Source organism: Cornus florida, unplaced genomic scaffold (assembly GCF_030987335.1).
Source record: "Cornus florida cultivar Cherokee Brave unplaced genomic scaffold, ASM3098733v1 CherokeeBrave_3.0.0_Hap2_Chr11, whole genome shotgun sequence".
NCBI classification, from domain to species: Eukaryota; Viridiplantae; Streptophyta; class Magnoliopsida; order Cornales; family Cornaceae; genus Cornus; species Cornus florida.
The window spans coordinates 104929424-105044762 of record NW_026775581.1 but is presented as its reverse complement, the minus strand read 5'-3'; the positions used below and the strand labels follow the sequence as shown (position 1 = coordinate 105044762).

General features: G+C 33.5%; 11 protein-coding genes and 2 pseudogenes across 16 annotated transcripts in view; 3 read left to right on the top strand and 10 right to left on the bottom strand.

Annotated features, from left to right (window-relative positions):
• Positions 1-9293: 9293 nt before the first annotated feature.
• LOC132287236 (U2 spliceosomal RNA) lies at positions 9294-9397 on the bottom strand (annotated as a pseudogene).
• Positions 9398-14121: 4724 nt separating this feature from the next.
• LOC132286782 (transcription termination factor MTERF4, chloroplastic) lies at positions 14122-19078 on the top strand. Its single transcript, XM_059789171.1, has 3 exons — positions 14122-14585; positions 16433-18133; positions 18767-19078. The coding sequence occupies exon 2, from the start codon at positions 16462-16464 to the stop codon at positions 18034-18036; it is 1575 nt and encodes a 524-aa protein (XP_059645154.1). The 5' UTR covers positions 14122-14585; positions 16433-16461; the 3' UTR covers positions 18037-18133; positions 18767-19078.
• Positions 19079-20984: 1906 nt separating this feature from the next.
• Positions 20985-23832, bottom strand: LOC132286783 (ubiquinol oxidase 2, mitochondrial-like). 2 transcript variants are annotated; one of them, XM_059789173.1, is made up of 5 exons: positions 23312-23832; positions 22969-23097; positions 21802-22290; positions 21617-21719; positions 20985-21388 (listed from the first exon to the last, which is right to left on the bottom strand). In XM_059789173.1, exons 1-4 carry the CDS (start codon positions 23687-23689, stop codon positions 21660-21662), a joined length of 1056 nt encoding a protein of 351 aa, XP_059645156.1. In that variant the 5' UTR covers positions 23690-23832; the 3' UTR covers positions 20985-21388; positions 21617-21659. The 2 variants fall into 2 exon arrangements, with proteins under 2 accessions (XP_059645156.1, XP_059645155.1); XM_059789172.1 differs by lacking the exon at positions 20985-21388 and having other exon boundaries at positions 21443-21719.
• Positions 23833-26942: 3110 nt separating this feature from the next.
• On the bottom strand, positions 26943-30148 carry LOC132286991 (acyl-CoA-binding protein). 2 transcript variants are annotated; one of them, XM_059789449.1, is made up of 4 exons: positions 29994-30148; positions 27634-27751; positions 27470-27532; positions 26943-27332 (listed from the first exon to the last, which is right to left on the bottom strand). In XM_059789449.1, the coding sequence occupies exons 1-4, from the start codon at positions 30003-30005 to the stop codon at positions 27253-27255; spliced, it is 273 nt and encodes a 90-aa protein (XP_059645432.1). In that variant the 5' UTR covers positions 30006-30148; the 3' UTR covers positions 26943-27252. The 2 variants fall into 2 exon arrangements, with proteins under 2 accessions (XP_059645432.1, XP_059645433.1); XM_059789450.1 differs by having other exon boundaries at positions 29985-30116.
• Positions 30149-31709: 1561 nt separating this feature from the next.
• LOC132286990 (tRNA-specific adenosine deaminase TAD3) lies at positions 31710-45823 on the bottom strand. Of its 2 annotated transcripts, XM_059789447.1 has the most exons (10): positions 45669-45823; positions 45433-45484; positions 45209-45282; positions 41613-41734; positions 36318-36400; positions 35140-35239; positions 34042-34497; positions 33374-33480; positions 33134-33229; positions 32144-32283 (listed from the first exon to the last, which is right to left on the bottom strand). In XM_059789447.1, exons 1-9 carry the CDS (start codon positions 45748-45750, stop codon positions 33166-33168), a joined length of 1140 nt encoding a protein of 379 aa, XP_059645430.1. In that variant the 5' UTR covers positions 45751-45823; the 3' UTR covers positions 32144-32283; positions 33134-33165. The 2 variants fall into 2 exon arrangements, with proteins under 2 accessions (XP_059645429.1, XP_059645430.1); XM_059789446.1 differs by lacking the exon at positions 33134-33229 and having other exon boundaries at positions 31710-32283.
• Positions 45824-46443: 620 nt separating this feature from the next.
• Positions 46444-59164, bottom strand: LOC132286091 (uncharacterized). Its single transcript, XM_059788356.1, has 13 exons — positions 58996-59164; positions 55546-55665; positions 55407-55468; positions 54955-55005; positions 54819-54845; positions 53924-54028; positions 52025-52132; positions 51737-51808; positions 51588-51638; positions 48813-48875; positions 48602-48726; positions 47684-47879; positions 46444-47381 (listed from the first exon to the last, which is right to left on the bottom strand). The coding sequence occupies exons 2-13, from the start codon at positions 55646-55648 to the stop codon at positions 46665-46667; spliced, it is 1680 nt and encodes a 559-aa protein (XP_059644339.1). The 5' UTR covers positions 55649-55665; positions 58996-59164; the 3' UTR covers positions 46444-46664.
• A 1534-nt stretch (positions 59165-60698) lies between these two features.
• LOC132286090 (conserved oligomeric Golgi complex subunit 8) lies at positions 60699-70654 on the bottom strand. Its single transcript, XM_059788355.1, has 12 exons — positions 70379-70654; positions 70129-70281; positions 65677-65825; positions 65120-65197; positions 64884-64977; positions 64672-64746; positions 64261-64557; positions 63644-63711; positions 63503-63557; positions 63159-63297; positions 61401-61585; positions 60699-61308 (listed from the first exon to the last, which is right to left on the bottom strand). Exons 1-12 carry the CDS (start codon positions 70502-70504, stop codon positions 61006-61008), a joined length of 1722 nt encoding a protein of 573 aa, XP_059644338.1. The 5' UTR covers positions 70505-70654; the 3' UTR covers positions 60699-61005.
• Positions 70655-78760: 8106 nt separating this feature from the next.
• On the bottom strand, positions 78761-79351 carry LOC132281752 (leucine-rich repeat extensin-like protein 3). The gene has a single exon (XM_059783425.1). The coding sequence runs from the start codon at positions 79349-79351 to the stop codon at positions 78761-78763; it is 591 nt and encodes a 196-aa protein (XP_059639408.1).
• A 2365-nt stretch (positions 79352-81716) lies between these two features.
• LOC132284411 (RNA-binding protein 2-like) lies at positions 81717-89070 on the bottom strand. The gene is made up of 6 exons (XM_059786529.1): positions 88952-89070; positions 85763-85887; positions 85368-85674; positions 84996-85057; positions 82469-82550; positions 81717-82041 (listed from the first exon to the last, which is right to left on the bottom strand). The coding sequence occupies exons 1-6, from the start codon at positions 88992-88994 to the stop codon at positions 81926-81928; spliced, it is 735 nt and encodes a 244-aa protein (XP_059642512.1). The 5' UTR covers positions 88995-89070; the 3' UTR covers positions 81717-81925.
• Positions 89071-90275: 1205 nt separating this feature from the next.
• On the top strand, positions 90276-93082 carry LOC132281751 (aspartic proteinase CDR1-like; annotated as a pseudogene).
• A 3370-nt stretch (positions 93083-96452) lies between these two features.
• On the bottom strand, positions 96453-98076 carry LOC132283466 (aspartic proteinase CDR1-like). Its single transcript, XM_059785411.1, has one exon. It carries the CDS (start codon positions 98014-98016, stop codon positions 96616-96618), a length of 1401 nt encoding a protein of 466 aa, XP_059641394.1. The 5' UTR covers positions 98017-98076; the 3' UTR covers positions 96453-96615.
• An 8351-nt stretch (positions 98077-106427) lies between these two features.
• On the top strand, positions 106428-109946 carry LOC132282368 (probable protein phosphatase 2C 6). Of its 2 annotated transcripts, none has more exons than XM_059784021.1 (5): positions 106428-106676; positions 107445-108407; positions 108521-108838; positions 108935-109040; positions 109333-109946. In XM_059784021.1, exons 2-5 carry the CDS (start codon positions 107505-107507, stop codon positions 109665-109667), a joined length of 1662 nt encoding a protein of 553 aa, XP_059640004.1. In that variant the 5' UTR covers positions 106428-106676; positions 107445-107504; the 3' UTR covers positions 109668-109946. The 2 variants fall into 2 exon arrangements, with proteins under 2 accessions (XP_059640004.1, XP_059640005.1); XM_059784022.1 differs by having other exon boundaries at positions 106429-106676; positions 108142-108407.
• A 2096-nt stretch (positions 109947-112042) lies between these two features.
• Positions 112043-115339, bottom strand: part of LOC132285386 (aminopeptidase M1-like) — a 9924-nt gene continuing 6627 nt past the window's right edge. For both annotated transcript variants that reach the window (XM_059787562.1, XM_059787563.1), the window contains 6 exons: positions 114212-114389; positions 114025-114139; positions 113871-113938; positions 113694-113768; positions 112850-112927; positions 112043-112710 (listed from right to left, as the gene is read on the bottom strand). In XM_059787562.1, coding sequence (XP_059643545.1) covers positions 112525-112710; positions 112850-112927; positions 113694-113768; positions 113871-113938; positions 114025-114139; positions 114212-114389 — 700 coding nt within the window. In that variant the 3' untranslated portion in view covers positions 112043-112524. The remainder of the gene's footprint in view (positions 112711-112849; positions 112928-113693; positions 113769-113870; positions 113939-114024; positions 114140-114211; positions 114390-115339) is intronic.

Below are 115339 nucleotides of genomic sequence, written 5' to 3'. Positions count from 1 at the left end.
AAGAAAAAAAAAAAGGGTAAAGTGCAAAAAACCCCCTTCAACTATTAACTATGTGCAATTAACTCCCCTGAACTACAATTTGCCTCCTTGAACTATTGAATTTGGTGCAATTAACCCCAATGTGACATCTTCGGCCAATTGGTGTAAACGGAAATAATAAAAGATAATTTTACCCCTTATATAAAACTACGTTAGATTTTCCGGTCACTTTTCTCTCTCTAAAACATATGTTCTCTTTTGTTCACAACCAATTAAGCTTTGATCTTTAATGAGTTTACTCTGAAATAGAGATTCAGGGGAGAAAGAAAGAAGAGATTTTTTTTTTTTTTTTTCCTTATATATCATCTCCAGGACCACCGCAAATAAGTAAACCCAAGAGCGGTAAGAAAAGACATCACATGTGAACAACACTTCTTAAAGCAAGTAATATGTGTAAACATGCAATGAAACCCATCACAGTCGCAGCTGCTTTAGGTGAAGGAGGCGGCAAGGGAGGGAACTCAAAAGGAAGATTTGGACATTAGGGAGCATTGTGAAAAAGATTCTACAAAATAAGGGCTTTCAATCCATCAAGGCATGTGCTCTTTAGGCATATACTGACTCTGCCATTGGCTAGGAGGATGAACTTTTATCTTTCAAGTAGATGACTAAGTATTGTTCCTTCTTAATTAGTGCACTAGTTTAATCAAATCAATGTCAAAGGAATAGTTTGAAAAAATTATTAAAAATAGTACAATCTATTTTAAAAATAAAACATGTATTTTATGTCATTTCAAAATAAAAATTTTGAGAGGGAGTGAATACATCTTTTAATGAACTTACATGACTACTTAAGACCCTGTTTAGGAAGTGTTCCCAAGTGTTGTGTATTGCTCCCGGGCCGCTACAGTAGCCCATTTTGAGTCCACATGTTGTTTGGCCTGCCTTATTGTGTTCTCAACAGTAGTGGAACAATTCAACATTTTCAGCCCAATGTTGAAACAACATTTTTGTGTTCCAGTTTGTTCCAACAATAGTTGGGCTAGAATTTCACTGTAGTGGTGAAAACAATTAAACTTTAGCGGACAAAACAATGGCCCAAATGTAGTACAGGTTTATATACGAATTGCAACACTTTCTAGGGTTTGTTACGCAATCTATTGAGGCGATTCGGCTGTTGTTGCGTTCTTGGTGAAAGGGACTACAAATCTGTTGCTTTTTTCTTCAAATCGCCCAACAAAGTTTGGTTTTTTCTTGCGTTCTTGGTGAATCTAAGGTTTGTTCCGCGATCTCTTGAGGCGATTTGGAGGCGATTCGGCTGTTCTTGCGTTCTTGGCAAAAGGGACTACAAATCTGTTGCTTTTTTCTTCAAATCGCCCAACAAAGTTTGTTATTTCATGACTTCCAAACTTTTCTAGGGTGTTTCTTCCGCGATCTCTTCAGGCGATTTGGAGGTGATTCGATTGTTCTTGCGTTCTTGGTGAAAGGGACTACAAATCTATAGATTTTTTCTTCAAATCACCCAACAAAGTTTGTTATTTCGGTGTTTTCGTCGCATAACAGCGCAGGTTAGAACCATTTTCGCTTCTTTTGTTCGATTTAGTTGGAGTTCGCATTTCGTGTTCAATTTTTTTTTAGTTTTTTGCTTACAAAGAATTATAGTAGGGGTGACGGGCCACCTTATGCATATGGAAGGGGTCGAATAAATCTTTATACGGCTGGAATTTCAAAGAATTATGGACGTTCATTCTATAGATGTCTAGCTTGGGAGGTATACAATTTTATTTGCATTAATAATTTTTTTTTAGTACATCTTAGTGTCACATGTGCATTTTAATAATATACAAATCTTTGATGTTTTAGTCACATGCTCGTGCATTTATATGATTGGATGACATGCACCAACGTCTGCAAGTGGGTGGTCATGTGGAGGAAGAGTTGAAGGATGTAGTTGCTGTTATGCAAGCTCAACAAAATTGGCAAAACTACATTATCTATTGTTGATGTTGTTGTCTTGCTATAACTATATTATTTATGTTGTTGCTCATGTTGTTATTGTTGATTATTGTAACTGTTGATAAATGATGTAATATATTAGTTTAATTTTATTTCATGAACTTTTATTGTATCTGTTGACAAATGATATAATATTTATGAAACTCGTGTCTGTAATATATTAAATTTCATGTATGTGTAATATGTTGAAAGCTTATTTCAGTTCGATATTGAAATAATGTGTTCTACAACTGTCAAAACAATATGCAGCATTAATAGGTTTTATAATTTAGAATATGTTTTATTGATTTTTATAATAAACTAAGATAAATTTTTAACAATATATATATATATATATCAAAAGTTATATCAATTGTATATTAAAATTATACAATAATTAATTTTTACTTTATATTTAATAAAGTTATAAATAATGTATTGATGAAAACATTATTTAAAAACATTTTTTACCAAACATATTTCGTGTTTTTTTTTTTTTTTTTTTTTTTTACTGATTTTGGTTACACTTTCACCCTGCCAAACATATTTTATTCACATATTTCTTGAAACGAAATACCTTGCCAAACATGTTCTACCATGTTTTTGTTCCAAAAATCTCACCACAAATTTTCGTCGCCAAATATATTTTGTTCTCATTTCAGAACACTACATTACAAAATACTTATTCTGTATTAAATTAGAGCATTACCCTACAAAACATAACACTTTCCAAACAGGCCTTAAGTTTCCGTCACACGAGTTACCTGCTTTAGGATTGGTAAGAAAGCTTGTGGGGTCGAATTTTTCTTTTTGTCCTTTTTAAAGATTTTTTCTTTCTTAGGTAAAATACACACACGCAATAGAAGTACGGAAACAACTACAAAATGGTGCCAAATTTTAGTCAAAATGTGAAGTTGGAATCCCTCACCTCTCTTTTGAAGAAAGAGGTGTTATCCTAGCTAACGTAATGATTCAGTGATTAATTTACTGTTCTTGTTATTTGCTTAGTTTTTTTTTTTTTTTTTGGCACCATAATGGATTAGTTTTATTTATTTATTTATTACTTTCTCTGTTTAAAAATAAGTGTCATACTTTTTTTTTTGTCTGTTCTAAAATAAATGTTCATTTTTCTTTTTCAAAAAATATATTTCACATCTTTTCATATATATTTTTTAAGTTTAAAATTTCAAATTTGAATATTCAAAACATAAAAAGGTGTTAATAACTTTTTAAAAAGACAATGCATGTCTTACGTGTCTTATAAAAATTAAGCTGATACTTAAATTGAGACGAATAGAGTATTGTTTAAAGAAGATAAGACTGTAAAATTATATGAAATGGTTGAAGTTTAAGAATGACAATAGTCACGTCACTCTATATCAATTTTGTGTAAATTATTTTTTTTTTGTATGAAATGATCACAATTTAATTATTATGTTATAATCAATTTTTCTTTTTCCAAAACAAAAGTAATCCCTTCTAGGACACTTAAAACTTGTAATGAGCGGATAAAGACCGCTCAAGTGAGCTCCACCCAAAATATGTGCATTATTACACCACCATTTCAGAGATGGAAACGATGTGAGATAAAGTAGGTCCCACTTGCTCATATGGAATACACCGTATGTATGGTGTTTTGTGTGGTGTGCACCTGGCTTGACCCCACCCCCCAGAATACCGAAGAGTAAATTAGCATGCCATGCGTCCATTACTATCTTAGCCAGTGTGGCCGTGTGGGGTTACCGTATGTAGGACCGCTATTGGAATTGTCCCCCTACTCACCCGATTTTTTTTTCTGTGAGTGATTGAATATTTCGACTGTCCCAATAAATGTTTTTTTTATTTATTTAAATAATGACATCTTATTGGATTGTTTGGAGAGAGATATACGAGTAGTTCTACAAACGTGTAATTTGTGTAACTCCTATAAAAAGTTTTCAAACAATAACTTTTGTCAATGCTGAATAGTAAAAGTGTCTCCTAATGTTAAAATGCTTATCTCATAGATTATTACAACTATTCATAATTCTTTTTTCTTTTTTAAATTCTGTCTTTTCTATATATATACTCTTTTCATTTCAAAGATATCTCAAGATACATATTTCATTTTAAAACTAAATGAATATATTATTTTTTAAAGTATTTTCAAACCTATTTTATGACCAAACAAGTTAACTAATTGCGTATTTTGTCATTTAACAAGATATTTATTCATATAATAGAATAAAAAGATATTAAAATTAGCTATCATAAAAAGTTGAATTTTGTATTAAAAAAAAAAAATTTCAAATTTTTTGGAAAGAGTGAGAATAGAGAGGGGGGGGGGGGGGGGGGGGGATACTTGTCAAAAAAATAAATTAGGTAATACTATTGCTGTTACTTGAATTTATTTATTTATTTTTTAAAAATAGATAATTAATGTGAGGTGGAGACTAGAGAGGATATTTTGGAGTTAGGTGGATTTTTTTTGCATTTAAAAATCAGTGGGGCCATATACTCCACTCAACATCACCGCATTCAGTTGCAAGAACTTTTTTGCTCAACACATGAGTTACCGACATTCCTTCGATCAAGAACCCATGTAAGGGAAGAACCCACACAATCCTTAAAAATAGAAAAGATATCATTGAAAATCACCGTTAAACCTTCAACAGAAGCTTACAATCCCATCACAAGCAGGCAATCCCCTTTCACTACCCTTTCACTGCCACATTGTGATAGCCCCAACTTTTGAGAAGAATGAGCTATTCACAAAGAACAAGACCTTCGGCCAATTCAGGGCTAAGAAAGTGGACTACTTTATCAACTTTCAATATAATGTAGAGGGGCTTGTGACTATCTTCTTTTTAACTCTCAAAGTAGATACTGAATGGTGATGATTTAGTCTTTAAAAAAAGTAAAGTGGGGTGCGTGAGTGACCTGAGTGAATTTCTTATCCAAAATAAAAAATAATTTTTTTTTAAAAAGAGGGAGAATAGAAAGAAGGAAAAGAATAGATGAAAAAGCTTACAACGCACGCACTTTTCATTGTCTAGTGTTTGAGAAAAGCTACAATTGAAAAGAAGCCCAGCCATTGATGCTTGGTGTCGCACGGGAGTGACTACAGTGGACCCAAAAATAGATATTTCTTTCATACTCTCTCTTTCTCTCTAAATTCAATATATGTTGAAAAAGTGCTCGCGTACTTCATCATCTTTTCCTTCTTAGCTGAAGCAAAGAGAATGAAATTAATTAAGGGAAAGGAAATCAAGGTTAATTTCCAGATTTAATGCTCTTTTAGGTCATGATTATTAAATAGGGGAAGCACTAGCTAGCATACAGATTTTTATTTGCATAGTTTTATACTAGCTAGCATACAGATTTTCATTTTTATTTGCATGCATACGTGAAGGAGGAGTTTTTATGAATGAATAATTTAAAATAGATATTACCTTTCATATATATATATAAATAAAAGTAAAAGGCACGTGCGATATACTTGATGAACGTTTTGTAACTTAAAAAATTTATATTTTTATATATTTTTTAATTGTTTATAGTTTTATAAAAGAAATAGGCAAAACAATTTCAAGCCTAGAATGACTTAAAGAGTAATAATTGTCACCTCAGAAGAAACAAAATAAGGTTTTCTATTGATGGATGAATGAAAACTATAAACAATTAAAAAATATATAAAAATAAAAATTCTATAATTTACAAAACATTTATAAATAAATATTATATAAAAATTTTATATATTATAAAATCCGAAAGGGTACCAACAATTTTTAGATTGTAATAATTGTCACCTTAAAAAAAAAACAAAATATATTAGAAAATTCAAAAAGTACTTAAAATGTACGACAAACTATTCGAAACTATAATTTTATGAATTCCTAAACTATAACTCTTTGAAAATAAAATATTCCTAAATTATTTATTTCTAAATCTTTATCTATTTTGTATATCTCATTTCTTCATTAAATGAATCATTATCAAGTGTCAATTCTTTTACTTCTTCTACCGCAAACTAAGTTTTCACAACTTGTTGTTGAGTATTGACTATCTTCACCAGAAAAAAGGAAAGATTTTCCTTTGCAGCTTGTCACTTTATTGTTGAATTCATCCATGTCCTGCAAAAAGAACAAATATAATTTAGAACTATTGAGAAATTTAAGTAAGTATTTGTTTTTTTAATTTAATTAAAATTTTATGAATAAGGGTAAAAAATTACCTCAATTTGTAACTGTAGTAAATCATCTAGTGAACAATTTATTAATGTTTGGCAATCATTGAACACCTTTAGGATTGCAAATGTTACAATATGTTTCATACTTCGCATTTTAATTATCATCACGAATCTGCACATGAGTAAAGACAAATAATTATGTATTTGTAATATTATTAAACCATTGAAATAAATACAATAATAAGATTTTAAGATATAATAATACTTTTGAAAGCATTTTGGGTCTATTGTGTTGCATCGAGGACATTATACTCTATCTTTTTAAACTTTAATTTTCTTATTACATTTCTCACACGCGTCGTACCACGGTTCGCGATCATTAACGACCTTTTCAATTGTTGCTTCAAAAGAGTAATTTATTTTCTGCAGGTTACGCAACAAAATATAACTTCTCAATATATAAATTAAGGAAGATTAAGAAATATACTGAAATTTAATACCTCAAATGACATTGTAGATTTTTCTATTATGTCTTGAAGTTTGACTTTTTTAGCACCATTGAATTTTTGATCTTTTGTTCTGGAAGTCAAACTTTTTATATCTTTGTTATTTATGTTTTCTTTGGACTTGTCCACATATAAATTATCTTGTAAAATAATTAAATAAATAAAACAAAAAAACCATGTTCTCTTTCTACAAATAGTGTATATTTTGCACCAAGAAATTTACAATATGAAAACAAAAAAACAAATATCATCTGACATATATGTTTAGTTATATATGAACATGCTCAAAGAAAAAGATTACATATAGCTTTATGAATATATATAAAAGAAGTTGGAATAAATAATAAACCAATATCTTAGGGCTTTGACACTTTCAATATCAATATTAATTTGCAATGTAGATCCTTTTTGTGTTTGAAGAGACAGACCTAGAATATAACATTATTATTTGTAAAAGTTTGTTATTATAGATTTACTTAATAATATATAATGTAAATAATATCAATGTGTATGATAATTTATCTTTATAGGTGTTGATTGCCACATGTGTAACTGTGATAATAGGTATTTCCTGTATTAGTTCCATGATAAAGTTTCCTTCATTCTCAGCAAGATCCTCCCATAAAGTCAAAATAGTTGTCCTTGAACGGTAATAAAGATTAATTACTCTAGTCATTATATTATATTAGCATAATTATGATCGTATATGTAATATAGTAATGATGTACCTCATATCCATTCTAATGACTTCTGGCTTTTTGGTTGTGCCTTTGTTTTTTTTATTACATATGTTCAATGAAGGAGATACCTCAATAACAATTCCCAAAGCATCTAGCTAAATTAAAAATAAAATAAAAAATTTTACTTTAATTTAAATTTAATTTTTTTTGTTTTTATATGTACAGGAGATAACATATATATGGAGAGTTGAGAATTAAACGAAAACTAACCCATATTTTCTTTTGCATCAATGTACTTGTTCAGCTCCTTGAAGTCCAAAAAATTAAATTTTATTGTTTCTAAGCTTACTACTTCAAGCTCCTCATTGAGGTGTTATTAAAAAACTTCAATTCGTACTCCTTGTGCACACTCTTATATATAGGATTGATGTCTTTTACAGTTACATTAGAAATTCTATATGTTTTGTGAAGCAATAGTGAATCGCTGAATTTGATGGCAAGCTCGTTAAATAAGACACCTTGAATTTGTGTTCCCTGAAAGAGTAAAAAAGATGTGTAAATGGATTAATAAGATCATTAAATAACAATGTTGCCATACAAATATAGATGCATTTAATAAAACTAACAGAAATAGCCGATGGTATACTTACATCATCATCCATTAGAACTAATTTCAACATTGTTCCTGATGTGTATTCCTCGATTGCTCCTCAAAGTACAACTACTTTTATTCTCGATTTTGTTTTTAAACTAACAAGTGAATTTATTAAGTCAAAGCTTTGTTGAACTTTCTTTCATTTTCATGATTGTTTCTGCATGATTAAAAGAAAAAATAATTGAGGTTAAAGAAAATAAAAATTAAATTAAAGATAAAATTGTGAAATAAGAATGATTGAGTGTCAAAATAGAAATTAAAAAATAAAATAAAATACATCAACAGTAAGTTAACTCGAAGTTAATATTTTTTATGTTTTTAAAAGAATAAATTTGTGAGTGAAAAGATTTCAATATTGTAATAACTCGTAGCGAATGTGGGGTATCTTTACCTTTCAAACAATGCAAAATAATCTTGGAATGAAAAGGCATGGATATTAATGTGGGTGTAAAGATTTCAATATTGTAATAACTCGTAGCGAATGTGGGGTATCTTTACCTTTCAAACAATGCAAAATAATCTTGGAATGAAAAGGCATGGATATTAATGTGGGTGTATACTTACCTTTCAGATTGGAGAACCTCTTTATAGACAACATTTTTAGCCTATGTACCACATCTAATGGTTGTTTAATCCTTCTTAACAAGTACTTTAGTAGTTGACATTGAAGTTCCTCTATATAGTGCGACATATAATTATCCATTGGAGAACACGTGCTCAGGTTGATAAACTCCAACATAAGGAATTGTTTCGCCCTGTGCCTTATTTATTGTCATTGCAAAACTCAACCAGATTGAAAACTGTTTTCGTGTAAAATGGAAAGGCATGGCTTCATTCTCTGTCGGGCAACAAGAAAATGTTCAATTAAATTTTTCTATATTTTATTTTGTTTTGAATTTTATTAGGTAATTTGTAATTTGAATTAAACTCTTTAAATAATTTTTAGTTAATTTTTTTTATATAAAAACTCTTTTATTATATTAATAAATAAATACTGAAATAGATATTACACTTGATCTTAGCCAAAAGGCTGAGAAAAGTGTGATTAATATTTCTTTAGATCTATAGTTTTTATAAGAGACTTGCATATAATCCTTTATAACTCAAAACCGATGTGGGACAAAAAAAAATGTTCAATTAATTTTTTTTATAAATATATTTTTTATATTTTAGTTTGTTTTGAATTTTATTAGGTAATTTGTAATTTGAATTAAACTCTTTAAATAACTTTTTGTGAATTTTATTAGGTAATTTGTAATTTGAATTAAAATCTATAAATAATTTTTAGGTAATTTTTTTTATTTATTTATAAAAGCTCTTTTTTTATATTAATAAATAAATACTGAAATACTGATATTAAACAGATAAGAAGAGATACTACACTTGATTTTAGCCTAAAGGCTGATAAAGGTGTGATTAATATTTCTTTAAGTCTATAGTTTTATAAGAGGCTTCCATGTAATCCTTTATAACTCAAAACCGATGTAGGATAAGAAAAATGTTTTGATCTTACCCAAAAGGCCGAAAAAGGTATGATTAATATTTCTTTAGGTTTATAGTTTTATAAGAGGCTTTCATGTAATTCTTTATAACTCAAAACCGATGTGGGATAAGAAAAATGTTCAATTAATTTTTTTTATAAATATTTTTTTATATTTTATTTTGTTTTTAATTTTATTTGGTAATTTGTAATTTAAATTAAACTCTTTAAATAAATTTTTATGAATTTTATTAAGTAATTTGTAATTTGTAATTTGAAATAAACTCTTTAAATAATTTTTAGGTAAGAAATGTATGATTAATATTTCTTTAGGTCTATAGTTTTATAAAAGGCTTCCATGTAATCTTTTATAACTCAAAACCGATGTGGGATAAGAAAAATGTTTTGATCTTTTATAACTCAAAACTGATTTAGGATAAGAAAAATGTTTTGATCTTAGCCAAAAGGCTGAGAAAGGTATGATTAATATTTCTTTGAGAAGTAATAGATCTTCCGAATATAACGTGGTTGGGAATGAGTTGAAGAGAAAGATTTTTAGTTAAATTTTTTAAGAGTTCCAATGGGATCCAACCACGTTGTATTCGGAGGAAGAGTCGATAATTAACGTCGGAAGACCTATCATTTTTCTATTTCTTTATATTTATAGTTTTATAAGAGGTTTTCATGTAATCCTTTATAACTCAAAACGATGTGGGACAAGAAAAATGTTCAATTGATTTTTTTTTTTTTTATAAATATTTTTTTATATTTTATTTTGTTTTGAATTTTATTAGGTAATATGTATTTTGAATTAAACTATTTAAATAAATTTTATTAGGTAATTTGTAATTTGAATTAAACTCTTTAAATAATTTTTAGGTAATTTTTTTTATTAAAACTCTTTTTTTTTTTATATTAATAAATAAATACTGAAATACTAAAAGAATGAAACTCTTTGCATATTTATTAATAATATAGATAGAACATAACATAGATATAGGGCAAAATGAAAAGAAAAAAAAAAATTCCCTTCAACCTTTTCACATTTCGAAAATAACTCTTGTATTATGTGTAGCGCTACCAGGTTCTTCCCCCAAAGAGAGATAAGGAGGTCGAATGTTAGTGGAGGCATGTTTGTGTGAGTACCAACTAAAAAAAAAAAAAAAAACATTGCAAATTGCCCCCACGTGACAAGTACCGTTATTTTTCCATTAAAAATATATAAATATGTGTTATAATTTCACCAATATGCCCCTTCCATAACCAAATCACTCTTCCCCATACCGTAATTTTTCTGCATTTTAGGTTTCGTTTGATTCGACATAAAGTATTTTTTTGAAAAATATATATATTTTTAAAGTAAAATATATTTTTATTTTTATTTTTCTGTATTTGGTAAATGTCCAAGTCTAGGTTGAGGAAATTGATGGACAAATTATTTTTCGATGAATTTTAATATTTTTTTTCCTCGTAAATATTTTACGAATCAAACACCAAAAAATAAAAATATTTTTACTTACAAACAAAGGAAGCCATTAATCATAAACATACTTTGATATGTAATTGTTGTGACTCACCATCAAAGTCTTGCCTTGAATAATGTCTTCCATAGATGGGGATATTTCACTGAAACGACAATGAAAATGCTTGAGATGGAAGATAAATTTTCTTGTACTTGCTTTCAAATCATCAATGAAATGAACAGGACATTTGATGCGTTGATTACCACGACCTAACCAAAGAATCAGGGGAACAAACTGATTTATCACTACCCAATTTATATGGTTCATACATTAACATATACTAGTATAAAATAAAAAAAATAAAAAAATACTACTTGTATGGTTGATTAATGGTGACCGTGACATTAATAACATGCATGGCAAAGGGACCACACCAGGAATATTATGCTTGCACTCAATATTTTCCTCCAACCCTTAGCATGGTTAAAAGAAACAGAGACAAGAAATGAAAACATTGTGGATGACCTTTATTACTCCAGCAACACCCAGGGACGTGCCTAAGGCCCTAGTCAATAAGAAGGTCTTATAATTATTTATTTATTTATATATAATAATTTTTTTAAAATAATTATGTTAAATATTAAACATCAACAAATAGAGGGATTTGACAGTGACTTAAAAGATTTATATTGTTTATCTTTTTTTTTTTTTTTTGAGGGCCTCCAAAAATTTTTCCTTATACATTATAAGCAACCTAAAAATTTTATTTTCTTTTATTATTAAACCTCAATCAGTAGAGAAATTTAATACTAGGTCCAAAATATTTCTATAATTATATTGCTTTTTTTTTTTTTTTTCTTTCTCTCATCCTTTATTACATGAGCTTATACACACACATATACATATATTATATTACTTCTCCTTATCATTACACCAACCATAAATATTATCCATTGTGGGGGGCTTGTGAAACTTTCTTTGTTTTTTTAAGACACATATTAACTATTATTTTCTTATTCCTCGCATATTTTTTCTCCGCCAGCTCTTACAATTTACAACTTCACTCGACAAGACTTTGAATGAACTTTTATTCTATTAAAGAATTTTTTGGAGTAACTTTTATTCTATTAAAGAAAATTTTGAATTATTAAACCAAATTCTTCGAAATCAGTTTCTATTGTTCTATAACTTCAATTTGTTTATAGTTTTATTAAATTTTGTTATCATAAAATTATTTATTTTGTTTTTGAGTTGTCATCATTTTAATTTATATTGTTGAATATTTCTTCTAGAAAGTACATAGTCAATTAGTTAACGATAGAATTAGAGATTGAAAAAAAATTAGTACTAAACTTAAAAATCACAAAACAAATAATAAGTATATTAAACGCATGAACATATGGGTAGACTCTATTAAAATGCCATTTTATATTTTTTCGCCTAAGGCCTCAAATTATGTTGAGCCGCCCCTGGCAACACCATCACACTTCTTGTTAATCTGATTTAATTTTGTAATATTTTAATTAAGAATAGCGTTCACTCATGCCATATTTAAAATCATTTTGCTTAGAAATCTCAAATTATAATGCTTAATTTGAGGTTGTATTTGCAATTAGGTACTAAGAGCATCTCCGACAATATGTTAAAATATTTGTTTTGTTTGAAATATACACTATCACGTCATTAATGTGCAACCTTTTTACACATATTTCCTTTCTCTTCCCTCCTCTCATTCCATTAAGTAGGTTTGTAAAAATTACGCGGGATCAGACATGACATTGATTGATTGTTATTGATAGATATATATTTACTATTTACACAAAATTATAAAACAACAGCTGAAAATAAAACTAAATAATTCAATTTTTTTTTTTTTTTTTTGTGTAAATACATATCAGAGTTATACAAAATCAATATACACGGTTGGATATGCTCTAACAACCTTATCGTTGTTAAACAAAATTCTAGACAAATCATGTAAATATGTTTGAGATAGTTAAGAATATATATTTGAGAAAACAAATATCCGGATGTAAGATTAGTGTAAGTCTCAATTAGGGAAACAAAAATTACGTCAAATTCCTATATAAGACTAGTATAAAGTTTTGTCTGGTTATGAAAATGCATGGAAAAAAATTAGTGGAGAGGAACACTACTATTTGAAGCGGAATTTATTAGCATCACAACATGATGCAATCAAGTTTCGATTTTTGCTGCTAAGCTAATACATTCTATTCAAAAATAATTTTCCTTTTTAGTAGTTTTAAACTCTTTAAATAAATGTAAACCTAATCGGAACTTCCCACTTTTAGGAAATGAATAAGTCTGTCCCTTTTTAAATTTATTGACAAAATTGACAAATTTACCATTAACCAAACACTTTTGAGACTTTCTACTCGTTTTAAAACGAGATTTTTTATTTATTTATTTATTTGTTGTAAACTTAAATGGGCCTTCTCGATTGGATCTTTAAAGATAATATGAGCCACTTTTGTTTGGGCTTCTCATTTTGATAAAAGAAAGGGAAAAAAAGAAGAAGAGAGGTTATATTATTATACTTTAGTTGACCTTTTCTTCGTTCCCCAACCCCATGACTCATGCGGATACTGTAATTTTTCATTAATTTTTATTTATATTTTTTATATATGAATCTAAACTTTAATTTTCTAGATGAATTTAATCTGAGTAATTTAAAGTTATTTTAGGTTTTATTTCAAAAGAAATAACATTTTAGTGTAATTTGAAGACAATTTATAAAACGAAATCTTTTATTGACTCTAAAAATATTCATTATGTCATTCAACTTGTAATAAATTATATTGTTACATTCTTTGTGCAAAATATAAAAGAAAGAAAATTAATCTTTATTCCTCCATATAAGGCTATAAACTATCTCAACAATTAAATAAATTTGATGGTGGATATTGGGCTTGCTTAACATGGTCGGAATATTTTAAACTATGCATTATATTATCAAATACAAAGAGAATTTAATTTCGAGTCTCCTCCCACTTTATTTAAATTTTATTATTTTCACTTTTAAGCTTGTCAAAAAAAAAAAAACTTTTAAGCTTAATTTTGATTGATCCAGCTACTGTCGTGTATGAACAGTGAGCAATCTTATTTACGAGTCTTTTATTAATTGAGCTTAAAAATTAAATATGAGCTCCACTTTTTTATTTCTTAATAAATGAGTCCAGAAGTTTAAGGAGCTCTGTCACCTGAGCATGCTTGTGCTTGAACTTTTGAAAAATAAATATATAAATAAAATAAAAGATAAAAATAAAAAATAAAAAATCAAAGCCCAGTCTCAACTCTTAACGAAAAATCATTTGGAGCCCTATCTCGTTCTTTTTTCCCTCCTAGTTATCCAAATAAATATTTGCATTTCAATCTATTGCTCTGCTTTGAGTCTCGATTCATCTCTTCGCCACCACCATCACTATCACCGTCTTTGAGCTACGATTACCAGTCTACGACCGCATCCCTTTATTGCCTAGACACCACTCTCTATCTGTTTTCAATTTCTCTCTCCTCACTCACACTTTCTAACTCGACCCTAGTAGTCATTGAACTACCGAAACCCTAACAGGCGAAGCCACCATTGAAGGTTCAGACGACCTTGAAGCTCGACTCCGTTTCATTTTAACCCATCTAAGGTATATTCCTCTTTTCTCTTCCGATTTTCATTTTATTTTTTGTATTTTTGCCCAAATTGTGGTCAACTTTAATGAAAAATGGCTGTCAATATTTCATGCTGGGGTGGAACTTCAAATCTTTGGGGGTTTCGGGAATACGCAGTTTTGAGAAAATTGGGGATTTTTGTTGAATATTGGCTGATAAATTCTATTAATTATGATGCAATCTTCGTACTTTTTATATTGTCTCACATGGATTTAATGTAGTTTTATATGCACCAAATGGAACAATAAGAACAATGATTCCTAAAAACAGATTAACGGAGATATGAACAAGCAAAAAGCTGAATCACACTATGTGTGTTGCATTTCACCAATTGATTAACCATCCGACCTTGAATCCCTACGGTTTGAAGGAAGACACAACAATACATTCTCAAGAAGTATTTTTTTTGCTACATACGAGTTCAATTGTTCACTCAATTAAGTTCGTACTCACTCCATTTGGTTTAGTCATGCATAAGATTTTATTCCTTTTGCTATTATATTTTTATATAATTTATATTATATCTTATACGCTAGATTTTATTCACTCATTAAACGCAATATAATACATAATATGTTGTAATATAATAAATAAATATATATATTTTTGATAAGTAAGACATTAAATAAATATTACTAATAATTTATGTAACATATAATAGATAAAATGTATTATAGATAGCGTTACATAAAATATATTATAACTAATTTTATATCATATATTTAATTTTCTTTGTATTGACGGGGTAATTTGGATAAATTAATTTAAAACTCATTCCATTTAGTCTTTTAAACTAGTTTGACGAAACATCAAAATAGAAATGACCATTCCGTTCCTACGCCATTCCATGGTTGCATTCATTCCATTTCCGCACCATTCTCGTTCCATTCCCTTCCTACTTCATCCCGTTCCTGTGTACTAAATGTATCCTTAATGTAATTCGGTCTTACTTCTTATCTTTAGTTTCATTGATGTATCATATATTTTGTTGATGATTATGTTATTTAGTTCTCAAAGGCTGCTGTGATCTACAAAATGACAATTCTGTGAGAAGTTTCCTTGCACTTGCCTGATGACTTGGGGAATTACATATAGATAAATATTATCACAAGCAGGGTGAAGTAGTAATTGACTTTCGGCAAGCTGTGAAGAATCAGAAAATGATTTTATGCCAACCTTAAGACAATGGGAAATCTTACCCTTAATATGGGTTATTCATTTAATTAGCTTTATTTCAATTAAAAAGGTTGGTGTCTTTTTGTAGATTAATTCCAATGAGAATAACTGAAAAGGGTTTGTATTCTCTAAGAATGTGATTTCCCATGCCATTCTATTATGCATTACTTGTTTTATTGGGCTGTATTTTGTTAGTGCACTCGAGTGTCTTCTTGTTAATGAATTGAAATGAGAATGATTACGTAAGTTGTTTTATTTTTATGGATGTTATTTCCTATGCCAAAAAAAATAAAATAATGATGAGAGGAGTTTCTTTTATTGTTATTTCTAAGTTTGGCAGTCTTAGATCTTTAATTATTGGACTTTATTCGGGATGGTTTTATGGATGATGAGGTATGGATTTCAAGTCATTCTTATATAATTGATCCAATTAGTGGATTTGAAATCCAAGGATTCCAAATCTAGGTATTTTAATTCCAATGATTTGAAATTCGTACTAAAATCCAAATCCAGATTCTCAAATGCAATCTTAGCAACTTCTTGTCACCATTATTTAGTTGCTATTTTTAGCTATATTTCTTTTTGTCTATGAAACAGCATCCTTTGAAACTTTATGATGGCTGATTATGCATTTTGCTTGATGCAGATTCTTTGATTGTACGGATTCTTTCAGACATGAAGATTGTAAGCTGTACTAGTGTTACAAAACCCAGTTTTTTTCTTGCAAATTGTGAGTTACCTGCCTGTACATTCCGTAGATCCCAGTTTACTCTTGCATCTACTCTACGGATTTCAAGTAACCATGAGAAGAGAATTGGACTGGTGACAAAATTTCAGCGATTTGTTGTCAATAGAACATTTGCAGTCAGTCCTTTAGGTTCATCTTTATGCAAAACAGACAAAGTTCCTTCACGTCGGGTACGAGGAAGTTCCTCTTCCTTATATAGCCGTCCTAGTTTATTAGAGATGAAGAATGAGAGGATGGAAAACCGTGCCCGTGTTTATGAGTTCTTGAGGGGAATTGGTATTGTGCCTGATGAGCTTGATGGGTTGGAACTTCCTGTGACAGTTGAAGTTATGAGAGAACGTGTGGACTTCCTTCATAAATTAGGGCTTACGATTGAAGACATTAACAACTACCCTCTTGTTCTTGGATGCAGTGTAAAGAAAAACATGATTCCTGTGCTTGATTATCTTGGCAAATTGGGTGTTAGGAAATCTACTTTTACTGAATTTTTGCGAAGATATCCGCAAGTCCTTCATTCTAGTGTTGTAGTGGACCTTGCACCGGTGGTTAAGTATCTTCAAGGGATGGACATCAAGCCGAATGATATTCCTCGGGTTCTAGAAAGGTATCCAGAAGTATTGGGATTTAAACTTGAGGGGACCATGAGCACATCAGTGGCTTATTTGGTTGGAATTGGGGTCGCAAGAAGGGAAATTGGCGGTGTTTTAACTAGATACCCAGAGATATTGGGGATGCGGGTAGGTCGGGTGATCAAACCTTTTGTAGAATATCTTGAAATCTTGGGAATACCAAACTTAGCTGTGGCTAGATTGATAGAGAAGCGGCCTCACATTCTTGGATTTGGGCTAGAAGAAAGGGTTAAACCAAATGTCAGTTCCCTTTTAGAGTTCCATGTTAGACAAAAGTCACTTGCTTCTGTGATTGCACAGTATCCAGAAATTATAGGAATTGACCTGAAGCCAAAGCTTCTCAGTCATCAGAGCTTTCTCAATTCAATTATTGATTTGGGTCCTGAAGATTTCGGGGGAACTGTTGAGAAGATGCCGCAGCTTGTCAGCCTCAGTAATACATCTATTGTGAAGCATGTAGATTTCCTCAAGGGTTGTGGTTTCTCCTTGCAACAAGTGAGGCAGATGGTTATGGGGTGTCCCCAATTGCTTGCTTTGAATCTTGACATCATGAAACTCAGTTTTGATTACTTCAAAACTAAGATGGGAAGGGCATTGGATGACTTGGTTGCTTTCCCAGCTTTCTTTACTTATGGTCTGGAATCAACTATAAAACCAAGACATCAGATGGTTGCAAAGAAGGGGTTGAAATGTTCTCTTGCATGGCTTCTTAACTGTTCTGATGAGAAATTTGAGGAACGGATGAACTATGACTACATTGACATGGAAGAGATGGAAACAGATTCAGCATTTGATATGAACACTCTAATGGAACCCAGAAGCAATGAGTCAGATTCTGACTACGAGGATGACAGTGATGATGATTATGTATAGAATACTTAGTCAGCTTAGAGCAAAGTTTGCTTTGGGGAATCTTCTTTTTCAGAAATGGATCCTTTATGCAAGGAATTATGGCTGCAAGATTGAAAAGGTAAAATTTTTACTTTCGCTACACTTGTTTTTGTTTTTGTTTTTGTTTTGTGGCCAAATGAAAAATATTAATTTTTTTTTTCTTAGATATAATCACGTAGAATGGGTCCATATTAGTTCTTAAATATTTAAATATCCTCATCTATGACAATTTCTTAGAGTATCATGGCAATGTTTCTGAAAACTTGAACAAATGAAGAGTGCTTGGGGTTGCTTATTTGATATTGGTTCCCACCACTCTTCTTGACTTTTTTGCAAGCACTTTGAATCCTATATGTGTAGATATGAGGCAAAGCGCAGAACTCTTATATTTGAAAATCCTATAATATCCTACACATTTTTCTGTCTACCTTGGTTAGAATTATTTCATTTGCAAGTTTTCAGGGACATTGCACAGAACTCTTATATTTGAAAACCCTATAATATCCTACACATTTACCTGTCTACCTTGGTTAGAGTTATTTCGTTTGTAAGTTTTCAGGGACATTGTGTGATAGTTTGTTCATTAATCTGAAATCATGATATAATTTAGCATGGAATTTTTATTTTCTCTGCATTTTTCTAGGAGAGTTCAATAGTTTTTTGTATGATTTACAAGCACATATGACATATCCACTACCTTTCCCGTGAACAGATGCTGAATGACCTAATAGAGAGAGAACGGTCAAGCTGCTGGAGGTAAATCCATCAGCAGCGATCCAGCTGTTGGAGAAAAGCTGCCTTTGTTATGATGCTCCCATGGCTGTGCCTGAGATGATGCCCTCTATTTTTAGGTTTGTGCATTTTTCTGTCATTTCCATGGTTCTCTACCAAAGAATTCTATGGGCAAAGAATCATTTTTTGATGTCTTGACCACCCGTGTACAAAATATAATTTTTTTTTTTTTGGGGTGATATATGTAGGAGTTTTGATGTGGAATAAAATTAGCCTAATTTCTTGTTTTCAATCCTGATGAATTCCCGCCTTTGTTCAATCAGTCTCCTATTTTCTTATAAACCACCAAATTTATGCATGGTAAGCCTTATCTTGATGATAGTTATGTTTCATCACCTCCCTCCTCCCGTGTGTTCACAACTTCACCACCAGCCTTCTTTTTATCAAAAAGATTTGATATTTAATGTGGATGAAACTTCAATTCTAGATACTTCTCATCCTCAAATTATATGGACACACAATAAACACCTGTTAAAGTGGCACATCTTCATAGTTGTCTAGCCAATGTGATGACCATTGCCTCTGCAGTGTAAAAAAATATATAATACTTCAAGCTTCCTCCTAAAGGATGTTATGCAGCTATTGGTCTGATTCAGTATGAAGTATGAACTAGGAACTAGGAACTACTTTTTGAGACGGGCATGCTTCCCTCAACGGGGTTGGCTCATGAATCCATTAAGACTGAAGGGAGAGGGCAACTCTAGTTAGGAGATTATTTGCCATATTGCAGTGACAAAGTTGTCACAGTGCTCCCTTAACGAAATTTGGAAATAACCGTATAAATAAAACTAATACTGTTACCGAATTTTAGAATAGTTCCTGCGACTCAGGTGGCAGTGTCTGTAATTTTCATATTTTGTATGAATCTGGATCATAGTAGCAGTAATTTGTTCCACGGAATGTTCAGCAAGGAATGCCCTAGAAGGGGTTGCTAGTTGGTACTAGTGTCATACAGTTGGGATGGATGGAGATGCCTCTTTGAATGTAGTTGGGTCATAATACTTGCTAGGAATGAAGAGAAAGGGCAACTTGTTGGCAGCATATACCACAGTTGGACAAAAAGATGTTTTCTACATCACATGCTTTCAATATACTCTCTTATTGATGTCCACGAGGTTAAAGGGTAGCCACCTGGTCTATCTCCAGTCTTTTCCTTCCAACATGGGACGAAGCAAGCAGACATACAGGCCTAATTAGCTGGTACAATACCGAATTCCAGGAGATTAGGCAGATTGGCATCTACTGTTATGCAAACTAAATCTATAGGCAGTGTTTCATCCCAGCGTTTGCTGTAGCAGGGAATCAAAAAAGCCCCTGCAATCCAACTACTTATCAGTATGCAACTCCTTTGTGGCTTTTATATAAAAAATTACCACCTCAGCAAACATCTTCCCTAACTACTATCAGATTCCCCACTGTCCAAAAATCATATTATAAATATCACTCAAGTGTGATCATCCTATGTGAAACTTGGAAAATTCTAGAATATCCTAGGGTATCGTGCCCCAGGATTTTTCAGCAGTTGGATGTCATGGTGGGACTCACCTGATGGATGATCCAAAGCTGGAAGACCCCGGAGTATTGTACCAATTCGGTCGGGGCAAAGCCTTACTATCTTCGGGCACTTTCAAGGAATAGTTCTTGCGTCCATGTTTGATAGATCAACTTTACCTTCAAAAACAGATTTATAATCTAGCAGGGAACTAGGGGTTTGGCAAAGTGGTATCTCCTCTTTCTTTCAAATGAAAAGTTGAAGGTTGAGTTTCCAATGGGACAAATGGGTGTTTCTGTGTGATATACCTACAGAAGAAGATGGTACCTTGCCATGTTTAGTCCTTTTCTATTCCTCTCGACAATCTTGCTCATGAGAGGAGAGGGACGATGTATTGGCTGCATTAAAACCAGTAAAATTATTACTGCACCCTCCCCTTCCATTCCATGATTTCATTTTTCTTGCAAAACAAACAAACTCTGAACCTACAATTGAGCCTAAAACCATTTTGATTCTCCTTGAGGAGAGCCTTCTCTTCCTGTTTGTTATCACTCATTCTTCTGCTTCATTGAATATTCCTCTTCCTCCGTCCCTCCATTCAAAAGATATTTTTCTATAAGAAATTCTGATATGTACAAGGACCATCTTTTATCCAAAAGATTGATCATTCCTCAATCTTGTTTGAATCCAATATCTTTTTAGCTACATTTTACCACTCCATGTAAATACATAGTCAAAACAAAAAAAATTCATAACCGATCTGCATTGAGGCTCCATTTGACATTTAGGAAAACTAAATCCAGGAAATATAATCCGTCTTCAGAGAACAGGAAATTTGAATCATTTTTCTTCTATTTTCCCTCATTAGAGCAGCTTCTATAATCTTATTTCAAGCGAGTATTTTGTAGCACAAATTAGTTGATCGCATAGCTACTACGATCATAACCACAACGCCTCATCCCCATTACTGGATTTTGTTTTCCCTCCAAACAAACGGAGCCTCCATAACTCAGCTCTCATAAATCAAAGCGGGGCAGGGGGGACACCTACCTGCCATTTTAACAATTGTACAACACACACACAAATTAATTCAAAGAAAAATAATTAGGACCAAAAAGAGGAAATAAGTGAAATTACTATACATGTTTAGTCGTCAAACCAATACAGTTTACTAGAGTTGCCAAAACACTTATAAAACTCCAAAAGAAAAAACACAGAAAACAATCACCATCTAGATGATTATTTATTCATAGTTAGATATACTTGAGTATATCACACCTCAATTATCATCCATTACTCATTAACCAAATTTCTGCTACTTTCAGTGATACCCAACAGGGGCCGGAGCTTCCTTCAGCTCATGTCCTTGATAGTGTATGTCCTGCAATTCATTTCCGACAAACCAGTAAATATCTAAAGAAAATCAAAATTAGCCAGGGAAGTTAAAAGAGATTGATCAATACCGAAGCAAAGTGGTTAACATCGCGATGATGTGCCTCGTCAGCTCTGACAACCAGGACAACATCTCTCAGGGTGGCATCAGGGGCGAGGCGCCAATAGTCAATGGCAATGGCCGGAGCAGGAACATTCTCAATGTTGCCCTTGTCCAACTCCTTGAGGAACTCGGTGTAAGAGTGGATGGCCTCCTCTTCCAAGTAGCCCACAGCGCGATGAGCCAGTTTTGGGGAGACCAAGTAGGCGAGGAAGTAGGCGTTGAAGAAAACGCCTTGGACAGTAAAGACAAGAGCGCGCTCATACCATTTTGGCTGTGCTACCTCCATGAATGTCATGAGGTGCATCCTCTCATTTTCAGCTTCTTCAAGCAAAGCTTTGATCCAACCACCGCTGTGCTCAAACCGCCTTAGTGACCTCATGTGCAGCAGCAGCCCTCCGACCATGCCAGGGACTGCAGCTACCGTTTCTAGCATCATTGCACGACACCCATACCGTCTCTACATATGCCATAAATGGAAACTGTGTCAGTTAGCAAAATTTGCTTATAAGATTGATTGGTTTATGATGATAATAGAATAATTACTTAATTGGATATTTATTTATTTTTGATGAGAGTTATCTTGAAAAATAAAAACTTTTCTTAATATTTAGAAGAACAAAAAAAGTGTGATTTTTAGGTATGGAAAATAGATTATTTAGATCCGACCTGGTTTGGTTATAGCTGAAATTTGTTATAAGATTAGGTAGAATTTGTTGTAAGAATTTTGGAACCAAAACTTGAAAATTTGTTTTCTAATGTTGTTAAAAGGAATTGTTACACACAAACACACACTATATATAAATATATATATATATATGTACTGTTCACTTAGCTATAGTACACCACCCAAAACATTACCGATCCTCTACTATCTCATATTAATACATCTAAATCAGAGAGGTTATACAACAATAATAACTTTTTTTATATATTGTTAGGTTGCAGTATGTTGCACTAACCATCAACATGTGGCAAAAAAATCCCAAATACGTTATAAATATAAAAAATTGTATATATATTTACCAACACACATGGTATTGTTGCTAACAAGGCGTTTGGGGAATTCATTTAAAAATAAAAAAAATTAAACCAATAATAAAACTGCAAATGAAATTGACAAAATTAAATTAAGAACCTGAAAAAATATGTCCGTAGGGATTCTAAGTAACTTGACGGTCCAATACGCCAACTTGTCCAGAAACGTCACCGGCGCATGATGCTTCTTCAGATCTATGGAAAGGTCCGACTGGTACGTCTCCGATGGCTTCATTTATTCATTATAAACCAAAATCAATATTCACAAAACACAATCATCTATATAAACACAAATATTAAATATACACATACATATATAAATATATATATGTATATTAAATATACACATACATATATAAATATATATATGTATATTAAATATACACACACATATATATATATATATATATATATATATATTGCAGGTGTCATCATATACTTACCCTAAAACAGTTCCAAGGCCACTCCGAACCGTCCTCCTTTTTAACCTTTGGAGGCTGAATGCCCCAATAACTCATAATGGCTTTATCATCCGGACTGCCGGCGGCGCCACCTGCCGAACCGGTCTGTGGTTTCTTCTGATCCTCACCCAGTGCCACAGTACTCTCTCTGCGAACACCGATAGTCGGAGCTCTGATCCAAGTCAGAACATTACTGTCCGGAACTTTAAAACGATCCACGGGAATTCTACCATTAGTACGGGTAACAAGTCCGGCGAGTGAGTCGTTGGCTGCTGTACGGATAGTTGCAGTGAAGAAGAAGCGTGGGCCCACTTGACCCATTACCGATCTGGCCACCTTCGTCGCACCGCGACTCATCATCTTGCCTGATTCAATCACCAAGATCAAGAAACGCCCAAAAACTTGGAACGAAGCGTGTTGAAGAAAATTGGTTTAATTGCTGCAGGTTTGTTAAGTTGTTCACGACGTCTGTGTGAGTTGTACCGACTTATATATATACGGTGTAAATGTATATATATATATTATATATATAGATGTGTATGTATGTGTATAGGTGATGTGTATGGCTGGGAAGGCGGTGGGAATGGAATCACTTGAAACAAATTTCCAAATTTGACCGTAGAAATATGGTATGAATTGACCGTTTTTAATGTATATCTTATTCTAGAGAATTCGGAAGTGACAAAAATATCCTTGGGAACATGGCAAGGATAGCAACTAAGAATGTAGTGCTGGGGTATTTTAGTATTTGAATACTGGGTTTCTAGAAAGAAAGAAATTGTTGCCTTTTATTGAACGAAAGTAGGGGTCTTTTGAATTTTAATATTTTTCTTGGGGGCCAAGTTTTACAAAAGATGATTTGGTCCGTCGTCATTGAAGCAAGCTTTGCCAACTAGGCAATTTTCTATATGTTGACATAGTCAACTAGGCAATTTTCTATATTTGAGGAACGTGTCCGAATCGAAACTACATTGTTTCATTGTTCTCTAGAAAATTCCATACTCCACCGCCTGTAATTTCGGGGCACTGAAACGAACTCAATAATAAAGGATTTTGCATCCTCTCAAGCTAAGTCACGCGACCCTCAACAGGTATTTCTATCACATTTTAAGTGCATTCTTGTATATTTGTGGTGCTTTTATTCTTATTGTCACTATTTGTGACTTAATTTTATTATTTTCTCGTTCTCGAATTCGCTTTTGTTTCCGTCTTTACTTGACGTGACTTGATATTTTTGTACTCAAGAGGTCTAATATGCTATCAATACTGGTGATTGTCATTATTAAGTAGAATATATATTTTTTAATGGGCATTAGCTAAATTTTAAAATATTTATTTATTTATTTATTTACATTATTAAAGTGAATATTGTGTTACTCCCCTTACAGCTGTAACTAAAATGTAGAGTTCAAAATGGTTGTGTGATTTTATTATCAAAATAAAAATAACATCATTTTTTTTCAATTACACTACATTTACCTTTTTTCTTTTTAAGAAAATGACAAGAAGGTCCTTGAATTCATTAATGCATTATCTCTTAATTTATAATGTCATATTTACCCTTTATAAAACTTTAATATTTTTTTACCTTCTTTAATTTATTTATTTCTTTTTTTCTTTCTATTTGTTTTTTCTAGAGGTTCTCTCAAAGAAAATAATTTATTTCATACTAATAATTTAATTTTTGATGGTCAAAATAAATAATTTATTTCATAATGACTTTTTTTTTTTTTTTTTTTTTTCTTTTGTACAATTGAAAAGGATATTATTCGTTAACTTTTTTTTTTTTTTTTTTTATGGATCTTGTCAAGAGAAATAATTTATTAGATAAAAATAAATTTTTTTTTTTTTTTTTTTTTTTTATGGATCTTGTCAAGAGAAATAATTTATTAGATAAAAATAAATTTTTTTTTTTGGCTTATCAAAAGAGATAATTTATTCAATATATATATATATATATATATATAATCCTCTTCTTTTCATACTTTTTTTCTTTTCTTTTGGGGATGTTGAAAAAAAATATAATTTCTTCAATAAATATTTTTTTTTGGTTTTTCATGTCAAAAAGATAATTTTTTTAATGGTTGTTTTTTATTTTTTTGGTCCAGTAAAAAGAGTCAATTTATTCAACATAAATTTTTATTTCTTGGTCCGTAAAAAAAAATAAAAAATAAAAAATAAAAAAATAAAAATTATTCAATTATTCAATTAATTTTTTGTCTTGTCAAAAGAGACCTAAAATAATAAAGATTAGACATAAGGAGAAGGAGAAGAAATCTAAAAGGACAATTTTGTCATTTTAAAAGTAATAATTATTTACTTGTAAAATTAGGGTTAAAATTATCATTTCATTTAAGATTGTTGTATAAATTAGACCAAAAGTTGTAACACAATCTGGTGGTACTTTTTTACATTTTCAAATAAAATTGAGATATTTAAGGGATAGAATCATAGAAGTGAACGTGTGAGTTTTTTCTTTTCTTTTTTTGTTAATGTCAGATCTATTTTAGATGAGAGTAGAATAAAAGTTTTTCTAATTTAAGTAATTAGATTACATAGATTATTGCAAAAAGAAAAATAAACAAAAATAAGAACTTTGAATTGTCAATTTTTAAAAATACCCAAAGAGAATACTCTAATTATTAAAAAAAAATTATCAGGACTGTGTAGCTCTAGTGGTTACCTATTCACCTTACAATGTAAAAAATTGAGGGTTCAAGTCTCCATAATAGTACAGGTAGATGTGTGATTGTATTTCTTGACATAAAAATATATATATATAAATAATTTCTAAAATAGTCTAGGCCATTTGTTGTGATGGGAAATTAATAGTATATCCATTTGTCAAACAACATTGTTAGTCACAAGTGACTATATTTTAGTTAGTTTTCTAACTCCAAACTAACAGAAGGGATTAAATATTGTAAAAATTCAAGGAGTATTTTTTTTTTTTCAAAATTTAAATTTCAAAGGATATGTTTAGGGAAAAAAAAAAAAAAAAAAGTTTTGAGGTGATTTTTTGCATTTTCCCCCTTAAATTAATATTAAATTTACATGTTTTACCCTTTGGTGGCATTATATTACTGATAGACTCGTTAATAGATTTGGATCAAATCAACTTTATTCGATAAGAAATATTTGATATTTGTCTTCCAATCCAATTTGATTTTCTAATAATATTGGATATTACTGTATATATATATATATATTTTGTTAAATAAAATAAATTTTGAAAAAGACAGGGATTAAAAAAAAAAAAACAAGAAAGAAAAGCAAAAACGGATTTATAATTATTTTTTTGAAAAACCACCAAAGCCGCGGTCCTGTGGAGGCTTCAAGTCCCAGAAGGGACAAACTACGGGACAAGTAGGTTTGTGTTTGTATTTCTTGACAATATATTTTTTTTTAAATAAAAAAATAAGAGAGATGAAGAACGGAAAGAAATTGGGAAAAATTTAGATACTTAAGAGTTACAAACACACAGACTTTACTGTTTTGGTATTTTTTTTTTTTTTTGTGAAGTTAGCATGTTTTATTTACTTCATTAGCTTGTTTAACCTACATATTATTGAAGACTAATAATATTAATAAGAAATTCTCTTATGACAAAAAATTAGAGAAAAGAAAATTCGATAATAATAACAATAATAAATATATAATTAAATAAAGTGCAGGTTCAAGGGATCAAGTTACCAATCCCCAGCTCAACAGCCTAAGGGTTTAAGTTTTCAACTCCAGATCTCCAAATACCATTTGCTAAGATCATGTCCAACACAAGAACCTAAAATACATCATTCAAGCATACAGAATTCATAACAGACACAATACCACTACAGAAGCTGATAATGTTCAATATTACTATTATTTTTTCCACAATTTCTTCAAATAGAAGTTATTAGGAAGCAGCTCGCAGTTTCATGACATCAACTAGAAGCAGCAGCTTCTTCCAGTAATTGTTTCACCTTCGTAATATAATCACTCATTGCTTCCTCTTTCGATTTTCCTGCCATTAGGGTAATAAAATCATAATGAGCAGCCTCTTAAACTCGACCAAATAAAAGATCAATTTTTTATGTCCGCGTCTCCATAGATCAGCATATCAGATAGACAATTATTCAAATAATTAATATGTCCGAGTACCTTCAACAGCCTTCCACGCATCCCATTTAGCCCTGTCCCTCATGTTGAACATACCAGGACGACCTGCAAATCATAAGCAATAACGAAAGGTAAGATTCAACTGAAAAGCAATAACAAACTGTTCTTCCTTGTAGAAGTGTATTTAATGGGAGCAAAGTACGAACTGGTGTCCACAGGTCCAACAGTGGCTTGCTTGTACAGTCCATACAAAATAAGCTTGTTTTCGTTGCTAGTATTCTCAGGCAGGGTCATAGCTTTCTGAGCATGTTCCTCAAATTCCTCCTACACAGGTCATAAAATGATATTGATATCTTAGTGGCATATCTGAAACTGTAGGAACTAAAAATACATACAATGTTTATATACAAAGCATCAAGGATCAATATGAGATAACTGAACCTCAAAAAAGTGTGTCCCCAACCAAGAAAATTGATATTCAGTACATACTCTAGCTGCTAAAAGCTAGTCTCTTCTAGTCCATGGGCAGACAATCCTATTCCAGAATCAGTATTCTCGAGCAAGGACCTAAAACCTAACTGCAGAATTATGTCTCTCTCATTGCAGCCACTCACACCCAACTTTAAGCCAAAAAAGCTATTTTGAATAGCACAAGTTAATTCAGCCAAAATGAAAACCAAATTATTGGTAACCTAACATGTTTCCGTGGATCCAAGAAACCGAACATCATGTAATAGGAATTCCAAAATATTACTGAATTGCCTCAAACAAGATATGCCCAAATTTGTAAACTGTGAACTTGGAAATGATGAAAGGATCGTTTTATTAATGAGTTTATTAAAAGCACATATTATTACAGACTTCCAGTTTCAACTATGAAAGTAGAAAAAAAGAAAGAAAGAAAGAAAGGGCAAAAAATAAAAAATAAAAATAAAAATAAATAAATAGAACACGGATTATCAAGGTGTTTAGATTCTATGGCTTCTAGAATGATAAACGAGTTTGTTAAGCTGGATACCATGGAAAATATCCTATCAAAGGAGCCTCAACAATTTAGCAGTGAAAAAACAATAAGAAAATTTTGCGGAAGGATAAGCAGATCAAAGAACCAAAAGATTAATTTATGATTGCCACAAAATGTTTATAATCTTGCGTTATGCATATAGGTACACAAGTTCCAAGACAAGGGAAGTTTTTGTTCTAGAATACCATGTTTTTCCTATTTTAAAAAAAAAAGGAAATGACCATAACAAATCAACAACTCATCAGAAATAGGATGATGCACTTAGTCAAATGCTATTATGCTTTTACATTCTTTGCTCTGACAATAGTAAATTTTCATAATTATAATTTATATGTTCAGTATTTGTTTTCATTATTCATCTATTGGTTAAAAGAAAAACACTTACACTAGGAATGATTCAAATTCCAACTATATTATCTATATAAGCATGCATATGCCTTCTACCACATTTATGGTATGTGGCAATTCACTTCTTCGTTCCCATTCCATGTACCATAATGGTCGGCCAGGTAGAATATTGAAAGATAAGGTCCAATGAATGCCAAAGGAGATAGATTGAAATTTATGATGAGCTAAGACAAGAATTTGTAGTAGAAAAAATGTCAAAACAACGAAATTGAGGGGAAAAGTCTCTAGAATGCAATTTTCATAATTATTAAGGTTAGAAATGCCAGCAAAAAGGACGCAGGATGATGATCACAGATCATATGTCACAATGAGACGGATCCACAATCATCATCATCATCCTTGCCTTTCTCCCATACAAAGGGGGTCGGCCACATGGATCCTCTTTTTCTGCTATTTTCTATTATAAGCCATATCTCCTACTAGATTTACTTTTTAAAAATCATTTCACAATCAAAAGGACTAATCACGTGTGTTCCCTGCACCCACTATCACCTAGTACAGACCCAGTGTGGATGGCAATGGGGCATCCGTGATATACAAATGCATACTTATACACATATATATGCAAACATAAGTATAAACATCGGCCAAGCCACAAGGAAAGAGATAGATGAGCAAACTAACTACATGATATTATAAAAAAAAAAAAACAACCAGAACAAGACAGATCCGTTAAAAGAACAAAATGAACAATAGAGATTTAAAAAAACAAAAAAATCAGAACAAGACATATCAGTTAAAAATAAAAAAACAAACTATGACATTTTCTCCACAGATTCAATTGTGGATCATAATCAGCCCAAAAAAAAACCTTAGAGATTGGACAGGAAAAGACTCATTTTCCCACAAATCAATGTTATACAATGAGATCAATCACCCAGATCTGAAATACAACTACTATTGTTATTTTAACAGAGACAATCAAATCTAAAACAAAGAAAAAAGAATAACACCATTTTGATTTCAATTTTAAACACAAAAAAAAACATGTTAATAAGGAAACAAGAGATTACAAAAAAAAAAAATATATATACTTGCGTCAAATCGATTTGTAACGAGTGATATGGAACACTAAACAAGCAAATCCAAACGTTAATATTGAATGATTTAATTTGAATTGCATACTAATCAAACCTTCAAACCCATCTTCTCTTCTCTGAATCCTCCGATCTGCTTCGCTCTCTATACCACGGCAAAGTGTACTGCGGAATAGACGTGAATGTGATAGTTAAATATACAGTCCAATAGCCTGTGGGGAACGGAATTTTTAAAGAAATACAATTAGTGAACCATAAATACAAATTTTTTTTTATTTATTTCAAAAATACATTTACATATACGTGTCAATAAATATGCACATATTATATACTTGTATATTATTTGTTTAAGTTTAATATATTAGTTATTATTTTTATACTTCTTTTTTTTTTTTCATTCATTTTCCAAATATTAAATCAAATTAAAGAATGGTGAAATGAATTCCTGGTTGTAAAAAGTGCAATTAGACATTTATAGAGCTGTATATCTATTTGTTTAGATATATATATATTTTAATCTCACCTATTAATATATAATTTTAGCGAGGTATATAGTGCATTAATATGATACTAGTATTATTGAGCCATTTTTAAATTTAAAACTAGACAGCTTTCATACATTTGCAATTGATTTTAGCCATTTTGGAACTTTTCTAATTTTATGTGATTTTCTATACAGTCGGATTGAATTAATGCCTTGTTAAAAAAAAGAAGCTCCCCCCCTACTTGGACACACACAAACATACACACAGTTCACAAATTAAAGTGTTCAAGAACACCCAACCAATAAAGAAGATGCACACACACTACATAGATCAACTGATCCAAGTACTATATAATAGTATTCTCTCAGAATTTTTGATTTGACACAGCGAATATGTATGAATAAAAGGGGTGTGTGACGAATTGACACATCATAATGTTACACGTACTGAGTTAATGGTAATAAATATTGCTCGCTTCTGTAACCGAAAAAACCAGTAGCCGTTCAATAATTCAACTCAGTCGTTGGAACACATTAAAGAAAGAAATTTTTGGTAGCACTCTCTTTTTTATTTTGTCCTGTAATAAAATAAATAAATAAATAAAAGAGTGTTGCTATTCCAATACTAGTGATAGATTAGGAAAAAGGCCCCTTTTTTTTTTTTTTCAAAAAAAGGGTCCATTTCCAAAAACTTCCCAAACTCAGCACAGGACAATGTAATGGCCTCTACACCTACCATCTTAATATGTATGTACAGAATTAACAAGAATTAAACACAGACCAAACCACTACAGCCCTGGGTCTGGACCATATGGTGAGGGGGTTTGTAACCACCATATCATTTCATAGAATTTTGAAAATTTTCTATGATGTTCTCAACCAATCCAAAACTCAACAGAGCTTACCATTTGAGATCTACTACACAGAATCATGTTTTGCTTCGACCATTACTTCGTTTAAATTACAAGCTACAATATGGAATCATGTTTTACATCATCTCTCATTATCTCAATACATTTCAATTTTTATTTCTTCAATGTAGATCATATTATCCTCCTTACTGTATCATATTCTTAAAATTAAAGAAAAAATAAATACACAAACCGAAATTCAGAAGAAAAAAAAAAAAGATGATACGATATACCTTTTGGGTACTTAGCCATATTATCCTCTTTACTCTATCAAATTCTTACAATTAGGTAAAATAAAGAAATACATAAGCCGAAAAAATAAAAAAACTAATACACGAGAACAATATACCTTTAGGTTTCAGCACCTCTTCTGTAACATATTGGAGAAAATGAATGTGAACAAGGCACTCAGGAGAGCTATAACAAAAAGGATATACCTTTTGAACACGGATGTTACCAACAATGTTTTCAGTATTCCTTCAGCAACATATTAATCATATTACAATGCAGCGGCAAAAAATTGCAGATCCAATTTGAAGGGAAAAGATGTCAAGTACAGAGGAAATCTTCTATTCAATGCTGAAAGGCATACCTTTTTTATTTTTTATTATTATTATTATTTTTTTCGAATGGCAAAGCGAACAAGCACCCCCATATTTTGCCCCCACCAAGGTCGACACTCAACCTCCCCTTAGGGGAGGGAGAGCTTATACCATTTAGGATAGAGCCTATTGGTTGAAAGGCATACTTAGCCATCTATGGACTTTTACTTTCAAAAAATAGCTGTATTCTGACCATTGGCATATGTTGAAACAGAAGCTTCATCCCTTTTAAGGACTTCTTCAGGCAACCTGACCCTAAAGACGGCATAGTGATGATTTAAGCTTTTCTCCCCTTGTAATCTGTAAACACTTCCCAATGCACCAGCATTTGGGTTTGGGAAAGCATAAAAGATACGCCTGATTCTTTGATGGACAAGTGCCATAGCACACCTTCACTCAGAAATATAAGAGAGACGTTAGAAAATTGGAGATCACTTGCAAATTTAGAATAATGAAACAAAGAGAAAGAATCACTTAAATTTTAGAATAATCAAACACACACACACACATAGAATGTTCATTGACACTTAAGTAATTGCATCTACATCTTCTTCATTGGAATGTTCATTGACCTGTATGTTTTTATTAAAAATTGAAGTTTCATGTGGAAGTTGTTCCCATTAACTTGTCCAGATGAAGGGAACAGGTATCATTTTAGTTTTTCAAAAATTATACCCCGATGCAGCAAATAAGGTGATTCATAACAATAAAGCAAGTGAAAAGAATAATTAGTTTCACTTTGCAGTGCCCATTACGCTATACAGAGAATATCTGAATAAGGTGATTCAAACCAATAAAGCAAGTAAAAAGATGGATTGAATAATTTAATAGACCCCTAATGTCAATCAGGGTTCAACAAGGATGATGCATTGGTTGCCGGATCTTCCTTGGATGGCTAACACACTTATGGAGGAGAGTCAGGAGACTAGGGATAAAAATGAAAACTAAGACATGCCAGCAACAAACAGATACAAACCTGAACATTCTAACCCTACATTACTGCACGCACATGTTCCCAGTCACGCACGCTTGCAAAAGAGACCGGGGAGAAAAACAGAGATCAATGGCAATTCAAATAATTACTATCCTTTAAATTCTTTTCACACATGAATCCTGATGATTATCAAGACATTTATGTGCTTTACTGTATGCATGCATGCACCCAACAAAACTACATAAAAGTAAACTCATCACATTGAAGTCCCTGATACCAAAACATATGTATGTATTAAATTCTTACTTCAAAAATCATCCAACCCATGAGCTAAATTTTCAACCAACCAACCACTTGCTACTAATGGCCTCTAAATGCATTATTATTTCCCAAGCTTGGAATCTACCAGTTAAAATAAGGAGAAAAAAAAAAAAAAAAAATGAAAATTAGAAGAAGGTTATTAAAAATGTTTAAAAAGATTCCTCATAAACAATAAAATAATATAACAAAATGGATGAAGATGGTAATTCAGGTTTGAGGGCTTACATTGGACATGGTTCCCAAACAAGGTAGATGTCATAACCAGTACACAGATAAGGTCTGGCTATCTTGGACGAAAAACCTTCTGTATCCACATTTTCTTCATCCTCAACCTGAAACAGGACAATTGAATACTGTCATTTCAATTTTTAAGCTCCACTATTTTGCCAAGAGAAACTTTTTTTTTTTTTTTTCCTAGTTGGTACTCACACACACTTGTCTCTTCTGAGACTTGAACCCCTGACCTCCCTTTGGAAAGTAAGAGGCTGATACCGCTAGGCCACTGGCCCGTTGGTTCCAAGAGAAACTTTAAGAAATCTGTTTGAATGGTTTAACAGAATAGTCCACAAAAACACAACTAAATATCAACGTTTGATCAAATGGATGAATGAAGCACCAGAAGATCAGATTAGGAGATTAAAATCTGGGTTGAATTTGAGTCAAATTTCTCTGTAAATATAGCAATAAGTTTGAGAAAAAGCCTAAAGTTGCTTTCTTTCTTTCTCTCCTTCCTTTTTTGCAACACAGAACATTATTCTAATGGGCCTGAGTTGGCTCCAACTTAGTAGGCTATCCAAAAATGTTTCTCTACCAGTCAGACCCCTTCAGTGTTTTCCTTAGATAAGATCAGCATAACAAAATCATCCGGTAGGAGAAGAGAGGATGTAGCTCACATTTGCATGATTGGGCTTCTGTCTTTTTGCCGGAGAGCCTGCCGGAGAAGACAAGTGATCCACTTGAAATGACTTATCTCCAATATGTTCCAAACCCGGGAAAAGGCGTCTATCCCTCGCAGCAGAATATTCAATAGCTATAATAGCAGCATGTCGTAAAGGGTGCCTGTAACAAGAATCTAAATGTAATTGTTGCTCAGCCCACTGCCAAGGATATAAACAAGATACACTGGTGTACAACTGTTCACGTCCCTCTGATAAACAATTTGAGAGCAGAGTATTATGGCTTGCTACTCCATTGGAAACCGGACAAGAAGTAAAGACTTCTGGCTTTTCAAGGCAGCTTGTTTCCACAATGGTCTTGTTCATAGGAGTATTCCAAGAATGGATTTGATCGCGTGCACTTGCAATTACCCCCTTAACTGAAGGATCAACTATAACTGCAGCATTGCCGACCTGCAAAGAAAGAACAAGGGAGGTTAAGAATCACCTGTGTAAGTCTCCACTGCATTTGAATGAATGATAAGAAGTTGTAAATTCCCTAAATTAGCTTATATGAGTATCAAGTCTAAGGATAAAGATAAGTTATCCAGAAGAACAAGGAGAAAAATAATCTTTGGAGTTCCCAGCTCTACAAAAATCTGGTGGTGAGACCCACATATAGCCCACTTAGAGTATTCTCAAAAGGCAAACCAATAACAAAATCATATGAAGGTATGTTTTGTTCCAACTGTATGCTTCAATAAAGCATAAAAAGGCAATCTAGCCTTAAAAAACATAAGGTGGCAAAGCCCTACTTACAATCCAATCTAACAAAAAGCTGCCTAATAGGAGTTGGTTTGGCCAAATTACTCACAAAATAGAGCATTAGGAAAATCACATACTCGTAAAAGTAATTCAAGCATGAGTTTTAGTTCACCTAACAGAAACTAATAACAAAATAATGTTGGCAACGATACAAAATCAATAACTTTGATATTGTGGACATGCTCAAATTGGCCCAAACCTCTACCTGAACAACGAAGCAAATCTTTTAGTGGACCAAAAAAATTGTTTATTGCAGAAACACACTATAAAAATATCACCTAAAAATATCACCTGACAATCACCAGATTTTGCCAAGTCAATAGAAAACATCATGAAGCTTAAAATTGATTGGGAGTCCTCTTCATTGAATCCGGTAATCCCGTCAATGTTGCTGCAATTGAACGCAGATGAAAGAAGTCAAAAATAAGGATTTCTATAAATCACAAAATTATTTTGTTCAATAATTTCAAGGACAACTCTATCTACGCCATGTTTAGTGCCTTATGTTTACACAGCCGGTCCAAAGCCTGAAAAAAGGATTGTTGTGTTAAGACAAAAAATTAGGAGACTTAAATATACCCTTCTAATTACTTGTAATTGAGTTATCAGCAAGGAGCCTTATTGTGATTGATCAAGATTGACTGAATTTTCTCAAAAGTCATTCATTATTGATTCTACTTCAAAGGAGCATTGGATCACTAAAAAGATGGTAGATTGTTTAAGGAGCAATCGTGTTTGATTTCAGCTGCTCATTTGCAAGATTGTGGGAGTGAATCTGAGGTCAGCAATAACTTGGCTCGTGTGTGTTCAGTAGATAACCAAGACTAAGTCTGAGATGGTCAGCAACCATGTATTGGCAAAGGTGATCTGAGCACAAGTCTTGAGTCAAAGTTGGTGTACTTTCTTCGAAATGGTGAATTGCTTTGCTCTGGATAAGGTCCCGTGGTTTTTCCTCGCTGAGGTTTTCCACGTAAAAAATCTGGTGTATTTGCTTTATTTGCTCTATTTAATTGTCCGGTTGAATTATGTATGGTTGATTTAGGTAATAAGTGTAAATTAAATAAGAAAAATTAATCAGTCACAAAATTAAGCAAGGAGACCTAATAACCCCCTCTAGGTCTATAAGTATTCACTAGATCACATTATCTCAACTAACCACATTTGCAGAGTGCAACTCTCACTTGTTATCAGAGCCTAGCATCTGGTATTATTGTTTCCTTCAAGTTCTTTACCATATTAACCAGGACAAAGAAGTATGTGATCAGATATTTTGCTGCAAAATATCTGTATTTACCTCATCATTCTAATTTCTGTAAGAACAAAAAGTACCAAAAGTATCATACTTGGCACTTTTCATTTATCATTGAAGACTATTCAAATGTAACTCAGTTTTGAATTTTGCCAAGCAAACATGGAGGTAACATAAAACAAACTACTAGCAAAAGCTAGTATGATGTGATATATCTTACTAGGTAGGCGGATGATATGATATTGGCCACAGCTTGCATTTTTCTTTCCACTCTTCGTTTGATGATGCAGCATATTTGCATACCTAATATTAAGTAAGTTGAATGTAAAATGTTGTCCGCATTAGAACAAAAGACTGTCCAAAAAGACACAAAATTGTAGCATCATAAAAGAATATTAATGATACTAACTATATAAAATTCCTATAATTTTCATATTACAAGAGAAAGAAAAATTATAAAATTATTTTCAATAACAAGCCCTTTCAAAATTTCAACCATCATGAGAGTTCTCTTTACAAAATATCAAGTATTTCATCAGAAACTCAAAGATAAAAAAATTGATTTCAATCAAGAGTCAAGATCAAATTGATGCCATTACCAAATAAGCGTCGAGCAGCTGAGCCATGATCTTAACTTAAAATAGAAGAACCAGGATACCAATCGTAGTCTGATGTTACTTGAAAAGGAAATGCTAATAATGTTAACAAGAATGCCAGCATGTCCAAAAGTCAATCACAGTATGGTTTGTGCAATTCCATTACAGCAAACTAGAAGAACTTTTTTTCTCCTAATAATTAAATGAGAGCATATGACAAGATCTAGGAGCAAGGCCAATCATATATAAAACATAGACTTTGTACCATGCATGGCATGAAGTACGTAAGTTAGCAATACAAAGCTTCAAAGTATATTAAGCATCAAATCTCTCCTAAATGATAGATGGATACATAACGATATAGTTTAATATATCTCCTTAAGTTTTTCAACAGGTAGCCAATTGTCCTCAAAAGGCATCCTCTTTTGCTCCGCACAAATGCATAAATTAAAAATAGAAATCATTCTTTTAAGAAAGAAAAGAGAATTCTATTAAAGATGCTTATGCTATTATTCACCCCAACCAACAATCCTCTGAGAGCTCAAACACATGTCGGAAGATTGGGCTCAGGCAATGAACCTAAAGAGGCCTTCTATAACTCTTGAGCAATTGCATAAGAAATGGAGATTATCTACTAAACTTGTAGCTAATTGGCTTTATCTATGCAGGAAAACCTAGGGTTCTTGATGACTTGAACTCTAGGAATGAACTACGAGGGAAAAGTGAAAGGGAAGCAATTTAATAAATTAATAGATTTCAAGTCTCACATTCAAATCTTAGTAAAATAAAATTACTAGTAAGACTTGGTCTTATTTGGTCAGCCACATGAATTTTCCTTTTCCATTCCTTTCTATTATAATTCATGTCTCCATGTTTCAATCACATTTTCATGCATGCCTAAACCTCTATTACATGCACATATCCTAATTTGATTAAAATTGCTGTTAAGTTCACTTACCTCAACAAGGCTTCTTCACGTGACTTGAACTTCCTGACCTTGAAGCACTCAAGTCCAAACTCACTTTGAAATTTATAGTCCAACATGCAATGACTTTGTAATTTATTTTGACTCAACTGCCCAACACCACATCCATTTTTCAGTATAGTTAGCTACTTGACCCAACTATTGGGTCTAAATCAAACAGCAACTAATCAAGGACAGTCACAATGCTAACCGTCTTTCTAAAATCTAAAATTTTCACAGCCAAACATGCCTTTTGTGATTTGGTAAGGTTCTGTTCTCCCTCACTGCTACTGCAATCGGCCTATCTTCACACCTATTTTGTCTATCCAGTGGTCCTCATTTACAAGTCCAACTATGATGTCTCACACGTCACCAGGGGGGTTGTTGGTACTTGTATGTGTGGGCATCTCCTAACTGTGTAGATGCGTTTTGAAAACCGTGAACACAAAGAGTGTGCAGAGCGGACAATATCTACACAGCGAGGTGGGTTGTAACAGCCCATCCACCACATGGTATAATATTGTCCGCTTTGGGTCCGAGCCTGTACGATTTTGTTCTTGGACTTTATCCTAAAAAGTCTCATACCATTTGGAGATTACCAATCTAATATCGTTCATCCGTAGCCTGCCAGTGCCTCGCATCTGCCCACAAAGTCGCCACAATCCACCCCCTAAGAGGCCCGACTTCCCCATGGCACACTTTCGATTAGGTCAAGCTCTGATACCATTTATTTTTTTTGATAAGTAAGAATTTTATAAAAAAGCGCTCACAGGGGAGCGAAACCCAAGAAAACAAGAAGAAAAAACCACAAAGAGCCTCAAGCCTTCAAAGAGGCCAAAAACATAACAATCTCCTCAACAAAACGATAATCTCTCCCTGAGACCCAACAAAAGAGAGTAGAAATAATAGAAAACTTAAGCATAGAAATGGGTTTCTCCTTGCCATCGAAGTATCTTCGATTCCTCTCGAACCAAATGCACCACCAAACACAAAGAGGGGTAGCCCTCCAAGCATCCCAGATGAGCGCCCCAACAGAGACACCTCTCCAAGCCTCAATCAACCCTCTAGAGGAGCAGGGCATAACCCAGGGAACCCCAAACAACCCAATCATCAAATCCCAACAATCTCTGGTCAAACTGCAGTGCAACAGAAGGTGATCCACTATCTCCTCATCGCAACGACACAAGTAACAGCGATTGATAACCACCTGCATTCTTCTCCTCAAATTATCTTGGGTTAAAATCCTACCCAAGACAGATGTCCAAGCAAAAAAAGCCACCTTAAGGGGAGCCTTGGAACGCCAAACAGCCTTCCAAGGGAAAGTGCCACCCTCCCCATCAGAAAGGCACCTGAAAAAGGATCTCACCTCGAAACGACCCTGAGAGTGTGGACTCCAAAGCCAACAATCAGCCTCCTCATGAGAGATCACCTGACGATACAGTAACTCCAAAAAACGAGTGACCTCCTCAATTTCCCAGTCCTGAAAATACCTCCTAAACTGAACGTCCCAAGTTAGTTTTCCGTTATCAAGGTGATAACAGTCAACCACCAAGGCCTGCCTGTCAGAAGCAATCCTGTAAAGCCGAAGGAAAGAAAGAGCAAAGGGAAGATCCCCACACCAAAGGTCCTCCCAAAATCTGATCCTCCTACTATCCCTGATCCTAAAGCGAACATGATTACGAAAAACGTCCCATCCCTTTCGAATGCAAGTCCAAACCCCCACACCCCTAGGATCACGCCCCTCGAGAGAACACCACCCACCACTGATTTCCCCAAACTTGCTGGCAATAACTTTCCTCCAAAGCCAAAGTCTCTCAACCCCAAATCTCTAAAGCCATTTCCCAAGAAGAGCCTTATTGAAAGGCAACAACCTTCGAATCCCTAATCCTCCACTCCGAAGGGGACGACACACTTGCTCCCATCGAACCAGATGATATTTGAACTCCTCTCCTCTCCCTCCCCAAAGAAAATTCCGCTGCAAACTCTCAATTCTCTCCGCCATCGAAGAAGGAATCTGAAAAAGGGAGATAAAATAGGTGGGAAGGCAAGAGAGAGTGCTCTTGATCAGAGTGACCCGCCCCCCTTTGGAAAGGTACTGCTTCTTCCAACCTGCCAGCCTCTTCTCAAATCTATCCACCACCGGATCCCAACTTATATGATATTGTCCGCTTTGAGCCCAAGCTCGCACGGTTTTGTTCTTAGGTTTTACCCCAAAATGTCTCATACCATTTGGAGATGGAACTAGTACATATAAGCACTTAATCTTCACCTTACCCAGGCGATATCGGATTGTGCACCTGTAGCGTGCCAGTGCTCAGTAGCCTTTACCTTACCCAGACAATGTGGGATTATGCACCCGTAACCTGCCAACACAGTAGTCTGCCAGTGCCTCACACCCGCCCACCTATTTTGAAAAACTTTAGGCAAAAAATATGCAAAGCGGATAATATCTAAACAATGAGGCAGGTCTTGACAATAACACACCTTATCTTCCTCTTCACCTGGCTCTATGTACCTCCTGCCCCTACTACTTCAGATTTAGATGTTAAAATTTTCCCAACTAGGAATCTCGATCAATCGCATCCCTGCACCAATCAATTTCATCAACAAAATTGAACCTCCCACTCCCTCACTTAGATTTGAACTAATCAGAAATTTTCTCTAGTTTGACATTCTATCATCTGCTCAATACGCCAACTATCACCCCGCACCCCACCCCACCCCCCCAAAAAAAAAAGTTCCAACATGCAAATGTGGTGATGATCTCAGTCCTACATCCAAATTTTCATTATGCTTGGTCTCTTGTTTGAAATGACACTTCTCTGGCCAAAAATCACCAATCTAGAAACATCAGCAATAAGTATCACTAGGTTATTTTCCACCAAACCCTTCTCAGCCTCCTCTTGCAACTAAGATTCAAACAAAACAATGCTCCATTAAGCTCCATCGCCTTCCTACTGGTACTTTCCATCTCCAGTTCACATAATATTGCACTTTTGTCCTCTTAGGCCATCAGACGTCCACATCCACAGAAGTCTTCTTACCAACCACCTGCATGTGAAGATGATTCTGTCCTTACAAGACTTGTAAGCAACCATGAAGTCATACCATTCCAAGCAAGCAAACTTCTCAACGTTAAGGGAAAGCTACAGCAAAGTTACAATTTCTGGTACGTATAAGAAATTCCTCCCATCCCACTTTCTCCCTATCTTATGAAGGCCTCCAAGTGTCCAGAATGACCCAATAATGACTGACTAACCCCACCCTGCATCACTGCAGGGATTGACATGAAGCCACACCTCTCCTCCTTTATTTAATACATAAACCATCCACCCACCAACTTGTATTTAACTGCAAGCTATGGCCAAATGAACCACATTGTTAACCATTCAAATGAAACCTTGACTGGCTAGGAACGTGGAAGCTCTCTCCATAACATAAACACAAGAAGACAAAAAAGTAGCATGCAGAGCAAGTATTAATTAGAACACATAAATAGCATAAATCTACCGAACCAAAGAAAGAACTCTCTTTACCACCATCCAATTTTCATCCTGAAAGGGCCCATTACACCTATGAGGCCTGAAAATGTCTGTACTAATACTTGCACCTTTCAATGCCAATTATAATTACACACATCTCAATATTGGTAATAGCTTTTTTTCGATAAGTAATACTGGTAATAGCTTTAACAAACTTATTAGTAAAACTAAATAATAAAAATTCCTACTCATCAATCCAGCGAGATAATTTAACTAGAGATGTCCTTAAAATAAAAATCAAAGGGCAAATTTGTTTGTTATCCTGGCCATTGGACTGAAAAATAGAAAAGAAAAAACAAAAAAAGAAAAGGATGTACAATTTATTTATGGGGAATGATTCATTGTCATATAATACAATAGTTTTTTGATAAGTCATACAATAAAATAATATACAAGACAAAAGGATGACCCACTTGCGTGATGAAAACATTCAACTGGTAGGAATTGATCAGCTTGACTACGTCATCTGGCATGCTGTCCCGTTGATTGTCACTTTCAGAAGTGAGACATAAGATTACTGATAACTGCGTTTTTCCTGTCAAATAATCCAACTATCACCACTATATTTGGGAGTCAATGGAATTATAAAATCTCAGCAAACAAAGGGCAGAAACATACAGAATTGTTTTTAAAAGAGTGTTTTACTTTTTCCCCATAGCAAATCAGTGGAAAGCCAAACTGCAGAGTTCCTAAAAAAATTAGAAATGATCTACCAACATGAAATAAATCTAGAACAAGTAATAAATTACTCTTCCCAAGACTTGAAAGAGAGAAAGGAATGATGCGCTTTTACTGGTTAATAATATATTTATCACTTTCACTTATATATATATATATATATATATATATATATATATATTTATCACTTTCAACAAATCTCTTGACAGCAAACTAAAATTGAAATAAATCATAGCAAGCATTCCTTGTTTTAACAAAGGGCATCATATTATTTTTGCTAGATTCAGAAAATAACAGATATCTGCCAATTTGGCACAAGAACATAAAAGAAGTATAGTATTGAGAATATCTTTAACTACCAACTTACATCCGAGCGATGATAGTAATATCTCCAAATTTTGAAAGCACACTATTTATGCATTTGTATCCTTCATTGCTACAAAGCCCAGGAAACTCTTTGCCCTCAAGTCTTTATTTATTTATTTATTTTATTGTGTATTCTTCATAGATTGCATTGGGAAATTCATAACCTTAATGAAGAAACTAAATAAAAAAAATTTCAAATTTTACTTAATACCTTTACAACTGAAAATATAGCTGCATTGAACTATTGAAGCAATAAATACTTGAGGTAATTCAAAGGAACTATAAGAATAAGACTACTTCAGGACAAAAATGTAAAAGTAATTATGAAAAAAAAAAAAAAAAGTAAGTAAAAAAATATGAAACCACTTCCAGTTTGCATGGATAGCACCACCACTATAAAAGGCCCACTCAAAAGAAAAGATTAATGACATATCTAGATGGCCATGGTTATTTTGCCTTGGCTCCCTCTTTTATTGGGTTCTTATGTTCACATGTATTTTTATTTAAGTATTCATGGAAAAGTCTATGCTGTTCTTGTAAGTACATCTGTGAGCTTTGGGTCATCAAGATCTGGTAACTGAGAGGGACACAAACAGACTAGTTGAAGAATTTGCTATAAAATGTGACTAACACACTGGTTGTCATCTTGATGATTCCATCAAACTACTGCCCCAATATAATTCTATTTAATGTCCAATAACTGATCAATAATGTTATATATATATATATATATATATTTGGTTGGCAGGGAATGGCATTTTAGAGAGGACTAAAAGAAATAATACCGGTAGAATAACAAGGCATCCTTAACCAGCAAAACAAAATAACAAGAAAGAACAGCAGCCTCCTAACTATTTACTGTGAGTGTGTTGGGGAAGGGAACATTCTTTAACAGAATATGGGTATAGCCTCCTCTTTCAACAAAGAAATCATCCTTCTGCTTCTGCAGATCTGAGAGTCCGGAAACTCCACCCTAAGGAACAAGCCAAAATCCAGTAAAACTTCTCCTCCTAGACCACCAGTAAGATGGATTCCTTTTAAGGGTAATGCTAGGGGGAGTGGAATACCAAACTTTTCTTCCTTCTTTTTTATCCTCATACCAAACTTAAACATGGGAGCGAAGTTAGTAAGGAAAGGCATAACATGTGGTTCACTGAGGCTATGTTAGAGCCAAATGAAAAAATAGGAATCATGCAGCCAAACCCTTACCAAGATAAATTTCTTCCTAAAAAGAAAAAAGGTAAGAAAAAGTTACATAGATCAAATTGCAATCTACAAAAAGTTAAAAACACTACATATGATCCTACATGGTTAGACATTTCAGAAGCTTGTGAAAAACAGTTTACTTTTTAACCATGTGCCAGGTTTGACTCTGCAATTTTTATTTTAGAAATTCAACATATATTTGGTAGGAAACTCGTTAATGCACTTAAAAGAATTTAATCAATGATTGTAATTGAGAACTAAATGGCCATATGCCTAATGCACATCTTAGTGTATTAATGAAACAGAATTACTACACATAGAAGACCAAACAGATGGAAGAAAAGGGATCACTTCAAATTTAATAGCAGACCAAGGAAACCTATAAGGATTTAAGACCAAAGGATAAATTGGTGATCACTCAAATATTATTTCTGGTTAAAAGCAGTTGTGATACTGGTGATCCCTTCAAATTTAATATATTACAGCCAATCAAAGACTAAGAGAACCTATATACACTATTATTTAATGGAATCCAAAATCCTGATACGTCTAACAAGATCTCTCTATTTTGTGCAGCACATAGAATTTGTTTAATATGTTACAATAAGTTAACACGTAATGATGAATTTGACATCACACAAATACTCATAATTGGATTTCAATATTAAAATATATATATATATATATATATATATATATATATATATATATATATATATAATTATGCAAATCACTTGTTTAAATAAGATAACAGATCTTGCTCTCATGTTGCCATTTCAAGTCTTCTTAGTTTCAGGTGGTATGTAACTTCTAGAACAATCTACTCGATCATCATAAATAAGTTTTTATGTGCATGTGCAGGTTTGTGTGTATGAGAAGAGAAAGAGAAGGATGTCACCCCCAACATTTCACCCCTTTAAGGAAAATGCATGTAACTCAATCTGGCCAATGAAACGCACCAAAGCATTAAGGAGTTTAAAAATCTCTATCCATCTTCCCAAGTAGTCTATGGACCTTTAGTTGTAGAAGGCAAGGTCTTTAAAGATAGTTTGTATACCACCCTACAAGAATACAAGGTACAAGACAAGGCTTCAAAAAATGTCACAACAATGTGGACAAATTTATCAACTTGTTGCCTCTATGCAAGCCGTCTTTGTCCCAAGCAGTTGTCTGATTTTAATGGTCTCCAATTAGAAGAGAAAGGGAAGCTCCTTGGAATTTAAACATTGGGACATATGTCAAGTTTGAAGAATGATTTTTTTAATCTTAAACAGATTGTAATCCACTCCAGTCCAATCTGATAATGGAACAACGTATTGAATATATCAGCGACTAACATCTCTCACACATACCATGTAAAAATGGTGTCAGCTTATAATTGTTCCTCTTCCCGAGCTTTATCTTTCAGATCCATCTAGGTTATATTCAAATTCCTTTCAATTTAACAGCCAAAATAAAATTCCCATTAACTTAGCTATCTAGGTTTTCCATTTTATTTCTCATACTCTCAAACTGCATTAAAATTTTATTCTAGATTCTGATATATGCTAGAAAACCATTGGAACTTATAGACTATAACCCATACACCAAAGGTGGAGATGATATCAGGTGCTAGAACATGTTATTAGTTGAATAATTTCAAACTTCGAAATGATATCGAGTTTTGGGTAACAGAAATGTGATTTATATGTATCTGTAAATTATACTACACATAATGCATACATAAGCAAGAGAGGATGCGAGACAAAAACGCACCCACCTCCTTGGAGACACTTTTTGCGCACCCGCTTCACATGGCGAAGATTTTCTAGAGGACAGATTTGATTTAACTTCCTAAAAAAAATTTAAATTCAAAACAGTAATTATAAAGAAAATAGACAAAGTAAAGAAAGAAACATACGGAGTAATATTTTAGTCATTATTTAGCAATACAATCAAAGTTGATTAAAGCTAAAATGAGTATGAGAAGAAACTAAAACGAACCTTACGAGAGTGTTAGCAATTTTTGGTTCAATATCACAGGCAAAGACATCCACTGTTTCCACAACATAAAGACAGATAGGTATCAATTTCATACCGCAGATATAATACTACTACAATCCCCATTCCCCACTGAAGGTTAAGTTCATAAAATACATGTGTGTGTGTGTGTGTGTAGAGAAAGAGAGAGACTGCGTGTGTGTGTTCAAAGAGAGAGAGATGGAGATTTAGTGAGTTACCGGTGGATTGGTGGTGCAGCGAGTCAGGTGGGTTGTCTGGGATGTGAATGATTTCCCAATCAGTATTATTCATCACATTCATTGGCTGAGTTGGGGGTGTCAAAAACTGCTGAGAAATTTCAGGGCTTTATAAGTTGGGAATAGGGATTTTGGCTATTTCACATAAATTAATCACATTGTTACAAGTGCGTTTGTTTTCTTGTTCTTGGTACATTGGGCCTAGGCAAGGCCTCTCTACTCGTGGGCCCAAATCCATAGATAAATCTCTATTTATTCTTTGGTGGTGTCTATTCTTTATCTTGATTGTGCTTTGCTTTTGTTTATGTTACCACCAATTTTAGATAATCGAATGTTTACTTGGTGGGAAAAAAAATAAATGTTTACTTGGTGGGAAAAAAATAAAAAGTGTTGAAAATTAAGATCTGTGTTAGAATAAGTAAAATTCATTTAAAGTTTGGGGGAAGAAATCAAGTATTTTTTATTATTTTATCATGTTTATGTGATTTAACAACTAAAAAATAAGGGGGAAAAAAATCAATCCAAAGCCAACCCAAGCAATAAAAATTGAGAATTGTCACCCGTCCACGGACCAAGTTAATTATTCTAAAAGTTCATAACACTCTTAATTCAGAACTCAGAAGTTAAAACTTTTCAACACGAATAAGTTTTTTGTTGTCATTGTAGAATAAAAATTAAACTACCAAATTATGGCAATAAAGTAAAGTTCTCTGGCTAGAGCAAAAGTCACTTATTTAAAAATAAATAAATAAATAAATAATAAATAATAAAATAAAACCTTAATTAAATGTGGAAAATTATCACCACGTGAATACATGATGATGCTCGTACGAATACATATCTTCATGGTTCAGGAAATTTCTGAAAACTTTCATCTTGCAAATGCCACTAGAACATTCTAACGTTCCTTGGCAAAATATTTTTGATGTAATTTCTTGTTGCAGCAGCAATAATAATGATTGAATTTATAAGGTTACTTCACACTGTTTGGAAGTACATAATATTCAAAGCTGAATTTGGTATATACTCGAGGGTGTTTTCAGAGAACCAAGTGCGGATGATGCTTTGGGACAGACTGTTATCTGGGGTGATTCCAGTGGGCCACTTATCAACCAATCGAAAACCAAATTCAGTCGCGGTTGAAAGTATGGATGGCTCATCAACTCTGCGAAAGACATGGCACAGAATTAGAGCTGGTTCAGAGTCTCTGCTGATGTCTCTGTTAGAAGAAAGTAGCTCTCTGGCAGTTGCAAACAAGGGTGAGATTGCTTCAGGAATATAAGTGATATCAGTGCCTATAATGACATCGAAACCACCATCATTCAATTCTTCGATGGACTTTATATGGTCTCTGTTTCCCCACTCTAGTATCTTCACAATTAGTTTGGCGATAGATGGTGACTTGAGATTTGAGACAACATTTTGTGTCAACAAGTCGAGTGCTTTTGCATCTCCATCAGTCGCAACCACAAGGTCAGCAGATGTAGCAGAAACCATTGAGCAGAGCCCCCCACAACCGCATCCCAGTTCTAAGACTCTCTTCCCAGAAACAATGGTTGGATTCGCTGCAAGGACAGAAGCCATTAACAGAGCTGATTCCCATAGCATCAGGCCAGTTGATTTGCAGGTGTGTTGGTACTCTTTGTGGAGTTCTTTTATCTTGAAGCTCCTATCTCGTAAATTAACTTCAACAATCTAAGAGGAAGTAATACAGAAAAGACTAATTTAAATAACCAACTCCAATCAGAAGTTTACACAATATAGGAATTGCTGGATTCTGCCAATGACAGTAATTATTTACAAAACGGAGGAATGAAATCAAATCAAGGAAACAAAAAAACTATTTCTTTGACTGCATTTTAGTTTTAATTTTTTTTTAAAAAGATATAAGCTATAACATAAATTACGTGCAACATGCATTAAATTCAACTATTTATTATAATTTAAATAAGGCAGTAGAGAAAAATTAAAAAGAGAAGAAAAAGGCAACCCATTACCTCTTCACTGGAAGGTGAAAAACCAAACATTTCAACAGCCATACCCTCAGACATGTCAATCTCAAAATCATTTGCAGGCACTTTCACGACCTCGGGATTAATACTCCCTTTAGAGAGGAAGTCTGCCTCAATTGCAGGATTTGTACTGGATAATAAGTTTGCACCATCTACACGGAATACAGCTTGGACCCAACGCCTGAAATCACAGAAACTAATCATCACCACTAGGCAGTAAACAAAACAAATAGCCATAAGAGGGACAAAACTTTCTCTGTTACTGCTTAGAGCAGTCCAGTAAATCCCTTCAGTAAGCCAAGCATCAAATTTAGCATCACCTAAACGTATCTTTCACTGGCATTTCAAATAGGGAAGTTTCTGTTCTTTCGTAAAAATAAGTGCCCTTTACTAGTCAGGTGGTCCAGTGGAGCAGTTGTCACTGGTTTAAAATGACCACTTGTCAACTGTAAGTTCTCTTAACTACCAAATGAAGAAATTCAGGAGCAGGTTCTCACTATGTTTCATAATGCAACAAATCGAGGCTGTGAACAGACATGCACAAAACAAAAAAACATATATATAAATATATATTTGCATCTGTTGACCTAGGCTTTTTATGTTTACAGGTTTACCACAACTTTGCTTCACAATGTGATGACTGTCCTGCTCTATCCTTAGTTCCAGCTATGCCTTCAATCATTTGGAGTTATCAAAGCTAGTTTGAATTTTCTTTTGGAATTAGTTAGAATGTTGCAGTACATACTCCTACCAGCTTTATTATAGATGTGTCAGATGTGATTTATCAGTAGCAACCATAGATATCAACCTAATTAAAGCATCCTATTTATGCTAACAAATTCACAAGGATAGAGAGAATGTTGAGACAAAAACCACTAGTGAAATTGAATAGATTATCATTACCGATTCATTACTATCTCCCTTGACCGATTCTCCACTTGTTTGCAGCACAGACCATGTTCTTCAGTATCAAATCCATTCTCTTTAAATAAACTTGTCAAAAACTCATCACAAAAATAGAAAGCCCGCTGAAAACGCAAGGGGTTTAGTAAAACCCGGTCAAATAAGAAGCTATAGCAACTAGAAAACATGTCTTCATGTGACTGAAACTTACAGTGCCATCACCCCTGACATAAAAGTTTTCACTGATCTTCTGATCCTTGCAAATGAACCTTTCCTGTCAGTACAATATCAAGTTAACACATGGTTAAATATATATAAAAATGGAAGGGATCATGTGGAATCATCTGCCAAATCAGAAAAAATAAAATAATTCTCATCTATATATTAAGGGGCTCAATCTTGCAATCCACCCTAATAAGCTACAGTAAAATTTTCTGTCACGAATTAGGATAACTTGTATTATTCTATGTGAGGGATTCAATTCTCCTGATCTATAATGTAATCACTTTCATCCCCCACAAGAAGATTCAAATCTCCTGATCCAAAATGGAATCAAACTTATATTCCCCACAAGATGATTAAGGATAAAATACATGATAGAAATACACTTAAATACTATTTATTTGTCAACCATGGCACTGCTTTTGGTCCGAACAAAAAACTAGGCAGGATTGGAGTTCAAAAGGTAAAATGCCATGGCAGTGCTTTTACCAGTTATACAGACTGAAACAAGACATGGGTCGTTTCAGGTTGCCTCGATACAATTATTTAAATTGGTCGAATCAGGTTATACAGGTTGAGACCCCAAAGCTGAACATGACACTATTAATTAAACAGGTCAATGAGATTGATACGATTATGAAACAAACACGGTTAATGTAAACCCAAATACACTAATTTCATGTTGAGTTTGAGTAGTGTTGAAGGGTAGTGTCAAATTTTGCCACCCTTGCTCTCCATGAGTCACCTATTTTGGTACCTTCAGAATCACTTAATATTAATTTACCTCGCACACTCGGTGCTCTCAAATTCCAGTGCATTCGAAATTACCAAAACTCTCATGTATGTCAATGCAATTACCTCACAATAATCCAATTCTCGTACTTGTCAATTGTCTATTTAAGAATGGTTTGACCCATCTTAGCAGATCTCTCCTAGTGCTACCTACTAGTGGATTGATTTAGGGAACTGGAAACCTAAAGTGAAGAGGAAGATAATGCATCTAGTCCAAGAAACAAACATGGCACTAAGGATAAATGGAAAGGCCTTTGGCCAAAGTTCATGATATCAAGAAGAACAATAACATATTTGAAGCTCTTGATTTGGCTGCCAAGGTGAATCAAAGTAGGAAGAATACTCTTGGTAGCATTCTTAAAAGTCAAATGCAAGCTCTAGTGCCTCAAAGATTGCATCTACATTGTCTATGAGCTACTCTCATTATAATACAAGGATACCTCACCAAAGGGCATCTAGCCAAATAGTATAACCTCCCCATCCTCAAAGAATGGGTGTGTGCGCGTGTTTCTTGCCAAATGAAAAAAGAAAAAGAAAAAAAGAGGATACCTCGTAGTGGATTAAACAATGAAGTCAGTCTGATTAAGGTAATAACACTATTGATGTGAGAGGCTTAGGTTCTTTTTTCTCTCTCCCCTTTTGATAAGTATGTGAGAGGCTTATGTTTATTCTTGTTTCTTGCTTATCATATCAGGTCATGAGAATTTCGTTTTTATCGAGGAGCTGTCCACCAGCAATCAAAACTTGACATTTTTTTTTTTTTTGTTCTTTTATCATTATTCAGTAATAAAATTTCAATTTACCTACCAAAAGAAATATTCAACTTTCCTTTTACTTTAATGTCAATTGTTGCTTTGTAATGTTACACATCATATATAATAAACAATGGGCATGCTATAATGCACATCTGCTAAACAAAGTTAGATCCTTTCTTCTTCTTTTTTTGATAAGTAAGTAAACAAAGTAAGATCCTGAAACTGCTGCTCATCTCGATTTGATTAGAAGGTGACTTTGGACAACCATGTAAACAATTTGCTACTAGCCTACAATTCATTATACCGTGCACTTGGTTATGAATATCTTCTGGGTTAAGAATTTATCAGCTTGGAAGAAAGGATTTAGGTTGTTATGTAGATGGACAAGAGTTCCAATTGTGTAACTCCATTCATTGACAATCAAACAAACACATCAGAATCTGTCTAAAGTCACATAAATATCCTATAACTCATTTACTAAAAAATGATAATCATGGGCCACTACTGGAAATCAGAGTACTCCATAAAGCCGAACGGCAGCATACTAACCTAAAATTAACCAAAAAATGGGAATCAATCACAACTAAAACTAGAAGTTGATAATGCAAGGTTCAAGTGAGCCTTGCTTGAAACCAGACCAATTTTTCACATTTCTATCTTTGTTAAGTTTAAACTTACATGATCCTCGTACAAGATGCATATGAAAGTATTTAACTTAAAAAAACTGAGATGTAATGGGGATGTAGAAGTATAAACTGAAAGAAGCACCCGATGAGCCACTACTGGAAGATTTTTCACCACAATCATTCTGTTTGTATGCATGTAAGTATGTGTGTATGTAATGGAAGGTTCTCACTACACAGACCCACGCAATCACACACCAAGAATGGGAAAAAATATGTCAAGCAGTAAACAAATAGTTAAATATCTGTTGACGATATTATATTTTTATATTAATTTACCAGCATATAACCCAAAACCACAGAGCCAATTCCATCTTTAGGTCTTCAAGTATGAATAGAACTTCAAAAAGTATTCAAATCCAAGAAGAGATTACACCAATTTTATTTTATTTTATTTTTTTGATAAGTGAGATTACACCAAAAAATTTACCATATGATTACCAAAAATGGCTGACTCGACTAAAGTAAGCATACTAAAATTCTACAGAACAAATTCGAAAAGGAAAGGAAAAAAAATATACAGTATATAGCAACCTGAGCAAGGTCGCCAGTGGCATAGTCACGGAACAGCACACATCCATTTGGCTGGAAACAAGAAAAAGTTCATGTCACATTAACAATTCATAATAATAATCCAATTAAGGCTTTTCATCGTTTCATAATGGCATATGATCATCTCTTACCTTAAGAACCTTTTTGATATTTTGCAATACTAGAGGCATTTTCTCAGGAGATACTGCAGATAAGACAAATATCTGCTTAACAAGTCAGCTAAGTTAACTAAATAACAAACATACATAAAAAAATAAAAAATAAAAAACAAAAAAAAAGATTGTAGATTCGAGCATTGTAACAAAAATGCAGGATTAAACACTCTTTAATTCAATCGAGCAATTAGCCATCAAAAAATTTGAACTAACAACTGCCTATGTATTGTATGAACTATATAAATCGCTATATCATTCAAATACCATGGTTACAATGTCAATTGAAGATGGAGAAATCTGCTTGCTCAAATCATCAGCTGTCAGATCACAAACGAATGCATTAACCTGGGTCTCTGTGAAGTCCTTGTGAGCCTGCCACGAGGGGAGGGATTTGTGCAATTAGAAATTTAGAACATGTAAACCGGATCTTATCAATATTACGCATTAAAATATGTTAAAAATGCACTCCCCAGTGTCATGTTGAAAGTGTCCTGAGAGTGTCAGGACCATATTCACAACCAATCCATGTCGGCTTTTAGACATACAAGGTGTGGGAAACACTTTTTGAGCTAGCACAACTCCAAAAAAGCAAAAACCCTAGTTAAAATCTAAAGAACTGGCAAATAACTTTTGCTGCTTTACATCTCAACTGACAACTTCTTAATTAGAAGCAAAATATACTCAAACATACAGTAAAGTGAATTTAACCAGAATTCCAAAAATGAAATAAGAAACTAGATAAAAGTCATTAAAAAAAAAAATGAGAACTTAAATGACTTTCAAAAATATAAAATACCAAGGCCTAGTTGGACAAAACTTCTCCATTTAAGTGATATAAAACTCCCAAATTTGCACATAAAGAACGAACACACTTACATGTCACAAACTACAAAAGGTCATTATCCATTGTATGTCTGTAATGGACACCTTTTAGTACTAACAAAAATATAACTGCAATGAAAAACTATAATAGAAAAGTACAGATAGATGTAAATAGAATTTTTAAAGATATTTCCTATTGCATAGATTCATCTTCTATATTATTCAATTGTTTAATATGGAATCAGATAATTTGTCAAAGTTTTATAATCGTCTTGTAGATATATCTTCAACTCAACTCAATAAAGACTTTTCCCAACTACTTGGGGTCTGCTAAATGAATCATGTGTTCCCAACTCTGCATGTGTCATGTTTGATGTTTTAATCTTTACACACAGACAGTCCTAAGCTTATAATAAGAAGGTGGGTCGCATTAAGTAGCTTGGCAACCAGCATAAAACTTTTTTCAGGACCAATATGAATAGTCTTACATAATATATGTAAATGTATACAAATAAAATTTTATATTTAGATACAGCCATGGGTAGTGTTGTGGTAAAAGCTCAAACTGTCAAATATAAGAACACGGGTTCGAATGCTGAGAGCAGCAACTTTTGTAAATATAATGCCAAAAACTAGATTTGTATCCACTCTACTCCTCTCAACATTCTCGGTTAATAAGAACTACATTAGGTAATGACCACTTGTATAGCCATGTTGGTATCCTTTTATAGAATTTGATGTGTTAGGTAATATCCATTTTGATGTGAGGGTGTGTGAGTATTTACCTAACCAAAAAAAAAGTTTCACTTGCATCACAATATTAACAATTTAGAAGAACAGCAAGAATCTATGACTACCATTGACATTGGAGGGTTTGGGCATTTTGAATAGTGCATTGAAATTAATATAACTTAACCATAGTTCATAATTGAATGATTGAATCTACAGGAAAAGTTTAACAGTCAAAGCCATGCCATGAACCTCCATGTAATAGATACAGATAAATATGATTGTGTTGCTACTTTAACAAGCCAGAGTACGATGCCTTTATTTTGAAAATGAGAAGCAGTTAACATGCAAGACTGGTGCATAAAGACAGATTTCAAAGACAAAATTAATAAAAAAAAATAAAAAAAATTAAGTAAAAAATATCTTGAAAAATGTAAGAATTGTCATTTTTACCCATGAATTTCACCTTTACTAAGTCAATGCTATATGCAATATATTAGCTTCCCTATAGTTCCCACAAAAGCACAAATAACAAATTTTTCAAATGGCTATCAAGTATCAACCATTGATATTAATATGCCAAGGTCAGCAGCAGAAAAGAAGAAATCAAACCTTAACCAAGTTTATAGCACGTGGTGAGAAATCACATGCATGAACAAAGATCTCAGGGTATGTAGCAATTAAAGGAAAGACGGTGTTTCCAACTCCACAGCCAACCTGTTTATTAACAATAGTTATAATTTGCTGAAAATAGCAACTAAATATAAGAAACAGTTTAAACTTTAAAGACTTCTGGTAAAGAACATTGAAATATTTTATAAATAATAATAATGCAAGTGATTCCCATCACATTAAGTAGCCCTTGACAAATATTTGCCAACATAATATGCAGAACAAATTGGAAACATGTTCCCAATTATCAGGGAGAGTTAAAACTGCTTATTATTTGCCAACAGAATATGCAGAACAAATTGCAAGCAGAACAAATAAATCGCACTGCTACAGCACTATACAAGAAGACAGAGTTATTGACTATGATCCTCATCTACAGAGAAGGCATTTCAACAGACAAACAAGATAGTCATATCATGTAAAAATAACAAAATAACTAGTCAAATCCAAAATAGCCTGAACAACTATGTGATCCAATTATTGGTCGTGTAACCTTTCAAATATCATTCTAAATAATTCTTTTCTTTTCTTCTCTTCTCTCTCTACCCGTCTCAAAACCTCAACCTAGGGCTTGGGAGTTAAGACCCAAAGACATAAGACAAAGGTGGACCAATATCATTCTAAATCAATTAAACAAACCCAAGTCCAATCTGCAACATTATGTAAATAAATAATACAGTGTATGCAACCCAATTCCCCCAACTGAATTTAGTAAGCAGATGAATATGGTCAGTACAAGCGATTACATGGAAATTGCGGGACAGAGAGGCTACACTAATTCACAGATAAAAACTAAATGGAAGGAAGGTGAGGAAAATAAAATATGGTAATTCACCTCCAGTATAACTTTTCTTCCTGCTCCCTGAAAATCCAAAGATCAAGAGAACAATATAATTGAGGAAGCAGTCTACCAAGATTAAGTACTAAAACAATTACAAACCAGAACTACAACAGGTGATTACTCTACTCACAGAAAAGTAGCTTCCCCATTCCTTATCCAAGTAGTGTCGATCCTTAAAGAACTGAAGACAGAAAGTATTGGCCAGACCACAATCAATAAAATTAGCAGTAAAAGAGATTACAATATTGGTGAAAATCAAGAACTAGGGGCTTTTTGGGAATTTCAGGAATTGGACCAACTAGGCTTGTACACACCACCATCTTGTCACTACAAGATAACACAAACTGAACGTTGCTTTTAAATTTATAACTTCAAGGTTTATTAAAAGAAAATGTGACATGGATCAAAATCCTTCTACCAGCCTGATTCTCTGGGTATCCCAAGCAACCCCAAATTTAGAACTGTAACTTTTGTTGCAGAATTCCTCATTGTTAATGCTAAAGGAAGTAGCATAGCAGTAGTGGTAGTGGCAGCTACAAGATGAAAAACTGCGATAAATAAATATATTTGAGCAAAACTTACTTTGTCTTGATGACGTTTGTAGAAGATGTCCCAGTACTTCTTTGCTTCCCTTTCATACTTATCTGCCAAAATAAAAATATAGTAATAATTTTGAAAATGGAAAAGAAAATCACTAAGAGAGAGAGAGAGAAAGAGAGACCTCTCCAAAAAGGGGAGATTCCACTGCTAGCAGAAGAATATATTTGTAATTTTGGTTGTGGTTGTTGCTGTTCCTCCACACTCTTTTGTGCATTAGATGCCATAGCCTAGCCTAGCCTCCCTGGGAAGATAGACAGAGATAAAATTATAGTAGATAATTGGCTGATATAACAAAAAGGAGCCTTTGGAAAAATTACGAAATACTATTATGAATAACAACACTAATGCAATCAGAAAGTCCACTCAAAAGATATATGATGAATATGGCATTACATATGCTTATCATAGAGTTCATTTCAGACAGAGTAATGTAATATGCATCAAAATGACATTTTATAGTGACATTTGTGAAGTTAAAAATATTTTGTTTGAAACAAAAATAATATGTAAAAGGAAAAATATCAAAAGCAATTCTTACACCATGGGTGAAAATTTACAAATAACAGTAATGATTAAATATCAAATAAGGACAAGACGGGCATAATGACAACTGCACCATCAAAAACTCTGAGAAGCTCTCATTACCAAGAATTTGGATTATCCCAATATTGTAATATGCAATGGTAAAATCAAACGCATCACTCTTTTAGAACCAATATATATATATATATATATATATATATAGTGAAGAGCAGATTTATACATTTGATCCAATTATGAGGTATTTCACAATCCTTTATTTTAGTAAGGAAATACATATCTTAATTCTTAAATGACACTAAAATGTTCTCACGCCCCCAGATTTGAATAGATGCATATCTTGTCCGATACCCAAATCTGATGGAATAGGAGAGCAATGCCCAATGCAGTTGATTCTCTGCCAGGTTGGATAATGAACCATGAACTCAATAGAAATGCCCACCACTTAAAATAGAACCTCAATTACAATCTCAAGATCCCATAAGAACCCCAACTCTAATCTTGAAAAAATCCAGAATGAAATACTTAAGAATACATTCGGACCTCCCTACAAAGATTATTACAAGACACATGATAGTAAATTACTTAAGACATCTTAATAGATGAAATCCTCATAGGAATGCTTGCCAATTAATAATATGAAATGATAGAAATAGCCCACCGCTTAGCAAAAAATAATACAACCTCACAATAATAAACAACCATGCATATGATTTCTAATAGTTGTCACATAATTAAATATATAAGTTGCAGTTAAAAATTTTCAACTGCATAATTAATATCTCCAAATAAATTAATTCGACTCGACGGAGCTTTTTTCTTAACAAATTAGGGTTAGCCACATAAATGCTATTTCGCAATTTCGGTCTAAAGCTGTAGTCTCAGTCAAAGCATACACTATCTTATTTTTCTTAACTATCTTGGCGCAAGCTAATTTTAGTCTTCACATTTTAATAACATTACCATCAACACGAACCGTGTTGCTTATCCTCATTGGTGGAATTATTGAAAATTACAGCACATGACCAAACCATTGTAATCAATTTTCTCTCATTTTATCTCTAATTAGATAAGGGGATATGCCCCGGAATCTTTATCTATTAGTTTGCTTTCTGTTTTCTCTATACAAATTATAAGAGTATTCCACTGATGTGACCAAGGCTCGGGAGGAAGATCATCAATCCTAAATTCTTATCTCTATCAATCCTAAATTCTTATCTCAACCCTCTCAAAATGCATTGATTTTTAGCTCATCATTCTTGTCATTCATCAATCTCAACTTTAGAATTTTTGCCATACTAATTTTATAGGCCTGTTATTTCTTGGCACCCCCAACATTTTATCCTATAAAATATGACCAATCTATCAAGTATTCTATAAATTTTATCTTTCAAACTTAGAGGTAAACACGGATCACACAATACGCCAGAAACACTCTTTTGTTTAACCCATCCAACTTTAATCCTATAATTAGCATTGCCTCTAATTTCTTTCTCTTTGTGCATAATCAAGCCTAGGTAATGATATGTATCTTCTTGGTATCTCTTGGCCCTGAATCTTCACTGCATCCCCACCCATAATTCTAGTTTTACTAATATTACATTCCATAGATTAAATTTTACTTCTGCTTATTTTTAAAACACTAGATTCCAGAGCTTCTTTCCATACCTCCATTTAGTATTCACAGCTCTAGTTTCAGTTTTTAAAACAATATCAACAGCAAATAACATACACCATGGAACCTCCTGCTGAATGTATTTTAAAATTTTATCCAAAGGCAAGACAAAAAAAGAAACGGTCTTAACGTTGATCCTTGATGTAAAACTACAGCAATTAAAAATCCAATTTTTTTTTTGCAGGCAGTTACTATTGTCATTGTTTCATCATACTTTTTTTTTTTGGGTGAATTCTGTTTGCAAACCATTTATTTTTCTAAAACCCTCTAATTTTATCTCTAGGCACCCTATTAATTATATGCTTTCCCCAAATCTATAAACACCATAGAAGAATTCTCTTCTTCACTCTATCTCTGTCAATTTGTCTCCTTAGCAAGTAAATAGCTTTTATAATTGACTATCGATGAATAACTCCAAACTAATTATCTGCCATTGTAGTTTCACGTCTCAATTATCGTTTAGTAACTCGCTCCCGAGGTTTCATAATATAACCCATTAATTTAAGACAATGATAATTTGCACAACTTTGAATCTCTCCATAATTTTTGTATATAAGTACTAAAAATACCTTTGAATCACTCAAAAAGCACTATTTAATAACATCTCGCTGCTCAAGATTCCACACAAAGAGTTCATCATTAATTTTTGACATTAACAATCTACCAAAACTTAAGACACACACAAAAACGTGGATAGATTATCGGTTGCAAATTTTCAGATCACACTTGCTACCGCTACCCTCTCTCCCTCTTTTAACCCACTGCACTCAACCTCTTACTCCTCCGCCCGTTCCCTCTCTTCCTCTCCCTCTCCCTCTCTCTTCTTTGCTGAAGAAACTTGAAATAATCCACTAATTGGGTTCTTCTACAAATTTCCCTTTACAATTAGCAAGATTTACTTGTAGGATTTCATGTATTTATTGTCTAAGTAAATTAACTTGTAGCAATATTTAGGTAGCAGAGAATGTTAAGTTGCTGCACATTTAACTTTAGTTTTTGCAAAGATTAACACCTATCAAAATAAAAAATAAATTTATTTGCAGAGACTAACAAGCCAACCAATTTAACAGCAAAAATGAAGAGATGATGGAAGGTAGAAATCAAACTGATATGCCCAAAAATCAATAGGTAAAGTGAAGACTAACGCACATCATAGTAGTTCATTTCAACCAATAAATAAACCGAAAGCAACTGACAGTGAGAGATCCATTCTGTAATTCTTATGTTGTATACAAGAGGGAACTCAGATATTATATAGACAAATGTATGAATTCAGTAACTGATCATCCTCAGACCGGAAATCCAACCAAATATGACACAACACATGAAACTTCAGAAGAAGAAGAAGAGACTAACCTCGTTCAACAGATTTGGCGTTGCTAGGGTTACGATTCTATCTCCGAATCTTAATAGTCTGGTTCTTTGCGGCTATGTCCCGGTCGCTCCTTGTAAGATGAATCAAAGAGCGGAGGTGTTTGATAATTTTGAATAAATTCAATTAAAGCTGTGTTTGGCATTAATGAAATACGTAGTATGCAATCTGCATTAGTGCCGCCTAAAGTAAAATAAGTAGTAAATTTCACTAATTATTGAAATTTTAAAAATTATTAAAAATATCTCAATTTATAATTATTACTTAAATTCAGCTCTTAAACTTTTTGGAACTTAAATTTAAATTTTGCCAAATTGCATCATACTCATGTTTTGTACTTGTTTCTGCAAGAATAATAACTCATGTGCAAAAATCACCCTTAAAATTTTGATTTGGTGTAAATCTGTTCCTCTTAACACATTTCAGATCCAAAAAGTCATAGTTTGACTAAATTGCCCATATATACACATTTTACATATTACTTAAAAATGCATCATTTTATGATATGGCGAAAATGGTCATTTAATACGTCATGTGATACGTACCGTAAGCTATAAGAATGATTTTTACACTTTATAAACTATTGTTATTTTAAATCTTTTGATCATAACAGTTAAATTTAATTGAGAACGTAGTTTTGTCGCAATTTGAATAATATGATAATAGTAGGTGATTGAACACTCATTTGTTTATTTTTTATTTTTTACCCAAATAAAAATTGAATACCCATCTGTTGGAATGTAAAGAATTATATATGTGTGTGTGTGTGTGTGTGAACATTTATTTCAAATTCTAAAGTTTAAAAAATTAAATGAATATTATTTATATATAATGAATAACTATTTTTAATTATATATTTAGTGAAAACTGATAACTATATAAAAATTTAATTGGGAACATTTTTTTTTCATTTTCTATAATTATAAAAGGAACTCAATTTTCATTTCATATGATATACTGTGCATTAATCTGACAATTGTGATAATTTTTTTTTTTTAAGAGAAATAATACACGGTTAGCGGAAATATATAGAGATAAATTTTTTTTTTTGAAAAGGTGGGAGAAAATTCTTAAAAGTGGGTTAAATATAGTTAATGTACACATAACACCCCTATACTATGAGATTATTAACATACACGCCGCCTTGGGCATTTTCATAACATTAAAAGGGCAAAACAGGTATTACAACATTACTTTATGTCAAATATTTTATTAAGGATGTTTTCGCGCAATTTAAAATAATAGCGGTGTTTTTAGAACACTTTTCAAATAGGGTGTTTTCTACACTTGACCTTAATAATAAAAACTGAAAAATACTTTTGAAAAAGAAATGATAATATATTAAACATGGTGTAAAATTAAACTTTAATGAAAAATAAGTGAATTAATGACAAAAACGGAAGGAATCATTAGGAAAGTGGGACTAGGAATCTAACCATATTTGAACGAGTGTTTGCAAAGCAAACTTTCACATGGATTTACTAGTATTATTATTATTATTTCAGCATTCACGTTCTAGCATTCATCTCGTCTCTGTAAAGATTTGAAGGTCAAACTATGAGTTTTGAGAAGTAGCATTAAAATCCCCACGAGTAGGGAAGTGGTTAAAATACCTAATTTGCACCATGTTGAAAGGGATCCTCGTTAAAAAAATAAAAAATATATATTAATTGACTGGTAATTCAGATTTTAATATTAAAGCTCATTATTTCACTAAAATCCTTTTGCAAACAAAAATCTGTGTACCACTTCACTGTGAGTTATCATTACAAGCCAATTATGTTACCTCAGTGAGAAAAATTGACAGCCTTAATATTCACCACCGTACAAAAAGAATTTCCATGTTGAATCACTAGGGTGGACGGTACAATCGTGCTTTGATCGTATAATTACAAACATCAGAGGGATTCAAGCATGGATTCTATCAGGAATGGATATGTTGGCGTACCTACAATATGGATTTTTTAAAACAAAGTCGATATTGTGTAGTTGCTTCACACATCACCGAGTTTTTCCTCCGCTCGCAAAGTGGTATTGTTCTGTTCCTCCTCTTCATCCACATTGGAGCTCCCTGATTGTTCAATACTAGGAACCACCCCATTTTCTACGGGAGGCAGATCACCATTTTCCGATATACTCCTTTCCTCGGCTTTATGAACTGGTTTGGGAAGTTGTCTGGATGAAGAGGTTGCTAATAGACGGCTGAGTCCGTCAAATAAATTCTTGGCATCCATGATAAGAGCAGCTCCGCCAGGGTAACACCGACCAAAGCATGTAGCACAATGTGGATAAGCAACCTAATAAGAATCCAGAAGAAAGCCAAGGCTGTTAATTTTGATGCACGCACAAACTGCAGATAAAAAACAGCTTTAGTTTGTAGGTGCTTCACCTCAATGAATGCTCGGCAAAGTGAATGGAAAAGTACAGACTCGGTCTCTCTAAGCATCCGACTTGTATTGTATCTCAGTAAAGAATCAGAAACAGCCCGCAATCCCTTCACTAATTCTTGAGAAAGCACATGTTTCAAGCTTATTGGAGCACAGGGACGCAATTCATTCATTGCAGCAGCTACACCTGCAACCAGGGGAGACGAGAGGGAGCAAGAACACCAAATCTTAAGCAGTTATCCGGGGCATTGCACAAATCAATTTTAACATGCCACAATATTATATGTAGCAACAACCAAGTATTAACTCGAGTTTCTGCAGAATGTCATCCATTCCTACAACTGAGGTAAGGGAAGGGGTGGGCTCAAAGGCAAAGGGTCACCCTCTTTTATCCGAGGGTGCTGGGAGGAGTGAACTGGATACAGATCAACCTTTGCCATTATTTGCACAAAATGACAGCTCTCAGTATTCGAACTCCATTCTCATGGTTGACAGCCCGGGCATTTTACCGGTGCTCTAAGCAATGGCCCCTTGGGGAGGGGTGGGTGTGACATGGGAAAATGGAAAGCCTCAGAAGGTAACTCAGCCATGCTTCCTCCAAAGCAACTTTTATCAGTAAGAACGCTAGAGCCAACTCTCAGGCTGAACATCGAAGAATTAGATGAGGTTGCTAAACCAATTTTATTTTTGCAACGAAAGATGATTTATACTACTTGAGACCTAATTTTTAAGTTTTTAAATGTGAGAAATGCTGTCAAATGCCATGACTAAGGGAAGTCCTTCCCACACAAGAAAAGATCAGTTATCACCTCATTTCTGTTAGTCAAACTTATCCTGCATACAGTCAGCCATACTTGACATAAACAAATTTATCAGCTGTTAACATCCAGTTAGAAATGATCCTATTAGGTTAAGAAGTGCTAGAGAAATTTTAGGGTAGAACTAAGCAGAAAATAACATGATGTAAGAAAGTACCTAACTCCAAAACTCATTGCAGACTAAAGTATATATAAATCAGCTGATGTTGTTTTACATTTAAACGCACATGTACGCTGAACAAAGAAACATAATGGAGAGAGATAGAGCTCCTTTCCAATAGTACAATGAAGAGAAAGAGGGCTCCTTACTCCTTACTATGTAGTTAGTTATCTTATTGGTATGAGGTTGAATTTTCCACCCAGATATAGGCGTGTGGTATAGCCTCTACTTCAACTAGGTACAGGACCGGCTACAATGCTAGGTGACTTAGACGGTTCACGGTTGCCTAAGGCTCACAGCTAAGAACTTCCTTTATGTTTCTATTTTCACTCTTTGATTCACTCCGACTTGCGGATTAGATATAAAAAAGCTTATATAGCTATTTCGCAACCCCAACAACATTATGTCAATTTGGGAATCCTTGTCAGTCCCTTGTGTTTTTGTACTTCATTTCTCGCAAACTAGAATGAAAATTTGTTGCTTCGGTCTTTACAATAAATACTTTATGGTTATAAATTGTAATCAGTACACCAACAAAAATATCTACCAAGATATTTGATATGTTCTGATGTTCTTATGTTTCTTCATAACCTGCCAATTTCTCCCATAAGATTTATTCTAATCAAAATTTACAGCTTAATTTAAGACGCATATCACAACCACCAAAATTCCAATGGTTTCTGATACAGCAGAAATAAAATCAGTTGTAAGAAAAAATAAATAGAAATAAAAATATTCCAGATGAAGTAATTGAATAATGTTAAATACATGGCTGAACTTACCATTAACAAACACAGCAAGAGGTGGATGCTCCATTAGAATTGAAGGTGGGGTCACATCGTCCTGATTTTCTTCACCAACACTATTGGCTGTAAACCCGACGGCTGGTAACGGGACCCAGCGATGTGAATCCAAGACTAACTGGAGTGAAGTAAGAAGCTAGTTAACATGTCACCTCAAAAAATAAACAAATAAAATAAAATGAAAGGTGGTTTTGCCTTAATGAAGACTTCCATCCCAGAATGCCAATTTGTTTAGAATTGATAGAAATCACTATGTTCATAAGCTATTTAATTTGTGGCAAGTATCATAACTAAATGCAAGATTTTACCACTTGCCAGCATACCTGAAAATTCTCAACCGCTGTACTTATATTCTTTGAGAATAAGTTGAGGACTGCCCTGCATAAGTGACCAAACCAAGACATCTATAATGAAAATTCACCAAAAAATCAAATGCAGCATAAAGAAGTTTTTGTCATATTTACTCTTCAAAAAGCGAGGGAAGCAAGCCCCGAAAATCCAATCCAACATAACCAAGCCCCACGGCGCAATACTGTCAACATATAGTGAATTACATACAGAGATCAATATAACATACAAATTAAAAAACAAACAAGAATGAATTCTAAGTAAATCATATACAAGTGTTTTATTGAATAAGTCCTTTTGAATATAGACTCATGCTCTAATATGAATGCTGATAATTCCCTAACACGAAAATGTGCCCGTGTAAAGTAGAAACAACTAAGAACTTAACATGACAAGAGTCGACTCTCGCACTAATAGACAGGTCTATGTATAAGGATATATTTTCAAATGAAATGAATAGGCAAACCATTAATATCATGCGCAAACTTTATAGTACTGGAAACGGGGCAAATGTAAATTTTATAATCTCGTCAAACCTTCAAGAAAATGAAGAAGACATGCAACTATACAAATCTTAATTAACCCCAAGGGGTTGGCTCAAGTGAGAAAGTCACTTGGCTCTGGTGCCTCGTGAAGCATCAGGTCTAAGGTTCAACTCCTCTTGGGTGCAAACAATTCCTTAGAAGAAGGAGAAAAGGGGGAGGGGGAACAAAACGTAATTGAAGGTTCTCACCATGCACTGATCCAGGATATTTGACAAAGACCCGCCTTCAGTTATTTTAGGTAGCATGACTTTGAGAGTTTTAAGGTGAGAGGTAATTTGATGCATCGCCCAGCTAAAGAGAAGCCCGCCATCATAGTTTTCTTCGCTTCCAGATGTATCATCAGCAAATATGGCTCGATATTGGTTAACAACGTCAAAAAGATGCGTCCTATGACAGTTTACCATCCCTTTTAAGTAATCATAAGCATTTCTTTGGTCTAGGTCACCGAGAATTCCAGTAAGCCATGCCTCTCGGCATCTTAAAAACTGTTCAATCAAGAAGAATCTCGGTCAAAAACAGTAGCATCAAGAAACCAGATAAGCATATCAATTAGAAACAGAAACCACAAGGACAACTAAACTGTCCGTAAAACCAATCACCTGTAGGCGCATTTCATACTCACTAAATACTCCTATACGACGTAAATATCCAATAATGCGGAGACATTCTGGCAACTACAAAACACAAGGTTATATGAACAAAAGTTTGAGAAGTATAAAGCTAAAAAATAAAGATAAATCATCCTGCACCAATTGCAGATGCTCAACATATTATTTAATTATTTTTATCATAAGGGAAAACCTAAAAGTACCTGAATATTTGATTGAAGTTTCTGGAGAAGCTGAAAAAGAAGAGATTGTGTGGTCTGCATAACTTCTGCAGCAAGTGCCTGAATTACAGGTAATCTATTGAAAGGAATAAAAAGAAGAAGAAGAAGAAAAAGAAAGAAAGAAGAAAAGAGCACCTTAGTAAGTTGCCTTCATTAGGTCATAGTCATAGTCAAACTAAATATCAACTAGTGAGTAGAACAAGAGAAGGAAAACTCACTTCGGGTGCATTGTTGAAAGCTTGCAAACAAAAGCTTCTAAGTCGAGAGCTTCATCATAATTTCCATTCCTTACACATCTGCACAGTAATATATTTAGTGATGCTTCCTAGACAATTGAACTAAAACACACATCATCAAGAATACCAAAATCATAAAATAAACAAGATGGACCACCAACAAAGAAAAAATTAACACATCCAAATTGTACTCATAAGAATTGTTTCAGTACCCCAGTTCCCCCCTCCCCAAGGGTGGCTTCTTTGGATAAAACCACAACATTGCACTACTTCATTCATACCATAAATTATTTTCTCTCCTTTTGCTTTTCGCAGAAATCACCTCCACCCACTTCATCTTGATCTCTTTCTTTTTCAATATTAAATTGTAAAATCCCACTAAAAAGGCATGTTAATCACCACATTACAAACCATGCACAACCATTTTCAAACGAACAAACTGCATATTTGAAAGCGAACCTACACAATTTATACCATTACTAAGTTGGCCATCGATTCAATTTTAAGATGTCATAATTACAATTTTGTCAAACACATACGTGTCCATAAGCTGAGGAATTTCAAGCAAGTCAAGCAAAGTACTATGATTTGATAGCAGTGTTTGATTCATCTTCCTCTTCTCTAAAATCTGCTCTGCAGAGTCAATGAACTCAGTGCAACCAGATGTTAGCTTTGGGATTTCAGAAATCTGCAAGGCAAGAATACACGTATCAGTTTACGTGATTTAATTAAATCCTTGATCCTGAAGTTAAAAGTCTAAAGAGATGAACAGTAAAACTTATAGTATAATTTTCTATTTCAATTCTAAGATGCCTAACGATAAGGAAACAAACTAAGATAAGCACATTAATATGTTCACGTGACAACTAAAATTCATGTAAAGGGTAAGCAACTCAGAAGCATGAAAGCCGAAATTTTTTGAGGCAATATCCGTGCTTGTGGGTAGTTTGTTGTTTAGTTGGTGTTGTGGGTAGTTTGTTGTTTGGTTGGGTGGCCTTGCCCCCTTTCATTCTTGTAACATTTTTCATATCAATCTAATTATCTTACTTAGCAACAATTTTTTTTTCTTCTTTTGTACAAGTAAGATTTCATTGAAAAGCAGTCAAAAGGGAGTGCATCGCAGTTCCAAAAATAGAGCCAAAAGCTATACCCAATGCTATCCACAAAAGACAATAAAAGCTCCATATAAAAATAAAGAACTAAGAACAAAGTATTTCATCACACCTAACGAAGACTACCCCATCAAAAGTCACCTATTTTTTTCCCTCCACAAGGCCCACCATAAACACAAAGAGGTGACTTGCCACACATCTCTACAATGAGGTAAAAAGGAGCATGCCTATGGGGCATGTCGGTGAGTCTAGCCTTGTGTATCCAATTTGGACTTCCTGTTGGGTAGCCTTCCAATGACTTGTCTAAAATTATATTAAGGTTTAAATTCTGACAGTGAAAGATCAGATCCTCAAATGTTTAAGAGGGAAGAAAAAAACAGATATCAGCTCAATGACAGTATGAAATGATCGTGCTCATCCACGGGATGAGAAATTGCTCATGATATAGATGCTTTAATTTCTGAAGTATAACATGTCTACCTTCACTAATTCCTCCCCAATTACATATACTATGAGGGACTTCTATATGCATGTGGTGGGAGTTCGAGGGTTGGGGGTCATGTATCACCTATTTAATTCTAGATTAATTACTTTGTTCTACTCAGACAGATGCTTGTACATGCATTAGGAAGTCACCTCTGACGGATCAAGCTTCCTCTAGAAAGCAGCTAACGAAATTTGAAGGGAGGCCTTTTGTAAATAGGTTTTGGTACAGAAGAGGCTGGTTCAGAAATAGGTGAGAAGTTCCCATGGTGTGAGGATCTTACTAGGAACCATTGAGAGCTTATGGAGCTTCAGCAACAGTGTTGGAGAACATAGTTATTAAAGGCCCAAGGCGCACCAAGGCGCTAGAGGTCCTTTGGAGCCTAGGCGCGCGCCTAAGTGAAGTGAGGCGCACAATTGAAAATTTAAACTACCATAATAACATTCATATCTCATAAGTCATATCAATATTCTAAAAATTGATATCAAATATAAAAAAGTAAATCCATCAACTATACAAGCATCCAACAACCATAAAACAGAGCACAAATTTGTTTTCTTGAAAGGCAAAGAAAAATGTGTTTTTTGAATGGCAAAACAAAGCACAAAAAGAAATAAATATGTTAACCAAAAAAAAAATTGTTAACAAGAAAAAAAAAAAAAAAAAAAAAAAAATGAAATAACAGAGCAAAAAAAAAAGAGAGAGAGATGAGAGAACTAGACGAAGAGAGATATGTAAACAAAGATAAGAATAAAGGAGAGATCTAGAGGAGAAGAGAGAAAAAAGAAAAGAAAAGAAAGAACTGACGTGGCTTCGTCATTCATCTCTGCAACTAGGGCTTCATCTTCGTCTCACAATCTCATTCTATCGTTGTTCAGTTAACACTTTGACTCTTGGGCTTTCTTATTTTTTTATTCTTTTGAACAAAAGTTCCTTATATCGTATGATTGAGCTTTCTTTTTTGTTTATTAAGTTGCCAAAAATACCCTTTTTGGCTTAAGAAATAATACAATCGTATTTTTTTAAACAAATATCAGTGAGGCGCGCCTAGGCGCATCTCAAAACCGAGGCGCGCGCCTAGTAAACATTAGTGAGCCTAGGATGACAACAGGCGCTAAACCTGAGCCTCGAGTGCCTAGGCGCGCCTTTAACAACACTGTTGGAGATGCAGTTGGGCAGAAGATGAATGGTATTAATATGGAGATGCTACCCTCTGATATTTTTTCAGGGAAATACAGCTTTAAGGTGTAAAAATGAAGCTCCAGTAGCAAATTACATTGCATGGAAAAGAGAGGAGAGGAGAGGGATGCATCAGAATCCTAGACTCGTCAGGTCTCTTAAGTTAACATGCTTAGGCAAGTGTGACTTTAGAAGATTTAGGTTTTAGATGGTAAATTCTAGTTAGACTATGAACCTACATTTCCAAGGTATTTTTGAACTAAAAAAGAGTGAAAAGAAGTATTTAGACTTATCAGGGATTTGAAATATTTGAGAGGATTTGAATTGGAAAAAGTTGTGAATTTACTAATTACACAAGACAAGTTATACTGCTACAACGTTCCCTTTCTACTGGTGCCACCTGGTCCGGTAACTTCTGCACCAATACAACTTGCCTTTTCTACCAGGTAAAAACTTCTCCAGAGACATTTAATCAATGAACTTGGATAATCCACTGGTACAATAGTGGCAGTAACTTTCCTATTACAACTTCATAATTTTACTGAGTGATCTCCACTAAAGAATAAAAATACCTTTGCAATTTGCTACATTAACTGGCACTCCATCTCTGTTTTGCACGGTGAAGATTCTGCTTGTTTGCTACGAGGGTTATTCAAAGAGAGTGTTTGCAGTAGATCATTAGTGAAGAAAAGCAGATTGCCTAGTAGGTAATTGCATTGAAGTGGATTGTAGATAGCTAGTAATTCTGAAACCAACTAGTCTTATAGTGGCAATGTTGACTATTTTTCTTCATAGTGAATTATGTGCTGTAGACCAAGTGTAGTGGATTTTCCCCGTTTGGGTTTTCCACATCAAAACTTATGGTTTCTGTATGATTTGCTGATTGTTTTATGTTTACCCCATTGTGATAATTTGTTTAGTTCAAAACTTCAAATAAAATTAGAGTATTGTGGTTAAAAATGAATCGGCCCTATTCATCACCTCTAGGTTAAGTAAAATAGAAATCTTTCAATCTCAACACATTCCACAGTGCAACTCCTACATTTCATCTAAATGCAACTTACTCCAATTATATTGGACCAGCAGGAAATGTGTTTATGCCATTGCATTCTATTTTGGGTTGACCACTTATATGAAACCATCACACAACCTCAAACTGCGTCTGTTTAGCATTTTTTTTGTAACTGTTGCTCCTGTATGAATCATGCTACCCTTACAAACTGGGAAAAAAATTCTGAACCATTATTTTCTCATCTTGGGAAAAGGTATTGCCTTTTGCTCTAAAGTTGGAAAAAAAAAAAAAAAGGCTGAACTATCTTTTCCTCACATTGTCCTCGGTCTTTTCCATTTCCTCCATTCCATCTCTAAATTTTCTCTAGCTACACTTATTTATGGACTCTTCCTTGATTGTCTAGCAGTCTATTCCATAGAGCATGGCAAATATTGTCACATAGCATTTTCTTTTGAAATGGACAAGTGACAATGAAAACACACTCCACAAGCACCACCCCAATTGAACCACCATGCTTGATTTATAGCATGACATCCTCTTCAACAGTTCAACCCCACCCCCACCTATAAAGTATTGGTATAATGAGTTAATGCCAATGGTCTTCCCACTTTCCTTTTGGACGATCAAACCCAGATAATGGTAATACTTTCACTAGTGCTTCTCCTTGCTTCATTTATTGTTCCTCCTCACTTAATTCATTGATGACGAGTACCATATTTTTTGTTGCATTGAAGCTTTTTTTGAGACATTTTAATTTTTAAGCACCTCTTAATAGTTCTAATTTAGCTTTCCACTTTGACTGGATCTCATAAAAAATAATATTAAAAATTAAAAAAATTAAAAATAAAAAAAACTATAAATTATCAGTAACCATCTACAACAGAGTTGTGAACGCCCGTTAATTCTTCAGTAGCCAGCATAACAACTAGTCCGGTCCTCCAACCATTCTCCCACTAATTATAGCTCCCCAGTCTTTCTGCTTTGGAATCTCTCTGTTCCAGTGTATGTTCTTTTAATATATATTCCAAAGCAACCACGAGTAGTGTAAGAAATGATTAGATATTGTTACATTTAAGAATTCATTTGAGTTTCTAATAATTATGAATTCCGTAGGTTGTAGAAGAAATGTGATCCGAAATCAAAATTTACAATGATGCCGATCAATTAAAGCAATAACACAATTTTACATAACAAAAATAATTACCATAGATTCGAGATGTTTATCAATAGAAGAAACTTCTTCTCGTATCCCAAGCAATGCATCGGCAGCTGAAATGAATGAGCGGTAATTTCCAACCGCCACTTCTTGCATCTGCCGCCGAATCCTCTCTGCATCGACCCGAAGAAGTTCTGGTTCCTGTAAATCATTCAAACAAATTAATGTATAAATAAATGCATACATACATACATACATAATATATATATATATATACAGAGAGAGAGAAATTGAGGACCTTGTGAAGGCGATCGAGAGTGAAGGAGAGGAGTTCAGAGACGTAAGGCTGTTGAGAGACGGAGGCAAGAGGGAGGAGACCTGCTAATGTGGCTGTCTCGTCTGCAGGAGTTTCGGACTCCATCATCGACGTTCCAATGCTGTGTCGAATTCAATCTTAATTCAATTAGGGTTTGTTTTGCTCTGTATTATGTACAGACTACACAGGGGAGATGCAGATCCAGAGAGAGACTAACACAAAACACAATCCACAATCCACAATCCACAGTGTGTTTCTGTTATTTTCATTTCTGGTCCATATTCTATTCGAATTATGTCTGGGTCCATATTCGGTCCATATCGTGTTTGGGTCCATATTCTATTTGAATTTGGTTGGATTCTAGCGGAACCGAAATCCGAACTGAGATGGTCCGTTAACATCTGACTCCGAATAATGCTTTGCTACGATACGGAAAATATGAAGAATAAGATGAAGGTTAGGGTTATAAGAAATTTAAGTTTTATCAATTTATCGGGCTTAGTTTGGTTAATGGCTAAACTTAGTCTTACATTCTAAATGAGTCGTTGTATAATTTAAACAGATTCCTATAATATATTTAAAACGAGGTTATGCATAATATAAACAGTATCTCTCTTTCATGTATATAGTATATAATTGTGTATGTTCACAAGCTTTGTTTAGAAACATAAACAGTTTCTCTCTTTCATGTGTATAATATATAATTATGTATATTTTGAATTGTATTATGTACAGATTACAGAGTGGAGATGCAGATCCAGAGAGAGACTAATATAACACATAATCCATAGTGTGTTTCTGTTATTTTCATGTCTGGGTTCATATTCTATTCGGATTCTACTGAAATTGAAATTCGAACTACACGAGATAGTCCACGAACATCTGACCTGAATAATGCTTTGCTACTATTTGGAAGATAAGAAGAATAAGATGAGGGTTAGGGTTATAAAGAATTCGAGTTTTGTCAATTTCTAGGGCTTAGTTAGGTTAATGGCTAAACCTATTCTTACATTCTAAATGGCCTGTTGTATAATATACTTAAAAAGGGTTTATGTATAATATAAACAAGTTCTCTCTTTCACGTATATAGTATATAATTATGTATGTTCATGAGCTTTGTTCACAATCATAAACAGGATCTCTCTTTCATGTATATAGTATATAATTATGTATGTTTTGATCTATATTAAATATAGACTACAGAGGGGAGATATAGATCCAGAGAGAGACTAATACAACACACAATTCACAATGTGTCTTCGTTATTTTCATGTCTAGGTCCATATTCTATTCGAATTCGGTTAGATTCTACTGAAACCGAAATTCAAACTGCATGAGATAGTCCGCTAACATCTGACCCGAATAATGGTTCACTGCGATTTGGAAAATATAAAGAATAAGATGAGGGTTAGGGTTATAAGGAATTTGAGTTTTGTCAATATATGGGGCTTAGTTAGACTAATGGCTAAACCTAGTCTTACATTCTAAATGAGCCGTTGTATAATTTAAACAGGTTCTATAATATACTTAAAACGGGATTATGTATAATATAAACAGGTTCTCTCTTTCACGTGTATAGTATATAATGATCACGAGCTTTGTTCACAAACATAAAAAGGTTCTCTCTTTCATGTATATAGTATATAATTATGCATGTTTTGATCTGTATTATGTACAGACTACAGAGGAGAGATGCCGATCCAGAGATAGGGAGACTAATACAACACATAATCCACAATGCGTTTTTGTTATTTTCATGTCTGGATCCATATTCTATTCGAATTCGATTGGATTCTACTGAAATCGAAATTTAAACTCCACGAGACAGTCCGCTAACATCCAACTCAAATAATGCTTTGTTGCGAATTGGAAAATAAGAAGAATAAGATGAGGGTTAAGGTTATAAAGAATTTGAGTTTTATCAATTTATGGGGCTTAGTTGGGCTAATGGTTAAACCTAGTCTTATATTCAAAATGGGTCGTTCGATAATTTAAACATGTTCCTATAATATTCTTAAAACAGACTTATGTATAACATAAACATGTTCACTCTTTCATGTATATAGTATATAATTATGTATGTTCACGAGCTTTGTTCACAAACATAAACATGTTATCTCTTTCATGTATATAGTATATAATTATGTATGTTTTGATCTGTATTATGTACAGACTACAGAGGGGAGATGCACATCTAGAGAGAGACTAATACAACACAAAATCCACAATGTGTTTCAGTTATTTTCATGTTTGGGTCCATATTCTATTCGAATTCAGTTGGATTCTACTGAAACCGAAATTCGAACTGCATGAGATAGTCCGCACCCGAATAATGCTTCGCTGTGATTTGGAAAATAAGAAGAATAAGATAAGGGTTAACGTTGTAAGGAAATGAGTTTTGTTAATTTATGGGGCTTAGTTGGGTTAATGGATAAACTTAGTCTTACATTCTAAATGAGCCATTGTATAATTTAAATAGGTTCCTACAATATACTTATAACGGGCTTATGTATAATATAAACAGGTTTTCTCTTTTATGTATATAATATAATTATGTATGTTCACAAGCTTTGTTAACAAACATAAACAAGTTCTCTTTTTCATGTATATAGTATATAATTATGTATGTTTTAATCTGTATTATGTACAGACTGCAGAGGGGAGATGCAGATCCAGAGAGAGAGAGACTAATATAACACACAATCAAAATTGTGTTTCCATTATTTTCATGTCTGGGTCTATATTTTGTTTGAATTTGATTGGATTCAATTGAAACCGAAATTCAAACTCCATGAGATAGTCCGCTAACATCCGACCCGTATAATGCTTTGTTGCAATTTGGAAAGCAAGAAGAATAAGATGAGGGTTAAGGTTAAAAGGAATTTAAGTTTTGTCAATTTATGGGGCTTAGTTGGGCTAATGGGTAAACATAGTTTTACATTCTAAATGGGCCGTTGTATAATTTAAGCAGGTTCTTATAATATACTTAAAACGGGCTTATGTATAATATAAACATGTTATCTCTTCTGTGTATATAATATATAATTATGTATATTCACGAGCTTTGTTTACAAATATAAACAGGTTCTCTCTTTCATGTATATATTATATAATTATGTATGTTTTGATCTATATTATGTACAGACTACAAAGGGGAGATGCAGATCCAGAGATAGAGAGACTAATACAACACACAATCCACATTGTGTTTATGTTATTTGCATGTCTCAGACTATATTCTATTTGAATTCGGTTGGATTCTACTGAAACCGAAATTCGAATTGCACGAGATAATCCGCTAACATCCGACCCGAATAACGTTTTGCTGCGATTTGGAAAATAAGAAGAATAAGATGAGGTTTAGGGTAATAAGGAATTTGAGTTTTGTCAATTTATAGGGCTTAGTTGGGCTAATGGCTAAACCTAATTTTACATTCTAAATAGGCCGTTGTATAATTTAAACAGGTTCCTATAATATACTTAAAACGGGCTTATGTATAATATAAACAAGTTCTTTCTTTCATGTATGTAGTATATAATTATGTATGTTCACGAGCTTTGTTCACAGACATATTTACGAACAAACAAGTCCAGTTTATGGTTGTTTGAGTTTGGCTCATTTACGAAATGAGTTTGAAAATCTTATTTCAACTTGGTTCATTTATCAAATAAACATACGGGATTCAAGCCTTTATAGAGTCGAGTTCGACTTGTTCTCAAATGAATTGGTTCACTTACAGTCCTAGTGATTGATCTGGGATCATACAATAATTTCTCACCTTGAACAATTGATATAAGTGTGCCTCATTACACCTCTTAATTTTTGATGTCCAATGGAGTTTGAACTAACATTATTCTTGGAATTTGAATATATATATTTTTGGGTAAAGTACACTAACACTCCTTTAGGTTTGATAAAAGGACACACAAATAAAACTTAGCCAATTTTGGGACAATGACACCCCTTTGAAAAAATTCCATCCAAACAAGGCCTTAAATCATATGAAAAGACAAAATTCCCCTGAATGGGAGAAGGAGAGAGAGGGATTGCAGACAGAACGATATAGAGAGAGAGATAATGGTTTTTGAGAGAGAAAGTGAGGGTTGCAGAAGAAACTAGAAGAGTTAATTCAAGAAAATAGAATTAAGTTAAGGAATTTTGTGGCACGTGAGACTCTAATCGATGAAGAATTTTGGGTGAGTTATATATATATATATTCTTATGAGATATATTCTAAGCCATGAAATTTCTCAGTACTTCTTATTTTCACAAATGACTCCAGCATTAGATGGAGGCTTTACTGTTATAAATCCAGCTTTTGGCTTGTTTGCAAGACCTGTTTAATATATTTTAAATCCAATTTATGAGTTGGATCTACATGTTCTAATTTTAGGTTGTGTTAATTGGATTTGGGGTGCCTGATGTTTATGATTTTAGTAAAATTTTCTGTTTCTTATTTTATTAATTTGTCCATTCGATCATTTCAATAACAAGTTTTTTCTCCATTTGTTTTATTATGTGGCTCTTTTGCTTGATGCACTATAACATAATGATGGAATGAATCATTGACACAGTGTTGATATATATATATATATATATATATATATATATATATATATATTTATGTATCTGTGTACACACACACACACACACACACACACACGTGTGTGTATTATATATATAAAAAAAAAAGGAAGGACGAAGGAAGAGAGAAGGGAGAGAAAGAAATGGGGTATTAAGGTTAGAAGGGTAATTTCAATATTTAAATGGGTTAATATAAAAGTTAAAGGGCAAAAATGTCAATTCATTATCATTGGGGTGTCTTTGGTAACTATATGAAACTTGAGGGGGTGTTATTGTCCCAAAATAGGCTAAGATTCATTTGTGTGTCCTTTTGTCAAATTTAAAGGGGTGTTAGTGTACCTTACCTTATTTTTTTTTATAGTCGGATCCCATTAGGTCATGGCAAGGACAGGCGTGGAATATTCTCCTGACAGAATAATTTTGTAATTATTTATTAAAAATAGAGTTTCAATCTAATTTTAAAATATATTATGAATTAATTAAAAAAATAATATAATTTTTTATTAAATAAAACATCCATCCATCCAACTCCGAGCTAAATTTTCATGATAATGTGAAATCTACACCCAAAGAAAAAAAAAATTCAATTTTTTGACTTAAATTTTTTTTCCTTCATGTTTTGCTTTAATTGGATAACATAAGTTTTAGCACTGTAGGCCTCTCTGCTGCGTGTCCCACCGTGTCACAACACGGCATGGTGCATGTGCTAGCGGCAAATCCAACGACCACCATTTGTCCATTTGATAGTTAAAGAAATGTGTAAGGAAGATACGAGTTTTATTCAACTTTTGTTTAAGTGTGAAATAGTGATTGTCTGAACTAATAATTCTGAGATCATATAATAATTTTTCATGTCCAAGTGCAGCATGGTTACTGAAACACATCTGTAATGAAGACCATCTTTCTTTCTTTGGCCCCTCATGCTTTTGCTTTTTGAAGTTATGAGTGCTTATTCTCATCATACTGATACTGATCATGATTTTTTTTAGCTCCTCTGTTTTTAACTATCCTTATCCAAGCTCCCAACTAATAGTCCATCTAAGTAACCATTTTAAAGCTAAAATACTCCTTGATATCCTTCTCTGTAATCGCTAAAATTGAACGGCTCATTCAACATGACATCTCTTAAATGCAAAACGATGAAAATGAATACAAGAAAAAGAAAAGAAAAGAAAAGAAGGTTATTGCGACTAATTGTAACCGACTGTACAAGACAAGAAGTTGAATAGTGCATTAATGTGTTTTTGTGAATTGTTTAATTTTTTTTACCAATTTATCAACAAAAATACATGACAGAAAACGGTTGGCAACGATGCTCAAAGTGTATAAAATTCTAATAATAAATTTAAAAAATAAGTAAATAAAAAATGAATGCGAATAGAGAAAAGACTGTTATTGTAAGAAAAAGAAAAAAAAAAAAATTCTTAATTGAAGAAAGAGAGTGCAATTTACTTTTATTTATTTTTAAACGAACAAAAAGAAATTTGAAGAATAAGTGTAAGAAGGAAAATAATTAAAGAATTAAAGAGATTTTTAAAATAGATCACTAATTTTTTTTGGCATTTATAAATTTCAGGGGGAATTATATATGTATATATATATATATACTAGTGGGCCAGCATGGGGCCAGGGTGTGATACCCCCTTGTTTCGGAACACGGGTTGATCAAGTCTGCGCACAAAATTAGGGAATATCAAAACAATTAAAGTATTTAAACAAACACAGAGTACAAAAAAAAAAATAAAAAGAATAATTAATACGCTGAAGAAAACTAATAAACAATAAATCCATTAATAATTCTCCAACATTTACAACTCGGGAATCCTGAAACCCAAGGACCCCTTGACCAAAATCCATTAACCAAAAGTTCACTATTAATTACTAATATCAAATTAAACGATAATAATATCTTACTTTTAAATAAAGCGAAAGAGTGGATAAGTCCTCCAGCTGCGGAATCTCAGCCTTGAGACTTGAACTTCTATTAACCTGGAAAAAAAATCACGGGTTAAACCCTACGAGTAAGTTCTCTCTACCAGACCTCTGAAAACCAATAAATAAATCATCTCTATTAAAAAACAACCCTAATAGAGTTTTAACCTTGATATACCATAATATACATATATATATATATATATATATCACATGGTATGATATTGTCTGCTTTGGACCTGAGCTTGCACGGTTTTGCTCTTGGGTTTCACCCCAAAAGGTCTCATACCAATTGGAGGTGACACACTTACATATAAGCACTTCACCTTTCCTCTACCCAGGCGATATGAGACTGTGCACCCGTAACTCGCCAGTGTGGTAGCCTGACAGTGTCTCTCGCACCCGCCCACGGCACACCGGCCCATAAGGTCATCACAATTCACCCCCTTGGAGGCCTCACGTCCCCATCGGCACACTTCCTGCTGGGTCAGGCTCTGATACCATTTATAAAGACCCACTCCACCACATGGTATGATCTGTGGGCGGGTGTGTCGTGGGTGGGTGCGAGAGACACTGTCAGACTACCACACTGGCGAGCTACAGGTGCACAAGTCCCACATCGCCTGGGTAGAGGAAAGGTGAAGTGCTTCTATGTAAGTGTGTCATCTCTAATTGGTATGAGGCATTTTGGGGTGAAACCCAAGAGCAAAACCGTGCGGGCTCAGGCCCAAACCGGACAATATCATACCATGTGGTGGAATGGTTCGTTATAAATGGTATCAGAGCCTGACCCAGCCGGAAGTGTGCCGACGGGGACGTCGGGCCTCCAAGGGGGGTGGATTGTGATGACCCTGTGGGCGGGTGTGCCGTGGGCAGGTGCGAGAGACACTGACAAGCTACCACACTGGCGAGCAACGGGTGCACAGTCCCACATCGCCTGGGTAGAGGAAATGTGAAGTGCTTATATGTAAGTGTGTCATCTTCAATTGGTATGTGGCCTTTTGGGGTAAATCCCAAGAACAAACCGTGCAGGCTCAGGCCCAAAGCGGACAATATCATACCATGTGGTAGAGTGAGTCGTTACAAATGGTATCAGAGCCTGATCCAGCCGGAAGTGTGCCGACGGGGACGTCGGGCCTCCAAGGGGGGTAGATTGTGATGACCTTGTGGGCGGGTGTGTCGTGAGCGGGTACGAGAGACACTGACAAGCTACCATATTGGCGAGTTACGGGTGTACAGTCTCACATCGCCTGGGTAGAGGAAATGTGAAGTGCTTATATGTAAGTGTGTCACCTCCAATTGGTATGAGGCCTTTTGGGGTAAAGTCCAAGAACAAAACCGTGCAAGCTCAAACTCAAAGCGGACAATATCATGTTATACGGTGGAGTGGGTCGTTACACATGGGGTCCAGGCAAATTAAATGGCTAATGTACCTTAATTGATCTCTGAAAAGATGGCCCATGTTATGCACTCTCTTTATCAAAGTATGTCCTTAGCAATTAATTCCTAGGTCCTCAATACAGAGTGTTGTGAGAAAAAGAGCGTCCCTTCATAATTGCCTAGTGCATATGATTGCTGATAAATGTCTCCATTTCTTCATCACGAAACAAATACAGTAACAATTTCATTACATAACACACATTTTAAACTGATATCGGTAAGCAAACAATAAATCTTCTGACCGTTGTTCACAGATTGAATAGGTTCAAGTTCTTGACAATGGCTAAACATTATCATGACAATGCAAAATGTTAGCTAATAAATACACATCTACGAACAAAATGAAATACCACAAAATCTATCCCCATAATTTATTTATCCATCCAACAAATTAATACAACTCTTCATCAACCAAAAAGCATAACATGAAATGAAAATAGTAACATGACAGATATGGATGCTTGAAGAGAAAGAGAAGAAGCCTCCGAAGCGTAGAAGTAGTAGTAAGGATAGGAGTAATTGCCCTGCTGCATACCAGGAGGCGCCTTACCGGAAGGAATGTTGATGTAGTCGGGAGAAGGCGGGGGAGTGGCACCCCACGAAAAGTAAGATGATGGCGGTGGAGGTGGTAGCGTGGGAGTTGGGGGTGAATCGAAGTAATAAGACTCCGGTGGTGGTGGTGGTGTTGGGGGTGAATTGAAATAATAGGACTCAGGTGGTGGTGGTGGTGGTGGTGGTGGTGGTGGTGGTGGTGAATTGAAATAAGAAAGCTGAGGTGGTGGTGCTGAGTGGTGCGGCTTTGACTGTCGTGGTGGTGGAGGTGGTGAGCATATGACAGGACACGTCGCGCAATCACTAATGCATAGCAAACCTGTTGCTGGTATGTCAGTTTGATCTGCAGCTGTTACTCTGGCAAACATGATCATCACCTCTATGACCCTCAAGAGCAACACAAGCCATTTTCTTCTCAGATGTGCTAGACCTTTGGCATGATCCATCTCATGAAATGCTGATTAAATTAATGGCATATAGTTAGCTTCAGAACTAGTAGATCGAGCAAGTTGTGTCTATGGCCTTGTTTGTGACACACAACACTTGCTATACTTATCTGCTATGTGACTTAATAGCTATAGCCAGATAGAATCCTTTGCCCTCTGGTTCCATGCGTCTCTCAAAAGTTTGATTTAGATGCTTCTTCTGTGAAAAGAAAATGGAGGCCTTTGTTTGCTGTAAAGGAGGACAATCACAACCACCCATGTTGTCTTTGGTCAATGAAAGTTTAAATTTGTTTTATGAGAAATTAGTATATGCTATAATGTTATCGGCCAATCACAATTTGACATGAAAACAAATGTGTCAATTTTATTTAACTTTTATTTATGTATCGAATAGTGATTGATCTCGACTATGTAATCCAAAATTATAATATGAGGATTGGAGTACTCCCAAACTCAGTAGGGGAGTTATTTAGCGCAATTAAAAAAAAAAAAAAAAAATTTAGAAATGATATGAGCACCCAGCGTCCATTTGGCACTTTTTATAAATTGAACTGATCTTGCTTGCATGATGGGGAATATGGCTTTTAGTAAAATTGTGAGTGTTAGTTACATTAAGCTGCTTTTACAATTATATTAAGGCAGTGTGGTGTGTAATTAATAAAATGTTGTGACATATTGAGCACTGAAATCTTTACTTTCGGCGGTGATTGGATGGATATAGCACAGAGGATTGGACCAATAGGGAACCTCAAGGCAATGGGTCCCACCTAGAGATCTATCTATTTGAAATTGAATTGATCAGACAATTACGGGTATAATTTTCAAATGACAGTGCTAAATATTTCGGTGGTACTTGCTTTATTATCTCTTTGGAGTTTGGAGTATGTATTATTGAATATATATATATATGTCATTTTCATTGGGGGAGGGGAATCCAAAGTTAGGAGTGTTTGGCAAAGTCATCCCCTCTTTTTCTTATGCCTTTCTCTGAACATAATCTACCTTTGGGGGCATCAATTCTCTCTCTCTATCCCCCACAGTTTCACACTTTATACTTTTCTTGTGAATCTCTTCTTTGGTTCCAACCACAGAATCCAATTTTCTATTGCAGTTTCCAGGGAGTTCTTTGCTTGGATGCCAATATTCCTTAAAGTGGACAGACAAGACAATTAAGCAGTGCTGCTTGCTTCAATAATATAGACATTTAATCCCAAATCATTTATTCAGATTGTGACACTTGGATAGAGCATTGCACAATTTGAATTATTTATTCTCCCATTCTAATATCAAGACACTAATTCCATAAAATCAAACACAACTTGAGCGTACTTGTGTTTTATTATCGTGTACCACCCCTCTTTTTGAGTGAAATTAGTGCTAAGCCACAATTGACTATAGATTTTTCCTAGGAGAATTTGATAAGGTCAATTCATTGAAGTTAGGGGGACACAATACAATAAATTTTCACCTCAATGATCATTCTTATAGGCAAAAAATGAAGTCCGCCTAAAGAAAAGAATTGAACTTGGAAAGTTAAGATCATCCCTATTTATGGAAAAAAGAAGTGAAGATCATCCCTATGTATGAAAAATGAACCAGTTATTATTGTTGTTTGATTGTCGTCATAGTTAAGTGGTGGTGGCACTGAGCTTTAAAGCTAAACTTGTTTCTTTATCAAGCAAAGCTGAATAATCACCTTTCCATTAGAGTCTTATCAAAATAGCAAACTTCTATTCCTACTGCAGCAAGAAAGCTCAAAAAAATAAAATAAAAGATTAAAACATAGAAAATGAATTCAGAATTTCCTGAAAATTTGCAAACCGAATAAAAAAATGATAAAATTGCAAAGGAAAATGATATTCAAGCCTACGGGACCCACTTCAGGCCATCAATGGCCTTAATTGTTTCACTTTGATAAATAGGCTTAACTAGTCGGCTTGAATATCACGACTCCATTGCAAATAATCCATTAGACAGGGAGAACACTTGAAACAGATACATGGTTGAACTTGCATCAACTTCGGCCTGCCAAGAACTCTGTAAAAAAGCACTGTCTAATCAACCATACACGACATAATACAACAAATTACCTGCTAAACAAATCCAAAACATAGATCACTACACCTCGGCTGTCTGCTGCCCCGGATCACCCCACCTCCGGTAGGTAGGCCTCTAGGAAATACACAAATACAACTTTGGGTCGTGTGCTGGCAAAAAGAAAAAGAGGACCAGATTTGCCAATCGAAACTGGTTATCCTGAGCCAAGGACCCATGAACCGGAGGGTGATTTAGAGCTGGACCAGGGTTGGAGCACTATATAATTAAAACTTGACATGACATAAAGATAGGAGTGGCTCGAGAGAAATTGGATCAAATACAACTACACAATTTTAATAACGGGATAATTTAACTGTCAAGTACAGCGTATTTTTGCTCTCATATTAGCTTGTGCCACACTAACCAGAGTATACCCACATAAAACAAGCTTCATTCTGTAAATATAGTTTTAGAAGCTGGCTTACAATCTCTTTAAGACCTCTTAGACTGATCATCATCCCAGCCACATGTCTATGGTCATCGTGGACCCCCAAATTGTTGCTCATTATGATCAGATGGCAGACGGAAAGGAAAATGTGCAAAGTGTATCCTCAAGACGGGGGAGTCAGGTTTCTTGTCATCAAATTTGTAACCTGATGAAGATACCATAGCTCATAAGCCTATCAAATGATGTAATTTTCAACAGAACATCAAATGAGTACATTTCAATTTCTTCAAAGCGGGTACGACAAAACAACTCATAAAGTTTATATACTCGTTTTAAATATAAATTAGTAACTATATAAAAAAATGTAAATTAGTAACACAATCAGGAATTTGAGGTACATTAACTAAACCTATTGTGATGCATAATGATCAATTAGAGTGTATAATTTGCATGTACAAAAGCACAACTATTATGTCTATTGAATTCACTTGCTTTATATAGCATACCGTTGTTGAGTTTCCTTGTCCACCATAAATACACCCCAAGAAAGGGTATTGAGTGTGAATTATATTTACATACAAACTTGTGCATAGATCAGAAAATTTTCAGAACTTCTTAGAGAAATACTTTACCTTGAAGAGCTTCCATAGCAGTAAGAGCACATTTGGCATCATCAAACTCAACGAAGCATAAAACCATTGACTTGTCTCCACTCTGCAATATAATTGTCAATCAGAATATCACTATAAAATGGTAACAAACATAAAAAAATAATAGAAGGAAGCATACGCTGACATTAAAACATTATGAACATGAGCAAGAAGCAACTAAGTAGGATGACAAAAGCAGAGTTTCTTTGCCCCATTATGGAGCAAAATATGGTTCAAGAAAAGTTGTTGCCAAAGGTTTTAGTGTATGTGTGAGTCAAATTGCGGGGTAGGATTCCCTTTGAAATCAGTTTCATCTGCTACTCACCATGACAGTTTTTTTTTTCCTTTATTCATTATCCCATTTGATGAACAATTAGAAACTTGAAAATAACACACAAATATAAAACATGCTTCCAAACTGAAAATTTCCGATGCACCCCATGAACATAGGTATGGAGTCCATGCTACATCCTTCTATAGGCAAAGACCGAGTCACACCAGGTCTCTCAAATCCATTGGTAACCAGTAGCCTCTATCAGTAGTTATATAATAGCCTAGCTCTACATGACAGTGCAAGATATTTTACATAGGTACAAAACAATTTTTAGTGGAGCTGAAGCTAGCCAACCATTATTTGAGTCTAAGCAAATCGACAACATATTCACAACCCGATCATCTTGCTTGAGCTAAAGCTAGGGAACCAAAATTTGAACCTAGAATGCACATCCCAGACAAACAAATTGATAGCATGTCTACAACCCAAGTATTTTCCAGCATATCAATAGCTTCCCTGTATGATGCACCAAACATGCCTAAAAGATCATCGTATAAGTGTTTGGCAGGTGTCTAACACAGACAAGTGTCCAGCAACTTCCGATAAAAGATCATCATATTAGTGTTTGACACGTGTAACATGGAAATGTATCGAACACCTTCTGACATGTGTCATACAAATTAAATAACTTCTCTTAATTTTGAAAAAAGTAAGCATATATGCTGGACAGGAAGCAGGGAGGCAATTTAGAAAGTTCCAGAAGAGAAGGGAAGAGGGAGATCAGTTTAATATGGGAGATCTTTTAGTAATTTCCAAGAACAAGGAGGGGCAAAATATGGCAAGGAAAAAAAAAAACACACTTTTGAGTTAAAAAAAGACACAATGATAAGTTGCTGTTTGAGAGAGAGAGCGAGAGAGTACAGGAAGATGAGAACAGTGACATTTGAGGGAGACCTACCAATGACCATCTATGGAGAAGACGAATAAACAGTATGATAAGCCCAATTCGTCAATTTTTTATTTTTTATTTACAACATTTGTTGCTTCTTTTCTTTGTTCTAACAATTTGAGGCTTTAAAATGTTTCATTTTTCACATCCTAAACCCTAAATTTAAATGTGGCATTATATTTAAGATGTTTTGAAATTGAAAATCTGTAATAGCAAAACATTAAAATATTATATTATAAGATCATAGGGGACATTACTTGGTTCAAATCTTGAGAGCAGTCACTTTGTGAAGGTATTCCCAAAGAAATGTGCCTCTCAGCATTCTTGATTAACAAGGAGCAACACTGGGTAATGACCGTTATACTAATAGGATCATATTATCATATGTATAAAAATATACTAATATTATAAGACCATATATAATATATATACTTATTAATATTTGCCACGTCTGCATTATAGTTTTTATAGGTCAATGTCACTGACTCACTGTGTCCGTATCATAGCGTATCTGTGCTTCAAATACATACGTATGCTTCTCACCCATGCAATAAATACCAATTTCTATAATGACCTAGAGCAACTGAATAACTCGGTAATTGCATTCAGTGGAAAAACATGTTACAAAACTGATGTCTAAAGGTACAGTGCAGGTTAACTAGGGAGCTTTTCAATGGGATGAAGATTGAAGCAAGGGGAAGTATTAGACAATTACAAGGTAGTTCCAATTTGTCTAGTCACATGGACTTAAGAAGTGTGAATATGAAGACGTGATCAAACAAAAAGTGAACATTTTTTGCTAAATTTTTTTCTACCAAATCACTTCTCAACATATGTAGGCCATATTTATTTTAGCTAACTTAACAGATCTAATCAGCAAAAAAATGAAAAAATATTTTGGTTTGAAAAATGCAGTACTGTTAACCAAATAAAGATGATTGATTCTGCAGATGAGAAACCATTTAAATCAAAATTAGGTTTATGCTGATTATTTTTTGAACAGAAACATTCTTAAGACTAAGAATCTGAAGCCCAAAAGAAATTTTTTTTTGCTATGTATTAACCAAGTAGGGTTTTTTTAAATTAATAAATTTTTTAATAATTTCTGATAATCAAAATCAATCAATAATTCAAACCAAAAAAAGGATATAACCAAAGATGGAGAAGATGATACGACTAGATTCACTTGCCATGGGGAAAAAAAAAAAAACTAGGTAAACTGTTAATAGCTTTAGTTAAAATGGCAATCATCTATAGTACATTCTAAAATGAAGCAGTAAACTTACACGTCTGGGCTCCCTATGAACGACTCTGATATCTTTAAAGCCGATGAAAGGACGAAAAAGGTCTTCAACTAGAGTCAAGGAATAAATTGGAGTAACAAAACAATATATCCAAAAAAATATAAAAAATCAATATATTCAGGGGGCCTTTGGACACATATGGATAATCCAATTTTTGTTCCATAGTATAGATTTCTATCCTACCTCTAAAAGCTAGATGGCTGCTCCTGTAGATGCAACCATAAGCTCATTTTAAATCGCACTGGACACAAACTGGACTTATCCAAAAGCTCCCCATGAATTTCAATAAAGTATTAGGCTCTATCAAGATGCCACACGACCAAACCACAAACAAATAACAAAATACAAGGATACGGCCTACTTCTCTCCTTAAACAGTCATTTGGAAGCCCTTCAACAAACAGAATATTTGATTCTCCTGCTGGAACTGGAAGGCCATCAACTTTTCTCAGAGAGTTGGGCCTATCATTTATTAAATCCGGGATGCCTGCGCTGACACCTAATGCAATATCTCGTCTTTGGCTCAGCAAACTTGGATCTTGTAAAGGAGCTGGGTGGGCATTAATGCTTGCTCCTGCTGTTAATCCACCAAGACTGTATTCAGGGCGAACACCAACACCAGTAACATCTACACCATAAGGCCCAGGCTGCAATGGCAATACCTAAAAGTAAAACCAAGAAACCCATTTTACCATTACCCATACTTCCAATATAATAACTGAAGAGTCCACTAGTAAATGAAATTCTTACATCTTTTCGTAGGTAATCTGAAGCATTACCCTGCAGATCACTGAAGTTGTTCCATGGATGATGAGATGTTAATGATGATGGTTCAGATGACAAGTAGCCAGGAAAGCTCGGTATTGGAACACTGCCTGTTATTATAACAAACTAATCAAGGCGTGTACTAAGATCAACAAAGATTTCTGTATCAGAGAAGTTTATTATATATATATATATAGCTCGTATTGGATAATAGTAGTTTTCCATTGTTGTTTATTCTTTATCTTTCACTCAGTTCTGCCACAATGAGAATAGCGTCACAGAGTAATCCTCTAACATCTAAGAATCAATATATATTCTTAAAATGTACAGAAATAGTATTCTGAACATATTTAAAGGGAATGCCCTAAAAAAATAGCCTGGCTAAAGCAGTATCATAAATGTAGCAGCAGAATTTGAGCATAAATCAGATTCCGAGGAATAAAGATAAAGAAGAAGGAACTATTGAAAACCCAAACTATGAAGTCGACAAACAAGCTTCAAATTTAACTCCAGTTGAAATTTTAATATGCAAACCTGTGGAGGTGTAATATACTTTATTGATTTATTCCCTCCATCCCAAATTAAGTGTCGTCATTGGGAACTGTGACAGACAACACTTAATTTGGGATAGAGGGAGTAACTTATTAGTATTATTTTTGGTTTCAATTAGATGAACATGATTTCAAATATGCAATCTAGATCTTAAAACTCGCACAAATTACCATCAATGAATCCGTATTTAGAAAACCCCATCTTGTAAAATGGATACGATACGACACAACAAATCCTAAATAATAAAGACATGGACATGGAGGGAACACAACGAATAACAAATATACATTTTTTCAAAGTTAAATATACATTTTTTTTTTTAAATATATGTGATAATATATTACAAGACTAATATTACTTTTCATCCAACTAAGAACAAAAAATTCCACATCACAATAACTAATGAACAACAACAGCAATTCACTCATTTAAGAACAGAGGACGGGCTGAAGTATAAGTAAATTTTTTAAATTCCATTTATAAAATTCGTTGTAATCTAAATCCATAGCTAAACAAATTATTACAGATGCTTAATGAATGGAAGGAAAGAAAAAGAGATGAGAGAGCAAGAGATAGATAATTGGCTGAAGTAAAATTTCTGCTTTCTAAAATTAGGGCTTTGTTGAAAAAAGAGAGGAAAGGAATTCATCTAAGAGAGAGAATCTTTAAAGAAAGAAAATAATAATGAAATAAGGAAACTAAGGTGTCGTTGAGAGAAAAAAGAAGAAGCTCTTTGTTGATAATAAAAGAGAGAACCTGTAGAGGAAGAAAGAAGATTGTGATAGGAAGAAGAGGACAAAAAGAAAGGGAAAAAAAAAAAAAGGATTTGTAAGGAGAAGAAGGTTAGCCAACAGTCAAGTTTCATTAAACCATCAAAGTGAATTCGAAGTTGGTTGCAAAAGAGAGCAATTCTTACCCTTCTCTCTTTGAGATCTTTTACAATTTCAAACAAGCAATAACTATAAAAAACAAAAAAACAAAAAAACAAAAAAAAAAAACAGCCTGATAAATCACATTTTAAAAACTTTTTATTTTTTACGTTTTGACCTCCATATTATTTAAACTGTCCAAAGAATTCCACATACTTCGTATTTTATTTTTTTATTTTTTGATAAGAACACAATTTGTATTTTAACCCTTTTAATAAATAAATAAATAAATAAATCCTCTTTTAATCAGACATGCATGTTGACAATGTATCCACAATGTATCAACATGCCCGTCACGTGTCCATGGCATATCCACAGCACGTCCACGACATGTACAAAATGAAAAATATTCAGAGACAGTTTTTTTGGCGTGTCTGAGATATGTCAGGCCATGTCCATGTCTGACATAGACACTTCGACCTTCTAGAAGCTCAACAATGATGCGAGGACTCAGTTGAGCTGATCGAGTGGGGCTGGGGGATGATCCAATTGTTTTTTCTGGATCTGAAGGGCTAGATTGGGTGTTTGAATCCTGGAGCATTTACAAGGTAGAGAGATGGAAAGAGCTTTTTGAGGAAGTCCAGACTCCAGAGGAAAAAGTAATAGCAGATTTGTAAGAGAAATTTGAACGAAAAGCAGGGCAGAGGGGGTTTTGTTTAAAGGGGAAAGGTTAAATGTGTCTTCATGCAAAAGTAGTGGATGGTAATGTTAGTAGAAGCATTTAGGTGGAGTTGATGGAGCTGGGGTTGAACCATATGTAAAAACATATGTAAAGGTAGCTGTTATTAAGCCTTGCCCTAGCCACCATCGAAGGTCGGGAGCAACTATCGGATTTGAAACTCTATGATCTCAAAGATGAGAATGACTGATGTCAGGAGGGGATTGATTTCTTGCGATGGTTTCTGGTGAAATAGGGTGGGGACAGCTTCAATTCAGGGAAGGGGTTACGTTAAGGATTGCTCAATCAAGGTGGAAGATAAAAGGAGATGCTTCAAGGTTGGAGCTCAATAAAGGGCTTCCTCACCTCATAAATTGTCCCAATTAATAGTTGAATTTCATATGGAACTCGATAAAGGGGCTTCCTCACTTCATAAATTCTCCCAATTAATAGTTGAATTTCATTATCAAGCTTCTCATGTTAGTTTGAATTTGGAGGTAGACTAGTGCCAAATAACATCCTTGCGGTTGATTGAGCTTTTTTCTACTTCTAGTTTCATAGTTTCTTTTGCACAAAACACCAATTGATTACATGTGTGTGTATGTTGTAGTTAAACTGAAGATTCTGCAGGAACCACAGTATATAAGTTAATTTAGATTGAAAACTTGATTCTGCCAACCAAAACAAAAACATTTTCTCCTATTCCTTCTCTATTTGTCATCTTAAAAATAATTTTTAAAAAAAGTCAGCACAATTTATTTACAAACCAATTCTTGAAAAAAATTGAGAGCCAGATTAAATCAATATGCATGTACATGTATATAAACATATATGATTCAAATCAAATTGAACGTTAAAATCAACAGCAAGGTATCAACAAAATGCAGGTGAATGCGGCGACATGAAATCAATTAATGTTTGAAACAAGTAAAAACCGAATTTTATGTTGGGCTCTATCAAAGTGATTTTTGATTTCGGAGATCACAGAGATAGGAAGGTAGAGAGAGATTAGGGTTTAGGGTAAAAGGATAAAACCTCTGTCCGCAGGAGCACCGAATCTCCGGTAGGGATCCCCCATGAGCGTCTATCAGCTCCCACCTCTCCCTCTCTCTCCCCACTTGCTTGGTGAAATAAGGCCAAACTCAAAAGCTTTTTACAAGTGAATTGGGAGTCTATAAGCCCAAAAAAACTTGGCCACGACAACATTGTGAACAGAACTTCTCAGAAATTTATTTCTGGGCTGAGCGGAACAAACTGACAGGCACAAGGTGAGGCGGGTTTATGATCGGTGTTTTATTGGGCCGAACTAGCCCAAACCGACAAAAAATAAAAAGAAAAAATTGAAGTTGGTAGATTTCACATTTCTTGTAGACGCTGTTGTGCCTTACAGGTTTGGCCATGTCATGGTGGTATCATGTAAATAAATTCAATTTGGTAAATATTGATTCTTAAATCATTATTATCTTATTTCTTACCTTTTTGGCATTCTTCTGATTGATTGAGTAATTATTAGCCAACAATTACTTTTATGCACTTCAAATCAGTATTCACTTATGATATCAAGGGATGAACTTGTGTCTCCTCAGTCATTTGTTCAAAGGCATTAGGCATACGGCATGGCATACCTTTATACCGTAATATCTTGGTCCATGCTAGGGCACCACATGATGACATTATATATATATATATATATATTTTTCTTTCTTTCTCATTGATAAATAAAAAATTTATTGACACCAAAACACAACAATCTCATTATAGTTGATGTGGATAAATTTTGTACGGTGATCATATACTTAGACAGATATATTATAGCAATAGTAATTAAAAAGTGTTGGCTAGAACATTTAGAGACATGAGAGAATAATAATTTATTTATTTGTTATGGAAATGAATAGTAGCATGTAATTAGTTACTTGAACTATTATTATATATTTTTTCAGTAATTTACTATTGCTTTATATTTTACCCGAAAATAATTATTTTATTAATTATTATCTTATATTTCAGCCAGAAATCACTATATTTATTTATTTATTTATTATTATTTTTTTTTTCCTTAAACAAATGTAAAAGTGTGACCATTCAACTCGGACATGGGCAACTTTTTTTAAAAATAAATGTTTAAAAGTAAAAGTTAGACAATGTTTTATTTAATTTTATATTTAATTTCAACACTTGTCATGATTTTATTGAAACTGGATCGGACCCAAATGTTGTTAATATTTGTAAAATGTCTTTTATAGCTGGACTGATTGAATGATATTTTAATAATAATAATAAAATATCTCAAAGCAATATACTAGATTGCCCATTTTAAAAGAAGATTACAATATTAGCCTCCTAACCAATCATAGAAACCCTTTTTTCTTCTCTTTACCCTGTTTCTTATCCACCTCCTGCCACCACCACCGGCGGAACTAACAGCCACCGCCACAACCTCCTCCCGCGGCTACCTCCTTTCACCACCGTCACCACCACGACAACCCTTTCTCTTCTATCGTCTATGTTTTTCTCTTCTCTCTCCTCAATGGCATATTTAAACAGTACGCCCCTAACCCCTGACCTACGGCATTTGAATTCTTGTTTCTTCTTTATACATATTTGAATATGGCAGGGCAGAACCAGATGCTTAAGACGGATATATTTGATCTATGTGTATTTTAGGAGAGCAGATTTGGATCGGGACGGACGGATCAGTGGAGCTGAGGCTGTCGCTTTCTTTCACTGCCATCAATTACCGGTAACCAATCTATTCACCAACACTTTGGAATAGTCAATGCTTAATCTTTAACATAGAAATTAAGAAGGTACCATACAATTAAATGCCAGAACGACCTTGTGCTTCCTTTTACATTCGTTTTTCACGAAAATTAATGTTATTCCTCTTTTTACATTCAGTTTCCATGGAAATATTTTCTAAATCGAAATGATGACAGAGAAAAATTTATGGAAAAAAAAAGCATACATATATATATATTTTTTCCTGTAAGTAAAAACTACATACATTTTGTAATTGCTCTATTATCATTCAACAAATTAATCATACAAATGTGTGTCTGATGCTTCAGAAAAATTCTGAAAAAAAAAAAAATTGATCTGCTTGTTTTGTATCACTCAAAAAAAAAAACGAAAAATAAATAAATAAATAAAAAACAGTTCTAGGAACTAGTATTCTTGACTTTTTAGAAATTGTCTACCTAACCTTTTGTTTATTATTACTACATAACCTTTTGTCTACCTAGCCTTTTGTTGGGAACAGTGAACGACATCTTTTTGAAACAGAGAGTATTATTTTTTAAAAATAAAAATTTGATTTCACACAAAAGTAGACAGAAAGAAGGAAGGTCCCATGCAAATTCCACAACCACCTTGTGGTCCTTGTGCCTCTTTTCACATTCATTTTCCAGGCGAATGTTGACGACCTTGTGCTTCCTTTTACATTCATTTTCCAGGGAAATAAAAATTACTCGTATTTACATTTTTTACCCTATATATAATTAATTAATTCCTCCAATAGAGGAAAAAACCACCAATTGATCTATTAACATTGATCATACAAATGTGTGATGCTTTAGAAAAATTCTGAAAAAATAAACAAAAAAATCCGTTTGAATTGTCACTTAAAAAACAATTACCAAGAACTCAAAAACAAAAAAACTGTTTGGAGATAATTTTCTGAAAACAAATTTTTTTTTTTTAAACTCATCTTTCAGAAACTATCTACCATATTATTTTTTTATACAATTTTTTAATTTTCAATTTTCAAAAAAACTGAAACAGTCCCTTCCTCCGGAATTTTTTTCTTAAAAAATCTATCTATAAAAAGGCCACCATCCATAACATTACTCTGCACATTACATCTCTTAAACACAACCATAACAGTGTAAAGAATGGACCATTTACTCTGTTTTCTGATCCTACTCATCTTCTTTCATCTGCACATTCCATCCCTTCTTGAAGCTAAACTTACTGATGGTTTCAGCATCGATCGTGACTCGCAACTCTCTCCATTCTAAAACCATTTTGCCACCCCTGGACAGCTCTCAAGAAACGACACCATTCGATCCATTGCTCAAACCAACCACATCCGTCCCTCTTCTGTACAAAAAACCAACATGGAATCTACTGTAATTCAGACTTCTTCTGAACCTTCTGGTTACCTAATGAAGCTTTCCATAGGAAGCCCACCTGTTGAAACCTTGCTATGTTCGATACAGGAAGTGATCTTGTATGGATACAATGCAAACCTTGTAACACTTTTTGCTTTTATCTAGACCATCCCCTCTTTGTTCCAATGCAATCTTCTACTTAATACCAAACTTCCTTGTGAATCAAACATTTGTCAACATCAATTTGATCACTTCATTGATACTGGATGCGACTTACAACTAATGAATGCGAATATAGTACTGATTATGCAGATGATTCACATACAAATGGAGTCCTGGCCTATGAAACATTCACTTTTGGTTCTAGGAATGGAAAGGTTTCTACTTTTCCCAATTTGTTATTTGGATGTGGTCACAATAATACTGGAATATTCCTAGCCAAGGCTAGGGAATTATTGGTTTTGCGCACGGACCATTGTCACTGGTTTCTCAATTGGCTGCGCAAATTGAGCAGAAATTCTCCTATTGTTTGTTGCCAAGAACTGTGAATTCAGTCAGTAAACTGAAATTCGGAACTGACTCGGCTTTGTCCAGAGATGGAACTGTTTCTACTCCATTTCTAGCTAAGGATGACCTAGACACCTTCTATTATCTCACTAATCTTCTCGGTTAGACTATTAAGTATAAGAGTCATTATTCATGCAACCTTAACTTAGTACTCTCTTGTTAGATTGTAATGAGTTGAATTTCAATGGCAACCATTCTAAGGTGGGAAAGATTTAAGGTTTGCCCTAGTTAAGTATGTGGAAAGAGCAATGATACTCTGTTCGATCAAATTGGCCTACTCATGGTCCGAATCCTACGTGTAATTACCACGTAATTACCTAAATTGTTGATATTTTATTGGGTACTAAAGATACCAAAAATAAATATGGAAAGAAGCTGAACAGAGAAATCAGAGATATATAGGGGTAGTCAAAACATCTTCAGTTTGTTTCTATATTTATTTTTGGTATCTTTAGCACGCAAATAAAATATCAATGATTTAGCTAATTACGTGACAGTTACATGTAGGATTCGAATTAGGAGTAGGTCAATTTAATCGAGTATCATTACTCTTAAATCAATAATGGACAATCAATCGGTAATAAAATCGATTTAGAGCTCCTAAATTACTAGTTTTTTCTTCAAAAATTAATTACTAGATTTAATTTTTAAATTGATATTATATATAACTTCTTATTTTAAGTGTTTTTATCCTTTTTACATGTAATTTAAAGAAATGACTTTGAATTTTTATGAATTTGTAAATTAAATCTAGTAATTAATTTTTGAACTAAAATATTTTTTTCTATCTTTATAAAGTATGAAAATTTGTAAAGAAGGAAGAATGTGTCATCCTTTCTGTTCTCTTTTCTTTGAGTAATGATACACTCTGTCCAGAGAGATAGAAAGGGGTCATCAAAAACTCTTCAGCTTCTTTCCATATTTATTTTTGGTATCTTTAGTACCTAAATAAAATATCAACAATTTAGGTAATTACGTGGCTTACAAGTCGGATTCGGACTATAAGTAGGCCAATTTGGTCAAACCGACTATCATTACTCTTGTTTTAAATCATAACTTTTACTTTTGGACACTTGTTTTGTATTTATTGGACCACATTAACAGGTTGGACCTGGACCCAAGTATTGTTCTTACAATATTACTTAGCATAAGTGGGTTCATTAATAGGAGAAAAACTTGCTTGCTAAGCCAATACACGTACTTTGGATGCTTCCATTGTATGATGTAATGAGAGTAAGAATTTTTTTTTTTTTTTTTTTTTTAATATACTTAGGGGTGATAAACGCTAACCGTTCCACTAGTATATAATTTGTCCAAATTTTAAGAGGCGTCACTATGATTTACCCTTTATAATGTTTTGGTCCAATAATCGTAGACATGAATTCATGTTAGAGCACCACACGATGACATATATATATATATATATATATATACTTAGGGGTGATAAACGCTAACCGTTCCACTAGTATATAATTTGTCCAAATTTTAAGAGACGTCACTATGATTTACCCTTTATAATGTTTTGGTCCAATAATCGTAGACATGAATTCATGTTAGAGCACCACACGATGACATATATATATATATATATATATATATATATATATATATATAACAATATCGACACAAACCATAATTTTTTCTCCCAACATCATATACAACCATTATTATGGTGAACAATAGATTATTAGGTTAATTTCACTGACATTCTCTTAGGTTTGACTAAATATCACATTGAAATAATTTTCGAATATTACTATCATTCACATTACAAACGTTAGATCCGTTATTCACTCACACTCTTAAATTTACTTTTCAGTGGTGTCAAAGCACTTTTTGTATAATAAATGACATTGTTACCCTTTTGACTTTATGCTGACTTACAAAAATAATTAAAATAACTTAAATATCATTTGACCTTGTAAATTTATAATTATTCTTTATATATATATATATAATCAAGAAGTAAATTGATTAGAGATATGAAAGGATTTTTTTTTTTGGAAGAGCAAAACCAAAAGATTAGTTACCCAGTAAACAAAAAAATAACAAATATATTATCCCTAAGAAGAAAGGAATTGTAATTCTCTCTTCCATTTCCATTTACCATTTAGAAAGATTTGCATTCATTAACACAGCATGATCAACAAAACAAAAGGAATGAGAATAGAAATAATTAGTAATAGTACAACCAGTACTCTATTTCCCTTCTCTCTCTCTGTCTCTCTCGATGTCCCACTTCTTCTCTGTTCAAATTGACATGAAGAAGACCCATCGGAGGAAACATTAATTATGGTATTGACTATGGTTGTTGATGTTAGTGACGTTGCCATTGCTTGGTCAATACCAATCCTCTTAATAAATGATTTTTGTCCTTGGTCTCACACAACATATTCAAAGCTTTCAAAATCACCACAATAAGCATGATGAATTGGATTTTTGGTGATTAGGGTTTGTAGTGAGGGAATGGAAGAGTGTAAAATTTGCAGAGAGGAAAATGGCATTTTAGTCATTTTAGTTTAAAAATATTTTACAATAAAATGCATTAAAAAAATTAGGGGTAACATTGTCTTTTCGCATATTTTTAACGGTGTTATTGACGAAAAAGTCATTTGGGGTTTGAGTGATATTAATTCTCGAAAGATATTTTAATGTTATATATAGCCAAACTTAAGGTAGTGTCACTGAAATTAACTTAAGATTATTTACATTAATGACTATACTTGACAGATATATTATAACAATAGTAATAAAAAGGGTTAGGCTCGAACATTTAGGCTCGTTTGATTGAATGATTTGGTGGTCTTTAAAAAAAAAAAAGAAGATTGTGTGAAGTATGATTGAGTTGTGCTAAATGGAGAGAAAAGAAAATATTGGGAGAGATTTGGATGGATAACTATTCTCTCAAAAAAAATGGGATCCAAGATTTGAAGATAAATGATTGTGGTTAAATAATACTTTTATAATCTTGAAAGTACCTTAACAATTAAAATAAAAAACTTGTTACGACACTTGAGTCTCATCTAATGACAATTAAAATATTTTTTTTCCTTTTTATTCCTTTACAATTTTTAAATAAAAATGCTATCATTTTCTTAGTAATTTATCCAAATATGAATAGAGATTATTATTATTTTATTATTTTATTTTCTTTTCTCTCATATTTATCTTGAGAGAATAACAATTTATTTATTTTAATGTGAATGAATAGCAACGTATAATTACTTACTTGTAATATTATTTTATAATTTTTCATAATTTACTATTATTTTACTGAGTATATTTTAGTCAAAAGTCACTGTCATTCTCTTTCCATTCCCTTCCTTTGTCTTTCTTTCTTTTCAAATTCAACAGCCCAAAGGTAACAAAATTATCTTTAGAACATTATGTTTTGGTTTACATAGACATTAGAATTTAGAATAGAGTATGAATGATTGCCAATTAAAAATAAAAAATCAACATTGAACAAACATGAAAAATATGACTATTTAAGAATATATGCGCAACTTTTGGAGAAAAAAATTCAAATAATTGAAATTTACTCTGCAAAGTTATCACGCAAGTAAATATGAGTATTGAAATTTGGCTTGGTGTAGGCAACATACTTTATTATTTTTATACAAATTTCCTGTGTCTTGGGATCGCAGTTATTCACATGCTGTATAGAGATTTGGGAGAAAGACCTTTATTTATTCATTAATTATTATAATTATCTTGAATGTTAAACCTTCAAATACAAGAGAAAGGGTGTTAAACTTTTAAATACATACATTAATTGATGAGCACCTTAATAGCTTAACCTTTTTGACAATGGGTGTTCCGGCAATTTCATGTCTTTTGCTTCCATGATTTCCACATACTTAAACAACAAGCAAACCCCAATCTTTCTCAATTTAGTAATAGTCTAATCAAGAAGGTTAGTCGATCTGATTCGATACATGCATTTAAAGAATAAGAAACTTTTAACTAATCTACTCGTTAAACTATTAAGTCTTAATAACATTATTCAAACTTAATTTATTAACTATTATACATATATAAAAAGAGGAATAGGTACATGGTATACATAGGAAAAAAGGAATGCAAAGAGAAACCAAGTGATGTATACGCAGACACAGTAGTGCAATCTGCAGGAGCAAATGAGATCTGCTTCCTTGCAAGGTCATATTCCACTTGAAAGTTGATCTGAGCATAATTTCCAAAGAAGGACATATCTTCTGTAGGCAACATTGCCAAGCAACTCATTTCATCCCACTCTGCAAACATGTTTGATCTCTTCAAAGTAACATTAGCACCCGTAAAATGAAATACCATTTTCATCTCCGGAACCCTACTTAAATCATTTTTGTCATAGCACAACAAATAGTTTCCTTCTGGATCTTGCACTGTGTTAAGACCAATGGCCTCTTTCACTGCAGCTTCAACGTCATAGTAGAAACTTGCTTGTAACATAGTCAGTTCTGTCCCGGAGTCAATTACGATATTACCCTCACGACCCTGTAAAATCTCTATCTTCTTGCCTCCCACGCTTGCACCTTCAAGAGTGAGATAGTAGAAGGTGTCTAGATCATCCTTAGCTACAAATGGAGTCGAAACAACTCCATCTCCGGACAAAGCCGCATCAGTTCCGAATTTCAGTTTACTGGCTGAATTCATAGTTTTTGGCAACAAACAGTAGGAGAATCTCTGCTCAATCTGAGCAGCCAATTGAGAAACCAGTGAGAATGGTCCGCGCCCAAAACCAATAATTCCGGAGCCTTGGCTAGGAAATATTCCAGTATTGTTGTGACCACATCCAAATAACAAATTGGGAAAAGTAGCAACCTTTTCAATCCTAGAACCAAAAGTGAATGTTTCATAGGCCAGGACTCCATTTGTATGTGAATCATCTGCATAACTAGTACTATATTCACATTCATTAGTCGTGACGTCGCATCCAGTATCAATGAAGTAGTCAATATGATGTTGACAAATGTTTGATTCACAAGGAAGCTTGGTATAAGTAGAAGATTGGATTGGATCAAAGAGGGGTTGATCTTGATAGAAGCAATAAGTGTCACAAGGTTTGCATTGTATCCATACAAGATCACTTCCTGTATCGAAGATGGCAAGGGTTTCAACCGGTGGGCTTCCTATGGAAAGCTTCATTAGGTAACCAGCAGAAGTCTGAATTACACTGGTGTCGATGTTGGTTTTTTGTACAGAAGAGGGACGGATGTGGTTGGCTCGAGCAATGGAACGAATGGCGTCGTTTTTTGAGAGCTGTCCAGGGGTGGCAGAGTGGTTGTAGAGTGGAGAGAGTGGAGAGTCACGATGAATAAGATCGATGCTGAAACCATCAGCAACTTTAGCTTCGAGAAGGAATGGAATGTGCAGATGACAGAACATGACTAGTATCAGAAAACAGAGTAACTGGTCCATTCTTCACACTGTTATGGTTGTGTTTAACAGATGTAATGTGCAGAGGAATGTTATGGATGGTGCCCTTTTTATAGATGAAAGTTTTCAGAGTAAATGAATGTAAAAAGAGGCACAAGAAGGACCACAAGGTGGTTGTGGCATTTGCATGGGTCCTTCTTTCCACAACGTTGAGGAGACTAGCTCTCAAGTCTTCTTGACTAACTCAAATTTCCCTAGTGTTAGTGGATGCAAACTTTCCAGGAAAGATCCAAGTTGACGCTTAGACGACCCAGCCATTGACTTATGTAGTTTAATCTCCACTTTTTAATCTCTGCTTAGAAAGGTTAGGTGTTATTTTTTTTCCAAAAGAAGGCTTTGATTTTTATGACACCGCTCTAAGACCAAAACAAACAAACAAACAAACAAATAAAATAATAACAAAAAAATAAATACTTACTTCTAAGCCAATAGCAACGAAAAAGGTATTTTCAATACTTACTTCTATACTTTTTCTTGTTAATTTCTTCATTAATATATAAAAAGAGCAAATAAATAAATTAATGAAGAAAATAACAAGAAAAAGCATAGAAGTAGTATTGAATCGTCCATAAGCTTAACTCTTTCCAAGTGCTAGTTGGGCTTCTTTTATTCTTAGCCTCAACAAAAGACATACATAGAAGCTCTAAATTAAAGTTTATGGGCCGAGTACACCACACTTGTCTTTTGGTCTTGGCTGAATTTGGCCCAAATATCAAAGCTCTAGATTATATTGATATAGACTTTGGAACATAAGCGTAATGGTGCTGCCGAAGTGAAAGGGCACACTGCCCGATTGGGCTCAAGCACTTATAGTCTTCAGTTCGACTCCCCTCCCCCCTAACAAGTAGTAACTACTACTACTAACCTTCTAATCATTGTAAAGAAATATATGTATATATATATATATTATATATACTTTGAAACATGTAAATTTTATTGATTTTTAATTGAAGAGCAGCTCAAACCTTTTATTCCCAGGAGTTTAACTAACTAAATAAATAAAGTTAGAATTACCTGTACCATCTTATTTGTCTTAAACGGTCAACTCATCTAAGGTCTCGTTAGATAAATTGCCAAATTTAACATTGGCGAGACAAAATAATTATTACAGTTATGATCACAAAAAATATATATATATATTTAAGTTTGAATTAATAAACCCATGTTTTAGAATGGAGAAAAGAAAAATGAAGGAAATAAGCCATTTGAATTTTATAAAGGAGCTTCAAATAAGAACTCCATATATGAATAAAACGTCAAATCTCTGACTGAAGAATTCGTTATATGCTTTAATTGCTAATTGTGGTTGCTTTATTTATTACACATCCATTGTAATTGTAATTGTAATTGTAGAGTAAGTTACCATTTGACACATATGTTGGCAATCCGTGGTATGTAGAGGATTCTATATATACATGTAAGTGAATTGTTGATATACATGTAGAATAAGTTTTCATTTACACATCCTTCCATCGCATGATGTAGAGTAAATCATGGTTATCCTGGCTTAAAATTTTGAAATTTTAGAGTAAATGTGATCTTATATTTATTGTACACATTTGTGTTGAGAGTCAGTATGATTTTTCATGATAGAGAAGGTGTTGCATTTTATATTTATAAATTTAAAAATTGACATAAAATTCCATATCGAAATGCAACCTTTGATTTTTTGTGAATGCGATCTAGGAACAGTCCTTGTGTGATTTATTGTGCATCGAAGTCTATAGAACAACCTCTATGTTGTCAATGGCTTCATCCATTGCACACTTAATATTGCGAATTGTGGCTGCTTACACTATGTTGCAAATTGTGTATTAAAAATTTTGATTCTTAATTCAAGGGTCAGATTCAACTTAATTTTGCTCTTAGACCCCCAAATTTTTTGAAACTTGCTGTTAAACTACAATATATTCATTAAAATAAAGACTATCAAACAGCACAAAGTATTTTTTTGAGTATGAGAGTTGGCGGTTGTGCAAAATAATGCAATAATCTAGTAATCAAAATTAAAATTTAAATAAGTTGGTTTATTTGTGGATATTACTTATTTACCTTTTGATATCTCCATATAAATTGCAAGTACACAACCACTTGAATATATATATTTGAATTATTGAATATGGTTTCAAATGATCATAAGTGAAGTAAAAAAAAATTCTTTATTGGGTCCTGGCAAGAGTTTACGGATAAGAAAAAAAGGTTAATGATTAAAAAAAAAAAAAAAACTTTTCTGTACCATACATGTTGTCTCATTGAACTGAAATTTGTTTCATTCAATTATTAAAAAATATAAAAATAAACAATAAATTATTTTCATAAAAAAAATATTATAGTGTTAGAGATTTTTTTTTTATTTAAAAAAATGATAATAAGAATAAATTATTTTCATAATACCAAACAGGTCTTTAATTCATTGTATCCACCGAGTAAGACAAAATCAATTAATATTTCATTTTCCAAATTCAATTTTCATAATTCAGGAGTCTAATATTCTGGATTACACTGTTAGTTATGCATAAGCACAAGGCCTAATCAAGGGCTCCACCCGTTTATAAATCGCCATCAAGCCAGCTCAATTGTCACTCCTATTTATCTATTTTAGCCTAAATTTTTGTATAATTTTTTTAATTTTTAATTATAAAAAAATAAAAAACTATTATCAAAATACAAACAGTCTTAAATCCCATGTACTAAAGTTTAGAAAATATCTTAACTTATGATTGATACAAATCCATTAGTACGTGGAATTTAAGACTTTTTGTAAAATTAGTAACAAATTCATTAAACCAAGCAAATTTTTTTGTACTATTTTCTGATAACAAAACTGTTTTCATAATTACAAATTAAGCAAATCCTAATTTTTTTTATTTTAAAATTTTGACAGCTCAAACATGTAATTTTTTACAAGTAGATTTTTGTATAATCTTCTATTTTTAATTATCAAAAAACAGAAAATTATTATTAGAATACCGAGTAGTTCTTAAATATCATGTTACCCAATAGGATGATTTGGGGCGGGGATCTCATTTCCTATCCCCATTCCTGTTTAATTTTTTCACCCCTATAACTACCCCAAAACTCATCGAGTTTTTCAAAGCAACCCCCACCCTCGTATCCATTTACATAATTGGTTCTTTAAAACAGCCCCAAAAGCCACCGGGGTGAAAATGTTTGCCATTCCTAATATATATACTTAATTTATTTTAGTAATATATCGTAATATGTAAGGGTAATTTAATGAATTTATTATATATTTAGGGCGGGGCAGGGCAGGGAAACCATTCCTGAACTGGTTTCAAAATCTGTTAGGTTTTCAAAGTAGTTCACATTCTCATCCCCATTTACATTATCAATTTCTTCAAAACTGTCCCCAAATGAGACGGGACAGGGGCAAGACCTGTCGGGGTGGAAATTTTTGTCATCACCAATCATGAACTAAAATTTAGAAAATATTTTGGAAATTTTTGTCATCACCAATCATGAACTAAAATTTAGAAAATATTTTGACTCGTGGTTGCTACATATTCATAATTATTTATTTTTTCAAATTCAATTTTTAGAAATCACCTAATTTCACATCAAATTTCAGGACAACATCAGTAACACATCCACCCAAAATATCCGGTGAGAAACAATATTTTGTCAGAAGATGAGAGCACCCCACAAAAAAAATAAAAATAAAAAAAAAAATAAAATAAAAAAAAAAATAAAAAGAGCCCTTCTAAATGAAAGGTTTTGGGCCGAACACACCTCCATATGTCTATCGTCTGGGCCAAATTTGGCCCAAGTAGCAAATCTTTAAATTATAGTAGTAATGCATATAAACTTTGAAACATGCAATTTCATGAATTTTTACTAATTAGTTACCCATTTGACTTTTCTGCATTGTCTACTTTGTGCAAACCTGATTTCTCTACTTTGGAGATTCCACAGAGTTAACTGCACTTGGGTTAGATATATGATTAAAATGAATACAATGAAATTATATCAAGAAACATTATTAAAAAATAAATAAAAATTAGAGGTGGGTCTGCTTAATTTAATTTTTTAAAAATAATTTTATATTTTGTTAGAACTGAAAATCAGAAAATTATACAAATACCCTGGTTGCCATGATAATCGTTTTCTAAAAGCTCAATTAAAAGAAATATTTATTTTTTTAAAATTGTCTTTTTATATTTTGAGTGACAAATACTTGAATAAAACACTACTTAATTATTCCGTTCATGTAATTATTAAATAAATACATAAAGTTGCTCTTTTTTTTTATTCTCCGAGAATGCTAATGCCTAATTTGGTTTATTTTTTTAAAAAAAGTTTTCTATTTTTTTTTGAGAATTAAAAATTGTACAAAAATTTGATTTGATTGACAATTTTTGAAAAATATTTGTTTTCATAAAGTTTTAAACTCCTGACTTCCTTTTAGGGGGTAGAGAGTTGATATCTCTCACTAACCTATTGATAAAAATATCTTAACTAAAAGTTGCTACTCATCCCTTATATCTGCAAAACAGGAGGAATGTATCATTATTTCAAAAATCAGGGCCAAGCATAATTTCACATGAAATTTCAGAGTCTCGGTTATATCGATAACCTGTATGACACTGCATGCGTGTAGTAATACAAATTTTAATCTCTCAACCGCTAAAAATATCCAATAAGAAGAAGCCATTTCTTATAACGGTTCTTCCCATTCCGTCAGAATACTAAATGCACTGACGCCTAGGGAACAGACTCTGTGCGTTCTGACATCAGGAAAAGCGTTTGTTGGTAATTGTGATTCCTTGCACATCCATTGTATGTGTAGAGTAAGTCCACCGCCCAACGTTTGACGATAGTGTTTATGTTGGGAATCATGATATTTTTCAGATTGTGTACATACGTGTCAGTGAATTGTGGATACACGTGTTAATGAATCGTAAATATACATGCCGAATAAATTTCAGATAGACATCCATACATTATATTGGTAGAGTAAAGCTGCTATACTGTTTGAATTTTTAAAGATTTGAAGAGATCTAAAAAAAAATCACTTTCATGATCAGAAAAGGTGGCACATTCATATTTATAACATGAAAAACTAACCTTCCAGAAATTTTATTCTATTTCTAGAAATATTTTAACCTTCCACTAAAGTAGTATCTGTTCTAAAAAGATGTATGTATTTTGTTAAGAAAGCTTGTGGTTTGGTTAGGAATTAGGATAACTTCTCAGCAGTAATTAATATTCCTTTCCTTCGATTTTTAGAAAATGAAAGGGAGGATAAATTTCACATAAAATTCTAGAATAAAAATGCAACATTTGATTTATTGTGCACTGAAAACGTTCTAATTTGTTTTTTTGAAGTAAAATGCAACATTTGATTCATTGTACATTGAGGTATAGGGGAACAACCTTAGTTTAAAGGGAGGTTTAACCTAGCATAAAATTCCATAGTTAAGTGCAACCTTTAATTTATTGAGTCTTTATTTGATTTATTGATATATTTTTATATAATTACTTTAGCTTTTTTTTTAAAAAAAAAAAAACCTCTATGTTGTCAATGGCTTCAGCAGTTACACATCCATTGCACAGGAAATTGTGACTAGCAGGCACACACCCATTGTATGCGTAGAGTAGGCAAAATCTAAGCTCAACCATCCAAAATAGCTAGAAACAAACAATTTTATTTAGCGCCTCTTTGAATTAGTTTATAAAAAAAAATTATTCTTAATTCAAGGGTCAGATTCAAAATTAATTTTGCCCTTAAACCCCTGAAAAATTTAGGAACTTATTGTTTAGATACAATAACGTTCATTAAAATAAATTTGCATTATTTTCAGACTATCAAACAACACAGAGTATTTTTTGAATATGATAGATTATAGTCTTGCTTGCAACAATCTAGTGGTCAAAATTAAAATTTAAACAAGTTCGTTTATTTGTCAATATTACTTATTTACTTTTTGACAAGTACACACAATCACTTGAATATATATATATATATATATATATATATATATATATTTGAAATAAATATGGTTTCAAATTATCATCAGTGAATGAAGAGGATTTTTTTTTTTTTGGGGAGGGGGGTGTATACACAAATTTTGTTAGTCTGCAATAGAAACAAAATATGGAGCAAAATAGAATTTTATTAATTTATAAATGTGGAGTACAGTCCTTTGTAATATCTTTTACAAAAAAAGAATGGTCCTCTGATTCGATCTCCTTGTTTTTGGTTGGTTGGATCCAAGGGCTGCACGAGCTTGTTCTTGAATCACTGTGGAATTTGATGAAGAACGGCACGTTGTTGGATGTGCTTGATGAGTCTCTGGATTTCTAAGTTTCTGAACTTCTGAATTCTAAATTTGTATCTGAATTTGTAAACTTCTGAATTCTGAATCCTCTCCTTTTTTTTTTCTTCCTCCAAGCCTCTATTTATAGGCTTCTTGGATTAATAGGATGATGACACGTGTCATCTCCTGATAAGGATAAAACTATAATTGGGTCGGGCCGGTTATATTGTGATAATTATCTTTAAAAATAATTATTCAAAATATATTTTATTAGGAATAATTATCGTTTCATTTAATTATCTGGGCTGAGCTAATTAAATAATTTAAGTGGACCAATCCTGCTCAATTAAATAATTTATTTAAACATTAGGCCTATATTTAATAGGTCCATTCGTTAAAACCAAAGCCCACTAAATTTTAGTGTCTACAGGGGTTCTGGCAAGAGTTTAGCAATAAGAAAAAGAGGTTAATGATAAAAATTAAAATAAAAACTTCTCTATATACATGTTTGCAAGTTGTCTCATAGAAATGAATTTTGTTTCATTCAATTATTAAAAAGTTCCAAAGATACCCACTGAGGGGGTAACTTGCATTCAAGTGAATAATTTGTCAAAACTAATATAACATAGGGATAATAAAATAAGAGTTTTATTTATTTATTTATTTATTTATTTTTGTTACGGGCAAGAAATTCACATACGCTACTCACACACACATATTTACTTTGTTCATTTGAAAACTTAAGCCGTCACTATTTACTTTGAAAGATAGAAAAGATACCACTGGGTAAGGGCGGATCCAGGAGTGTAAATTTTTTTTTTATATTTTTACTAAGGGTAATTTTAGCCAAAAACAAAAACAAAAACAAAAATTAGTTGTACTAGCCCACCCGGTATAGATTACCCATCTCATTATGCATTTCTGAATCCGCCCTTACCATCGGATCACAAAACTCTTAGTTAATAAAAAAAAAAAAAAAAATTGAGCCTTAGAGGTAATAAGAATCATTAGTCTAATAAGATTTGCTTGGTGCAAAGAGAATATTACAGTACAAAAAGTATGGGAAATCTAAAATCACAATTTTAAAAAGGTAAAAGCTCTCGCTAACATATAATTGACCAAATAATTGAGTGTCCGGTGACCATCAAGGTGCAAGTTTAATAAAAGTATTCTTGCAATAGGCTTTTGTTAACAAAATATAATATAAAATTAAGAGGCTCACATTAAACATGCTAATGCTTTGTAATCCAAAATAATGACCTTAATAATTAAAATAACATTAACTTTAATAGTCAAAAGGACAATTCTTAAAATCTTTGTGATGCCATTTGTACATAACTCCACCTAAACATATCTTTAAGTAACCTACTTACTACATACTTTCAAAGTTATCAATGTCAATGATAGGTCATACCATTAGGTCTAAACATTTTTCCACAAAAGGAAAAAATATTTAAATAAATAAATGAACTTTTCAATAACTTAATTCATTACTTTCTTTTAGATTCAACCATGCCCCCCAACAACTTAATAAATCTTGAAGAGATTTTAGAGTTTGTGATTAAAATTTCTGCAGGTCCAAGTGCTAGAGAATTTATCATGATTCCAAATAATTGGGAGACTTTCAAGAGACTCTTACCATTTGTTTAACACTAATGTCTTCTCATTTTGTACTTCATGAGGTCATTTTCGTCCAACCACTAGATTTAAAGCAAAGTAATGCATGACCTTAAGTTTGAGTTAGTTAATTAATTAATTCAATAATACAAATAAACCTGTAATCAAGTCTTTAATAATAATAATAAAACTCTGCATCTTGACTTAATAATAATAATAATATTTGAAATTTATCTCGTAATTACAAGTCCAAAGGGTAGTACTTGTGAGCATTTCAAATCAATAAATTTTTTTTAAAAAAAGATAAATAAATAATAATAATAATAATAATAAATCTTTTAACTATATTTGGATGTTGAATGGACATGGCACGAAAAGGGATGGAGCATGGAAGAATGGGTGGAAGTGCTTTAATATGCTTATCTGGATTTGACACCTGTCCACATCTCTCTGTGTGTTTGTGTGCGTTTTTTCTTTTCCCCAAATCTCTATAAATTCTCTTCATTAGTATTTCTCTTTCTAAACTGTACCCTTTTTCTTCTTCTTACAACAAGTTTCTGTACTAAAAAAAAACTTAAACAAGAATCAAGAAAAGAAGCCTTAAGAGTGATCACATTCCTAAGCAATCCATACCTTGTTTTTCTGATACTTTGATGCTTTTCAGGTCTAATATGAGTGTTACTCAAGTCTTGGGATGAGAGAGAAAGAGGAGGCTGTGAAGAATACTCTACGGTTTGTCGAAATTAGGTAGACCACTCGACTCTTCCATCTTCTGTTGTTTCAATTTAATTTCGTTTCTTTTTTTTTTTTTCGTTTTTTTTTTTCTTTTTTTTTTTTGAATAGTAATTTGAAGTGGTAGTTGTTTGATATAGAGTGGAGAGAGAGTGAGAGACCCTGTTTTCAAGAGGTTGTTGTGGGTTGCCTCAGATCCAGGGAACTAATTTTTGTGTTAAAAAGGTTAACTTTTTTTATTTTTAGGGTTTCCCTGTGATTCGTTGGACTTTGCTTTGCCTTTCTTAGTTCTTTCTCATGACCCCCTTGCTCTGTCTCGTGTTTAGAGATAAAGGGTTGTAGTTAATTTAATTTTTATCTACTTTTTTTTGGGTTTTTTATTTATTTTTTATTTTTATACATTATTATTATTTTTATTTTTTTGGTGGAAATAAGGATCTATTGTGGTTGTTTATCACTCTATCTCACTGTAGTTGGAAGTAGATAAAAGTTTAGAGAAGAAGTTATATAAGGTAGAGTAGAGACAAGGCTGACCTATCTATATTTGGTTAAATTTCTCACACAAATGAGATGGGATTCCTTGTGATTCACCAGATCTCACTACCCATTTCTATGTCAAAGCCTTGTTGGTTGGTGTGCGTCATGCCTTGAATTCTCTCTATTGTTTTAGTTATCTTGAATTTCTTATTAGGCATGGAAAATGGTCTGTGGAAATCTGTTACTGTTATTGCTAGAATATTCCTGATAATTGTAGAAGTTGATGAATTCGTTGAAAAATGATAGGTTGTCTAAATTTAAAGGGGCTGGAGGATAACTTTTACTACTACCCAGATAGTGATTTTGATGGAGGAGATGTACCGGGCGGTTTCTGTGCCATATAGATTAGGTAATTCGGTCTGTGATAACTCAACTACAGTGACCTATATGGATATCACTAAGTTAAAGTTGATGGCGGATTCCACAAGCTTGTTTTCAGATTCTGCACCTAAGGGTTCTGCTGAGTCTGTTTTTAGTGGGGGTGTGGATTGCAATTGTCATGATTCAGTGAGTGGAGTTAGTGTTACAGCTGTGGCAGTGCCTGAAGCAAATAGGAGTAGTGGCAGGGCTGCCTTAGGGGATATGGTATCTGAAAATGAAAGCAACTGTGTTGCTACAGATGCTATAGCACGGGAAAGTGAGGAAGATGATTCGTTATTTATGGACGCTGATCATAGTCTTGATAGCTCTTGTTCTCTTTCTGTTGTGAGTGACACAAGTAGTCTATGTGGCGATGATTTCTTAAATTTAGAGGGTGTGTTTGAGTCAGGGATACCAAGTTCCATTGATGTTGAGAAGAGTATTTGCAACGATGAGATTGTTACAAATGCCACAGAGTTGGGGGAGTCGAATGTTGAGGAGGAGATTGTGAGTGGTCCTCTTGTTGTGTCAGGGAATCTTGGTGTAGAGATTGCTGATGGATCTAATTCAAAATTACCTGCAGTTGTGCTTCAGATGCCGTTGGAGAAACAGATGAGTGCATCATTTGGCCGCAGTGTTTTTGAGGTGGATTGTGTGCCCCTTTGGGGATTCACCTCTATGTGTGGAAGGAGACCAGAGATGGAAGATACAGTTGCAACTGTGCCTCAATTTTGGAAAATTCCAATTCAAATGCTAATTGGTGACCGGCTAGTAGATGGCATGAGCAGGTTTTTAAGTCATTTGTCCGCTCATTTCTTTGGAGTATATGATGGCCACGGAGGCTCTCAGGTAACCCCTCTCTCTCTCTCTCCAGATTGGGCATGGTTTTTTAAATTAATAATTATTTAATTGTGCATTTGCTCAAGTAATTTTAGTCCCTGGGTTTAATTTTCTTCTTTTAGGTTGCTAACTATTGTCGTGATCGAGTTCATGTTGCTTTGACTGAGGAGTTGGAAAATTTTATGGCCAGCTCCAATGATGGAAATATTAAGGGTAATTGTCAAGAGCAGTGGAGAACAGCATTCACCAACTGTTTTCTCAAGGTTGATACCGAGGTCGGAGGACAAGATGATATTGAACCTGTTGCTCCGGAAACTGTTGGTTCTACTGCTGTTGTAGCTATCGTTTGTTCATCTCATATCATAGTGGCGAACTGTGGGGATTCAAGAGCAGTCTTGTGTCGTGGCAAAGAACCTGTGGCATTGTCTGTAGATCACAAAGTATGAGGACCTATTCTTGTATCATCTTTGTATAGTTCACAAGCGACCATTATAAACTGATATTTCTTTATCTTTTTCATTGGACTTTGTTTTTAGCCGAATCGAGGAGACGAATATGCAAGGATTCAAGCAGCTGGAGGAAAGGTCATACAATGGAATGGGCACCGAGTTTTTGGCGTTCTGGCAATGTCAAGGTCCATTGGTATGTGTTTATCATCATTATTTGACCACCTTTCCCACCTAATTTGAATTTAAGAATAGTTTTACTTAATGATACTCTCCATTATTATTTTACCAGGGACTGAAGACATTTTATAGCCATGTTAGTATGTAGGTTCTAACCATATATCGCTTTTTGAATTATGTCAATTAGTGTAAAAAAAGAAAAGAAAAACAACTGTGTTAATTTGTGATTGCATCCTATCCCATTTCTGCATTGCACTTGTTTAGCTTTCTATCAAATTTCAAAAACCAATCTTGTATGTGGGGTGCAGGTGACAGATATTTGAAACCATCAATCATTCCAGATCCAGAAGTGACTTTCATTCCTAGAACAAAAGACGACGAATGCCTGATCCTGGCCAGTGACGGCTTATGGGATGTGATGACGAATGAGGAAGTGTGTGATATTGCTCGGAAAAGGATACTTCTTTGGCATAAAAAGAATGGTGTTACACTTCCCTCAAAAAGGGGTGAAGGAATTGATCCTGCGGCTCAGGCAGCAGCAGAGTGCCTCTCAAACCGTGCTCTTCAGAAAGGAAGCAAGGACAACATCACTGTGATTGTGGTGGATTTGAAAGCCCAAAGGAAGTTTAAGAGCAAAACTTAATGTCATTTGGCTTGTATGAGTTATAGGTTTAAGATATAGTATTTTATATAGTTTAGGCCCTTCTGTTTTTCACCTGGGCTTTATGTCTTCTTCATAAGAGTAAACTATCTCTATGTACTAAAGAGCATGCAAATCTAGCCGTCTGAAGTAGTAATAGGAGGTCCTTAGGGAATTGCTTTCTCTTGCGACGTTTGATTGTATTCGTTATTTTGATAATGTAGTGGCTTGTTACTGAATTATCAAATTTGGGAAGATAGCTTGTGAGTTGTGATTATGCATTATTAATCCACTAGCAGAGCTTTTGTCTATGAGTTCTGCTATATCTTGTTGCTTTTTATTCAATGCATTGGCTGTTAAAGCGTGGATGTAAGGTGTTCTTGCTGCTATGATGCTCAAGAATATGTCTCGATCCCGTGATTAAATAAGGAGATCCTCCGACCCTTGTCGCTCTCTTGTAGTTGAAGTTATGAGAAAAAAAAAAAAAAAAAAAAAAAAAAAAAAAAAATCTTGAGAAAAATGTAGAAAATAATTACAGTAAAAATATATGAGTGCAAGGCCGACCATACAAACCAGATTACTGGGGAAAGAGTGTGATGTTGTTATAGAAATGGAGATATTGGGTTGTGTGGAGGATTGCTTGTTGAGATCGAAAGCTTGAGATCTAGATAAAGGGGTAGAAAATCATAGCAGATTTGATTAAATAAGAGGAAAATCTCAGAGAGGTGGAGGTTTTGTAACTTCACCCATGGTTCATAGAGGTTCTGTGCAAGTGCTAAAAATTACAGCATATCATGATTCAGTGTGATTACTCCAAAGTTTTATATAAATGCTAGTTTGTTCGCTGAAAGTGAAAAGACACTAATTATCAACTTCAAGTATTTTGAGCCTAAGAAAGAAGCCAAGAATTAGCTATGCTAGGCTTTGTATAAAAGTTGCTGTATGTTTGGAGAAAATAATTCATTGTTGGTCAAAGCCAAATACTAGTAAAGACTAGTTAATTACATTAAGTATTTGAGATAATACATGGAATATAGTTGTATGGAATAAAGATGAGGATGATGAAGATAGTATGGATGACGCTGAACAATGCACTGAATATAGACGAAGATGATGAAGATAATGTAATTAGCTATGCTAGGCTTTTTAGTATGGCCTGGACATATAAATGACGCTGAACAATGCACTGAATATATAATTTGCCAAAAGCTAATTAGTTTTAAAGAAATTGGATCTATATTTGCAGGTTGGCCTTCAATTTGGTTGTGCATGAATGAGACAATCCAACCTTCTGTCATTTGCTATATTCCACTTTTTAAATTGTGCAAATAAAGTATATTTCCTTAATTTGCCGCCCAACAGAAGACTGAAATATCTAAGGACGTCTTTAACAAGAAATCATTGTTGTATACAAAACGTCCAACAAGTCCTCTTTTTATTGGTATGAGCATATAATCTATTCATATTTAAAAATTGTAAATTGTGTGGTTATTGCCCCCTCCATCTTATAACCATTAAAAATACGATCGTCAAATATGATTTGTAACACTTGGGGAAGAAATTATTACTTGGCGCGTCAAATCAAAGAGGGAGAGGTTACGTGGTTTAAGACATTTTGGATTTGCTGCACGTAAACTCATGTGGTTCACTGTTTTTCTGTGTGTTTTTTGTTTTGCGGGATGAATGTTTTACAATCATTTATGAAAAGAAAAAAAAAAAAAAAAATTGTTTTACAATTTTAATGTTACATAGAGAAGGGTGGGTGCATACCCTGCTAAAACCTAGAAAATTACAGTATAAAATAAAATAAAGTACATAAAAATAATAAGAGACAAGAAAGAAAAAGAATTAGAAAAGGAGTCAAGATTGAGGTCATATTTGAGCCATTTGGCTCGATTTCCTTAAAAATCTTTTGTTCAAGTACTTGAAAATAAAGAATAGTTTTCAAAGAAGTACATAAATATTTTTTTCTTTTTTTTAAAAAAAAAAAAAAATCAGGAAATAATTTCCACATTACCATGAACAAAGGAACTCTAACTATTTTCTAAAACTACCCTTAGAAAACTGAATCAAACCCTAAAAAAATAAATAAAATAAAATAAAATAAAATCTTATTTAAAAGAGCTCTAGAAAAGCTACAAATCAAGAAAACATCTCTTGTAATTAACAAAAAAGTTCATGACAATATCAAGTAATCTATGGGGATACATACTAAAGGTTCATAAACAGGCCAACTTTTAAGCTCAAATTTTTTTGATATGATCATAGTCGTATATTGACCTAACAGCCTATTTAAGTCACTAAATGACAGTGTAATCCAAACATCAATATAAAGTTAATAAATAAATAATGACTTGCATGCTCTACTAGACAGAAAATGAAGTGCAAAGCCCAGCTTAGATGCCATATCTGCTCATTATTAAAGACCAGGTGCAGATTCGAGTTACAAGAGAGGGACAAAAACTCTGAAATTTCTGTTGATAGAAGAACGACTGCTAATTCTTCTATTGACACGGGCCTGTCCCGAAAAACGTGCAAGAAGATCTTTCAGTACAAAAAGGAAAAAAAATATATCATGTGGTTCAGAAAACACAAATATTGTGGCTCATTCAAGAATGCTATGAATGCTCAAGCACCAAACTTAGGAACTGACCTCAAACATCTGAGAAGAACCAACCAGAAGAGGAAATAAAACAAAGGTAATACCATAATCCACCAATCTACTGTAGAAAATATTCTAACTCAAAACTATATTTCTTTAGGAATGTTGGTTGTTAATACTCCTCATAAGTTGGTCTTGTGTGAAAGATCGAGTACCGAAAATTCACTTCAAGAACTTTCTTCCAAGACCGAAGTGAGGCTAATACTTCCTGTATGCCAATTCTTGTACAACCTCGGCAATATGTTTCTCATTCTGAATGCTCTGAACCCAATTCGCGTTAATGTGAACCCGCTCAATGCTTTGCTTCAAAGTCCTAGCAATTGATGGATTAGTACGGCTTGCAAAAAACTCCTCCACTTCTTTCACCTTTTCATAGGAAGAAAACTAAAAAAGAAAAAGAAAAGCATGGGTGAGCAACAGATCACATATAAAATTAAGCATAGATATCTGCTAAGTAACCATAGAAGAGAAATAGAGATTTGAGGAACTAAGAATGTATGTATAGAGAGAGAGAGAGAGAGACCGGTGAGACAATTGCGCTGACAAATTGGGTTATTAGAAATCCAGATCCATATGTTTTTGAGATGTGATCCCAATTTTCCTGCATCCAATCAATTAACGGGAGAAACCACGGATCAGAAAATAAGGTTGTACTTTCTTTCTTTCACTGCAGTGTCCCTTCAAATGGACTGTTTTTGGACTGGTTCTTGCTAATGCTAGAGTTGAGACACAAGGATTGAATGCCACATGAAAGTCACAAGTAATATCTTTTCTGTGTTTGTGTTCATAACAAATGGCAGGAAGAACAAGTACACACTATTCACACTATTGCACACCTTGCCTTCATTTTATTAGCCAATACGTCAGGTAAATCAAGAAAAGTATGAATAAGAAAGAAAAAGAAATTTCAAAATAAATACAAACTTTAGCTGCCTTCTTGTTATACCACAAGATCAACTTAGCTTGAGCCTCTAGCTATTCAAATTAGATCACCAGACCTATTCCAAATATGAAATATCAGTCAATAAAATCTGTCAACCTAGAAAAGAAAGGTGCATGGCATCTCCTTCAGGAAATATTTATTTTTTAATATACTTTTAACTCACAAAACTTAGTCGCAGATTCCTATGTTATTTCAGGGTATTGTCTTTTAAGGAGTAGAGATTGTTAAAGCATAGTTGGCCTTGTGTATTTCTTTGGGTTTCGCTCCCCTTTTGAGCACTCTTGTATAAAATTTTACTTGATAAAAAAAAAAGAGATTGTTAAAGCATAGTTACAATCAGGATTTTGTCCTTCTACAATGGTCATAATTCTTAATCAACAATATCCACACTCATCTTTTGCAAGACAACAAAAGAGATGAGTACCTTCAGCCACCTCCAAGTTGTATCACGTCCTTCCCAACTAACACTAAGTCCAAAAATAGCATCTTGGCTTCGAACCTTTAATGAAGAAAGAAACAAACTTAGCAAATTCAAGCTTCAATTATGGCCCATCAGTTTCAAAAGTTTGACACTTCAGTTAGTAAACAAAAGCAGAGTTACCTCATAAGACAGCATAAAGTTGAGAACTTCAAGAATAATATCTGGATCCGGACAAGATGCTAACGAACCTACAAATCATATGATAATATCTAGTTGTAGTTAACTAGATAGATTCAGATGTTTTGCATCACTTCTATAAATAAATCGTTATTACCTAAAATTCGAGTTTTTTCCTGGCTTAGGTCAGTCTCTCTGTAAACTCTCAAAAGAGATTCAAAACCCGATCTATCCGATGTACTGACTTTTTGCATGACTGCCACATATGCTGCCTGCAGAATGAATGTCCATAAGACACATAACTAGGTAACTGTAATACAACAATAGATTAACTGTTTATCAACCCTTCTCAAATCAGGAGGTAGAAGAGGTGAATTTCTGTCATCCAAGAATGCATTAAAACGCCTAATCGCTTCATTTTGTGTAACATCATGTCCAAACTCAACCAGAGCAACCAATAACTCCCCTCTCAACATGGCGTCTAAATGGCTCTCACCATGTTTAGGATCCCAGCCAAGTTTTCTGTAAAGAAACTCAAAAGCACCAGAAATAAATAAATATATACATAGAAGCATGAAGCATAAGAAATTAAGATACTAACTTTGCTCTGGAACTTTGAAAAGCACTTCTTGTTTGGGTACAAGATACCTATTAGATCATTGTATTTAGCATACCCATTGCAAATTCTAAGCTTGAAAAGCGAAGCCTCGCTAAAGAAAAAATTACATGAACTAGATCAAACTACAGCTTTGATATAAATGTTCTGAATCTCATGGTAAGATTGTTTGTTATATCATATTATGGATTTTGTAGTAGGTGCAAATTAAACTATTCATCTTTTTCTTTTTTCTTCTTCTTCTTCTCCTTTTTTTTTATTTTTATTTTTATTTTTTATTTTTTATTTCCCGATTAATACATGAGCACTCGTAGTGCCAACCGATCTTAGAATTTGCACCTCCACCTTTGAGGATGGCAGTAAATTCCATTCAAGCTAACAGATGCTGATATATAAATATTCAAAATTTAAAAAGGACATTGCCAACTTTCTAAAATGAAATTAAAGTGATAGGCACGATTCTTTTCATTTCTAAATGCATGGAGGTCATCTTTTATGACTTCTTTAGCTCTAGTGGAATCTCCTAGTCCTTACTATATGGGAATTTGAGGGTTCGAATTCCCATAGGGGGAATAGTGTGTGTGTGCTCACTTACCAAACAAAAGGAAATCTAACTGGAATCAAAGAAACTTTATCTTATTATTTCCGTTATATTAGTAGCTAGGTTTCCAAATTCACTCAAATTGCCTTATTGTTACTACAGATGACATTATCTTAAATTTTGCATCTAATAACTTCATTCCACATAATAAGTTAATAACATATAAATTATCTTGTAATGGTAAATGGAATCATAGAAATTCATTTTCTCTAGTAGTCAGTTCCTATAATGGTTACTTCACATGGCCATTCCCAT

What these genes read in the sequence shown, in the direction of transcription:
- LOC132281752 (XM_059783425.1), bottom strand. Translation starts at nt 79,351, where the DNA reads ATGGATCATGCCAAAGGTCTAGCACATCTGAGAAGAAAATGGCTTGTG.
- LOC132286090 (XM_059788355.1), bottom strand. Translation starts at nt 70,504, where the DNA reads ATGATGGAGTCCGAAACTCCTGCAGACGAGACAGCCACATTAGCAGGT. An exon ending in CAGCGGTTGAGAATTTTCAG is followed by an intron (nt 63,298 to 63,502) that starts GTATGCTGGCAA and finishes ACTTCACTCCAG; the next exon opens with TTAGTCTTGGATTCACATCG. An exon ending in TTTGCCGAGCATTCATTGAG is followed by an intron (nt 61,309 to 61,400) that starts GTGAAGCACCTA and finishes GATTCTTATTAG; the next exon opens with GTTGCTTATCCACATTGTGC.
- LOC132283466 (XM_059785411.1), bottom strand. Translation starts at nt 98,016, where the DNA reads ATGGACCAGTTACTCTGTTTTCTGATACTAGTCATGTTCTGTCATCTG.
- LOC132286783 (XM_059789173.1), bottom strand. Translation starts at nt 23,689, where the DNA reads ATGATGAGTCGCGGTGCGACGAAGGTGGCCAGATCGGTAATGGGTCAA. An exon ending in CTACGGACATATTTTTTCAG is followed by an intron (nt 22,291 to 22,968) that starts GTTCTTAATTTA and finishes TGGCATATGTAG; the next exon opens with AGACGGTATGGGTGTCGTGC. An exon ending in ATGTTAACCACTTTGCTTCG is followed by an intron (nt 21,720 to 21,801) that starts GTATTGATCAAT and finishes AATGAATTGCAG; the next exon opens with GACATACACTATCAAGGACA.
- LOC132284411 (XM_059786529.1), bottom strand. Translation starts at nt 88,994, where the DNA reads ATGGGGGATCCCTACCGGAGATTCGGTGCTCCTGCGGACAGAG. An exon ending in CGGTGCTCCTGCGGACAGAG is followed by an intron (nt 85,888 to 88,951) that starts GTTTTATCCTTT and finishes TTATAATAACAG; the next exon opens with GCAGTGTTCCAATACCGAGC. An exon ending in TGCTATGGAAGCTCTTCAAG is followed by an intron (nt 82,042 to 82,468) that starts GTAAAGTATTTC and finishes TATCTTCATCAG; the next exon opens with GTTACAAATTTGATGACAAG.
- LOC132282368 (XM_059784021.1), top strand. Translation starts at nt 107,505, where the DNA reads ATGGAGGAGATGTACCGGGCGGTTTCTGTGCCATATAGATTAGGTAAT. An exon ending in ATGGCCACGGAGGCTCTCAG is followed by an intron (nt 108,408 to 108,520) that starts GTAACCCCTCTC and finishes TTCTTCTTTTAG; the next exon opens with GTTGCTAACTATTGTCGTGA. An exon ending in CATTGTCTGTAGATCACAAA is followed by an intron (nt 108,839 to 108,934) that starts GTATGAGGACCT and finishes CTTTGTTTTTAG; the next exon opens with CCGAATCGAGGAGACGAATA.
- LOC132286091 (XM_059788356.1), bottom strand. Translation starts at nt 55,648, where the DNA reads ATGGCATCTAATGCACAAAAGAGTGTGGAGGAACAGCAACAACCACAA. An exon ending in AATGGGGAAGCTACTTTTCT is followed by an intron (nt 54,846 to 54,954) that starts GTGAGTAGAGTA and finishes TTGGATTTTCAG; the next exon opens with GGAGCAGGAAGAAAAGTTAT. An exon ending in CCACTGGCGACCTTGCTCAG is followed by an intron (nt 48,876 to 51,587) that starts GTTGCTATATAC and finishes TTGTACTGACAG; the next exon opens with GAAAGGTTCATTTGCAAGGA.
- LOC132286990 (XM_059789446.1), bottom strand. Translation starts at nt 45,750, where the DNA reads ATGAATGTGATGAATAATACTGATTGGGAAATCATTCACATCCCAGAC. An exon ending in CAAAATCTGGTGATTGTCAG is followed by an intron (nt 34,498 to 35,139) that starts GTGATATTTTTA and finishes CTTTCTTTGCAG; the next exon opens with GTCGGCAATGCTGCAGTTAT. An exon ending in GTTTGGGAACCATGTCCAAT is followed by an intron (nt 32,284 to 33,373) that starts GTAAGCCCTCAA and finishes TTCTGAGTGAAG; the next exon opens with GTGTGCTATGGCACTTGTCC.
- LOC132286991 (XM_059789449.1), bottom strand. An exon ending in TGTTGGACCTGTGGACACCA is followed by an intron (nt 27,533 to 27,633) that starts GTTCGTACTTTG and finishes TATGATTTGCAG; the next exon opens with GTCGTCCTGGTATGTTCAAC. An exon ending in TGCGTGGAAGGCTGTTGAAG is followed by an intron (nt 27,333 to 27,469) that starts GTACTCGGACAT and finishes CCCTAATGGCAG; the next exon opens with GAAAATCGAAAGAGGAAGCA.
- LOC132286782 (XM_059789171.1), top strand. Translation starts at nt 16,462, where the DNA reads ATGAAGATTGTAAGCTGTACTAGTGTTACAAAACCCAGTTTTTTTCTT.